At 37.6% G+C, this 144,179-nt stretch overlaps 2 protein-coding genes and 2 non-coding genes across 6 annotated transcripts; 2 read left to right on the top strand and 2 right to left on the bottom strand.

Moving 5' to 3' along the window:
- Positions 1 to 26,837: 26,837 nt before the first annotated feature.
- LOC132532037 (small nucleolar RNA U3) lies at positions 26,838 to 27,043 on the top strand. The gene has a single exon (XR_009544296.1). It is a non-coding gene; the product is annotated as a small nucleolar RNA U3 (small nucleolar RNA).
- Positions 27,044 to 36,419: 9,376 nt separating this feature from the next.
- MRPL19 (mitochondrial ribosomal protein L19) lies at positions 36,420 to 47,706 on the top strand. Its single transcript, XM_060169494.1, has 6 exons — positions 36,420 to 36,530; positions 36,723 to 36,840; positions 39,475 to 39,593; positions 39,808 to 39,942; positions 43,043 to 43,224; positions 43,352 to 47,706. The coding sequence occupies exons 1-6, from the start codon at positions 36,428 to 36,430 to the stop codon at positions 43,571 to 43,573; spliced, it is 879 nt and encodes a 292-aa protein (XP_060025477.1). The 5' UTR covers positions 36,420 to 36,427; the 3' UTR covers positions 43,574 to 47,706.
- Positions 47,707 to 64,515: 16,809 nt separating this feature from the next.
- Positions 64,516 to 139,354, bottom strand: GCFC2 (GC-rich sequence DNA-binding factor 2). Of its 3 annotated transcripts, XM_060168543.1 has the most exons (17): positions 139,045 to 139,354; positions 134,590 to 134,715; positions 118,090 to 118,311; positions 116,867 to 116,967; positions 103,509 to 103,624; positions 93,387 to 93,573; positions 90,828 to 90,951; positions 89,730 to 89,811; positions 89,146 to 89,258; positions 88,190 to 88,389; positions 86,350 to 86,500; positions 80,437 to 80,561; positions 74,297 to 74,373; positions 72,754 to 72,820; positions 70,652 to 70,798; positions 67,453 to 67,577; positions 64,516 to 66,622 (listed from the first exon to the last, which is right to left on the bottom strand). In XM_060168543.1, the coding sequence occupies exons 1-17, from the start codon at positions 139,325 to 139,327 to the stop codon at positions 66,505 to 66,507; spliced, it is 2,364 nt and encodes a 787-aa protein (XP_060024526.1). In that variant the 5' UTR covers positions 139,328 to 139,354; the 3' UTR covers positions 64,516 to 66,504. The 3 variants fall into 3 exon arrangements, with proteins under 3 accessions (XP_060024526.1, XP_060024527.1, XP_060024528.1); XM_060168544.1 differs by lacking the exons at positions 64,516 to 66,622; positions 67,453 to 67,577; positions 70,652 to 70,798; ... (1 more) ...; positions 74,297 to 74,373; positions 80,437 to 80,561 and having other exon boundaries at positions 86,354 to 86,487; XM_060168545.1 differs by lacking the exons at positions 64,516 to 66,622; positions 67,453 to 67,577; positions 70,652 to 70,798; ... (1 more) ...; positions 74,297 to 74,373; positions 80,437 to 80,561 and having other exon boundaries at positions 86,428 to 86,500; positions 88,336 to 88,389.
- On the bottom strand, positions 76,676 to 76,779 carry LOC132532034 (U6 spliceosomal RNA). Its single transcript, XR_009544295.1, has one exon. It is a non-coding gene; the product is annotated as a U6 spliceosomal RNA (small nuclear RNA).
- Positions 139,355 to 144,179: the final 4,825 nt, after the last annotated feature.

The raw sequence follows: 144,179 nt of genomic DNA, 5'->3' as shown, positions 1-144,179 counted from the left end.
TCCTGGTGGCACAGTGGTTGAGGTTCGCCTGCCGATGCAGGGGACATGGGTTCGTGTCCTGGTCTGGGAAGATCCTATATGCCGTGGAGCATCTGGGCCTGTGAGCCATGGCCTCTGAGCCTGCGCATCTGGAGCCTGTGCTCCACAACGGGAGAGGCCACAACAGTGAGAGGCCCACATACCGCAAAAAATAAATAAATTAAAAAATTGCCTTTAACCAATTCCTTTTAATTAAAAAAGCAAAAACATGATTCTTGTAAAAAGCAGACCAACCAAAAGTATAGAAACAATAAGATAAAAATCACTCCCTCTCATTCGTATTACCTGAGGGAATTTATGCTCTTAAGCCATACTTGTCCAAGCTGTTATAAATACATGCAAACCCAGAACAGGCATGAGTCTTGAACTTTATTTGCTTATTCAACTTTTTTACAAAAATGCAATTATGGTATACACATTTGGAAAAAACTTGATTTTGCACTTAATATATTAACATTTCTCCATGTGAATATGTTGATAGATCTAACTTATTTATTCTTTGTGATAGTTACATAATATCCCACAGCATGTAGGCACCAAGTTTATTTGGCCATTTTATCATTAACGGATATTTTGCCACAGCAAACAGTACTTCCATAAACACCCCTGTCATATATTCTTAGGTACTGGTACTTTTATATCTACTGAAATGACAGCTTAAAATGGGGCTGCTGAAACAATGCAACCAACAAGAGATTAATCTCCAAAATATGCAAACAGCTCATACAGCTCAATATAAAAAACAAACAAACAACCTAATCAAAAAATGCTCATATCTAAATAGACTTTCTTCAAACAAGACATACAGGTGGCCAACACACACATGAAAAGATGCTCAATGTCACTAATTATTAGAGAAATGAAAATCAAACTACAATAAGGTATCACCACACATAAGTCAGAATGGCTATCATCAAAAAGTCTACAAATAATAAATACTGGAGAGGGTGTGGAGAAAAAGGAACCCTCCTACACTGTTGATGGGAATGTAAGTTGGTCCAGTCACTATAGAGGTTCCTTAAAAAACTAAAAATAAACTACTATATGATCCTGCAAACCCACCCCTGGGCATATAACCACAGAAAACCATAATTTGAAAAGATACTTGCACACCAATGTTCATTTATAATAGTCAAGATATGGAAGCAATCTAAATGTCCATCAACAGATGAAAGGATAAAGAAGATGTGGTATATATATGTACAACAAAATATTACTCAGCCATAAAAAAGAACAAAATAATGCTATTTGCAGCAACATAGATGGACCTAGAGATTATCATACTAAGTGAAGTAAGCCAGACAGAGAAAGACAAATATCATATGATGTTGCTTGTATGAGCAATCTAAAAGAAAAATGATACAAATTAACTTATATACAAAACATAAATAGACCCACAGACTTAGAAAACAAACTTATAGTTATCAAAGGGGAAGGGAGGGAGGGATAAATTAGGAGTTTGGGATTAACATATACACACTACTATACATAAAATAAATAACCAACAAAGACCTACTGTATAGCACAGAGAACTATGCTCAATATTTTGTAATAAACTATAAGGGAAAAGAATCTGAAAAAGAGAGCAGAAGCAAGAAAAATTACAATCCTGCAGCCTGGGGAACAAAAAACACATTCACAGAAAGATAGACAAGATGAAAAGGCAGAGGGCTATGTACCAGATGAAGGAACAAGATGAAACCCCAGAAAAACAATAAAAGAATTGGAGACAGGGAAACTTCCAGAAAAAGAATTCAAAATAATGATAGTGAAGATGATCCAGGTCCTCAGAAATAGAATGGAGGCAAAGATCCAAAAGATGCAAGAAATGTTTAACAAAGACCTAGAAGAATTAAGGAACAAAAAAACAGAGATGAACAATACAATAACTGAAATGAAAACTACACTAGAAGGAATCAATAGCAGAATAACTGAGGCAGAAGAATGGATAAGTGACCTGGAAGACAGAATGGTGGAATTCACTGCTGTAGAACAGAATAAAGAAAAAAGAATGAAAAGAAATGAAGGCAGCCTAAGAGACCTCTGGGACAACATTAAACGCAACGACATTTGCATTATACGGGTCCCAGTAGGAGAAGAGAGAGAGAAAGGACCCGAGAAAATATTTGAAGAGATTATAGTCAAAAACTTCCCTAACATGGGAAAGGAAATAGCCACCCAAGTCCAGGAAGTGCAGAGAGTCCAATACAGGATAAACCCAAGGAGAAACACGCTGAGACACATACTAATCAAATTGGCAAAAAATAAGACAAAGAAAAATTATTAAAAGCAGCAAGGGAAAAATGACAAATAACATACAAGGGAACTCCCATAAGGTTAACAGCTGATTTCTCAGCAGAAACTCTACAAGACAGAAGGGAGTAGCATGATATACTTAAAGTGATGAAAGGGAAAAATGTACAACCAAGATTACTCTACCTGGCAAGGATCTCACTCAGATTCAATGCAGAAATCAAAAGCTTTACAGACAAGCAAAAGCTGAGAGAATTCAGCACCACCAAACCAGATCTACAACAAATGCTAAAGGAACTTCTCTAACTGAGAAATATAAGAGAAGAAAAGGACCTACAAAAACAAACCCAAAACAATTAAGAAAATGGTCATAGGAATATACATATAGATATTTACCCTAAATGTGAATGGATTAAATGCTCCAACCAAAAGACACAGACTTGCTGAATGGATACAAAAACAAGACCCACATATATGTTGGCTACAAGAGACCCACTTCAGACCTAGGGACATATTCATACTGAAAGTGAGGGGATGGAAAAAGATATTCCATGCAAATGGAAATCAAAAGAAAGCTGGAGTAGCAATACTCATATCAGATAAAATAAACTTTCAAATAAAGAATGTTACAAGAGACAAGGAAGGACACTACATAATGAACAGGGGATCAATCCAAGAAGAAGATATAACAATTATAAATATATATGCACCCAACATAGGAGCACTTCAATACATAAGGCAACTGCTAAGAGCTATAAAAGAGGAAATTGACAGTAACACAATAATAGTGGGGAACTTTAACACCTCACTTACACCAATGGACTGATCATCCAAAATGAAAATAAATAAGGAAACAGAAGCTTTAAATGACACAATAGACCAGATAGAATTAAATGATATTTATAGGACATTCCATCCAAAAACAGCAGATTACACTTTCTTCTCAAGTGTGCATGGAACATTCTCCAGGATAGATCACGTCTTGGGTCACAAATCAAGCCTCAGTAAATTTAACAAAACTGAAATCATATCAAGCATCTTTTCTGACCACTACACTAGGAGATTAGAAATGAATTACAGGGAAAAAACCGTAAAAAACACAAACACATGTAGGCTAAACAATATGGTACTAAATAACCAAGAGATCACTGAAGGAATCAAAGAGGAAATAAAAAAATACCTAGAGACAAATGACAATGAAAACACGACCATCCAAAACCTATGGGATGCAGCAAAAGCAGTTCTAAGAGGGAAGTTTATAGCTATACAAGCCTACCTCAAGAAACAAGAAAAATCTCAAATAAACAATCTAACCTTACACCTAAAGGAACTAGAGAAAGAAGAACAAACAAAACCCAAAGTTAGTGGAAGGAAAGAAATCATAAAGATCAGAGCAGAAATAAATGAAATAGAAACAAAGAAAACAATAGCAAAGATCAATAAAACTAAAAGCTGCTTCTTTGAGAAGATAAACAAAATTGATAAACCATTAGCCAGACTCATCAAGAAAAAGAGGGAGAGGACTCAAATCAATAAAATGAGAAATGAAAAAGGAGAAGTTACAACAGACACTGCCGAAATACAAAGCATCTTAAGAGACTACTACAAGCAACTCTATGCCAATGAAATGGACAACCTAGAAGAAATGGACAAATTCTTAGAAAGGTATAACCTTCCAAGACTGAACCAGGAAGAAACAGAAAATATCAACAGACCAATCACAAGTAATGAAATTGAAACTGTGATTTAAAATCTTCCAACAAACAAAAGTCCAGGACCAGATGGCTTCACAGGAGAATTCTATCAAACATTTAGAGAAGAGCTAACACCCATCCTTCTCAAACTCTTCCAAAAAATTGCAGGGGAAGGAATACTCCCAAACTCATTCTATGAGGCCACCATCACCTGATACCAAAACCAGACAATGATACTACAAAAAAAGAAAATTACAGACCAACATCACTGATGAATATGGATACAAAAGTCCTCAACAAAATACTAGTAAACAGAATCCAACAACAGATTAAAAGGATCATACACCATGACCAAGTGGGATTTATCTCAGGGATGCAAGCATTCTTCAATATAAGCAAATCAATCAATGTGATACACCATATTAACAAATTGAAGAATAAAACCATATGATCCTTTCAATAGATGCAGAGAAAGCTTTTGACAAAATTCAACACCCATTTATGATAAAAACTCTCCAGAAAGTGGGCGTAAAGGCTACCTACCTCAACAAAATAAAGGCCATATATGACAAGCCTACAGCAAACATCATTCTCACTGGTGAAAACCTGAAAGCATTTCCTTTAAGATCAGGAACAAGACAAGGATGTGCACTCTCACCACTGTTATTCAACATACTTTTGGAAGTCCTAGCCATGGCAATCAGAGAAGAAAAAGAAATAAAAGGAATACAAACTGGAAAAGAAGTAAAACTGTCACTGTTTGCAGATGACATGATACTATACATAGAGAATCCTAAAGATGCCATCAGAAAACTACTAGAGCTAATCAATCAATTTGGTAAAGTTGCAGGATACAAAATTAATGCACAGAAATCTCTTGCATTCCTATACACTAATGATGAAAAATCTGAAAGAGAAATTAAGGAAACACTCCCATTTACCACTGCAACAAAAATAATAAAATACCTAGGAATGAACCTACCTAGGGAGACAAAAGACCTGTATGCAGAAAAGTATAAGAAACTGATGAAAGAAATTAAAGATGATACCAACAGATGGAGAGATATACCATGTTCTTGGATTGGAAGAATCACTACTGTGAATATGACTATACTACCCAAAGCAATCTACAGATTCAATGCAATCCCTATCAAATTACCAATGGCATTTTTTACAGAACTAGAACAAAAAATCTTAAAATTTGTATGGAGACAAAAAAGACCCCAAATAGCCAAAGCAGTCCTGAGGGGAAAAAAACGGAGCTGGAGGCATCAGACTCCCTGACTTCAGACTATACCATAAAGCTACAGTAATCAAGACAATATGGTACTGGCACAAAAACAGAAACATAGATCAATGGAACAAGATAGAAAGCCCACAGATAAACCCACGCACCTACGGTCAACTAATCTATGACAAAGGAGGCAAGGATATACAATGGAGAAATGACAGTCTCTTCAATAAGTGGTGCTACGAAAACTGGACAGCTATGTGTAAAAGAATAAAATTAGAACACTCCCTGAAAGCATACACAAAACTAAATTCAAAATGGATTAGAGACCTAAATGTAAGACCGAACACAGTAAAAATCTAAGAGGAAAACATAGGAAGAACACTCTTTGACACAAATCACAGCAAGATCTTTTTTGATCCACCTCCTAGAGTACTGGAAATAAAAACAAAAATAAACAACTGGGACTTAATGAAACTTCAAAGCTTTTGCACAGCAATGGAAACCATAAACAAGACAAAAAGACAACACTCAGAATGGGAGAAAATATTTGCAAACAAATCAATGGACAAAGGATTAATCTCCAAAATATATAAACAGCTCATGCAGCTCAATACTAAAATAAAAACAACCCAATTCAAAAATGGGCAAAAGACCTAAATAGACATTTCTCCAAAGAAGACATACAGATGGCCAAGAAGCACATGAAAAGCTGCTCAACATCACTAATTATTAGAGAAATGCAAATCAAAACTACAATGAGGTATCACCTCAAACCACTTAGAATGGGCATCATCGGAAAGTCTACAGACAGCAAATGCTGTTGTTGAGAGGGTCTGGTGAAAAGGGAACCCTCTTGCACTGTTGGTGGGAATGTAAATTGATCCAGCCATTATGGAGAACAGTGTGGAGGTTCCTTAAAAAATTAAAAATAGAATTACCTTATGATCCAGCAATCCAAATACCGGGCATATACCCAGAGAAAACCATAATTCAAAAAGACACATGCACCCCAATGTTCATTGCTGCACTATTTACATTAGCCAGGTCACGGAAGCAACCTAAATGCCCATAGACAGATGTATAGATAAAGAAGTTGTGGTACATCAAAGCTATAGTAATCAAGACAGTGTGGTACTGGCACAAAAACAGAAAGATCGATCAATAGAACAGGATAGAAAGCCCAGAGATAAACCCATGCACATATGGTCACCTTATCTTTGATAAAGGAGGCAGGAATGTACAGTGGAGAAAGGACAGCCTCTTCAATAAGTGGTGCTGGGAAAACTGGATAGGTACATGTAAAAGTATGAGATTAGATCACTCCCTAACACCGAACACAAAAATAAGCTCAAAATGGATTAAAGACCTAAATGTAAGGCCAGAAACTATCAAACTCTTAGAGGAAAACACAGGCAGGACACTCTATGACATAAATCACAGCAATATCCTTTTTGACCCACCTCCTAGAGAAATGGAAATATAAACAAATGGGACCTAATGAAACTTCAAAGCTTTTGAACAGCAAAGGAAACCATAAACAAGACCAAAAGACAACCCTTAGAATGGGAGAAAGTATTTGCAAATGAAGCAACTGACAAAGAATTAATCTCCAAAATTTATAAGCAGCTCATGCAGCTTAATAACAAAAAAACAAACAACCCAATCCAAAAATGGGCAGAAGACCTAATAGACATTTCTCCAAAGAAGATATACAGACTGCCAACAAACACATGAAAGAATGCTCAACATCACTAATCATTAGAGAAATGCAAATCAAAACTACAATGAGATATCATCTCACACCAGTCAGAATGGCCGTCATCAAAAAATCTAGAAACAATAAATGCTGGAGAGGGTGTGGAGAAAAGGGAACCCTCTTGCACTGTTGGTGGGAATGTAAACTGATACAGCCACTGGGGAGAACAGTATGGAGTTTCCTTAAAAAACTACAAATAGAACTACCATATGACCCAGCAATCCCACTCCTGGGCATATACCCTGAGAAAACCATAATTCAAAAAGAGTCATGTACCAAAATGTTCATTGCAGCTCTATTTACAATAGCCCAGAGATGGAAACAACCTAAGTGTCCATCATCGGATGAATGGATAAAGAAGATGTGGCACATATATACAATGGAATATTACTCAGCCATAAAAAGAAACGAAATTGAGCTATTTGTAATGAGGTGGATGGACCTAGAGTCTGTCATACAGAGTGAAGTAAGTCAGAAAGAGAGAGACAAATACCGTATGCTAACACATATATATGGAATTTAAGAAAAAAAAAAGTCATGAAGAACCTAGGGGTAAGACAGGAATAAAGACACAGACCTACTAGAGAATGGACTTGAGGATATGGGGAGGGGGAAGGGTAAGCTGTGACAAAGCGAGAGAGAGGCATGGACATATATACACTACTAAACGTAAAGTAGATAGTGGGAAGCAGCCGCATAGCACAGGGAGATCAGCTCTGTGCTTTGTGACTGCCTGGAGGGGTGGGATAGGGAGGGTGGGAGGGAGGGAGACGCAAGAGAGAAGAGATATGGGAACATATGTATATATATATAACTGATTCATTTTGTTGTAAAGCAGAAACTAACACACCATTGTAAAGCAATTATACTCCAATAAAGATGTTAAAAAAAAAGATGTGTTATGTATATACAATGGAATATTACTCAGCCATAAAAAGGAAAGAAATTGTTCATTTGTTGAGATCTGGATGGATCTAGAGACTGTCATGCAGAGTGAAGTAAGTCAGAAAGAGGAAACAAATTTCGTATATTAATGCATATATGTGGAACCTAGAAAAATGGTACAGATGAACTGGTTTGCAGGGCAGAAATTGAGACACAGATGTAGAGAACAAACGTATGGACACCAAGGGGGGAAAGCGGTGTGGGGGTGGGGCGGGTGGTGTGATGAATTGGGTGATTGGGATTGACATGTATACACTGATGTGTATAAAATTGATGACTAATGAAAACCTATTGTATAAAAAATATAAAATTCAAAAATTCAAAAAAAAAGATAGTGCTTACAAAAATAAAATAAAAAAATGTTTTTAAGTATGTAAACATACTGTGTCCATTCCTGACATCTAGCCTATTCCTTTGAGAAATTCATTCATGTGCCAAAACATATTTTTTGATGACAATAATTTATCTTAAATTTTAATATTTGTTAAGGTAAATATCCCTTATTTTCTTTTTTAAAATTATCTGTCAGACTCTACAAGTACTCTATTACAATGTCCCACTTTAATTATGCTTTTTAATTAAATGCATCTATGTTTTAAAGAGGATGTGATTAAGAGAATCTCAGCGAATCTCGGATGGCTGCACACATGAACACCAGGTCATTCACACAGCCTCAGTCACCCCAGGTGCCCTCGTGAGCACTTTCATACTCCAATTCCTGCCCATAATACTACCCAAAAGTCTCAGAACTCTGGGCTCTGATCCCTATTCTCCCCTTTCCTTCATACCCAAGGGATTGCCTCACCCATATCCTAGGGGCAATCTGCCCCCGGCTCTCCTCTGGTAACTGTATCCCAGACTAAAGGGCTGCATGCTTGGGGTTTTCTTCCCCTTCAGGTTCCTGCTATCTCTGAGCACAAAAGCATAGAAGACAAAAATCCCTGGCACCCGCTACCTGCTGCTCCTCATTTCTGCAGCTGTCCATGAGACTTCCAGGGGCCATGCTGCTCTCCAGCACAAATCACTCTGACCTCTTTTTCTTAGACACTGCTGATGGCAGGAAGAAGAGGATAAAGTCAGAAACATGATGTTATGGGTAGAACTTTGTCCCCCTAATATTCATACACTAAATTCTAACTCCCAGTACCTTAGAATGTGACCTTATTTGGAAATAGGGTCATTGTAGATATAATTAGTTAAGTCATTAGAGTGGGCCTTTATCCCATATGACTGATATCCTTATTAAAAAGAAAAATTTAGACCCAGAGACACACACATAAGAATGCCATGTGAAAATGAAGGCAGAGATTGGGGTGGTGACTCTAAAAGCCAAGGACAGCCAAAGATTGTTAGCAAACCACAAGAAGCCTGATGAAAAGCCTGAAACAGATTCTCCCTCACAGCTCTCAGAAGGAACCAACACAGCTCTCAGAAGGAAGTAGTGTGGCTTCCAAGTTCCCTGTCACTTTGACCTTGGACTTCTAGCCTCCAGAACTGTGAGAAAATAAATTTCTGTTGTTTAATACACCCAGATTGTAGTGTTTTGTTACAGCAGCCTTAGCGAACAAAAATACATATGCAGCCCAACAGAGATGAAGGCAGACTGCCTTCCACCTGAGCTCCTCTCTCTGCTCTCACCTGGGATGGAAACACCTCAAACTCCCTAATGCCCGCCACCCACAGCCTAGACCCCATGCAGAAGCAGGCTGAAAACCAAGACTTCACAGGGAGAGCAAGCAGAGCTCAGGGGGAGGAGTGTTGTGCCCAAACTTCAGAGGTTTAGAAGGAGACAAGTAGTTAAAAATCACTCTGTGAACTACCCAAGCATGGCATGCTGAGGTTTCTGTGAATTATTCTCTAGTCCCTCCCCACTGTATTTTGGCCTCCACCACACAAGAGTCCTCACTCTGAAATGTGTGAAGATGACCTGTGGTTATTCATTATGGTTGTGTGCAATCATTCCTCCTGCTGTCCCAGTACCTAGCCCAGTGCCTACCTCACAGTAAGTGCTCAATCTTCAATTATTGCATGGATAAATGGATAGACAGGTAGAAGATCGATGGATGGAAGATCAATGGATGTGTAGATGGATGGAGGGGCAAAGGTATAAGGAGATTCTCTGGGCTAAACTTCCTGTGGTACATGATTCAACAAAGCAGCTGCGATGTCATTACCATGAGGAGCTACTAGGAACTGAGTCAGCTGTTGAGTCACTGTAGATTCCTGTTCTTGCCACACAGATCCTACACTCATTGTCTCTGGGCTGAAAATTTCCCAGGTGCCAATCACCACAGCAAGGCTTCCAAGTTCCCTTTCATTAGTGCTCTTTTCTGGCAGCTCTTTACAATAGCTTCACACAAAGGAAGTGGAAACAGCCTCTGGCAAGTCTCACTGGAATTCACAAGCAGCCCCCACCCCAAAATCTACCAAAAGCTTCAGACAAAACCCAGAGAAGAAACTCTGTATTTAAAAACAAATCTCAAAGAAGTTTAGTTAATTTTTGATATTTGGGAAGTTTGTTAAAAATATCAAAAAGGTTTTAAAACACAACAGGATCATAGGTCTGTATGAAACAATACTTATTCATTTAACCAAAGTCACAAAAATATTTTAAAAATTAAATACAGATCGCTTAAGGCACAGAAACTCACATAATCGATTATCAAAAAGGAGCACACTAACAGAGAGAGAACTCAAATTCCAGTCTTGTATTAGCTTACTAAATGACAAAATCCATTTACTTAATTAACTTCAATCTAAAATTAGTTAATCCTGAAAATGCATAAATTTGTTTTTCCTCAATAAAACGTAATTACATTCCGTATACCTTCTTTACTAAAAACACACATTCTTACTTTCCTTAACTTGGGATATCTGGTTTTCTTTAATTAACAGTAATCTTTTGATGTTCTGAATACCTGCCTTTGGTGCAAAACTTCTATATAACCTGGCTCCCCCCCTCCCCTCCTCAGAGAAATTCTCTCTGGGTTACTTGAGATGCCGCCTCCCGGGCCTGAAGTCCTAAAAATTCCCACTGAATAAAACATAACTCTCAAAAAATTAATTAATTACTTTAAAAAAAAATCTCTTTCCCTGATGCTTCAACAACTTCTTCTTTGGGAGGGAGGGAGACGCAAGAGGGAAGAGATATGGGAACATATGTATATGTATAACTGATTCACTTTGTTATAAAGCAGAAACTAACACACCATTGTAAAGCAATTATACTCCAATAAAGATGCAAAAAAAAAAAAAAAGTAAAAGCTCATCTTGAAACAACTGTCCCAGGGAAGATATGTGAATAAAGAAAACAAAACAAAACAAAACCCCAAGGCCTATAAGTCATTGTACTCCAGAAACTTCCACAGATTGGATCTGTACTGAGGAGGTGATTGCCTGAGGTGGGGAGAGACTGCAAGAGACGCTGGGGACTTAAGAGCTGGAAATAGCAAGAAAAGTGCCCTGAGCTTGGCCCAACTTGGCTATTAAAGAGAACCCCACCACTCATTAACCAGCCCTAAAACCTGCTAAGTGAAAAAGAAATGAGCTCATTAAATGCAGAAATAGGGAAGACCTGGAGGCTTAATCAAGGATAGTCCCAACTCCCAGGAAAACAAAGGGGTGTTGGGCACAAGTAGATTCAAGGCCAAGAGTAAGGGCTGGCTCCCAAATGAAGGGGTTGAGTTATCCTGAACTGTCATGTGGGGCTCAGGTATTTACAGTTCTGCAAACAGACACCTAGAGAGGGAAGTGTTGCTCAGAGTGTGGCTGGCCAGGATGGTTGGTGTGGTTTACCAATTCAAGTGGTCCAGGTCTTTGGTCAAACCTGTGGGGAAGTCAGCCGGGAAACACAGAGGGAAGTTCCAGGAGCATGATGAGTTCTTGGGAGAATTATGATTTCATTCCTGATTGCAGCAACTGCCTGTGACAAATACAGCCTCAGATTTGGCTTAAGAAAGGCTGTTCATCATTACTGGTTCCTCTGATTCATCACCTGCTCACTGAGGACAAACCATCTACATGCAGGCCCGTCACTAGATACTGCACCTTCTGGCTTGACTTGCTAGCACTTGTTTCTGTCACCCTCTCCAGGTTCCTGGTTCCTGGTTCCAGCTTCAGCCCCTAACCATGTCTGCCTTTGGGCTATGCAGCCTCCCTTCATATCTCCCTGTTCTTGAATGGTTGGGGCTCTGAGCATTCCTGGCATCTGTTTTTGTCTTGTGTAAAAAATAACTCCCCTGCCATCATGTTTAGCCCTAGGCCTAAACAATGACTGTGCTTTGAATAATGCATGCTGTACTAGTGCCTGCACGAGAACAATGGGGACACAGATGAGAGAGTGCCTAATTCTACCTGTGTATTGGGGGATGCATCAGGAAAAGAAAACCTTCTTCTGCAGAGGAGATTGTCAGACTTTCCCCAAGCTGAGCAAGGCAGGGGTTGAAGGTGACTCCAGGCAGAGGAGCAGTGAGGGCAAAGGCACAGAGACATTAAAGAGGATGCCAGATTAACAAGAAGCCCACCCACTACCAAGGAAAAGAAGTGGTCACATTTGTTCTGTGCCCTTGGCTTCCACCACTCTTTCTGCCAGGGACTGTGGGTCAGAATAATTTTCATCGTTGACCCACAGGCAAAACTATCATTTTTCTAAACTTTAAATCTCACAAGGAACCCTTCAATATGGCAAGATCCATTCCCAGCCACCTTCTCCTTGCCATCCATCTTCCAAGTTGGACACTATTCTTGAGAGCCAACATAGGATAATGGGAAGAGAATGAGTTGTAGAGTCCTAAGAATTGGGTTTGAATCCCAACTCCACAACTAGCTGTGTGACACTGGACTGGTTATTTCTCTGAGTCACACTTTCCTCATCTGTAAAATGGGGGTAATAAATATCTACCAAATAGAGTGATCATGAAGGTTATAATTAACATATGCAAAGTAACCCCCAAAATGCTTTGCATATAGCCCATGTTCAAAGATGTTAACTGTTGTTATCCCAGATTGTGGTATGTACTGCCTCACGCTCTCACATCTGCTCCCCTCAGTGCCTGACTCCTACTCACTAAAGGTGAGATGTGGCTTAGTCACTAGTGTGACATCCAGCACTCCATGACCTCCATCCCTGCAACAGAAACACTGGGTTCCCCACTCTGCATCTCCATGGAGACTAACCTTTGTTCTTAGAAACTTTAAAAGTTTCTAAACTTCCATGAACAAGCCCTTGGAATCTAAAATCACTTCCTTAAGTCAGAGGGGTCAGACTGTGGCACTATTTTCAAATGCACTCCCAGAGGTCTGCTCTGAAGGTGAGGGCCATGGACAGTTCCAGATCTTAAAACATGTGAGACATGCTTTTACTTTGAGGCAGAGTGACTTTGAGGCACCCCTTACTTTGAGGGATGCTTAAGGAAGATTAAAAGATTACATTTGTAGCCCCTTTATTAAGTGAGAATAGTGCCAACTTCTTCTTGGCCTGTAGATTCTGACAGAAAATCAATTTGGCCTCCATGGGCTGCTAACATGAGGTGGAGGGAAGGGGAAGGGAAGACATAGGGTGTTACCAAGTCCAAGTTCGCTCTGTTTTCTACACAACAAGCCAATAAATCAGGAGACGAGGTGTTGAGGCAAGGAATATGACTTTATTTGGAAAGTTGGCCGACCCAAAAGATGGCAGACTAATGTCTGCAAAAAACCATTTATTGGGTTCGGATGCCAGTTTCTTTTATAGAACAGAGAGGGGGAGGAGATGAGGAAGTAAAGTAAAAATGCCATAAGATTTGCAAATGTCCCCTGGAATGGCCAGCCTTGGGGAGGGGATGTGTTAATTTCTTCTTCCTTGCATCCATCCTCAGGTGGACAGGGTCAGGATGTTTCCCTGAACAAAGGCACTTTGGTTTAACATTCAGGCAGAGGGGCAGTGTTCCCTGAGGCAGGCCATTTTGTATAGACAATATCCTTTTAGTGAACAAAAGCAACAGGAAGCAAAGGTTAAAATAAAAGAAACAGATCCAACATGAAGTCAGATTTGCCTCTTCCCTGTTACAAGGGCATCCTGGAATTCCCTAGCAATTTATTGAGAGTACTTTTTTTCAGAACTCTAGATGACTGGCAATTAGCCCAGTTGTTCAGGAAGAGGAGGTGATAACAGGACACTTTGTGTTTTGAGTTGAAAACAAAGGCTCACAGAGATTCCTGGGAGCCTGTGCTGCCCTGGGGATCCATGAACCAGTTGGCACCTGGAGGAGGGCTATGAAAAAAAACTGGCAGTAGATCTCAGCTAAGCTGCAACCTCGTGAGCTCTAGTTGGTGTGTGGGGGCCACCCCTGGCTGAAGTTACCGCTTGAGGGAATGGGGTCATTCTTCAGAGAACCTGAGCCGCTGTGCGGGGACAAGGACAAAAGCCCCTTTGTGGAAGGCTGAAGGACTTTCAATGGCGCCACCGTGTGGCAGCATTGAGCAGCGGCAGCAGCGGACACAGCAGATCCCAGTGCTCTCTCCATCATACATCCTGGACCTTCTCAGATCATCTCGGACAGGTGAGAGGGGCGACCTCAAGGAAAGGCTGATTTTCGGCTGTGTAGATGGAGCTTACTTGCTATGCAACTGGAAAAATGAGAGAGATATGCCCACATTTTCACCCCAAGTTTGTGGATCAGTTTTGACCACTTCCATATGCTGCTGAATTTGGTCCCAGTCACTAGCCTCACTAAAAACTGTTGACTTAGAGACAATCCAAATTGAATGCAATAAGGGTTGCTTGACTGTCCAGTTAAGGTTGACAGTCCCTGGACTGTTTCCAGCTTCCTGACTCAAAGAACAGGTGCTGTGTGAGTGATGAGGGAGTGAGTAAATGAGTGAGTGAATTGAGAATCTCTGAATTGACACCTCATCCTACTAGAGCTTTATGTCATAGACTTGTTAGATGGGACTTATCCTGCCTCAGTCTCAACTGAAGCCTGAGCAAGGTTGAGAGTGGGCCAGCTCACAATGTGCAGAATTCACAAAGGAAATTTCCAAGATCTGATTCTATGATCCTCAAGCACTGTCCCCTACTTGAGAATATAGAAGAGTCTGTATCTAGAGAGGAGGGGAGCGGGGAGTTTCACAAAAATTTATTTGTAGGGTGCTGTTGCCAAGTCCCTACTCCCTTTTGAGGAGTGTCCAGAGGCAGCCTTTTGCCCTCAGACTTATTGAAGGGGGCTTCTGTGGTTGCAGTAGAAGATCTTGCACTGTGTTCCCAAAGGCGGGGAGGGGAGGGTACAGGAAATGTTGATATAGCTAAGGCAGCCTGGGCAGCAGGATAAAAGATGCTGCCTCAGAACTGGAATGTTCTCCCAGAATTTGTCAGAGTAAGGATGTGTGAGTGTTTCACAGACTGTGAAAAGGCAGAAGAACCTGACTGAAGATGTTTTAAGCCTTGCCTGAGAGCAGAGTCTTGGAGGTTGAGGGGACCCCAACAGTGAGATTCAATGAAGAATGGGCGATGAGCAAACCAGGGACTCGGGGGAATGATATCCAAAGGGACAGAAGGCACTGCCCACGTCACAAGGCCTGTGGTCAGAGGGACTGGCAGGGGGTGTCTGAAGAGACCATAAATGTACCACAAGGGAAAGACTCAGCTTCAGATATCTGCTTCTCGCGGATGCTATGTTAGGCACAGGTCCCATGGCAGAAGACCCTGTCCTTGTCTCCTAATTACTGGTGTCCAGTCCACTTGCCAACCTTCTATAGGGGGTTGGGGGAACATGAGCTGAGAGTGCAAGAAGCTGACAACCTGGGGCTGTAAGACAGCAGGTTTTTTTCACCGACCTTCTGCTGCAGGTAGGAAGATGGGACAAGATTGAATGCTAATTTCGGTTCTGAATTTTTTAATTAATTTTTTTATTGGAGTATAGTTGATTTACAATGTTATGTTGGTTTCTGCTGTACAGCAAAGTGAATTAGTTATATATATATATATATATATATATATATATATATATATATATATATACACCCACTCTCTTCTAGACTCCACATCCATTTCCATATAGGTCATTACAGAACACCAAATAGAATTCTCTGTGCTATACAGTAGGTTCTTATAATATCTTTTATATATAGTAGTGTGTATATGTCAATCCCAATCTCCCAATTTATCCCTCCACCTCCTTGCCTCCTTGGTAAGCATAAGTTTGTTTTCTACATCTGTGACTCAAATTTCTGTTTTGTAAATAAGCTCACTTGTATGATTTTTTTAGATTTCACATATAAGCGATATCATAAGATATTTGTCTTTCTCTGTGTGACTTACTTCACCCAGTATGACATTCTCTATGTCAATCCATGTTGCTGCAAATGACATTATTTTGTTGTTTTTTTATTGCTAAGTAATATTCCATGGTATATATGTACCACATCTTCTTTATCCATTCCTCTGTTGATGAACATTTAAGTTGCTTCCATGTCCTGGCTATTGTAACGAGTGCTGCAATGCACATTGGGAGGCAAGTATCCTTTAGAATTATGGTTTCCTTCAGATATATGCCCAGGAGGGGGATTGCTGGATCATATAGTAGCTCTATTTTTAGTTTTATAAGGAATCTCCATACTGTTCTCCATAGTGGCTGTACCAGTTTACATTCTCACCAACAGTGTAGGAAGGTTCCCTTTTCTCCACACCCTCTCCAGCGTTTATTGTTTGTAGATTTTGATGATGGCCATTCTAACTGGTGTGAGGTGATACATTACTGTAGTCTTGATTTGCATTTCTAGAATAATGAGTGATGTTGAACATCTTTTCATGTGCCTCTTGGCCAGCTGTATGTCTTTTTTGGAGAAATGTCTATTTAGATCTTCCCACCCATTTTTTAATTGAGTTGTTTTTTGATATTGAGCTGCATGAGCTGTTTGTATATTTTGGAGATTAATTCCTTATCAGTTGATTCATTTGCAAATATTTTCTCCCATTCTGTGGGTTTTATTTTCATTAAGTTTATTCTTTCCTTTGCTGTGCAAAAGCTTTTAAGTTTAATTAGGTTCCATTTGTTTATTTTTGTTTTTATTTTCATTACCTAGGAGGTGGATCAAAAAAGATCTTTCTGCAATTTATGTCAGAGAGTGTTCTGCCTATGTTTTCCTCTAAGAGTTTTATAGTATTTGATCTTACATTTAGGTCTTTAATCCATTTTGAGTTGATTTTTGTGTATGGGGTTAGAGAATGTTTTAATTTCATTCTTTTCCATGTAGCTGCCCAGTTTTCCCAGCATCACTTATTGAAGAGACTGTCTTTTCTCCATTATGTACGCTTGCCTCTTTTGTCATAGATCAGGTGACCATAGATGCGTGGGTCTCTCTCTGGACTTTCTAACCTGTTCCATTGACCTATATTTCTGTTTTTGTGCCAATACCATACTCTTTTGATGACTGTAGCTTTGTAGTATAGTCTGAAGTCACAGAGCCTGATTCCTCCAGCTCTGTTTTTCTTTCTCAAGATTACTTTGGTTCTTTGGGGTCTTTTGTGTTTCCATACAAATTGTGAAATTTTTTGTTCTAGTTCTGTGAAAAATGCTATTGGTAGTTTGATAGGGATTGCATTGAATCTGTAGATTGCTTTGGGTAGTATAGTCATTTTTGCAATATTGATTCTTCCAGTCCAAGAACATGGCATATCTCTCCATCTGTTTGTGTCATCTTTGATTTCTTTCATCAGTATCTTATAGTTTTCTGAGTACCGGTCTTTTGCCTCCTTAGGTAGGTTTACTCCTAGGTATTTTATTATTTTGATGCAATGATAAATGGAATTCTTTCCTTAATTTCTCTTTCTGATCTTTTGTTGTTAGTGTATAGGAATGCAAGAAATTTCTGTGTATTAATTTTGTATCCTGTGACTTTACTGAATTTACTGATGAGCTCTAGTAGTTTTCTGGTAGCATCATTAGGATTTTCTATGTATAGTATTGGGTTAGCCAAAAAGTTCATTCGGGTTTCTCCATAACATCTTATGGATGAACTTTTTGGTCAACCCAATATCATATCATCTGCAAACAGTGACAGTTTTATTTCTTCTTTTCCAATATGGGTTCATTTTATTTATTTTCTGATTGCTCTGGATAGAACTTCGAAAATGATGTTGAATAAAAGTGTCAAGAGTGGACATCCTTGTTTTGTTCCTGATCTTAGAGGACTAAGATCCCTGTTGTTCTTCACTGTTAAGAATGATGTTTGCTGTGGGTTTGTCATATATGGCCTTTATTATGGTGAGGTAGGTTTCCTCTATGCCCACTTTCTGGATAGTTTTTATCATAAATGGGTGTGGAAATTTGTCAAAAGCTTTTTTGTATCTGTTGAAATGATCGTATGGTATTTATTCTTCAGTTTGTTAATGTGGTGTATCACATTGATTTACAAATGTTGAAGAATCCTTGCATCCCTGGGATAAATCCCACTTGATCATGGTGTATGATCCTTTTAATGTGTTGTTGGATTCAGTTTGCTAATGTTTTGTTGAGGATTTTTGCATCTATATTCATCAGTGATGTTAGCATGTAATTTTCTTTTTCGTGTGATATCTTTGTCTGGTTTTGGTATCAGGGTGATGGTGGCCTCATAGAATGAGCTTGGGTGTGTTCCTTCGTCTGCAATTTTTTGGAATAGTTTCAGAAGGATAGTTGTTACCTCTTCTCTAAATGTTTGATAGAATTCGCATGTGAAGCCATCCAGTCCTGGACTTTTGTTTGTTGGAAGTTTTTTGATAACAGCTTCAATTTCAATACTTGTGATTAGTCTGTTCTTGTTTTCTATTTTCTACTGGTTCAGTCTTGGAAGGTTGTACTTTTCTAAGAATTTGTCCATTTCTTCTAGGTTGTCCATTTTATTGGCATATAGTTGCTTGTAGTAGTCTCTTATGATCCTTCATATTTTTGTGGTGTCAGTTGAAACCTCTCTTTTTCATTTCGAATTTTATTGATTTGAGTCCCCCCTTCTTTTCATGTTGAATCTGGATAAAGGTTTATCAATTTTGTTTATCTTCTCAAAGAACCAGCTTTTAGTTTTATTGATCTTTGCTTTTTTTTTTTCGTCTCTGTTTCATTTATTTCTGCTCTGATATTTATGATTTCTTTCCTTCTACCAACTTTGGGTTTTGTTTGTTCTTCTTTCTCTAGTTCCTTTAGGTGTAAGGTTAGATTGTTTATTTGAGATTTTTTTGTTTCCTGAGGTAGGCTTATACTGCTATAAACGTCCCTCCTAGAACTGCTTTTGCTGCATCCCATAGGTTTTGGATGGTCGTGTTTTCATTGTCACTTGTCTCTAGGTTTTTTTGTTTTTTTGTTTGTTTGTTTGTTTGTTTTTTGCGGTACGTGGGCCTCTCACTGTTGTGGCTGCTCCCGTTGTGGAGCACAGGCTCCAGATGCGCAGGCTCAGTGGCCATGGCTCACGGGCCAAGCTGCTCCATGGCATGTGGGATCCTCCCGGACCAGGGCACAAACCCGTGTCCCCTGCATCGGCAGGCAGATTCTCAACCACTGCGCCACCAGGGAAGCCCGTCTCTAGGTATTTTTTGACTTCCTCTTTGATTTCTTCAGTGATCCAGTGGTTAATTAGTAACATATTGTTTAGCTTCTGTGTGTTTCTGTTTTTTACAGGGTTTTTTTTTTTTTGCCTGTAGTTGATTTCTAATCTCATAGCATTGTGGTCAGAAAAGATGCTTGATATGATTTCAATTTTCTTAAATTTACCAAGGCTTGATTTGTGACCCAACATGTGATCTATCCTGGAGAATATTTCATGTGCACTTGAGAAGAAAGTGTATTCTGTTGTTTTTGGATGGAACGTCCTATAAATATCAATTAGGTCCATCTGGTCTAATGTGTCATTTAGAAATTATGTTTCCTTATTTATTCTCATTTTGGATGATCTGTCCATTGGTGAAATTGGGGTGTTAAAGTCTCTTATTATTATTGTGTTACTCTCAATTTCCCCTTTTATGGCTGTTAGCATTTGCCTTATGTATTGAGGTGCTCCTATATTGGGTGCATAAATATTTACAATTGTTATATCTTCTTCTTGGATTGATCCCTTGATCATTATGTAGTGTCCTGCTTTGTCTCTTGTAATAGTCTTTATTTTAAAGTCTATTTTATCTGATATGAGTATTGCTACTCCAGCTTTCTTTTGATTTCCATTTGTGTGGAATATATTTTTCCATACCCTCACTTTCAGTCTGTATGTGTCCCTAGGTCTGAAGTGGGTCTCTTGTAGACAGCATGTATATGGGTCTTGTTTTTGTATCCATTCAGCCAGTCTATGTCTTTTGGTTGGAGCATTTAATCAATTTACATTTAAGGTAATTATCAATATGTATGTTCCTATTGCCATATTCTTAGTTGTTTGGGGTTTGTTTTTGTAGGTCTTTTTTCTTCCTTTCTTTTGTTCTTTGTTCTCTTCTCTTTTGGTTTGATGACCATCTTTAGTGTTGTGTTTGGGTTGCTTTTTCTTTTTTGTGTGTGTATCTATTGTAGTTTTTTGGTTTGCATTTCCCATGAGGTTTTGATATAGCAGTCTATATGGATACAAGGTTGTTTTAAGTTGCTGGTCTCTTAATTTCAAATGCAGTTCCCATTTCCTGCATTTGTACTCTTGTCTTCTTACTGTTGCTGGTTTTCATATCATATTTGTGTATGGATGATTTCCTGCTTTCACTGTATGTTTGCTTTTACCAGTGAGCTTTCCCATTTGTGATTTTATTGTTTCTAGTTGTGGCCTCTTTTTGTTTCGCTGCCTAGAGAAGTTACTGTTTCATTCGTAGTAAAGCTGGTTTGGTGGTCCTGAAGTCTCTTAGCTTTTACTTGTCTGTAAAGCTTTTGATTTCTCTGTTGAATCTGAATGAGAGGCTTTCTGGGTAGAGTATTCTTGGTTGTATTTTTTTCCCTTTCATCACTTTAAATATATCATGCCACTCCCTTCTGGTCTGTAGAGTTTCTGCTGAAAAATCAGCTGATAACCTTATGGGGATTCCCTTATATGTTATTTGTTGCTTTTCCCTTGTTGCTTTTACTGTTTTGTCTTTGTACTTAATTTTTGTTAGTTTGATTACTATGTGTCTCAGCATGTTTATCCTTGGGTTTATCCTGTATGGGACTCTCTGTGCTTCCTGGACTTGGGTGGATATTTCCTTTCCCATGTTAGGGAAGTTTTCAACTATAATCTCTTCAAACATTTTTTCAGGCCTTTCTTTTTCTCTTCTTCTTCTGAGACCCCTATAATTGGAATGTTGGTGTGTTTAATGTTGCCCCCGAGGTCTCTGAGACAGTCCTCATTTCTTTTCATTCTTTTTTCTTTATTCTGTTCCACAGCAGTGATTTCCACCATTCTGTCTTCCTGCTTACTTATCCTTTCTTCTGCCTCAGTCATTCTGCTATTGATTTCTTCCAGTATATTTTTCATTTTAGTTATTGTATTGTTCCTCTCTCTTTGTTCCTTAGTTCTTCTAGGTCTTTGTTAAACATTTCTTGTATCTTCTTGATCCATACCTTCATTATTTTCTGAGATCTTGGATCACCTTTACTATCATTACTCTGAATTCTTTTTCAGGTAGATTGCCTATCTTCTCTTCATTTAGTTGCTCTTGTAGGTTTTTATCTTGTTCCTTCATCTGCAACATACTTCTCTGTCATCTCATTTTGTCTAACTTATGGTGTTTGTGGTCTCCTTTGCACAGGTGGCAGGATCATAGTTACTCTTGCTTCTGGTGTCTTCCCCTTGGTGGGTGAGGTTAGTTCAGAGGCTTGTGCCACATTATCCCCTTGATAGGGGGTTTGACTTGAGTGGTGACCAGAGCCTGCCCTGGATATTGAGCAGGGCCTCTCTTTTGTTGTATGGTTCTCATTGCCCTTCAGGGGTATGTTCTGCCCCTAGTTGTTGGAGTAGAGGCCCCCCAATCTGTTTCTTCACTGTGTTTCTGATCTGTGATGCAAGCTAGGCAGGGTTAATCACTCACACTAGGAGGGAAGTGACTGAGTATTCCTCTTCTGGAGCTGTTCATCTGTAGGTATTCTCTGTTTTGTCACCTTTCACCCTTTGTGTGAGCTCTCAGATTACACTGTTGTTGACACTGATCTTGGCTATACCTTAACTCTGAGTATGTTAGCAGTTGGCCCTGGTGTCTCTCAGATGTTTTCACCAGTCCACCAGCACAGATTCACTGAAGTTCATCCCAGGATTGCAGTAATCATGGATCTGGACCCACTGTGGGTGCTATTGGGGCAGCTCAGACTCTAGCCTGGCCCAACCCCCATGTGTATATGCCCACAAAGTCTACAGCTGCTAAAGCCAGAACCGTCTTGGCTTCAGGAGCACTTTTTGTTCATTCAGATGTCTGTAGGCACTGAGTTTACAAAGCCAGTTGCAGGGGTGTCAATTCATGGTTTGCACAGCTGCAAGGAGATATTTGAGCTTTTTTTCCTTAGTTGTATGGCCCCCTGTGGCTCAGCTGTTGTTTCAGCTCCATCTTTACATGTGGGCCACTGACAGAGTCTGCTCCCAAGCTGCTCTGGAACACACAAGAGTGCCCTGGTGAAGAGGGTGTGTGGAGGTGGCATAGTGGACAGGGTCATGGGATCCCAGGCAGCAATGGGTGCACATGAGAGCTGGGAGCCCCAGGTAAAAGAGAGTCAGCCCCAGCAGCGGCCCTTCCTTGTTCCTGGCCACAGGCATGAGAGAGGCATGTCGCCCTGGTGGCGACAAGTTGTGTAAGGGAGCCAGAGGTTGCAGGTGCACGAGAGCCAGCCCCAGTGGGGGTCCCTCCCAGTGCCCAGGGAGACAGGGCCAGTATAGGGAGAGAGGCTGCAATGGCAGCCTCTCCCCTTGTGTGTCACTTAACAATGGTGCTTTGTTTCTATGGCAGTCCAGGTTTCCTCCACAAGCATTCCCGGTTGCAGACTTCCTCACTCCCATCCCCTCAGGCCTTTTCCTTGCATCCAACAACAGCCCGCTTCCTGGGTTTGCTCTCCAAACCCCAGATTCCAGCACCCAGCCCCCATCTTCACTGACAGACACACGTTTCAGGCTGGGATGTGCAGGGCTGTGGCACGGACTGTCTGTGTAAGCCTCAGTCTGTCCTGCCTGCCCCCACAGCCCAGTTGCTTCACTCTCCTCTGATAGCCCCCAAACCTCCCCTTCTGTCCCAATTGATTTTGCCACCAGTGAGGGGACTTCCACGGATGGAGGGACCTCTCCTCTCCTTCAGCTACCCCCACCCCTGGGAACAGGTCCTGTCCTGCTTCCTCTTCTGTTCTTTTTCCCTTCTTCTTTCTTTCATCCCACCCAGTTATACAGGGATCTTTCATGCCATTTTAGGTGTTCGAGGTCCTCTGTTAGTGTTCAGCTGATGATCTGTGAGAATCATTCACTTCGTAGATGTATTCTTGATGCATTTGTGGGGAGAGATGAACTCCACCTCTTCCTACTCCACAATCTTGACCTCCTTCTATACAGCATTTTTTTTTTAACATCTTTATTGGGGTATAATTGCTTTACAATGGTGTGTTAGTTTCTGCTTTATAACAAAGTGAATCAGTCATACATAAACATATGTTCCCATATGTCTTCCCTCTTGCGTCTCCCTCTCTCCCACCCTATACAGCATTTTTGATAGCTGTTTTCCTTCCATGAATCATTACGAAGGTGCAGCAGTGTCTCAGGATTGAGGTCAGCCCTTTTCCTCAAGGACATGCATTATATGAGAAAACCACCACTTTTTTTTCCACTTTCTGTGACTGCCCCTCCCTCCTGAATTTTTATTATTATACAAACCTAGCCTTTCTAACTATTTGAGTGAGACTTGAATCTTTACATGGTACTCTGTCTTTGCCATGCCTTGCTGGGGCTTTGGAAGCCAGAGGAGGAGGAGAAACTAGAGTCCCTACCCTCAAGGGCCTGCCAGTTGTTAGGGAGAAAAGTCTAGTGCCTCCACTGTGACATTTAGCCAGAAGAGGAAGTAGTTCAGGACGAGAATGGGTGTTGTTGAGTTCAGAGATCGTTGAAGCCAATGATCTTCTCTCTTTCTCTTTTCCTCTCTACACTGAGGACCCTGTGGTGAGGACCTGCCTTATGAGTCCTCTGCCCAGCTCTCAAAGGATACTGCCATCCTGGGGCTACCTTAAGCCTGGTAATGCTCTCCAGGGCCCAGGTAGGGGACTGATGTGGCAGTCCCAGGCCTGAACCACCCTGATTCTCCTAGGTCACAGATGTTCTCTGCTCTCCTTCCCCCACAACAATTCCCCAGCCATCTACAAGGCACCAACTCCTCCCCCACATCTCATGTCCCTCCTTCTTCTGTCCTTCTTCAGCATCCAGTCTTCTCTGGGCACTGACCTAGCTCCATACTCATCCTGCATGCTGCTGCCATGCTTCTGAAGACAGATCAATCAGTAGTAACCATCATCTGAAGTCCCTCTTCCTTCCCTCCTCACGTCCTGCCCCGCTTAAGTTAGAGGTGGGACCACATTGTGGTCCTCATTTTACAGGGGACAGAGGCCCAGTAAAGGTGGGCCATGATGTGGATACAAGGAGCAGTGTCAAACTAAAAGGGGTGTCTCTGGCTCTGATCTATTCACTTAGAGAGATGGGGAACATTTCGTTCTTTAAGTTTCCTTCCAGTCTAATGTTCCCCATCAACTGTTGTATTTTTCAACTGTTAGCATCTCAGTTATCAACTCTAGCCCACAGCACTCTAACAGGTCTTTGTGAAATGAGTGGGGCCCTGTGGTATGCAGCACTGCCCCCATTTTAGAGATGAGGCCACAGAGTAGGAGAGAGAATTACGTGACTTCCCCAAGTCTCCCAGGCTCACAACGACTCCCTTGCTCATGTCTTCCATGTCCTAGTAAATGGCCTCAACTTCTACCCCCAAGGCCTCAAGAAAGAAACCTGGGGCTCATTGCAGATGCTGCCTCCTTCTCCATTAGCCCCCACATCAAACTGGTCATTACGGCTATCTGTTCTCTCTTATCACTGTCTCAAGATTCTTTCTCCTACTCTTCATTTCTGCTGTATTACTGTCTAGTATTAATTTCTGCATTACTGTGTAGTATTGATAAGAAAACAAGACAAATCTGTGTTTCAGGGAGGAATCTCTGTCCTCAGACTCATATAAATGAAATATAACTTCATCTAGACTTACTTCAGTTTCTATTTGGAGCCTCACGACCATCAGGAATGCCACTTTCCATAGGAAGAGTAGAAATTTAATTCCAATATATTTTGGTTCATCCCTGCCACACCCCACAGCTCTGTTCCATCTCTCTGATATCACTGCTTGTTCACTGGCCTTGGGTCCTCTAAGATCTCTCTGGAGTCTGAATGCCCTTTGCTCTCCCCACTCACCCAAGAACTCTGCCCAGTTAACATCATGCATAGACTCTCTCTTCAGGACCCATCCAATGCTCTGGGCTTCAGAATTGGGAACCACCACTGGGAGGCTATAACCATTCCTTTCTGGAATCTTCCTACTCTTCGGACTGCCAACTTCCTCCCAGCCCCACCCCACCCAAAGGAAGTCTTAATTATGGTTTTAGGTTTAAAGGCACTCCCTCTATTGTGGTGTTTACATCTCACTTAATCTCCTTAGTGAATATGAGCTTTAGCCAGAGCCTAGCAGGGTGTTTCCTGCTATTGCTCTTCTTCCCTGAGACAATTAAACTGGACCAACTTCTGGGATGGAGATGGTTGAGGGAAAGTTCAGAAAAAAAAATAAATAAAGGACAATACACAGAGGAGAAAAACATCAATTAATATATCAATTAATATTACTCTAATGCTTGTATTTATTTGTACTTCCTCAGAAGAGGGCTGGTGGAGGGAGGGAACAAAAAGTGCCCACCAAACTGAGAAGGCATCTTGAGATTGAAAAACGAGGCAGGCAGCTCCATATAATCAATGGATCAGTTTACTATAGGGTAACGTACTCACCGGGTGGGATCAGGCAGATGACGATCCGAAAGCCTTAACAAATGCACTCTGCACCACCAAAGGGCCATTGGGATAATTTTATAGTTAACCTAGGGTATGGGGGTACATGCTTGGAAACAGGATATGCATTCCTAAGTCAACATTTATGAATGGGTAACTAGTCTCATGGGTGCCAGGATTACATCAGCAAAGGTCTTCATCATTGTTTGGGGACTAACAGAGCATAGAGGCAACCTAGTCCTAATGATTATTAAATAATATGTATTAACTATAAAGCCCTTAATAACAGAGAAGTGATTTGCCACATAGTACAGTCCTGGGTAGGATCAGTGGAAGGACAGGAAGAACTCTATGGGCCCAAGATGGCATCCTTTATGCTAATAGCCATACAAGGACCCTATCTCTAGCTCAGATGATTTTATTGTACCTGGGACTTATATAAACTGCCAACTCACCACTTCTACTTAGATATCTAAGAAGCACAATGATACAACATAATTATTGCTGTTTTCAGCATTAAAAATCTCCATTGACACTGAACCCCTGACACAAAGCAGGATTAAAAATAACCTCAAATCTACACTTAAGCCATATCTGGTTTATTCCAGTATAGGTAGCATCAACTTTCTAGTATCCTCATCACAGAGAGGAGCCCTGCACCAACTGGGAAGCTGGTTCTTGTGTGTTGAATAGTTACAGGGTTAGAGGCCATTATCAGTTGGATGATAATCACTTCTTATTGGGTAGTTGTATGGTACTAGCTAATTAAGAACTTTGTGAATTATGCTTTCTTTGAGAAATATTACTTAATGGATTTCAAAGTGCTTTGTTAAATTTGCGGAATGTAATTATTATAAGAAATATATTCTCCTGACGACTGTTGGGTGGGGAGTGGGAGAAATCTGTCCATCAACAAAATAGGAATAAACTTCCTAATCTCAACAAAGGCAAATGGTAGAAGCTTAAGACTACACTTTCAGGGACCATTTCTATTGTATGTTACCAGAGAAGTGTTCCTAAATAGTGTCAGGCTTCAAAAACGCTAATGAGCTGTAGTGCTTTTTTCTGAGTGTGAAGCTGGCCAGTAGTGCCACCTGGTGGGCCTACTGCTTGCTCTTGATTGTTCTTTTTTTCCTTTGGGAAGGATAAAAGGGAGAAAACTCAAGCTGAAGGATTCATTTCTGATGTAATTGCTTATGTTTTGTTCTTCATCCTCACGGTTTGTTTCCTTTACTGAAGAGGAAAGGGGAGGGGTGACATCGGGTATATTCTATATAATTTTCTTATGGTAATATTACGGGTGTGTATTGTAAGAAAACTCTCAAAACGTTAAAGGTGGGAATTCCCTGGCAGTTCAGTGGTTAGAACTCCTTGCTTTCAAAAAAAAAAAAAAAGGTTAACAGTTTAACTCCTTCATGGCTACTCACCCTTTACCAAATGTTACCAAATATTTCCTTTCCGTTATAAGGCAAGCAGTTCTTTTCACTCTGCTTATTTTTTATATAAGTGTATGATACTGCTTTGCTTTTTTTTCTTTTTTGGGGGAGATCTTAGTTCCCTGACCAGGGATTGAACCCCAGCGCTCAGCAGTGAAAGGGCAGAGTCCTAACCACTGGACCACCAGGGAGTTCTCAATATTGCTTTACTTTTTTTTTTTTTACATCTTTATTGGAGTATAATTGCTTTACAATGGTGTGTTAGTTTCTGCTTTATAACAAAGTGAATCAGTTATATATATACATATGTTCCCATATCTCCTCCCTCTTGTGTCTCCCTCCCTCTCACCCTCCCTATCCACCCCCCCCACCCCGCCCGGCAGTCACAAAGCACCGAGCTGATCTCCCTGTGCTATGCAGCTGCTTCCCACTAGCTATCTACCTTATGTTTGGTAGTGTATATATGTCCATGCATCTCTCTTGCTTTGTCACAGCTTACCCTTCCCCCTCCCCATATCCTCAAGTCCATTCTCTAGTAGGTCTGTGTCTTTATTCCCATCTTACCCCTAGGTTCTTCATGACATTTTTTTTTCTTAGATTCCATATATATGTGTTAACATACAGTATTTGTCTTTCTCTTTCTGACTTACTTCACTCTGTATGACAGACTCTAGGTCTATCCACCTCATTACAAATAGCTCAATTTCGTTTCTTTTTATGGCTGAGTAATATTCCATTGTATATATGTGCCACATCTTCTTTATCCATTCATCCAATGATGGACACTTAGGTTGTTTCCATCTCCGGGCTATTGTAAATAGAGCTGCAATGAACATTTTGGTACATGACTCTTTTTGAATTATGGTTTTCTCAGGATATATGCCCAGTAGTGTAAGTGATTTTTAAATCTGTTGTGTAATGTCTTAGGATAGAACAAACCACAGTATATTTAGCTGTTGATTTGTCACACTATACTTAACCATCAAGTTTCTTTGCATTCTTTGTTATAACAAGCATTTCTGCAATGAACATTCTTGTGTGTGTTGTGCATATGTGTGAGTTTTCCTTAGGAGTAGATAAGATGTGGAATTATTGAGTCAAAGAGTATGTATACTTTAAGTTCCAAGATACTGCCAAATTTCCTGTTACCTCAGTACTGAAATCTTAAACCCTGTTAACAATGTGTGGAGGGCTTCCCTGGTGGCGCAGTGGTTGAGAGTCCGCCTGCCGATGCAGGGGATGGGGGTTCGTGCCCCCGTCCGGGAGGATCCCACATGCCGCGGAGCGGCTGGGCCCGTGAGCCATGGCCGCTGAGCGTGCGCATCCGGAGCCTGTGCTCTGCAAAGGAAGAGGCCACAAGCAGTGAGAGGCCCGCGTAGCGCAAAACAAAAACAAAAACAATGTGCGGAGTAATACCTGTCTCCATTTATATTCTCTCTCTGAAGAAATAATCTTAACTGTTGCTCTAATTTTAATTCCCCTGAATACAAACTAGATGGAAATTGTTTTCATATTTCATGGTCATTTATATTATTTTCTTCTGTGAATGCTTATTAATATATTCTCTACAGTTCAATAATGAAGTATGTGTGTTATTTTATATGTATGATTTCTTTGTATATTCTGGATATTAGTCCTTGGTTATAACTACTCAGTCTTTACTTTTGTTTATGATTACTTCTGTTATTCGTATCAGTATTGATATAAAGGCATACCTCATAGATACTACAAATTTGGCTCCAGACCATCACAGTATAGTGAATATTGCAATAAAGTGAGTCACACAAATATTTTGGTTTCCCAGTGCATATAAAAGTTATGTTTACAGTATACTGTAGTCTGTTAAGTGTGCAATAGCATATGTCTAAGAAAACAATGTACATGCCTTAATTAAGAAATACTTTGTAGACAAAAAATGCTAACCATCATCTGATCCTTCAGCAAGTCATAATTCTTTTGCTGGTGGAAGGTTTGAAATATTGCGAGAATTACCAAAATGTGACACAGAGACACAAAGTGCACAAATGATGTTAGAAAAATGGCATTGATAGACTTGCTCAGTGCAGGGTTGCTACAAACCTTCAATCTGTAAAAACTGCAGTATCTGTGAAGCACAATGAAGCAAAGCACAATAAAATGAGGTACACCTGTGATCGGGTTTATCACTCTCATAGTTTTTCATTTTTGTTTTATGTGAATTTTACATGCCTGTTTTTTTTTCTTTTAATTTTTGTGACTGAAAGTTTGTGATCTTTGACCAACTTCACCCCTTTCTCCCAACCACTCACCCAGCTATAGCAAGATAGAGGGAGACAGCGAAGATAGTGCCCACCACTCTCCAACCCAGCATCCTGGTAGAGTGTTCTAGTAGACTCTTAGTTTGGGTGGGATAGGCTGCTTCTGCCCTGGGCCCTTGGAGCAGGTGAGTTCTTGAAGACCCATTTCTCAGATCGCTACAGTCTTGTGGAAGCGAGTCCTACTGTTTTTCAAAGCTAGATGTTTTGGGAGCTCATCTCTCTGGTGCAGGTTTTAAAATTTGGGGCACCCAATATAGGGTTCAAATCCTTCCCTCTTCAGAGAGAAGCTCCAGGTTTTGAATTCCCTCTTGATTGTGAGTTATAAACTGGGGATGAGGTTTATAATGAGATTGTATCCCAGCCTCTCCTACCCACTTCAATGTGGTTTTCTTCTGATTTACCAGTGTGTAGTTATTGCTTAACCAGCCTTTACGTTTTTTCCAGAGGAAATTGTTCCATATGTAGTTATAGCCTCAGTGCATATGTGGGAAGTGGTGAATTCAGGATCTTCCTATGTCACCATCAAACTGGAATCTTCAAATATACATTCCTTTAATATTTCTTCTATGACTTTATAATTTTTATATCAATTTCTTTAACCATCAGGAACATACTTCTATAATTGGTTAAGGATCTAAACTTTTCTCTGTATGTATGGAGACAACTTTTTGAATAATTTACTTTTCTGAACTGATTTGAATAGCCACCCTTTTTATATACTAAATTTCAATATATACAAAATTTCAAGGTCAAAAGACATATCTTGGCTAGAGATTCAAGTTTGGTAGAAATTGGCATTTACATGACATTTGGATCTTGCAAGTGAAAACAGTCCTGAGGTTAATGTGTAGAGTAAGAAGAGGAAACTTTGAAAGAGAAGACAATTAAAGAAGGACGAGGTATGGAGTAGAGATTCAGTGCCTGCTGGATCTACACCCCACGGGGAACCACATTCCTACCCTAGGAGCCCCATCAGGGGCACAGGTTCCTGCCTTCAGATTAGGCTCAGGTCAGCCCTGATGGTTCCTGTGACTCTACTTTGCCCCTTGATATCCCTGGGTCTTTGATCAGCATTAACTCCTTTCTAGCACCACTTGTGGGAGGAGAGGTTGGTTCTTACAACTAGGGGGCACTACTGACATTTCATGCATGCAATCATTGGATGCTGGAAACATCTTGCACAAATGCACAACTGTCTTTCTCAAAATGCCAATAGCATCTCCTTTGAGAATCCCTGGAAGAGAGATTAGTAAGGTAGATATTGCAAATCTACTGGAGAAATGATGAAGAGCTGAGCCAGAGAAGTGGCAAATAATTCAGGGGAAAGAATAGGTATAAGGAATATTTATGTAGTAAAATCAACAAGAGTTGGTCTTAGATGGATGATCCAGGATAAGCAAGATGGGGGAGTCAGTCAAGATTCCCAAGGTTGTACCTTGGGCAGTGGGGTGGCTGAATATTTCATCCATCAAGATAGAAATGCAGGAGCAGGAGCAGATCTGGATAGGTAGGAAATGATTAAGTCAATTAGGAACACATTGAATTTGAGATCCCTGTGGGAGATTGTATGGGAATACCCAGCAAGCCAGGAAACAGGTACAGATAAAAATCCAATACAAGAGACTGGGAGGGAACAGCCAGGTTTGGAAACCACTCATGGCGTATATCCATATGGATTAGTAGTCTCTGTGGGAAACATCCCACTAATCCATACAGACCGCTGTGTTACATGCTTCTGCTTCTCCAGCCAAGGCTGCCTGTGGCCTTGAGGATCCAGCACACTGATAGTCTGGATGCTCTGCTCTTCCTAGCCTTTTCTGTGACTTGCTCAGGTTTTACAGCATACCGGGGAAGAGGCTAGGGCTTAGAAGTGGACAGGCTCTGTGAGGAAACTCTCACCATGTTCAAAGATGGAGGACATTAGCACCATCTCTGGGACACCTGAAGGATTGTCTTTGAGAATTTGGGAAATGGGGGCCCCTCAGTGACCCCCCTGAGAGAGTAATCCCAATCCCAAACCGTGAGGTCGAGAATGTGTGAGAGGTTTTAGGTGTACCTAACAGGAGTATTTGTGTCCCAGTTTCAAAACTTTTATCACCTGAACTTTAAGTGTGATTCCCGTGGCTGTCCATAAACCCTTCTCAAAGTTTAGGAGGTAGATTTTCCTTCTTATTTTTTTTTCACATTTCCTAGATGAAGTATTATCGGGAGAGAGTTTTCCATGGGTCTCTTGAGCTCCTACGTGTCTTAGTGGGTATGCTATCCAGACCATTTCTCAAGATTGAGTTTACAATGAGCAACCTTGAGGGGTAAATGTCCGTGTCTCACCAGGACAAAGCACAGGCTTGTTTACTGCTTCCTATAAAAGCAAAGGATTTACTAAGTTCAGTGTTCCTCAGCTGTGAAGGAAACCCACTGCATCTGTGCCCATGGTGTCAACAGGTGGGGTTTGGAGGCAAAGGAAATGTTTGCAAACATGCTGATGCTCATGGTGCTTACTTCTTGTGCCATCAGTAATAAAGTCCTTTGTCTCAGGAGTCTCATGTCTTCTACCAATATTTATGAGACAAAAACAACTTATTCACTTGTAGGCAGGGGGAAATCAAATCCCAGTTCCTTCAAGTATGTGTTACTTCTGTGATAACAAACCAATCAACATTATTATACAGTTAGAAATAATTCGTCTCTAGCAAATTGTTATTTTCCTTCCATGATTCTCTAGGTAATGTTGATTAAAATGCATTGATATGTGTCTATAAACAAACACCTAAAAAGAAAGTAGAAGTCTAAGTCATTACATTTTATGAATATTTTCTTTCAGATAAAACATACTTCTCAAGCTAGTATTCCTCAAATCTTAGTGAAATTCAGTTTTCCAGTAAAAAATAATTCTGGGTAGTCTAGGACTGATCCCTGCAGCCATCTCTGTCCATAGTTGGTATGCTACAGTGATTTCCCCATTTATCTTCCCATATGCCTAAGAGTAGGTATGGGATTCTGCTCACACATCATGTATTCCTCCAACTCCCACCCTCCCGTTCTTCTGTAGCAGCTCAATCTGCTAATCTCTCTAGGACCAGTGGCCCTAGCCCATCTCTCCATCTTTATCTTCTGAGATAAAATGCAAGTGAATAAGACAAGCCTGATCTCTGAACATGGCTACCAGTCACAATTATCTTTGTCTCTCCTCCCTTTTTACTTCTCTTAAAAGTTTGAAGTATCCTTTTTGGGTGGGCAGAGAGAGCCTAAAATTAGCTAATCTGAAACTTTGGTTGTGTAATTCCTTGCTATTATAAGTTAAATTCCGTTCTAATCAAGGAAGCTGGAGTTAAAAGAAGACTTTGTCCCTCCTCGCAGTACTTTGAATTCTGTCCTCAGAACATGGCTCACTTTCTTTGAGAATTTGATTTTTTTATCTGTCAACTGAAAACTGTGGATGGCTTTAAACTGGGAAAAAACAAGGACTAGGTATGCATTTCTGAGCCATCTTTTTGGTTTTTATGTGGAGAACGACTGAAGGGAACTGGAGGCAGGAAGACCAATGAGAAGACAATTGCAGTGGTTTGCAGTGATCCTGAGGAGAAAGGATGGTAACCTGGATTAGCAATATGGATGGGAGGATGAGAAAGTTTAAGATAATTTGAGATAGTTGATGGTGCCAGGTGTAGTTTTAGGAACTTTTCCTAGGGAGAGACATAAAGGAATCAGAAATGACAATGAGATTTTTGGCTTTAAGCAACAGATTGGATTTTGAAGCCATTCCTTGAGATAGCTAATACTGGGGAGGAAGTTTGGAGGTGAACATAGTGTATTCAATATGGACACATTGAGTTTGAAGTACTTTGGGACATTAATTCAACTGGAATGACCAATAAGTAACTAAGTAATCATCTCACTCTTGTGATGCTCCCAAGGACAAAGAACAAGATAAAGTCAAAGGGCCAATATTGCTGGAACAAAGAGTTACAGGACTCTTATCACTATGTCACATTGCGACCATTACAATGTCCCAAAGCCCTCCCAAGCAGCTTGCCCTGTCCCTTTCCCATCCCAAATAAGGAAAGGTATTTGTCCCATTCTTCTCACACTCTGCACATTGTAAGTATACATACCCTGCCCAATCAGCAGATGATTCCCAGGTTCTCTTGTTCCCTGGCTATAAAAATAGACCAGAAACCCTTGCTCAGGGTCAACTCCCCCTGGCTATCAGGAAGTTGGCCCGCTGTTCTGGCAGTGACCCTTCCCTCTAATAAATTCTATCTTCTTTTCATTCTTCCTTGTGTCTAGAAATTCTTTTCCAACCTGCATTCGGACCACGACAACTCTGCGTGTGAAATCCTTCCAGTGGCACACCATTGCTGAGAGTACAAATTTCAAATTTCTTAACAAGACTTACAATTTACCTTTTTAGTTTTACCACCTATTGGAAGCAGATAGGGTAGGGGGTCCCCAGAGAAAAAGAACCAGTTACAGCTTTTTGACATAAGAGAAGACATTTTGGGCTTAAGCCATTTTGTGATCTTGAAACTGAGCAGGACCCTGTGGGGCCCCCTTGGATACAAAAACCTTTCTGTGTCCCTTGTTTCTTGTTTTTAGGAAATAGGCTTCATTCAGCTTCCTTGACCTTCTGTGAGTTCCAAAGGGCAGATTCAAACCATTACTAATCAGGGAAGGGAGGGAATGCAGAAAGGAGGAGCAGTCAAGAAACAAAAATGCACCCTTGGGGCAGGGTCCTGGTTCCTCCTCAAGTAGTATACATAACAATATCTTTGAGTTCTTCTGCAGAACTGGGTAGTATACATAACAATATCTTTGAGTTCTTCTGCAGAACTGGGGCCCCCAACCAAGTGGAGGATGGTAACTTCAGGCTGAGTACAAGATTCCTGGAGCATTACCCTGTTACCTCACCACCAACCAATCAGAAGAAAGTCACACACCCTGCAGCCCTCACCCCAAATTTTGCCTTCCTTTTCTGGGCCCAGTGATGACAATCCTGTTTGGCCCCTGTGTGTTTCAACTGGTTACAAGGTTTATCTCCTACAGGGTCCAACAGTTTCAGGATAAATTGTTGTTACTACAAGGGTGGAAGCTGGTTTCAGACATGGGATAACTTGATTTAGATCAGGTAGAGAGAGACTTCTACTCTACTAGGCAGGACTACGCCCACTCTCAGCAGGAAGTAGTTACAGAAGAAAGAAACCACTGCCCCAATTCCCAAGAAGTATCTTGAGTATGAAGTCTCTCAGTGGGGAGTTGTTAGGGGAACCACTGACCAAAACTACCCACCCTGGCCAGGCACAATAGTAACCACTTGCATACGTTATCTTACAACAGGAGGTCCTGGTAAGGAATGCGGAACTAACAAGCTACCACCAACTGGAAGGATTTGGGAAAGGTCAAAAGGAGAGAGGAGACTCCAGTCCATATGTCCTGCCAACCTCCCAGAATCCTTCTCACTGAATCCATCTTGGCTGAATGATGCATGTGCCACCAAGAAGGACCCTGAGTTACACTGATTGGCCAGAGACAACCCAGAAATTAACCCCATTACCACAAAACCTGAGACTGCAAGACATGTGGCAAAGCACTCTCCTGGGTTCCCTTACTCTGCTGCTCTCTGCCCAGGTGCCCCTTCTCAATAAAGTTTCTTGCTTTGTCAGCACCTGTCTCCTCCACAATTCATTTCTGAGTGTTAGACAAGAGCCCTGGAAGGGGTCCCCCTTCCACAACAGAAGAATGCTCACAATGGAAGGGAGTGTTAGGGAGTGTTTCAAAGGAGGAAAAATACCAGGTGCACAATATAACACTAACTAATAAGTAATCATTTGTAAAAGCAGTTAACTAGGAAAAGAAATCACTTGTGGGGCAAGTGAAAGAAAGTGAGTAGAGCATAAAATAATGGAGACTAAAACTGCTTTAGCTAGCTTTCAGCTGCAACATTCTATGCTGGATTCTCCTTTTCAAGCCCCTTCATGAATATGCATATATGGCCCAACCCCTTCATGAATATGCATGTACCCTTAGCTTAAGATTTCTTCAAATTTGCTGTGCAGGGAGACACTGCTTTGGGAAAGATCCCAGGTGTTCCCCTTACTTGCTGTAAGTAATACATCCTTCCTTCTGATATTGGCTTGGTTGTGTCTCTTGTCTCAACACCCAACAAAAGGTGAACCCAGTTTTCAGGGTAATATAATCCCTACCTACAGTTGCTCAGCCCAGACTCAAGTTTAGCTCCTCAAGGGAGTAATGCTCTCTGTAGTCTCATGGACTTTGCCACTCCTTCTGTCAGGAACCATTTTCTTTTCCTTTTTTTGCATTCAACGAAGAGTGAGGACCAGCTAGATGATGAGAGAAAATGGTGAGCAAAAGACAAACTCCATGCCCTCAGGAGCTTACAGTATAATGGCGGAGTTAGACGCTAATCCAATAATTACACAAGTAATTAAAAATTAAGTTAAACTAAAAATTAAAATTGCAAATGACATCAGAGCTGCTAATGGCAGAATGAGAGCCTATAATAAGAATTTTGACATACTGAAGTCTTGCCTGAGAAATTGAAGGTAGAGTTGATTCAAAGAGGGAGGAAATCCTTCTAGGCTGAGAGAACACTCCCGCAGAGTGATATAACTTGGCACATGAGCAGAACTAGAGAAATACAGTGCACTTTCCCTAAGATATCCGGGCCCTTGTGGGGAGTGGGGGTGGGGTGGGTGGAGAAAGACTTGGCTATTTTGTCCCTTAGCAGGCGCCATCTGGCTCAGGTGACCGCGACCTTGTCGCACTGATTACTGGGAGTTGTAGTCTCGACTGAGGGAGCAAGCATGGCGGCCTCTATTGCCAGAGGCTGCCGGGCTGCAATGGCCCTGGGCTGGACCTTTCGATGCGCCTGGGCTCTGCGCCCTGCGCCGGCCTCTGTCGCCTGCCGTAAGTGCAGCGGGGCTTGCTAGCCGGGGACAGAAGGAGCTTAGGGTCAGGCTAGAGGGAGGCGATTCTGGAAGTCAGGGGCGACATGGGAGGAGGCCTCTCGTGGGACCGCGCATAGGAGGCGATTGCAAGGTTTCGCGGGAGCTCTGGGCTGGCGCGAGCAGTCTTGACCTCTGTGGTGCGCTTCCGCAGAGGCCCTCGCGGGGCCGAGCCGGCGGCAGATCACTGGACCTTCTGAGCCCGGCGCGTTCCAGCCACCGCCGAAACCGATTATCGTGGACAAGCGCCGTCCCCAGCGCCGGGAAAGCAGGTGAGAGCCCCGACCTGGACGCGATTCCTGCCTTTTGGGTCTGTGCGCTCTAGAACCTGTAGTTGCTTCCGAGGTCTGAAACGGGTCTTATCCTGGGGTCTGGAACTCCCAGATAAGAGCTTGTGTGCAGGATTCATGTATGCGTGAAACGCACCCAACTCAGGTTTGACTTCCTCGCTTCTCCCAAGCCGGCATTGAACTTTCTCTGCAGTCATATTAGAATTTCAAGTAGGGATTCCCCAGATTTGAGGCTCTTTGGCCCGTATCGAGAATTTTTCTGTGAAATACATTGTATTTTACCTGTTGACGTTAAGGAACGGATCTTTTCTCCCTAGGTGAAATGGATTGGCCAGAACTCACCCTGTTTTAGTTTCCTAACTAACTGTGTTTTAGTGTCCCTGTAAAAGCGATACGGTGGTAAAAATTTATACCAATTTGTTTCTGAAATTTGCTCTTCAAAACAGTGTGCTTAAAAGCCTGGTTCACTTAAGCAGGCAGTGGTAACTTTGTAGGTACGTGTAAATTTAGATGATCTAGGATTTGCAGAAACTGTTTCTGTAGAATTGTATAACAACCTTATTAAAAAGCGAATTTTAGGGGGGAAAATTGGTGTGACTTAGGCTTTATGAAAGGACTCTATATTGTCGATTCGATTATCTCTGCATATGTATTTGTGTTTAATATTTAAAATATTCTGTGGTTCTAAGTTGAAATAAACTTGAATTTATGGAACCTAGAGATTCAGAAAAGATTTCTCAGTACAACTTTTTTTTTAAGGTGGAAAAGGAATATTTCTCTTAAATGGCAACACAATATAATTCAGTTAAATGGGAGTAACTACTTTGGGAAACAATTTGACAAAATTTAGTAAGTTTGAGGTTGTCTGTACCTTCCCACCCAGACAGTATACAACTTAAGGAAAGTAATATGTACAAGGAGACATGTACAAAAATGAACACAAAAGTAATGTTTGTAATAAAAGTTTAGACGCAGCCTAGATATCCTTCAGTAGGTGAATGAGCAAATACATTCTCATAATGGACTATTATACAGCAGTGAAACATGAATGAACTAGAGTTAACATGGATGAACTTTAACTATGATGTGTGAAAAAAGCAACCTGCAGAAGAATTGACAAGTATGGTAGCATTTTTGTATTGCCTAGACATACATACATATGTAAAGTATAAAAAAATATACAGGGGAAATTCTCTACTTTCACAGAGCAGTCAAACCTAGTTTTCCCAATAGCCATTCAAGCTGACATTATGTGTCTCCTGATGTGATGGAATAAGAAGATCACATCATCACCTCTGTAATATTTTTACCAAAAATGTATATCCTTGGTCTAGGTATGTGGAAACAGTAAACAAATTCAGATCCAGGGATGGTTTATAAGATGATCAGCTTTGACTCTTCAAAAAAGTCAATGTAACAAAAATGCAAATATGAGGAAGAGTACTAGTTTAAGAGACTAACAACCAGATATAATATGTGAAGCTTGATTGTAGCTTGGATTGAGCAACAAACAGCTATAAAAGACCTTTTCCAGGACCAATTAGGTACATTTAAATATGAACTGTATTAGATTATACTACTGAATTAATGCTGAAGTTCTTAGGTGTCATAAAAGTATTGTGATAAATGTAAGAGAAAGTCCTTATTCTTAGCAGAAGCCTTCTAAAGTTTGAGGGATGAAATGGCTTGCTGTTTGACATTTTCAAATGGTTCTGGAAAAAAATTATATGTACATGTAAAGCAAATACGGCAAAATGTTGGCAGTAGGTGAAATTAGGTGAAGTATATATGGGTGTTCATTGTATTACTATTCCATCTTTTTGGTAGGTTTGAAACATTTTAAAGTAGGAAATTGAGGAAAAGGAAGAAATTCATAGGAATAATCATCACACAAAATTTAGTTAATTACCCCACAGTAATTAACTATGGGGGTAGGGAGGGGTGCACAGGGGCTTCAACTACATTGTTAATTTATTCCTTGAGATGGGTGACAGGGACATATATTTTCATTGTAATGTCATTTATACTTTTCTACAGATTAGATATTTCATAATGACTTTAAAATCAGTTGGCTAATAGGGAGATTATTTTTAAAGCTAGTTTACAATTGATGATTTATATGTTTATATCTTTTCCAACATAATTTACTATAACATGTACAACTCAGTGTGAGGCCTGTGGGTCACAGGCTTTGGAATCTGACAGACATGATAAGTTTATAGCTAATGTAGTAATAAGTCTGTTAATCTTGGCTTGATAAGTTTATAGCTAATGTAGTAGTAGGTCTGTTGTTTACTGTCTCCAAGCTTCATTTTCTTCATCTGTAATAAGGAGATGATGACACCAAACTCACCTTGTTGTTGTAGGGATTAAGTTATGCTATAGATGTTTAATAAAGCTTTTAACACAATGCCGGGTGAGTACTCAGAAATTGTTAGCTATTTTCATGAGAATTGACAACAGTTTTAGAAATAAGATGGACTTTTCTTATTTAGAGAAGGAAGAATAAAACATGTCAGCATCCTAATCTTTCACTTTTTTTGGTAAAGCAATGGTTTCTTTTTTAGTGGTCTTTTAAGTTTGCTTTTAATTTATTTTACTCTATATTTTTCACAGGTTCTTGAGTCCTGAATTCATTCCTCCAAGGGGAAGAACAAATCCTCTGAAATTTCAAATAGAAAGAAAAGATATGTTAGAAAGGAGAAAAATACTCCACATTCCAGAGTTCTATGTTGGTCAGTAAGAGCTGGATGCTTTTATTATTAGTGGTTGGAGGGTTAGTTTTCTCGACAAAGAGAAAATTGTTTTTCACCTATCTGTGTTTTGCCCATATGAGGTACTTATTCCTAATATTATATTAAAATATTTAGGAACTTTGAAGTTACCTGGAAATGCTGTTGTTTGATTCTGTGTCTCATGTAAAAGTTCACTTTTGTTTTGAATTTGGAGGAAGCATTCTTCGTGTTACTACTGCTGACCCATATGCCAATGGAAAAACAAGCCAGTTTCTGGGAATTTGCATCCAGAGATCAGGAACAGGACTTGGAGCTACTTTTATCCTTAGGAATACTATTGAAGGACAAGGTAGGCTTCATTTCATTATTTTGATTTTCTGGAAAATGTTATCTCAGGAAGTCTTTTTTATTTTCTGCATCCTGGGTGAAGACATCTGGAACTTGAAAGTGAAAGGGAGCTCGGAGGGATGACAGGGAGCCTGTGGCCTAAGAATGGTATGAGAATTGAGGTTGCTGAGTAAATACAGTTGGTGCTTTGCTTTCTCCTGAAGGCTTCTTTTGTTACAGGGACAACAACCATTAGAGGTAGACTTTCCAAATCATGGCAACATCAAAGGAGGAGACAAGTGACTATAAAGCAGTATGGGGGCATTCATTTTAGGAGCAAATAACCCTTGAAAACATTAAGATAATCATAATGATGTCCTTGCAAGTTAACTTTCTCCTAAAATGAATGGCCCCCATTTTGCTTTATATTACAACAGTCACCACAATTATTAGTTTTATAAGAATTGGAGGAATTTTTTAAAATGCAAAATTACATTTGCTATGTCAATAAGATAGGGGAACAGTGGTAAAATTCTAGAAAAATTATGAATCAAAATGGCAGGAACATGGATGGACTTGGAGGGTATTATGCTAAGTGAAATAAGTCAGATGGAGAAAGACCAGTACTGTATGTTATCACTTCTATGTGGAACCTAAGAATACAACAAACTAGTGAATATAACAAAAAAGAAGCAGACTCACAGGTATAGAGAACAAACCAGTGGTTGCCAGTGGGGAGTGGGAAGAGGAGAGTGATGATATAGGGATAGGGGATTAAGAGGTACAAACTGTTATGTATAAAATAAGCTACAAGGATATATTGTACAGCATGGAGAATATAGCCAATATTTTATAGTAACTATAAATGGAGTATAACTTTTAAAAATTGTGAATCACTATATTATATACTTGTAACATATAATATTGTATAGCAACTATACTTCAATAAAATAAATAAAATAAACATGAATAAAACTAAAAAAAACCTTTTTTTAAGAAATAAAGACAAAAAAATTGGCAGGAACAGTACATTTTTCATACTTAAAGTTGTGTGCTTCATGGTCCCCAACAGTGAAGTAGTATATTGAAAGAAATTGAACATATGAGAATCGTTGCTGTCTTCCTTATCCTATAATGACCTGTGGTGCTGTGCATGTAGGAACTCAGCAGAACTTGATTACAGAAACTTGGGCCAACAATCAGGTTGTGTACTTGGAGAAATCTTGTAATAGAAAGGCAGGAGCAAAGGTGTGATAGACCTGAGATGATTTTTTTCTTTAAAATTGAGATAATAGTTTCTACCTCCCAGGGTTGTGGTCAGTTTATTGTGATGTTCTATATGAAGTACTGGACACAGAATACTCAAAAGTATTAGTTCTCTCTTGCTATTTTCTACCATTAACATTTTGACTGTTTGTGGCCTGCCTGTACCTTCCCCATTGATACTTCCTACTTTGATGATTCTTTCTAGTCCATTGGCTTTAAATACCATCCATGTGGTATTAACTTCCCAGATTTATGTGTCAGGGACTGACCCTTTCCTTGTTCCAAATTTGCACATACAACTACCTATTTGACATCTGCATTTGGGCACCTTATAAGCATAAAACAAGTTCAAAACAGAACTCTTTGTTTCCTTCACAATGTGTTCTTTTAACAGTTTTTTCTATTTCCATAAGTTGTACCACTCCACACCCATTTATTTAAACCCAAAACTTAGGAGCTATTTTTAGTTATTCCCTTTCACACATCCAGTCAATCAGCAAGTTTTCATGGCTTAATTTCTAAAAATTTTATCCCAATTTTGCCCGTTTCTCCATCTCCATTGCTACCACTCTTGTCCACGCCACCATCATCTCCTGCCTGCAGCTGTGCAGTATCTCTGGCTTACTTTCCTGGCCCACCAAGTTACTTTGCTCCAGCCAAATGGACCTTTTTCTAGTTTTTCCAACATGGCAGGTTTGTTAAGACCCCAGAGCCTCTGCATTTGCTGTTCTTTCTGACTGGAGCATTCTTGGCTCTTTATAGTATCAACTTAAATGTTATCTTTTCTGAGAGGCTTTCCCTGACTATACTATTTAAAGTTGCCCCTGGGAATTCCCTGGTGGTCCACTGGTTAGGACCCAGTGCTCTCACTGCCAGGGGCCCAAGTTCGATTCCTAGTCAGGGAACTAAGATCCCGCAAGCCATGCGGTGTGGCATGCATGCATACATACATACATACATAAATTTGCCCCCTCCCCAGTCACAGTGTCATCACCCTGTATTGTCTTCACTATATGAAAGTACCTTGTTGGTTTATTTATCATTTGTCATCCACTAGAATGTAGGCTTTATGAGAAGAGAAGGATTTTGCCTATTTTGATTTTGCTATAGGCACAGCTCCTAAATCAGTGCCTATAACAGAATAGATGTACAGTGGATTCTGGATTAAATCCTGATATTAAACACTTGATGTTAACATTGATCATATGTTTTACTATTTCTATTTCTCTTGGGATTATTCCAGGAAACCTCAGAATACACTCTTCCTTTTAAATGTTTGATGATACAGATGATATATATTAACCTTTTATGTCAGCATCTTGGAAACACTCAAAGCTGTTTCTCCTGTGGAGGGCTCCAGAGTGTTAACAAACCTAGGCCATCTTAAGAGGACTTCTAAATCAAAGTTAGAATTTAAAAATGTACTTAGTCTTTTTGCATCATTAATTCTGTTGCTCAAAATGTAGAAGATAAGAGTCAAAATGTCGAAGATAGAGTTTTATTTAAGTAATTGGGAAATAAACAAGAACATAGCAAAGTGAAGAATTGTTCAAACTTCCAACTAATTTAATACTATCAAAATCGAGGAGATAAATGGCTCAATATATTTATAGAAGACAGTTTTCTTTAGACTTTATCATTCTAATTCAGGTTTTCTCATTTTTTAATCTACATGGATTTGTTCATTTCTATTTCTTTCAATAATCTTCATTTTAAAGATTACAAATTTATATCACATTTCCTACATGCAAAACCCTGAGCTAATTCAATTCCTTCATGAAATAGCTTTTTTATAGTATGAGGTGTATGCAGGAATCTGAATTTAGATTATAAGAATATGTTTTCTTCTCTTTTAGGTGTTGAGATTTGCTTTGAACTTTATAATCCTCGAATCCAGGAGATCCAAGTAGTCAAATTACAGAAACGGCTGGATGATAGCTTGCTATACTTGCGAGATGCCCTTCCTGAATACAGCACTTTTGATATGAATATGCAGCCAATAGCACAAGAACCTAGCCAAGAAGTTCCTGTTAATCAGGTATAAGTTGTACATTTGGAACTGGAAGTTCAAGTATAAACTAAGAATCATCTTAAAGAAAACTTCTAGAAGAATTTTTGCTTGCAACTGTCAGCCTAATTTGTTCCTTTCCTTATATCTTCCTTAGCTGAAAGTAAAAATGAAGCCCAAGCCGTGGTCCAAACGCTGGGAACGTCCAAAATTTAATATTAAGGGGATCAGATTTGACCTTTGTTTAACTGAAGAGCAAATGAAGGAAGCCCAGAAGTGGAGTCAGCCATGGCTTGAGTTTGATATGATGAGGGAATATGACACTTCAAAAATTGAAGCTGCAATATGGGATGAAATTGAAGCATCGAAAAATTCCTGATCTGAGAATGAGTTTGGTTACTTGCAGAGGATATACTGACTCTCAGAGGATTTATTTAGAAACGAATTTAATCTCATATATAAGGACATAGTCATTAAATCAACCAAACATTCATTATTTTATGAATATTATTTTAAAAATTAACACACCAGTTTATTACTTTAAAAAGAAAAATGTACATGCCAGGTGGTCTGATGTCCATTCTCTTAATGGAGGCAAAGCTACAATAGAGTCAAACTGTTACCAGAATGGTCTTCATTGAGCTTGGAATCTGAGCAGGGAAGTGGATAGGATGATTTTTTAAATTTGTGAAGTAAATTATAAATTCAAAAAGCATATGATTTAAAGAGTAATAATAAAATGAGCATTCATATACCCACCATCAGGTTAAGAAGTGAAACATTTGTAATATCTAAGAAGGTCAAGAAATAGAGCATTTACTAGAATCTAAGAAGACTCTTGTGTGTTGTAATTGCATCCCTCCCCTCTTACAGATGTAGGCACTATCCTGACTTTGTGTTAATCATTCCTTTGCATTTCTTTTATTTTATTACATATACATACACTCTTAAACAATATATTTACTTCTGAAAAATCTGTTGGCAGGTATTAAAGGGCAACATTGTCATTATTACATGAAAGCTTCAGGGAGAGCATAATGAAGTCTTGGGGTCATAGTCTGGCTTCAGCTTCCATGAGAGTTTACAAAAGTCACTTTTGAGGAAGTTCGTGGCTAAGGTCATGAGTGAGTCCTGCTAAATAGAAGGCTCACCAGAGGGTATCTGGAAGGGCCTATAGTGTGCACTGCCTAATTGATGGTCTGACAAAAATGTGGTCAGAGGGAGTAGACTTCTTTGTATTTACTGGTTCTCAGTCCATGAGGAATTAAATTCTAGCTCAAAGGAGTAGGTCAAGACAGTACTTCCGTAGGGTGATGTGAGTGTCTTTGCTGATCCTTGTAGCTGAGATGGAATGGAAAGCTGGCATGTAATCATACATGGTAAAGACCAACCTACAGATAATTAGGACCAGTTTCACCTGGGCATGCTGTTCCTCAAGTTTAAGAGTACAGTACTAGCACTGATCTTGATGAGTGTAACCATTAACCTGTCTCTTGAATCATTCTGCTTAAATCTATGTTCTTGTGCCTAAGCTTTTGGGATTTGCATTTACTCTTCTCCTGTGCTGATCTGTTTTCTGGATTTTTTTGTTTTCCATTTTATTGGCTTTATTGTTTTCCATTTTGGTGAAGCACACCCTTTGTTAGCTTCTAGAGAAAGTATCAATATATAGGTAAATTTTTTGACCTTGCATATCTATCATATTTGATTAATATTTTATAAAATTCTGGGTGGGAGATAATTTTCCTTCAGAATTTTGAAAGTATTGCTTCATTGTCTTATTTCCAGTTGTGTTGAGAAATCCAAAACCATTTTGATTTCTGCTCTTTGAATGTGACTTGAAAGCTTTGTAGAATACCTTGGTTCTCAGGGTAGTGCAATTTCGCAGCGATGTGCCTTGGTGTGGGTCTATTTTTATTCATTATCTTAGGTGTTTGATGAACTCTTTCCATGCGATAGCTCATATCTTTCAGTTCTGGGAAACTTTCAGTGTTCATTGATTTCCTCTCCTCTGCTTCTCTCTTTCTGGAACTGATATTTTGATGTTGGATTGGATCTCTGTTTTCCTACCCTCTCTCCATCTCTTCTTTAGCTCTTTGATTCAGTCTTCCAACTCTTTGCTATATTTTTAGATCTCAAGATCCCTTTATGATTTCTGAAAGTTCCTTTTCTTATATAGTACTCAGTTCTTATTTTATATTCTTGTCTATGGATTTGTTCTGTTACCATTGAGGATGTTCGTGATAGTGTTTGTGTTTGTTTTTAGTATTTATTTATCTTTATTTTTTTTGGCTGTGTTGGGTCTTAGTTGTAGCACACAGGATCTTCGTTGAGACATGCGGATCTTTCGTTGGCAGTGTGCGGGCTTCTCTCTAGTTGTGGCACAGGGTCCAGGGCCTGTGGACTCCGTAGTTGTGGTGCGTGGGCTCTGTAGTTTGTGGCACGTGGACTCTCTCATTAAGGCACACGAGCTCAGTAGTTGTGGAGCACGGGCTTAGTTGCCCCATGGCATTTGGGATCTTAGTTTCCTGAGCAGGGATTGAACCCACGTCCCCTGCATTGGAAGGTGGATTCTTTACCACTGGACCACCAGGGAAGTCCCTATGTTCTTTCTTTTGAAATTGTTTTTCTGTAGAATCTGTTAACTCCAAATTTCTTCTCATGTATTTATTTCTTTTTCTATGTTTTAGGCTTTTCTAGGACATCTGGCAATCCTTGGCTGTCTACTTATGGTAGACATACAGTGGACTATAAAGCTGATTAGAAGCCTTGGACTTGTGGAAGGGGTTTGCTTTAGGGTTATCTGGGTGGGCTTTTTTTGGGTGGGCTCCTCCACATGAATATCTTGCTTTGGTCAGATTCTCCAGAGTAGAGGTTTCCAGTTTCCTTCCTGGAGGCTAAGGGTCTGTCTGCTAGTGTTCCAGTTGCCATATTGGAGAAGAACAGGCTTTCTGGCACTCTACATTTTTATGGCCATCCTGTCCATCCCCTCCCACACATACACTTTTGGCTTAGTACCCAGTGCCTGCAGTCCAGAAAACTGCTTTAACTGCTCTAGAGAATAAACCTCTGGACTTTAGCTGGTGTGGGGGAGGGCCAGACAAGCAGTGGTGGGGAGTTGGGAAAGGGATATCAGGAATATAACCTCCAAATAGTTTTCATCACGTTCTCATTATTTTAGCCACTGTCCAGTACCCCCTGAGGTACTGCATCTGCCGACTGGCAATTGTGAGAGGTGAATTGGGTTGATTCTCATCTTTCTCCACTGCTGGCTTGATTTGCCTTTCTTGAGTCTGCCAGTCCATGCATATGCTTTTTCAGCTTTCAAAATTTTGTTTTGCTTGTTTCTTGTTCTGTTCTCTGTTGTGGTTTTATATCTCATCCATATGTTTCTCAACATTTTGTACTACTTTCATCTTGTCCTGTTTTCTCCTTCCTTGAGGGTTTGTCTTTTTCCCTGTGGTATATTCTAGTGGTTATTTGAATAATTCATCTGACAAATTAACCTATTTAGCCACTTTCCCCAGTAATAGATTTCTTTTGAGAGAAATATTCAGATATTAACGCTTGGGATTCTTAACATTCAGTGCTACCTTGCTCTTTCACTAAAAATTACACAGCCATCTAACTATTTTCAAAAAGCAATGAATATACCATCATACACTTATTTAGATTACTTGCTGAGATAGCCTCTCAAAGTAAAATTTTAACAGCCTATATCCTATATTTTTCTTCTGTTTAACTTGTCAGAAGAGAATCATTAACGCTTGTTCATTTTTTTACCTTGATAAACACGCTGCAGTCTTCTTGGTAGAAGGGCAGATGAATGGTACATTTCGAGATCTAAAGCTGTGCAAATGTATGATTGGCTCATAAGTACATGTGCTCATAACAACAAAGCAAGTCATGTTTTTACTCTGTAAGATTCTCTTTAAAATTCTTGTGAATTTTCCCTCAGAAAAAACAAATCTTAATACATTAAATTTTTTATTGTGGTAATATATATGTATATTTTACCATAATAAAATTGTTATTAAAAATGTTTAAATAATATATATAACATAAAATTTATCATTTTAACCATTTTTAAATGTACAGCTTCAGTGTCATTAATTACATTCATGTTGCACAGCCATCACCATTATCTTCAAAACTTTTTCATCACTCCAGAGAGGAACTCTAACCAGTAAGTAATAACTCCCTATTCCTCTCTCCCCATCAGCTCCTGGTAAGCTCTTATCTACTCAATTTCGATATGAATTTACCTATTCTGCTTCTTATAAGTGGAATCATACAATATTTGTTCTTTTGTGCCTGGCTTATTTTGTTTAATATGTTTTCAGGATTCATCCATGTTATAGCATGTATCAGAATTTCATTCCTTTTTATGTCTAAATAATCTATTGTATATGTATGCCATATTTTTGTTATCCATTCATCTGTTGATGAACACTTGAGCTATTTCCACCTTTTGGTTATTATGAATATGCTGCAATAAACACTGATATACAAGTTTCTCTTTGAGTTGCTTTTTTAATATTTTGAAAATATATACTCCAGATATATACATACCTTGGAGTAGAATTGCTGGATCATATATTTTGAAATTTTCCTTATACTTTCTTCTTTGACCTATTGGTTTTTAAAGAGTGTGTTGTTTAATTGCCACATTTAATATGCCACAAGTGAATTTTCCACTTTTCCGTTTGTTATTGATTTCTAGCTTCATTCCATTGTGGTCAGAGAAGATACTTAGTATGATTTCAGTCTTTTAAAATGTACTGAAAATTGTTTTGTGGCCTAACATATGGTCTATTCTGGAGAATGTGCCTTGCGCCCTTGAGAAACGTATATTTTATTGTTGTTGGGTGGAGTGTTTTATATATGTCCATTAGGTCTAGTTTGTTTATAGTGTTATTCAAGTCTTCTGTTTCCTCATTGATCTTCTGTCTAAAGGTTTTATCCATTTTTTGACAGTGAAATATTGAAGTTTCTAACAATTCTTATAGATCTATCCAGTTTTTAATTCTATCAATGTTTGCTTCATATATTTTGTGGGGGGCTCTGTTGGTGCATAAATTATATCTTCTTGATGAAGTGACTTTTTTTATCAATATGTAATATACATTTTTGTTTCTTAAAACAATTTTTGGCTTACAATCTATTTTATCTAATACTAATCTAATACCCACTCCAATTCTCTTTTGGTTACTATTTGCACAGAATGTCTTTTTCTATCCTTTCACTTTCAACATATCTGTGTCTTTAGAGCTAAAGTGAGTCTTTTATAGACAGCATATAGCTGGATCATTTATTTTTATTTCTCTTTTATCCATTTTGCCAATCTTTGCCTTCTGCTTGGAGAGTTTAATCCATTTACGTTTAAAGTAATTAGTATGGGACTTCCCTGGAAGTCCAGTGGTTAATAATTCACCTTCCAATGCAGAGGGTGCAGGTTCAATTCCTGGCTGGGGAGCTAGGATCTAACATGCCTTGTGGCCAAAAAACCAAAACATAAAACAGAAGCAATATTGTAACCAATTCAATAAAGACTTAAAAAAAAAAATTGTCCATGTCAAAAAAAATCTTAAAAAAAAATAATTAGTATAAGGAAGAACTTCTGCCATTTTATTTGTTGTCTTTATGTCTTATGCCTTTTTTGTTTCTCATTTTCTCCATTACTGTTTCCTTCTGTGTTGATTTTTTGTGGTGAATGATTATGATTCCCTTCCCATTTCCTTTTATGCATAATTGTTAAATGTTCTTTTTGTGGTTACTGTGGGGATTATAGTCAACATTATACAGTCTAACTTGAATTGATACCAATTTGAATTCAATAGCATACAAAATTGCTACTCCTATAAAATTTTGTTCTCCCTTTATTGATGTCACAAATTATATCTTCATATATTGTGTGCCTGACAATATAGGTTTATAATTATTTTGTATGCATTATAGATTTATAATTGTTTTGTATGCATTTGTCTTTTAAGTCTTGTAGGAGATAAAAAGTAGAGTTACAGACAAAATTACAACAATAATAGCTATATTTTCCCATGTATTTATCTTTACTGGAGGTCTTTATTTCATCACAAAATAGATGTAGATTCAAGTTACTTCCTAGAGTCCTTTCACTTCTGCCTGAATGACTCCCTTTAGCATTTCTTGTAGGACAGTCTAATAGCAATGAACTGCCTCAGGTTTTGTTTATCTGGGAATGTCTTTATTTCTCCCTAATTTTTGAAGGCCAGTTTTGCTAATAGGGAATTCTTGGTTGACACTACTTTTCTTTCAGCAAGTTAAATATCTCATCCCACTGCTTTCTGGCCTCCATGGTTTCTGATGAGAATTGTCTGTTAAATTTTTTGAGAATCTTTTGATCATGAGGGGTTTCTCCTCCTTTGCTGCTTTCAGGATTCTCTCTGACCTTGTCTTTTGCCAGTTTGATTATAATATGTTTTGGTGTGCACCTCTTAATTTATCCTGCTTGGACATTGAGATTCTTGGATTTTCAGATTCGTGTCTTTCATCAAATTTTGGATGTGTTTGACCATTCTTTCTTCAAATATTCTTTCTGCTCCTTTCTTTCTTCTGGGACATTCATAATGCACATGTTGGTCTTTTGGATGGTGTCCCATCAGTTTTGTAGACAGTGTTCACTTTTCTTCATTCTTTTTTTCTTTTTGCTCCACAGGCATGATCATTATAATTGTCTTGGTTTTAAGTTTGCTGATTCTTTTTTTTTGCCTGCTTATACAGGTTGTTGAACTCCTCTAGTGCTTTCTTTTAATGTCAGTTATTATACTTTTCATCCTCAGAATTTGTTTCCCTTTTATAATTTCTATGTCTTTATTGATATTCTCATTTTGTTCATATATCCCTTTTCAAATTTCCTTTTGTTCTTTGTCCATGTTTTCCTTTAGCTCTTTGAGCATGTTCAAGACAGTTATTTAAAGTCTTTGTTAATTCTGATGTCTCTACTTCTGCAGCAATTGTTTCTATTTAATTCGTTCCTTTGGATGGCCATGCATTTCTGTGTCTTTGAATGTATTGTGATTATTTTTGTTGAAAATGGGACATTTAAATATTCTAATGTGATTCTGGAAATCAGATGTGCCCTCTTTCCCTAGGGTTTTCTTCATTTTGATTATTGGACTGTAGTCGTCCATTTGGTTAATGATGTTTTCAAATTATTTTTGCAAAGAACATATTCCTTGTGTGTGATCACTGAAATCTGTTTCTTACCTTGTCTTTAGATAGTGTTTTGATAGGTTTCCTTAAAATTCAGGAGCTAAAACAAACACCCCACTCCCAGTTTTTGCAGGTTGTCACTTTTCTAGGGTACTCCCTCAACACTAAACCAGGCTTGCACTAAGCCTAACAGTTAGCCTGAATTGAAGGCTTAGGATCTTTTGGGTCTTTTTAAAGCTTGCTTCTTGCCCTGTACATTTGTGGCTTTCTAAATTTCCCTATATATGTTTTTGAATATCCTAATTGCCCAAAGTAACTCCCCACCCCTAGCTTTTTCTCCCAGTCCTTAGGTGGTCTATCATGTATCTCAACTGTAATCTTTTGACCCAGGCATTTGTGGATTGTTGGTTTGCCTTACATTCTGGCCTGAGTTTCGAGTTAGGGAAAACAGAAATGAGTGCTTTGCTTCAGTCCTTAAGGAACCCCCAGAGAGGCTAGAATATAGACATATACAATAATTTGTGAATGAGATCTGCTCTGCACCATCCAGAGACAGGGACTGAGGTTCAACACTGAGAATGAAGCTGTCATTTTCAAGATAGCTGCCACATCAAGGAGGGGTGGGGGAAGGGCAAGTAAAAATGTCACAAAGTTTTCCTAACATTTGTTTTTGTTAAATTTTTTTTCTAGTTTTATTGAGATATCATTGAGCACTGTGTAAGTTTAAGGTATATAGCTTAATGGTTTTACTTTCATATATTATGAAATGATTATCACAATAAATTTAGTTAATATCATCTCATATTTATACAAAAAGAAAAAGAATTATTTCCTTGTGATGAGAGCTTAGAATCTACTCTCTTAACAACTTTATAGTGTGCTATACAGCAGTGTTAACTATAGTCATCGAGTTGTATATTTCATCCCCAGTACTTATTTATCTCATAACTGGAAGGTTGTACTTTTTGGTCACCTTCATCCAGTTCCTCCACCTCCTGCCCCCTGCCTATAGCAACCATGAATCTGATCTATTTTTGAGTGTTTGTTTCAGTTTTACATATAAGTGAGATCATACACTTTCTCTGACTTATCTCACTTAGCATAATGCTCTTCAAATCCATTCTTGTTGTTGCGAATGGCAGGATTTCCTTCTTTTTTATGGCAGAATAATATACCATAACTTATCTATTTATCTGGCAATGGACACTTAGGTTGTTCCCATGCCTTGGCTATTGTAAATAATGCTAGTATGAACTTGAGGGTGTAGATAATTCTTTGACATAGTGTTCTCGTTTCTTTGGCTATATACCCAGGAGTAGAAGTTCTGGATCATATGGCAGTTATATTTTTAATTTTTTGAGAAATCTGCATACTATTTTCCATAGTGGCTGCACCAATATATATTTCCACAAACACTGCACAAGTGTTCACTTTTCTCCACATCCTCCTCAGCATTTGTTACCATGTGCCTTTTTGATGGTAGTCATTCTAGTAAGTGTGAGGTGATATCTCATTGTGGTTTTGATTTGCATTTCCCTAATGATTAGTGGTATTGAGCACATTTTCATGCACCTGTTGGCATATATCTTCTTTGGAAAAATGTCAGTTCAGGTGCTTTGCCCATTTTAAATTGGATTATTTGTTTTGCTGTTGCGTTGTATGAGTTCTTTATATATTTTGGATATTAACCCCTTATCAGACTAGTGGTTTGCAAATATTCTTTCCCGTTGCGTAGACTGTTTTTTCATATGTTGATCATTTCTTTTGCTCTGTAGAAGTTTTTTAGTTTGATGTCTCAGTTGTTTATTTTTTATTTTGTTGCTTGAACTTCAGGTGTCATATCCAAAAATTCATCACCACAACTCATGTAAAGGAGGATTTTTTCTGTTTTAAGGTTTCCAGTCTTACATTTAAGTCTTTAATCCATTTCATGTTAATTTTTGTGAGTGGTGAAATACAGGGGTCTAATTTCATTCTTTTACATGTGAATATCCAATTTTCCCAGCACTATTTACTGAAGAGACTGTCTTTTCTCTGTTGAGTGTTCTTGGCTGCCTTGTCAAATATTAGTTGACATATATGCATGGATATATTTCTGGGTTCTCAGTTCTGTTGCATTAGTCTTGGTGTTTGTTTTTATGCCAGGACCATACCATTTTGGTTACTAAGCTTTTTAATATAGCTTGAAATCAGGAAGTGTGATGCTTCCTGCTTCTCCTTTCTCCGGATTGCTTTGCCTCCTGTAAAAAATGCCATTGGAAGCTTAATAGGTATTACACTGAATTGATAGATGGCTTTGGGTAGTATGGGCATTTTAACAGTATTCATTCTTCCAATCCATGAACATGGGATACCTTTCCATTTACTTACGTCTTCTCCAGTTTCTTTCATCAGCATCTTAAGTGAGAGATCTTTTACCTCCTTAAGTTTATTCTAAAGATTTTCTAATTGTTTTTGATGCTATTGTAAAGGGGATTGTTTTCTTTATTTCTTTTTCAGATAATAGTTGTTAGTGTACAAAAACACCACAGATTTTTGTTTGTTAATTTTGTATCCTGCAACTTCACTAAATTTATTGATTAGTTCTAATACATTTTTTTTGGGGGGGTGGCATCTTTAGGATTATAAAATCACATCATCTGCAAATATAGTCAATTTTACTTCTTTCTTTCCAATTCTGATGCCTTTTATTTCTTTTTCTTGCCTGATTCCTCTGGCTAGGACTTCCAGTACTTTATTGAAGAGGAATGATGAGAGTGGGCAACATTGCCTTGTTCCTGGTCTTAGAGGAAAAGCTTTCAATCTTTCACCACTGAGTATGATGTTAGCTGTGGTCTTGTCCTATATGGCCTATATTATGTTGCTATTTGGTTCTTCTGTACTTAATTTCCTAAAAGTTTTTATCATCAACAAATGTTGAATTTTCTCAAATCCTTCTTCTGTGTCTCTTTAGGTGATTTTTTTCTTTAATTCTATTAATGTGATATATCACATTTATCCCTTTGTGGATGTTGAGCCATCCTTACAAGGATAAATCCCACTTGATCATGGTGAATGATCCTTATAATGTGCTATTGAATTCAGTTTGCTAGTATTTTATTGAGAATTTTTGCATCCATATTCATCAGGGATATTGGCCTGTAGTTTACTTGCAGTGTCCTTTCCTGGCTTTGGTATCAGGGTAATCTTGGCCTCATAAAATAATCTTGAGAGTATTGCCTCCTCTTCAATTTTGGGAAGAACTGGAGAAGGATTAGTATTAATTCCTGTTTAAATGCTTGGTAAAATTCATGAGGGAAGCCATCTGGTCCTGGGCTTTTCTTCTTTGGGAGATTTTTGATTATTTATTCAATCTCCTTACTAATAATTGGTCTGTTCAGATTTTCTATTTCTTCCTGATTCAGTCTTGTTAGGCTGCATATTTCTAAGAATGTTTCCATTTCAAGGTTTTTCAGTTTGTTGGCATATAATTGTTCATAGTAGCTTCTTATGATCCTTTGTATTTCTGTTATATCAGTTTTAAATGTCTCCTTTTTCATTTATAATTTTGTTGTTTGAGTCCTCTCTCTTTTTTCCTTGGTTGGCTAGCTAAAGTTTTGTCAATTTTGTTTATCTTTTCAAAGAATCAACTCTTTTGTTAATATTTTCTGTTGTTTTTCTGTTCTCTATTTCATTTATTTCTGCTCTGATCTTTATTATTTCATTCCTTCTGCTAATTTTGGGCTCAGTTTGTTCTTCCTTGTCTAGTTCCTTGAGGTGTAGAGTTAGGTTGTTTATTTGAGATCTTACTTGTTTCTCAATGTAGGTGTTTTTTCTGTGAACTTCCCTCTTATAACTTCTTTTGTTGCCTGTAACTTTTGGCATATTGTGTTTCCATTTTCTTTTGTCTGAAGATAATTTTTTTATTTCTCCTTTAATTTCTTTGATCCATTGGTTGTTCAGGAGAGTGTTGTTTAACTTCCCTGTATTTGTGAGTTTTCCAGTTTCCTCCTGTTATTTATTTCTAGTTTCATACCACTGTGGTCAGAGAAAGTACTTGGTATGACTTCCATCTTCTTGAATTTGCTTAGACTTGTTTTGTGGCCTAATATATGGCCTATCCTAGAGAATGTTCCTGTGTGCTTGAGAAGAATATGCTGTTTTGGATAGAATGTTCTATATATGTCTGTTAGGTTCATTTGGTCTCTGTTGTTCAAATTCACTCTTTTCTCTTTGATTCTTTGTTTGGATGATCTATCTATTATTGAGTCAGGTATTAAAATTCGCAACTATTACTGTATTGCTGTTTACTTCTCCTTTTAGCTCTGTTAGTTTTTATTTTATATATTTAGTTGCTCTGATGTTGGGTGCATAAATATTTAGAATTGTTATATATCTTGATGGATTGACCTCTTTATAATTATATAAATGACCTTCTTTGTCTCTTTTACCATTTTTAGTTTAAAATCTATTTGGTCTGAAATAAGTATAGCAGCTACTGCCTTTTTTTATTATTATTATTTACTTGAAATATCCTTTTACATCCCATCATGCTCAATCTATGTGTATCTTATAGGCAGCATATCAATGGGTCTTTTTGTTTATCCTTCCAGCCATTCATTGTCTTTTGACAGAAGAAGTAATCTATTTTTGTTTAAAGTAATTATTGATAGGTGGGAATTACAATGGACTTTTCATTGTTTGTGTTCTGGCTGGCTGTCTGTTTTGTAGATACATTGTTCCTTGATTCTTTTCCTGTTTTTTTTTTTGTTTTGTGGTGTTTGTTTGTTTGTTTTTCTTGTTTAATGTCTTTTGGTATCAGAGTTTTTGACTTCTTTATCTTCTTTTGTGTAATCACTACAGGTTTTCCCCCTTGTAGTTATCATGAGGCCTACATAAAAATCTTAGAATTATAACACCCTATTTTATTTTATTTTATTTTTTTATAACACCCTATTTTAAACTGATAACAACTTTGATAGCATCCCTACAATTTACATTTTGACTTTTCCCCCTCATATTTTAGGTTATTGATGTTATAGTTTCTATATATTTTTTTATATTGAACAGCCAACAACAGGTTATTGTAGTTATGGTTATTTTCACTATGTTTATTTTTTTAACATTTAAACTAGAGCTGTAAGTGAATTACATACTGCCATACCATATTACAGAATCTAACTATATATCATCACCAGTGAGTTTTACACTACCTTGTTTTGTGTTCTTTTAGTTCTATTCAAAGTACTCCCTTTAGCTTCTCTTGTAAGGCAGGGTAATGCTGATGAAGTCCTTAAGCTTTTGTTTGTTTGAGAAAGTTATCTCTCCTTCATTTCTGAAGGACAGCTTTTCCAGGTATAGAATTCCTGGTTGACAGTTTTTTTGTTTGATACTTTAAAAATATTATCTCATTCTCTCCTGGCTTGATAACGTTTCTGTGAGAAATCCACCGAGACTATTACGGCGTTCCCTTGTATGTTACCTTTTTTTTTTTTTCTACTTTCAAAATTCTTTGTCTTTGATTTGACAATTTAATTATAATTTATCTCAGTGTTGTTGTCCTTTGGGGCTGATGGCTCTGAATAGATATGAATCTCATTTCTCTCCCAAGGTTATGAATGTTTTCAGCCATTGTTGCTTTAAATATACTTTTCCCCTTTCTCTTTTCCTTCTGGAGTTCCTATAATGCAGATATTGTTTCTTTTGATTGTGTACATAAGTCCCATAGGTTCTTTTCTCACTCTTTTTTTCTTTCTGTTCCTCTGATTAGATAATTTCAAGTGTCTTATAAGTCATTGATTCTTCTGCATGGTTGAGTTTGCTTTTGAAGTTCTCTGTTGACTTCTTCAGTCATTGTATTTTTCAGCTCTAGGATTTCTGGGGATTTTCTTTGGCTTTGTTTTTTGATGGTTTCTATTTCTTTCTTGTACTTCTTTTTCATGTATTTCCCCCCCTAATTTCCTTTAGTTCTTGTAGTTCACTAAATTTCTTTAAGAGCATTATTCTGAAATTTTTTTTTTCTGACAGTTTATAGATCTCCATTTCTTTAGGGTCAGTTATTAGAACTTTATTAGTTCCTTTGGTGCTGTCCTGTTTACCTGATTGTGATCCTGGACTCCTTACATTGGTATCTGTGCATCTGAGTTAGCAATCTCCTGTTCCAGACTTTTTAGGTTTGCCTTGGCAGTCAGCTCCGTTTGGGTTTTTGGACCTTTCAACTGGTAACATCTTAGGGCAGGTGGGTCTTGCTATCAGGGTCTATTTTGTGGTGAGGTCACAGCCTGAGATCTGAGGTTGGGGGAGTGCTGGTGGCTGAGAACAGTTGGAAAGGACTGCTGGCTTAGTCCCCTGCCCAAGCAAGGCTGTATAGGTTCTCTGGTTAGGGTTACTAGATGATCAGGACTGGGTGCTATACTCAGCAGTTAGCTTGCCTGATCTGGCAGGGCCATAGAACAGGTCCCAGGTCCTGCATGGTTTATTGTTTGGGGACCTGAATCAGGCAAGACTGTAAACTGAATTCCCTGGCCAGATGGGGCCACTCCTTTTGTTCTGCAGACAGGGAAACCACAGGCTGGCTCTGTGTTCAAGTGCCACTGTAAGCAGAGCTGTTGGATAAGCTATGCAGCTTCCCAAGTTCCCCGGTTGGGTAGGCGAGGCTACAAATTAATTTTCCTGTCAGGCAGAGTGGAATAATCAGATCCAAGGTTGGCAAGGATATTTGTGGTCTTGACTCAGGCCTACCCCTGTGCCAAGTTCCCTGGCCAAATGGGGCCACTGGATTTGCAGATGATCATCTGCCTGTCAGAGTCTATTGCTGGGCTACAGTTTTCCAGGTGTTCCAGCCAGGATTTGTGTTTCAGAGGGGCTGGGAGCTATACTCAGCAGTGGGTGAGGCTATGAATTAGCTCCTCTGCCTGGGCAGAGAGGGAACCAGCTCCAACTCTGGAAACGCTGTTTGTGGTCTTGAATCAAGCTAACCCTCACTCGCAATTCCCTGGCTGGGTGGTGTCCCTGGCTTTGCTCTGTGGATGATCAGCTCTGCCTACTGTAATCTCTGCTCGAGCATTGTTGGGTTACACAGCTTTCCAGGTGTTCCAACCATGCTTTCCGTGTGAGGTGAGGCCAGAGTGGAACTCCCAAAAAGCAGCCAACAATGCTGGCGGAGCTGGATGTCCACCCTGCGCTCTTTGTTCCCATTGGAGGAATTGTAGGCTCAGTGGAACCCTCTTGGTGTGGTGTTGCCCTTGCCTGGGGGAGGGGCAACGTGCTCCGAATGCAGTTGCTTCTCTTACCCTTCATACGCAGTCTGTCTCAGCCTCTGTGGTGCTTCAGAGATAGAAGCTTCAGTGCTTCAGCCTCACCTCCATGTTCTAAGATTTTCTCAGTGGTGTCTGGTCTATGAATAGCTGTTAGTTTAACTTGTGAAGAGGAGTGAAGTCAGGAGCAAAGCCTGGCATGTCCTATGTTGCTATCTTGATGACTTGCTACCATTTAAAAGTTGTCTTTTTTTTTTTTGGATTCAGTGTTTTCTTGGCTGCTATAAAGTTTTGACTGTTTTCCAGAGTTCTGGAAAAGCTGGTTGTGAATGTTCCTCATTTTTTCAATGTTTCTCTGGGACATCAAGATCTTGGATGTGCCCAGTCCATCATTTTTCTCAATTGTGTGCTATTTTTAAACCTCCCTTTAGCACTGTGGTAGGACAATTATTATCTTAAAAGAAATAATCCCCTGAGTCTTTTGTATAACTCGGAGTTCAAAAAGTTAGGTTTTCCTATTATACATAGAAAAATGATTTATAAATTCAGTGTTCAAGGACAGGCTAGTCTGTGTCCCAGTAGAAGGGTTCCTATGTTTCAGACACTGTGCAAGGCATTTCCTGTCTCTAACATTCACAAAAACCTGGTGAGATAGGTGTCTATTTTTACAAATGAGGTAGCTTGGGAGAGGAAAGTAGCTTGTCTAAAGTGGTTCAGGAGATAGGTGATGAGGCTAATGTTAAAACACAGAAATGTCTGAGTTTTCAAAACTGTTTTAAACTCAGTTAAAAAAAAAATCTCCAGACTATATTAGATTATGATGGGGAAGGTGAGGGATGGATATTCATTTTTTAAAAATCTCTCATTGTGACTCTAATGTACAGCTAGTTTTGAGAACCACTGCCCTTAATGTCTTGCTCCTAAGGAACAGCAGAATGCAGGTGAAATTCAAGGCAGGTCATTTTGTTCTAAATTAGGCAGCTAACCAAAATGTCCACATACTATTTTCAGTGAAGGGAGTAGAGTGGCTAACTTGTCCTCGTTTGCTGGGGACTCCCCAATTTTAGTATTGAAGGTCCTGCATCTTGGGAAATGTCTTAGTCCCAGCAAACCAAGATGGCTGGTCATCCTACCAGCCACATATTTATGGAATTTAATTATCTGTAATAGCCTTTTTTTTTTTTTTTTTTTTTTGGCTGCTCCATGCAGCATGCAGGATCTCAGTTTCCCGACCAGGTTTCAAACCTTTGCCCCCTGCACTGGAAGCATGGAGTCTTAACCACTGGACTGCCAGGGAAGTCCCTGTAATAGCCTTTTATAATTTAAAAATCCTACATGTGTTCCTGAAAATTAAAGCACAGTAGGGAGGTGGTATTCCTATGTATTCCTTTATGATTTTGCATAAGAAACCCAAATATGTCCAGGAACATTATTTGCTTTCCAATGAACAAGGTATCAGTGTTCTCACATTCTCACTTCACAGAGCCCTTAGTTTTGCAGAAATTTTAAAAGGGTGCCCCATCCCTTATCTCTCCCCACACCCCCTGCCAAAAGATACTTACTGCCCCTTTTTAACCATTTAGATCCAAATATTTTCTTTTTTTAAAACATGTAAATTAATTTTATTGCATCCTTAAATCATAATTACTAATTGGGGTTGTGTTCATCTGCTGGCCACTATGTAACTTGCCAAATCTTGGAATCATATTGAACACTACCAACTCATTTCCACATAGAATTTCAGGTGGTATTTGCTTTTTATCACAGCAACTTCTGAAAACCCAGCTTCATAAATACATATCATCTTCTAAAGTAATGTCACATGATCTAATGTTGAAACTGAACAACCTTGGGCTATAACCTCCAGTGGTTCTGACAGGTACTGCTGTTTTCCTTGAAAATTTAAAATGTCCCACAGGGGCTTCCCTGGTGGTGCAGTGGTTAGGAAACCACCTGACAATGCAGGGGACATGGGTTTGATCCCTGGTCTGGGAAGATCCCACATGCTGTGGAGCAACTAAGCCTGTGCACCACAACTACTGAGCCCACGTGTTGCAACTACTGAAGTTCACATGCCTAGAGCCCATGCTCCACAAGAGAAGCCACTGCAATGAGAAGCCCACACACCACAACTAGAGAAAGCCCACACACAGCAACGAAGACCCAAGACAGCCAAAATAAATAAATAAATAAAAATTAAAAATAAATGTCCCACAATGCCTCTTGAGTTCACAGTGGTGTCACAGGGCATCTCAGATGACAGTTTGGGAACTGTGGATCCACAGATATTTAATTCTGTCATGCAACAACTACATGAAAATATTCAAATGAATAGTCAACCTTAATGCTCTTTTGACATTTTGTAAGAAGCCTGTAAAACCTGTGTTAACAAACATTAATTCACATTTCTCTGGACTAACTCCATGAAACTTATTCAAGTTTAAGAGAATATCATCAAAAATGTTGTGTTTATGACTATCTTACAGAATCTTCCTGGGGCACTTCTGGTTAGCAGATCATACTGAAATATCCAGGGCAGTGATTCTAAAGCACTATTTTTGATGGAAACTTGTTAGGTTTAGGTTTGGGCAGAAAAGAGGTTAAGAACCACTGGTCAAATGGACTGTGTCACGTTAAAAGCAAAAATGTCTCTGAATATCACTATCAGTTTTCCTCCATTAACTTCCACTGATGACCTTTGAAAACAGTCTCATGAAGTAAGGTCTTCAATGGTGCTCAGCCCATCTGTAACCAGAGATAGTTCACTATTCCAGACACTTGTCTAACTTAACAAGGTATTTAAATAATTGATGCATAATTAATGTACAATGAAATACACAGATCTTGGGTTTTCTCTTTGAATTTTTAACAACTGAGTATACCCATGTATCCATCATGCAAATCAAGACATAGAGCACTTCCATCACTACTGAAAGCTACCTTGTCTTTTTTCATTCTTCCATCATTTTAATTATGGCTGTTCTTATATTTAACATACATTGAGTCATAATGTATTCTTACCTAACTGCTTTCATTTAATGATGCTTTTGAGGTTTACTTATTGTATACATTAGTTTATTTCTAATGTTGAGTAGTTTTCCATTGTATGAATCCACCACTTTATCAATTTTGGTTACAGTTTTGGGCTATTTTTAATAAGGCTCCTATCAACACTCTTGTACAAGCTTTTCTTGTGAACATATTTTTATTTTCTTAGGTAAATATGTAGGAGTGGTATTGCTGAGTTGTATGGTTAGCAAATGTTTAACGTTAATAAGAAACTGATGAACAGTTTTCCAAAGTGGTTGTTCCATTTTACACTTCCATCAGCAAACTAGGAGTGTTCCAATGGTTTCATATTCTTAGCAGCATTTGTTGATATTAGTCTTTTTCAGTCATTCTAGTGGATGTGAACTGGTGTATCATTCTGCTTTTAATTTGTACTTCCCAGCTGACCTAAGATATAGAATACTTTTGAATAAATTTAAAATTTTGATAAAGTCCAACTTATCCTTTTTTTCTTTCTTTGTTGGTACCTTCTGTGTCCTACCCCCAAAAAATCTTTACCTACTCCAGGGTCAAACACAGTTTATGTTTCTCCCTGCCAGCTTTTGTTTCTGGGCTTTACATTTAGATCTATGATTCACCTGCATGTGTGTGTGTGGAAAGTTAAGGGTTGAGGCTCATCTTATTTAATAGTTATTCAGTTGTTCCACCAATAACTGTTATACTCTCCTTTTCCCACTGTATTAACTTGACACTGTGGTCAAAAATTGATTATATATGTTTAGGTCTATTTCTGGACTCTTGATTCTGTTCCATTGATGTATTAATTTATTCTTATCCTAACATCATAGTCTTGATTACTGTAGCTTTATAGTAAGTCGTGAAACCAGAACGAGCAAGTCTTCCAACTTGTTCTTCCATTTCAAGATCGGTTTGGCTATTTTAAGGTCACTGTACATCTACATAAACTTTATTATTTTTTTAATTTTTTGGTTGCTGTGCACAGGCTTCCTCTAGTTGCGGCAAGTGGGGACTACTCTTCATTGCGATGCGTGGGCTTCTAATTGTGGTCACTTCTGTTGTTGCAGAGCATGGGCTATAGGCACGTGGGCTCAGTAGTTGTGGCTTGCAGGCTCTAGAGTGAAGGCTCAGTAGTTGTGGTGCATGGGCTTAGTTGCTCCGTGGCATGTGGGATCTTCCTGGACAGGGTTCGAACCCGTGTCCCCTGCATTGTCAGGCGGATTCTTAACCACTGTGCCACCAGGGAAGTCCCAGCATGTGGGCTCAGTAGTTGCAGCATGCAGGCCCTAGAGCGCGTGGGCTTCAGTAGTTGCGGCTCGCCGGCTCTAGAGGGTAGGCTCAGTAGTTGTGGTGCACGGGCTTAGTTGCTCTGTGGCATGTGGGATCTTCCCGGACCAGGGATCGATCCCATGTCCCCTGCATTGGCAGGCAGATTCTTAACCACTGAGCCACGAGGCAAGTCCCATAAACTTTAATATATTTTAATCAACCAGTCTTTGTTCTTTTTTTTTTAAAGCCTGATAGAATTTTGGCAGGGACTGCATAACTATTAATCAATATGGGGAGAAGATACCTTAAACAATAACTGAGTTTTCCAATTCATGAATATACGTCTTTTTATTTAGGTTTATTTTTGGCTGCGTTGGGTCTTCATTGCTGTGCGTGGGCTTTCTCTAGTTGTGGTGAGTGGGGGCTACTCTTCATTGCAGTGTGCAGGCTTCTCACTGCGGTGGCTTCTTGCTGCAGAGCACGGGCTCTAGGTGTGCGGGCTTCAGTAGTTGTGGCACATGGGCTCAGTAGTCATGGCTTGCGGGCTCTAGAGCTCAGGCTTAGTAGTTGTGGTGCACGGGCTTAAGTGTTCCACGGCATGTGGGATCTTCCCAGACCAGGGCTTGAATCCGTGTCCCCTGCATTGGCAGGTGGATTCTTAACCACTGTGCCACCAGGAAAGCCTTTATTTAGGTTAAACATTTTTTTTTTCCTCAGCAATTTTCGTACTCCTCAGTGCCAAGTCTTTCTATAGATTTGTTCCTAGAATTTGATGTTTTTCACTGCTACTGAAGTGTTGTTTTAAAAATTTGTTTCCAGTTAAATCACTAGCATGCCCCTGGACTTTGATATTTGTAAGATCTTGGTAAATTCACTTATTTGTTCTGATTGAATTTTTTTTTTTTTGTAGAGTGCATAAGACTTTCTACGTAAACAATCTTGTCATTTGTGAATGTCGACTCTTTTGTTTTAATCTTTATGCCTTTTTCTTGACTGACTGCATGGTTAGGACCTACAGAACAAGGATGAACAGAAATGGTGAGAGCAGACATCCTTGCTTTAATATTTTACCATTAAGTATGATGTTAAGTGTGGATGGTCTTTTGCAGATGCTCTTTATTAAAGAATTTATATTCCTGTTTTTGTACTGTGGGAGGGTGTTGAATTTTGTCCAGTGCTTTTTCTGTAATCATTAAGATGATTGTATGGTTTTCCTCTTTTATTCTGTTCATAGGTGAATTATACTGATTAAATTTTTAATGTTGACCCAAACTTGCCTTCCTGGAATAAACCCTATTTGGTCATGATGTATTAGTATTTTCCTTTTTATACATTGCCGGGTTCAATTTGCTAATATTTTAAGGATTTTTATTTCTATATTCATGAGGAATATTGGTCTATTTTCTTTTCTTGTAATACCTTTTTCAGGTTTTGTACCACATACGGTATTTCTTAGGAGTCATCTATATAAATATTTCGTCACAAGCCTAACAAATCCAAAACTCAATTGTTCTGAGGTATGTTTTCATGGCCATTGAAAGGTTCCTAAAAGCCATATGAAAGAAGTAAAAACAAAAAGTCATCTGTCTGATTCTGTAAAAAATTTACATCCTTTAAGTCTTTAAGTGAAAAGCTGAAAAAATCCAGGGAGAGAATTGAGATGTGAGATAAACTGCTAACTCAAAGATTTGTTTTTGCTAGTTGTTTTCTCTCCTTTATTCCATCCATTTCACAGTAACAGGAAAAAAGTGGGGGGGGGGTGTTGGAAAAGGGAACTCTGCACTGAGGATTAGGCAAGCTTCACAAATGTTTTTGAATATCCTCAGATATAGTATATGATGGATAAAAATACTGAGATTCAAACTCCAAGCGTAATGAAATTTAGTTGAAAACTATTGGGAATTTAAATCAATTTAGTTTTAAAAGCAGTTCTAATATTTTCCACTCTACAAAAAGCAAAAGAAATCTCTCTGCCCAAGTTAAAAATGTAAGGGATCATCTAACACACCTTTAATTACAAATGCAAAAATTATAGGGAAATTTCAAATGTACACTTTAACAATTAAAAAGTTACAAATTTCATATACAATAAAGTATCTGCCATTTATATAAAAAACAAAGGTCTTTGTGTGTGTATACACACATACCTACTTTTTAAGTAGAGAAAAGGTCTGAAAGGATAACAAAATGAAAACAGCAGTTACCTCTGGGAACATAATTGTGTAAGAATGCTAAATCCTTTTTAGCAATGGCTTGAATTTTCTAGATGAGATTCTACTCTTCATAATTTGTGTAACCAAAATAAACTTTAAAACACTGTTCATACCAGTGAATCATGAGTCTTCACTGTAGTAGAAATCACACACCAATCTGCTAAAATAAATTACATGCAGCTTCAAAACTAGGGGTGATAATGTCAGAGGCCACATGCTCAAATCCTACACGTAATCAATTTTTTCCTGATTGTCTTTTGGGCAACAATTTGCATAATACATTTAGGATGGCCCTCAAGTTATTTAAACAAATAGATTTAACAAAAATTATTTTAGTAAACTCTTTGAAAAATGTTTTTTTTTAAAATTAATTCTCATACACATAGCATGTTTCAAAGTTTTTATTTTATAGTTATTGAGAGTGCCACAAAGAATTTTTTTTTTTTTTGGCTGCGCTGGGTCTTCATTGCAGTGCGCGGGGCTCTTTGTTTAGGGGCTCTCACTAGTTGCCGCATGCAGGCCTAGTTGCCCCACAGCATGTGGGATCTTAGTTCCCCAGCCAGGATCGAACCTGAGTCCCCCGCATTGGAAGGTGGATTCTTAACCACTGGACCACCAGGGAAGTCCCTCAATTTCTTTTTGATTCAATGACCTTGCCTCACTTTCTTAATCGCACAAATTTTTTATTAGAAAATGAATCACATGTGCTGAATATTTATTTATTTATAATAAATTAATTTTATTTTTATTTTTGGCTGCATTGGGTCTTCGTTGCTGCACGCAGGCTTTCTCTAGTTGCGGTGAGCAGGGACTACTCTTCATTGTGGTGCATGGGGGCTTCTCATTGCGGTGGCTTCTCTTGTTGTGGAGCACAGGCTCTAGGTGTGCGGGCTTAAGTAGTTGCGGCACACGGGCTTAGTTGCTCTGTGGTGTGTGGGATCTTCCCAGACCAGTGATTGTCCCCTGCATTGGCAGGTGGATTCTTAACCACTGCGCCACCAGGCAAGTCCCTGTGCTGAATTTAAAATATTTGTTTCCTAAAGCGAGAGAGAGGCATGGACATATATACACTACCAAACGTAAGGTAGATAGCTAGTGGGAAGCAGCCGCATAGCACAGGGAGATCAGCTCGGTGCTTTGTGACCACCTAGAGTGGTGGGATAGGGAGGGTGGGAGGGAGGGAGACGCAAGAGGGAAGAGATATGGGAACATATGTATATGTATAACTGATTCACTTTGTTATAAGGCAGAAACTAACACACCATTGTAAAGCAATTATACCCCAATAAAGATGTCAAAAAAAAAAATTTGTTTCCTGTCTAGGCCTACCACCAATGACAAAAAAACCACAACAAAAAATAGTAACTACCTAACAAGCGATAACTTAGTACACCAAAAACATACACAAATTTAAAGAAAATGGCAAATGAGGGAAACTATAACATAGCACATTCAAAACATGGGTATCTTTGTTTTGTTTTTGTTTTTATTTTTGGCCGTGCTGTGTGGCTTGCGGGATCTTAGTTCCCCGACCAGGGAACGAACCTGTGACCTCGGCAGTGAAAGTGCAGAGTCCCAACCACTGGATGCCAGGGAATTCCCAGAACATCAGTATCTTTAAAATATAAAGCTCTTACAAATCCATAAGAAAAAGATGAATAGATATTTCAAAAAGAATTACAAATGGCCAAAAGACAAGTAGTCACTCTCTAATAGCCAAAACAAATCATTAAAATAAGATTTTTTTCACCTATTAAGTGCAAGTGAGTTAAAAAAAAGAAAATACCTATTGCTGGTAGATTTTCATTGACCTTTCTTAGACTTCTGTTGGTACAATACATTGGTACACATTTCTGAAGAACAATTTGACAAGCATTAGTTATCAAAAGCCCTAAAATGCCTTAATCAGAATACTTAACAAGTAATTCATCCCGATTAAGATTTTCATTTAAACTCATCTGTAAACAGAGATAGTTAAAATGAAGAGAACTAAAAGAGGTTTTTATGGTTCAGGACAGAAGACCATCCAAGGCCAAAACAGCTATAACAAGCTTCCTTCAACTCCTTTCTTAAGCTGGAAAAGTCGATGGAAAAATCAAATGGAAATGGAAATATGTTAAACTCTTACTGTTCCTGTGTGTCTAATTCCTGCAAACACTGCAAAAAAAAGGGGCAGCCTTTCATGATACCAGAAGGTAGAAGGTGGAAGGAATGGAAAGACAGAGTCCTGCTTTTTGGGTGTTGCAAATCCTCCCCTCCATTACTGGGAATAAAGAAGTGGCAACATTTTTTCTTTTTTTCCTTCTTTCTCCAAGCAAAAGAGCCAAGTGTGACTATATTAAAACCTCATTTTAGTACTTTCCTATAAAGTTCACTCAAACTTCTTCAATTACTGATTTAAGATGGTCTAGGTGATATTCTTCTATGAAGGATTCTGCTTGATTCAAAGCTTTTATTTTCACCAGAATAAGAATTATTTCTTTGACTTCATCCCTGAAAAAAAAACAAAAAAGCATTTTCCCTTTTAGAAATGCAATGTGTAAGGGCACAGTGAATCATAAGTAGTTAATCTGAAACAAAAACTTTACCTTATGCCAATATCTAAGATAGCATAAAATATTTAGATGCTACCTTCTCCACATAATCATGAAGTTCCAATACAGACTATTAGTGGATGTATTCTGGCAAATTTTAATGTGAATGACTATAAAAAAGGAGAAAAGCATAGATCAAATCTATCAGAAATCTGACTTGTGGTTTGCTGCTACCAGCAGCTTATATGGGCTATCCTGGCAGCAGTATTTATCCACAGATATCATCAAATGCTACAATTTGAGGTTTTAACTTTTTTTCTTTTTGGAGAGGTGGTTTACCAGAATACCACTGTATGTAAATCCTTAAACATCTAGTGCTGTGAATGAGATATCCAAAACAGAGATCTAGCTACTGCTGGGTAAATGCCAGGTTGCAGACCTGTACATAACAAATGTTGAGATTTTGAAATGGCTAGGAAAATTAAGAAGACATTTAAAACATGCTTGATAAGAGGCTTTTGATTTATAGTTTTAATTTTAAATTCCCCTGTGATACAGTTTTCTGGAAGTGCTTATTTTGGAAGAGATTTACATTTAAAAATATGAACTAATATGCATGAGGTGTGAATATAAAATATTGAGTGATTCTAAAGATCATACATGAAAATATCTCCTAACTCTTCAGTGACAGTCTTAGATTTTTAAAAGTAAAGTACAAATCCTTCTAAAAATTGCTAATAATGGAGCCCTAAACTATGCTTATGGAGGTACAAATAAAATATGCATTACCTGATTTCACTTGTAGATAATTTACGTGCAGACTGCAGTAAAAACTGGATGAAGTTTTCTAGCTGGGGAATAGATGTTCTCATGGCAGAATTTTGGAACCATTTTTCTGGTAAACATGCTGCTATCTGATAATCGAAACACATTATTTTTAATAATGACAGTTATTATCTAAGGACTTTAGCTAACATAATTTCATTTAATCCTCATAGTACTCATGTTGGTTGAGTATTATTCTTCCATTTTATAGTTCATGGTTAAATAACTTCTGAGAATTTCCCCTTTTTCTGTCAAGGTTTTATACTTAAAAAAAAATCATATTTTGATACCGAGAGCTTAAAATAGACTACTCTTTATAAATACTTCCTAGTACTTGTAATACTTTCAATACTCTGTATTCCTGAGCGATTAAATTGTACAAAACATTTATAACTAAACACCAGAAATGTGTAGACACAAAATACTTTTAGTTAACATACCTACATTTGACCTTAAACAATGCAGGGGGTTACGGGCAGTGACCCATTCGCAGTCGAAAACCAGTGTATTAACTTTACAGTCGGCCCTCCATATCTGTGGTTCGGCATCCAAGGATTCAACCAACTGTGGATTGTGTAGTACTCTAGTATGTATTTATTGAAACAATCCATGTAGAAGTGGACCCATGCAGTTCAAACCTGTGTTGTTCAAGGGTCAACTGTATAAAATAGGTACTTTTTTTTTTTTTTTTTCCTGCGGTATGTGGGCCTCTCACTTCTGTGGCCTCTCCCGTTGCGGAGCACAGGCTCCGGACGCGCAGGCTCAGCGGCCATGGCTCACGGGCCCAGCCGCTACGCGGCATGTGGGATCTTCACGGACCGGGGCACAAACCCGTGTCCCCTGCATCGGCAGGCGGACTCTCAACCACTGCGCCACCAGGGAAGCCCAAAATAGGTACATTTAATATGATTTCACAGTAAGAAATTGGGTGAGTTTGTGTATAATCTACATGAAGAAATAAATCAAGGTCATTCTAAGATACACTGAGTGAAAAAAATTAATTATGGTTTTGATTTTCTTGTAATTTAATACATTTCTTTAAATGTCCATGGCAGCATAAAGAGTCAATGTATGTGCATTCATTTTTTTTCTTTTGGGGGGGAAAATAACCCCAAACAACACTTACCATCATCATGTTAAAGGTAATGCATGATTTGGGGAAAAGTTTTGGAAAAAAAGAAAAATGTTAACAAAATAAAAAAGAAAAGAAAAACGTCCTCATAGCAGAAGGAAGAATTTTTTTAAAAAAGGAGAGAGAATGGGAGCAAGGAAAAATCTGAGATCATACTATTTAAAGAAATTCTTGGTTTTGCTATAGTTGGTAAGATCAAGATCAGTATGTACTTCTAGAAAGTAGAAAGTTGCACCATATATATATTATAAAATATGTTAAATGAAAGTTCTGGAATGCACCCTTTCTAAAATAAATCTGACTGGTCAACACTGAAAACACAGTTGAGGAAAATGATTTACCCTATTTTTTAATCACCTTTATCAATTATCCAGAAAAAATACAGACACACTGATTGCCTAAGGCAGAAAGTCCTATAAGTCTTATCATGCAAACTGTATCTTTTTAAAGTTTAAAAACCAGCCCTTACTGGCTTGGAATTTAATGTCATTTGCCCTTGCTTTCCCCTTGTTTTGTACCACAAGTCTCAATAAAATTCTGAAGGAACTATCTAGCTTTTCCATAAATGATCCTGGGACTTATAAACACATTGTCTTGGTCTGGTTTTCTGGCCACAAGCTGTGGAGAGAATGTCATATATCCTCTTCCTTCCTTCTGCATAGTAGAGCCTACGGTCAAAGAGAACTAAACTGAAACCTGAAACACACATAGGATGGATGATGATTGAAATTTCTGGTAGATAATGTAGTTTAAAACTACATGAAATAAAAACCACAGCTAGAAAAATGGAGGTTGTCTAGGAACTGCTATCTAATATTACATATATATTTATATTTTTAAAAATTTTATTTAAGAATGTAAATATTTTCCCACATTCTTAAAATGTTTTCCTCATGACTTTTATCTTATGGATAGACACTAATGTTTTTAGACATTTAGGTTCTTTCCAACTGTCAGCTATTATAAATAACGCTACAATACTATTCTTTGTACGTAGAAACCTTTATGCACATCTGATTTTTTAACATAGGATAATTTCCTAGAAGTAAAACTGCTGAGTAAAAGGGTATAAACTTTAAAGGTTTTATATCAATCATGCCAAAATAGTTTCCAGAATTGTATTCCTCTTTCCATAGTGCAAAAACTATTTCCCAGAATTGCCACTCCATACGTTCTAGATGAATGGTATCCCTGGAATGATGTGGGGCTGTTGTTTCCCTGTGCTTACGACAATACTGGAAATTATAATGGAAATAACAGCAAAAAATTTGCCAGCATAACAGGTAAAAACAATATCCTTACTGTATTATTTGCAATTCTCTGATTATTAGTATTGTTAATATTTTCCACATGTTTAGAAGTTATCTTTGCATATTCTTGTTTTGGTGAATTAGGCAATTCACCATGTTGCATGTCTTTGGGTCATTTTCAATAAGAATATTTGAATTGTTTACTGCTTTTTAAAAATGTGGGTATTTATCCTCGTTATGCATTGTAACTTATTTTTCTGTTTTTCAACTTTCTTTTTAACTTTTCGTTATAGAAAATTTCAAACATAAACAACAGGAGAAAGAGTAAGTATAGTGAGCCCAATGAACCCATCTTCCAGTTTTAACAATAATCAAATAATCCTGATACATTTTTGGTTTACTGAAGTTTTATATTTTTGTCAAATCTATTATTTTTTCTCACCATTTTTGCTTTTAAGTTCAGAAAGGACTCCCTTAACATCAGGTATAGTCATTTATCTTCTTAGTACAATATTTTATAGTTTCATTTTTTTACACTTAATTCTTTACTTCACCTGTAATTTACATTGGTATGTAGTGAGAGGTGAGGATCTAACATTCATTTTGTAAACAGTTAACCAGTATACTTTTTTAAAATACTGGGTTCTTCTGGGTTTCTAGTCTGTTAAATTAATTTGTTGTTAATGTGAGTACCATAATTTTAATTATTTTGCTACAAAATTGATTTTAATAACTAAATTTTAAAAATGATAAAATTAGAATCAGTTTCTACACAACTTACCTGGTTGCACTTTTTAACAACATCTGGCCCAGGTATGGCATTGAGAAGAGCTATAATAAGATAACGATTCAGCAGCTTCCCTAGTCCTAGCTCTTGCAAAGTGTCTTCTGGGAGGAGTTCATTCCAAAGAAGAATATTGCGGAAGAGCTAAAACACAATAAAATGTCAAGTGACTATGTACCTTTTCTCCAAAGGAAAACTGTAATAGTATCCAACAAACATAAAAAGTTGGTCAAACTCTTTTAAACTCTCACTACAATTGGCACTGTTGGAACTGTAAATTTTAGAATCAACAGAAAACATTTCTGAATAAACACTTGATTCTTTCCAACCTCCATATATTTGTTCATCCTATTTTCATTTTTTTAGGACAACCGCTCAAAATCTATTTCAAATTACCTTGCTGGAGCCTTTCCTGATCAATAATCTTCCTTCTCAATCCATACTCTCCTGGAGGCTCGGGCCATCAGATACAAGACCACAGGACCTCAGGATTCATAAAAGCACTGCTGTTAAAGCCTGTGTTACTGTTACCAATGTGTGACCTTCAGAAATCAATCAAACCTGAGAACCTCACTGCTCTAATATAGAAAATAAGATTAATAATAACCTGTGACTTTGGAGATACCTTGGGTAAAATACTTTTTAGAAAATCTAATAAAAGTAACATGGGTTGCATTTCCCTCCTCTAAATGCAGATCTTTCTGTGAATTTTATGGTATCTTCCACTTTCTTTCCAGTAATATATGTATCACGCTAGGTGCTAAACTACATCCAATTGTACTAATATGCAATGCCTTTTCACAATGTCATTTTTGATGTTGCTCCCTCTTCTTGAAAAGCCTTTTCCCTGACTCAACCACATGACAAGTATTGATTCACCCTATCAAAATTGTTCTTGCTGAGGTCACCCACTACCTTATCATCATCAAATCCAGTAAAAAAATTTGTCTTCTTTCTAATTCTCTTCAGTGGCATTAACGCTCTGTCTTCGTTCTTGAAGGCCCTTCACTTAGTTTCCCTGATGCCACTCTCTTATGATCATTCTTAGTTTCACAACTCATTCTTAAGGCCTCTCTGAAGACTCCACTTTCTCTGCCCACCTCTTATCTCAGTATCTCCTAAGGGTCTATCCTTAGCCTTCTTCTCATGCTTCACGCAATCTCCTCAGAGGTTGTCATTCATGACCATGCCTCCAAATATTGCCTATATGTGGTTGACTCCCAAATCTCCAGCTCAGATCTGTCCCCTGCAATTCAGAATCATATATCCAATTGCCTCCATTTGTCCCACAGATATTAAATTCACTATGTCCAAAACAGATCTTATCTCTCCTCCCAAACCTTTTCTTCTTCCTGTAACCCCTCCAACGCCCTCAAAGAATGTCATCATAAGTTACCAGGTTGCCAAAGTCAAAAACTTGACTAACACCCTACATTCTTCATACGTAATTAATATCTTTTGAATCCATCTTTTCCTTACCTTCCTTTGCCACTGACTTAGCACCAACTTCATCCTGTATCATTTAGACTAGGGGTGAGACAACTATGGCTTGTGATATAAATACAGCTTACTGCCTGTTTTCGTAGAGTTGGTGAACTAAGAATGTTTATTTATTTATTTATGTATGTATTAAAGTATTTATTTATTTGGCTGCGTCAGGTCTTAGTTGCGGCATGAGGGATCTTCATTGCAGCATGCGGGACTGTGGCACGTGGGCTCTTTAGGTTGTGGCATGCGGACTCTTAGTTGCAGCATGGGAGATCTAGTTCCCTGACCAGGGATCAAACCCCCAGGCCCCTGCATTGGGAGCGTGGAGTCTTAACCACTGGACTGCCAGGGAAGTCCCAAGAATGGTTTTTATAATTTTAAATGACAGTAAAGCTTACTGAACCAAAGACATGCGCTCATTTGTTTACATATTGTCTATGACTGTTTGTACTACAGTGGCAGAGCTGAACAGTTCAACAGAGACCATATGACCTACAAAGCCTAAAATATTTACTGTCTGGTCCTTTACAGAATTTTGCTGATCTTCACTCTATAGTAAACTTTTTAAAAAATAAAAACAATTATTTTTATTTCTGCCGTTTTCTGCTTACCTTTAGACCTGACCAGAACTGTCTTTCTTGGAACTTTGAATGTGGTGACATTCTGTTTTCTACAGCACTAATTTGAAGCAAAAGAAAGAGAAAGAAGAAAATGCAAATGACTGTTCTTCTTTCAGAAACAGAGTTTAAAAACCTGAATGGTTTTGTTTTTTTAAAATCAACCAAACTAAGCCTTAACAGAATATAAAAGGAGGTGCTCCGGTGATATCTACTAAAATTACAAATGCATGCACACTTTGACTCAATAAATCCATGTCTGAGAATGCCTTCTGTAGATACATTTCCACATGTACAGAATAATATGTCCGTAAAATTATTCCCAACATTGTTAGTAATGGTTTACTGCTTACATTCTCGTCAATTACAGTACATCTATATAATGGCATATTGTGCAGCTTAAAAAAGACTGAGGAAACAACTTATGTGATGTCATAAAAAGATCTCAAAGATGTACTAAGTCAAAAAAGTAAGGTACAAAACAATGGTTATGACTACAATATACTTACTTTATAAGTAAATATATAAAAAAGGAGAGGAAAATAAGATTAATTCTAATTGCATTATAAGTATTAAAATTCTATAAGTATTTAATTCTAATTGCATAAAGAAATTCTGAAAAGGTAAAAAAAATTACCAACATTGGGCATTCTTGCATGCATGTATGTGTACAGAGAAGGAAGGTCAAAAACTGGGTGGATGGAGGTCAGGAATGGGAGGGAGTAAGACTTTTCCTTTTAAACATAAACAAAGTTTAAAAATACACATTCATACTTTTTAACCATGGGACTATATTACTTATCTAAAATATTACAAACCTTACTGGGGGGGAATTTTTACATGCAGGCATCTCTTCAGGATTCACATTAACTAGCAAGCTTAGAAGTTCCTTTCTTTTCTTTCCATACAGCTCTTCCATCCTGTAAGTACTCTACAGCTTCAGTTCATGATCCATTACTATAACTGATGCCTTCTTAACAAATGTAAGAATATGCATCAACTACTACTTGTTTGATCATTTAAAGGTAAATACAGAATTCAAAGATGCAGTTTCTGGCCCCTCAGTGATGTTCCAGGCCTTATGCTGGGCTTTCCGTGTCAGGCATTGTTCTGAGCACTCTCTTCATCTTCACAATGTCCTGTGAGGTAGGCATTAATGTAATGCCCAATTTTATATATAAGGACACTGATGCACAGAAAGGCCCAAGGTCAAATATCTAGTAATGGTGAATCTGGGCTCCAGAATCTGTGGTTCTAAGCACTCTGCCATGCCAACTGTCATGTTCTTAGGAATATCATTAACCACCACCCCCAACCAAAAAACCCCCCTAAAACCTATGTCCAAGTGCCAGACATCATACACGGCAATATAAAAGGTGACTGAAAAATATTTGTTGAAATCTCAATTTGCATCCTAATAGGTTATGTGTGTTTTGTAAACACTTAATACATTTAGTGTCTTCTACATTACATTCTTAAATGAATCTGTATTACAGGAGTAACTATTTCATAAAATCTAGAAATTAGCAACTCTTACCTCTCTGGATATAGAGGAATAAAAACATCATCATCTATTGCCTTCTTCATTCTTGAAACAATGGGTTTAAGTAAATCCTATTTTTAAAAAATTTAAAAGCATCACTGATAGTTATAGGTAGAAATGTGTTTACCAAAAGAAGCAATTTTAACAGAATAGTGCAAATTTGTACACACTCACAGACTTAGGTGTTAAAATAACTATCAACTAGGTACAAGAGAACTTCGTTCATCCATGGTGTTGCATGTTGCAGTAGTTGGTGCCTTTTCACTGCAGCACAATATTCTGTTGCATGATGGAACATTTATTTAGATGGTCTTCAGTTTAGGGGTTACTATGAATCATGTTGCTATAAAAGTTCTTGTAGAACATGTCTTTTAGTATGCATGGGCATACAATTCTAATGGGCATATGTAGAGATAGAACTGCTGGAATACAGTTCATGTTTATATGTTCAACTTTGTACAGAATGCCAAATTGTTTTCTGAAATAGTGGTATGCCATTTATATTCCCACTAGCCATGTATGAGAAATCCTGTTTCTCTACACCCTTACTAAATCCTGGTATTTTTAGGGTTTTTAAATACTTGCAATTCTGTTGAGTATGTAGTCATATTTTATTATGTTTTAATTTTTATTTTCCTATTGAGTAATCTGATGTTAAGCATCTTCTCATATTCTTATTTACCATTTGGATATGTCCCTTTGCAAAGTATCCAATTAAGATGCTTGTCTACATATGTTTTTTTTTTAATTTAAATTAGGTTCTATCTCTTATTGATTTGTAGATGCTTTATAAATATGGTTTCTTCACTGGTTTGTCAATATCCTTTGACATAGTATATTCACTTTGGCAAATTCATTTTATTGTTTGTATATCAAAAATTGAAAATAACCAAAACATTGAATCATGGGAACTTTTAAGGACATCATGTTATGTCCATCCAGTGCATGAAATATTTAGCTAAAGTTTACGAAGACTGTAGTAACATGCAAATTTAAATGTTTAATATTTAAGTGGAAGAAGTAGGATACAAGTGTACATGTCCATTAGTATTAAAATTCTGAAATAAAAGGTAGGCTGAAAATATCCTACAGCGGTATCAGTCTTTATACTAGGATAAAAATTTCTATAATAAGATACTGGTCTTACACTTAAAAAAGGAATCCATATTTGAAAAATGGAAACGGCATACTACATATTAGAGGGAAAGTTATTTTTTTAAGTCAGTGACAATGTGTGTAGCACAAATTAAGCTGTCATATACCCTATACTAAGCAAGTTACTCATAAATGTAGAATTCAACCAAATATATTTTTTCATAAAAGGTGTATCTAACTGAAGTCCTGTTTCTCTTTTCACTTAAATATCTGTAACATATTCCTCAAATGGCTGCATATCAATATTAACATTAAAAACAAAAACTCAATTTTCTTTTACTCTCTCAAACATTTTGAATTCTTTTTTTTTTTTTTTTTTTTTTGCGGTACGTGGGCCTCTCACTGTTGTGGCCTCTCCCGTTGCGGAGCACAGGCTCTGGACGTGCAGGCTCAGCGGCCATGGCTCACGGGCCCAGCCGCTCCGCGGTATGTGGGATCTTCCCGGACTGGGGCACGAACCTGTGTCCCCTGCATCGGCAGGCGGACTCTCAACCACTGCGCCACCAGGGAAGCCCTCTTGAATTCTTTTAAAATACAATTATGCTTTGATTTTTTTCCACTTAATGTAAATGATTTTGAATCTCAGCCTTGATAAATATTTCCATATTAATTTTTGTTTCTTAAAAATAGTTCTCTAAAAAATGCTATAAAGGACTTTATTGAGTCAAATGACAGAAGTAGAATATGGATGGTAGATTAAGTACTGTTAAATTTACTGAAATTGCTAACTGTACTATGGTTATGTAACAGACTATCCTTAGCAAATATGCAACTTACTCTCAAAGTGTTCAGGAGAAAAAAAATTGTGTGTGTGTGTATATCTAATGGGAGAGCAAACACTAATGCAAATGGGGCAAAATATTAACGACAAGTCAATCTGGGTAAAAGGCCTATGAATATGCTATTTTTAATCATGAGAGTTTTCTGTAAGTTTGCCATTATTTCTAAATAATTGTTTAAAACAAAAGAAAACTTAAATTCACATATTTTATAACTTGGAGCTCATTAACTTTTCCAAGTAGTAAAATATCTTTGGTGGAAAAACAAAGTTCTCTAAAGCGTAAAGTTTTAACAACTACAGACACTTCTGTACACAGACTTTATTTTTATTTTATTATTTTTTATTTTATTATTTTATTTTATTATTTTATTTTCTTATTGAAAGGTTCTTTAAATTCTACAATGCTTTACAATTTTCAAAAGTTTCACACACATGATAAAAATATGGGATGCTTCATGAATCTGTGTGTCACCCTTGCACAGGGGCCATCCTAATCTGTGTATCATTCCAATTTTAGTATGTGTGTTGCCGAAGTGAGCACTGTATAGAGACTCTAAAACAGCTCTGAAAAGGCACTTAAAAGCTCTGGCTAGTAGTTTTTATGATGCTCTGCATATCCATAGTGATAATCCTGGGTGGCATGGGCAGATGTTGAGGCCCTCAGGGGAGAATGAGAGTAGGTGCTCACCACAGCAAGAGCAGCATTACTTTTGTGTGTGTCTGTGTACAGGGATGTGTAAGAATTTATTTGAAAAGTTTCTGTGGATAGAAAAAGAAATTTGAAAACTACCAATCTATCTAAGCATTCATCTGATGTCACTTTCACATTTCCACTAACCGGTCAACCAACCTATGCACTATCCCCTGAGGCTGTGCATAACTTCGGGCATCTTTTGACTATTAGATTTCAGTTAATGAGAAACAAACTTCTCTCCCCTACTACACCTTCCATACGTTGGTCCCGGTTACTTCTCAGGATCATGCAGAGCAAATCTAATCATCCTTCCCTATGAAAACTCTTCAGGTTTAAGATTGATATCTCACTTTTCTACATTTTCTCTTTCCCATACCATCTTAGACACTCTCCATTTAATATACTTTAACCTAAAATTAAATGCAAAATACCCAGGGAAGTCTTACTTGTGAGGAAAGCACATATAACATTTTTACTCAAAAGAGCAGACACCTAGTAGGATGAACTCCCATTAGTCTTTCTGCTACTCAAGTGACACTGTTGACTCATATTGGGTTTACGGTTGATTATAATCCCTCTCTGTTACCTATGGTTGCTTCAAAGCTTGCCTCTCCCATCTTGTATTTATGCAGTTGAATTTTTGAACACAATGGTAGGACATATGTATATTCCTTTTACATTTTATGTTTTGAGAGTCAGTCCATTTTCTCAGTATTTTGAAATTCTTTTGGATTCTAATTCTTTTATCCATAGATCTATGACAGAATTCCTAGCTTTCTGCCATTGAGAAATTTTATTAGCATGTATTTTACATCTTCATCCAGTTCAATAAAAATACTGAACAGGACAAAGCTGAGAAGATTCTGGCCCTATGGGTCAGTATTCTTTAGGTATACTCTACCAGTTTTCTGTATATCTGACTATACCATATCTTTTCCCATTTGATCCGTAAGAAAATCTTAACATATTTAAATACATTATCTACTGTACCTGTACAGTACCTTATTTATCAGTGAAAGTAACTGAGATAATATGGAAGAATATGCTTTGATAAACAGTTGTTTGTATTTAGGGACCCCATCATGAAAGATTACAGTAAACACTGCTTTCTTATTTTAAGTGCTCGTAATCCATCTCTGTAATAATCTATTTTAGAACATTAACCAGAATCAAAACTATTCTCACCAGACATTAGTTTACAGAATCATTTGTTTTTCACTTCAAAATCAGGAACTATGCTGTCTGACTTGTTCTTCTGGAACCTTTCTCATTCTCTTCAATTCTTAAATATCACTGAAACAAATCACTGGCAAACTGTGTTACTAACCTGGAATATTACGTAGTACACTGACTCTCAAGTAGGGATAATTTTGCCATGCCTCAGAATATTTAAAGTCTAGAGATATTTTTGGTTGTCAAGACGGGGAAGTGCTACTGGCATCTAGTGAGTAGAGACCAGGGGATCTTAATGCATAGGACAGCCTCCCACAAAGAACTATCTGTTCCAAATGCCAAGAGTGCCAAAGTTGAAAGTCCTGATGTAGTTCTAGTCTCCTACGAATGCAAAGACCCCATTTTCAACATTCAGAGTGGGATGGCTTCCAGAATTAAAATTACCAGTATAAAGACTTCATGAGTGAATCCATAATACCACTGAAAGACTTTAGTGGTTACAAAGTGCTGGGCCTGCCACTTTAATCTTTTAAAAGTGACTTGGAACTCTGGGCCCCAGCTCCTTCACCTGTAAAATGCAATTAAAGTCAACACATTTTACAAGGTTGCGAGGATCAAATGAGAAAATGTGAAAGTGTTTAAAAAATGGCAAAGCACTATTTACATTTGGGCTATAGTTAAATAATCCCACATAGAGAGCAAATACAGGACTATATAGCTGCTTCCTTGTAGCTCTAACCTACTAATCTTGGTTCTATGCTTTATAACAACACAGAATAAATCTATTCCTTCTTCAAATATAAACACTATCTCTATGCACATCTTCTTTTTAGTTGAATCTCTCTAATTCCTGCATGATTTTCACATGTTTTTATCCTGTTGGGGGTAAGTGGAAAATGCCCTTTCTCCATCAGTTGCTACTGTTCAAATCCTATTCCTTCCTTCAGGTCCCTGCTCAAATGCCACATCTAACAAAAATTCTTTCACTGCAGAAAGTAAATTCTCTCTCCTGCCTCTCTTTTGAGGTTCATAGCCCTTTATCTGGGCCACTCATGGGGAGGCAATGTGGTCAGTGAGATGAGCCTGGGCTTTAAAGACTAATAACCAAGGTACAAATCCTAGTTCTGACTCAAGGCTTTACTGTGAACAACTTTTCAAGATTCAGATTCTTCAACTGTAAGATTAAGCTATCACCGTTGTTAATAGGATTGCTGGGACTAAGTGGGATGATACAAGAATAAGACCTAACAGAGTGCCTAGTACATAGCAGGAGTTAGATAAACAAGTGCTCCTGGTCACTCCCACTTACTTCCTATTTGAAATAACAGTTTATGTACATCTTGTTTCCTCTAAGATAACATGCTTCTTAAAGGCAGAATCATGCTGGTATCCCTATTCTCCCTCTTATTTCTTACAACTTCCCTCCTTCATGACAGCAATTTCAAGTGCTAAAACTTAGTGGTGTTCAGAATATGAATATGATACGTCTCCTTGCTTTTTCAACCATCTTGGTTATTCCACTCTGGGTACCCTCCAGTCTGTCAATCTCTCTCTTAATTCTCTTAAAACTCAACGTAAAATTGGTTTACTTATTTAACTGCATGAGTATACAATATTATCAACAAACAGAATTATAAAAAAGAGTACTACAATAAGAGTAAGATTCAACACTCTCAAAAGAGCCTCTAAAAAGTTCCTTCCTCTTTATGTCTTATGTTCAGTGAAACTCAATTCTAAATTATGCTAAGATGAGAATCTATCCTATTGAAGCTTGAATCCTCAAAGAGATTACTGTTCTCAACTTTGGCAGATTATAGAAAACTAGTTAGTATAATGAATGTTAGCCTAGTTTTAAAATCATTGTTGAAGTAAGGTCATAATACTACTACACTTTTGCCAAAAAACAAAGGTAATTAGTATTTTTTTCTTTTAGAAGGAATGAATTTGCACTAATATATTTATGCCTTTTCGTCTCTGCAGGGCCAATGTATATTCACAAACCTGAAAGACAGCTGGCTGGGCCATGAGAACACAAATCAGACCACTGAACAGAGAGAAATAAGCTAATAAGAATGAAAGTAATAATCTGGATCTTATTGAATGTATGTATATCCTTTTATAAGCATTACCATTCCTGTAAGAGTGTTCAGAAATATCAAGGTGTATTCTTTCATCTTATTAATTATAAAGAGCAAAGAATGGTCAATCCTAAATATTTTTCCCAAATAGTTTTCTGATAATTACGTCTGCATCTTCCGTAAACAAAGATTTATAATAAATTTTATTGATTTACAAATATATCAAGAAATTCATAATTCTAGAAATTATTACCTGTTTGCCTTTACTAATAACTTCATTTTCACAAGTGGAATGTTCTTCAAAAATCATTCTGCTCTGTGTTATTAAATTTGTTGTCTGTGAGGTTGACAAGGGATCCCAAATGAATTCTACAAAGTCTGAAACAAAAATTTTTGGTGGTGCACAATTTAGTTACTAGACTGAGCTTTGCTTGTCACATATAAACAATTGAGGCCTTCAGCAAACACTACTTCCCTCCTTATATGGTTTAAAATCCATGACAATCAGTACCATTATGTATTTGCATACACTCTCTGTTGTTGCAGTCTGGCTCAACTGCAACCCTAGTTAAATCACCTTGTCACAGCATCTGTGCCTGCAACCATGCAGCTAAAACATGGCTGGAAAAAAATACACTTTAAATTGATCACCATGAAACTCCAGTGAGACCTTACTGCTGCCCAGCAATCACATTCTGTTTCCCTGGCCCATTCTCCTTCCCTCTGGCCTAGACAATTATTTCCTGCCTTATCCTTCCTCCTTGCTCTCAGTTAATGGACTCTTCCAGATGACTACTTCTTATGTTTTCTTTTCTCCACACTTGCTCTCACTCTCAGCTGATTACTTCCCCATTTGATGAGAAAAATAGAATCAATCTGAAGAGAAGCTCCACAAGGTCCTCCTACAGCATGTACACAACTACAAGCACCTGTGCTCATAAACTCTAACTTGTCTCCTGTTCCTATGGACGAAGCACTACACTCCTTGCCAAGGCCAACACTTTACTTGTACAAAAGACCCCAACCCCTTTGGCTTTCTTGAAGATCCTGTTCCCGGAATTCTGCCCTCTCATTTCCACTGGATCTTTTCTATCAGTCTACAATTACTTCTCTTGTATTAAAAATAATCCCTCTCTTGACCCTACTTTCCCCTCCAGTGCTGTTTTACTTCTTTGCTTCATTTTATAACAAAATTACTTAAAAAACTTCCTATCTCCATTTTCTCTCCTCAAACTCCTGAATTCACTTCAGTTAGGCCTTACCTCCAACTATTCTCCTAAACTACTCTTACTAAGTCACAGATAACCTTCACATTTGTAAAATCTAATGGTTGATTCTACTCCCCATCTGATTTATCAGCAACAATTGCAACACTTTTCTTTACTTGGCTTCCAGGATACTACTCCCGTTTCCCACCTACCTCTCTGGTCTCCTTTTCTGTCTGTTTGTCATCTTGTTGACTTTCTAAATGCTGGAGTACCTCAGGACTCTGGTCACTTACCTTCTCTTTCCTATTTATATTTATACTTTATACAGAATTCAACCACTTTCCAGCCACCTCCACTTTTAACACTCAAGCCTAAGCTACTATCATCTGTTGCTTGGATTACTGCAAAAGTTTCCTAACTGGGCTGCCTACAGTTCATTCTCAACACAATAACCAGAGTAATTCTGTTAAAATGTTAAGGCAGATCTCGTCACTTCTCTGCTCTAAACTCTCCAACTGCTTCTCACTCTTTCACTTAAGTAAAAGTCCTTACAAATGATTATAAGGCCCCATATGACACAGCCAGTCATCCTGCTCACCTCTTCTTAGTCTCCCCCTTGCTCACTCTACTAAAGTTACCCTGGCTTATATGCTGTTTTTCAAGCAAATCAGGCTAGCTCCTGCCTCAGGGCCTTTGTACTTGCTGTTTCTGCTGCCTTGGATGCTGTTACCTCAGATATTCACATGGCCCACTTCTTTACTTCCTTTTGGAATCTGCTCATTTGTGACCTTCCCAGGAAAGCTTTCCCTGGCCAGCCTATTTTAAATTGCACTACTCTTTCATAATTTGTATCTCTTTCCCTTACTTTATTTTTCTCCTTGGCCCTTTTAACCCACATACTCTAGATTTTATTTATTTATCTTATTATCCTTTGTCTTCTTCATGGAATGTAAGCTCCATGAGAGCAGGGATTATTATATTGTTCATTGTTGTATACACTGAAGTAACAACTGTGCTTGACCCTTGTAAAATACATGTTAAATAACTTTTTAAATTTTTCTTTGCGGTACGCGGGCCTCTCACTGTTGTGGCCTCTCCTGTTGCAGAGCACAGGTTCCAGACACGCAGGCTCAACGGCCATGGCTCACGGGCCCAGCTGCTCCGCGGCATGTGGGATCTTTCCCAGACCGGGGCACGAACCCGTGTCCCCTGCATTGGCAGGCGGACTCTCAACCACTGCGCCACCAGGGAAGCCCTAAATAACTTTTAAAAATGTAAATAGGTTAAAAAGAAACATCCCAGGTCAAATATAAAACAGTGATTTCTCAGGCATCTAGAAGGTTAGGCTTGTAATAATCTTAGAAATATTTGGTCAACTAATACTGAGAGCCTACTATGCGCCTAACATTAACGACAGGAAACAAAGCAATAAGTAAGACTAGGTAACTGCCTCTGAACAATTCTGTCTAATGGCAAATACAAACATTTAGGTAAGCAATTATAATTTAATGCATAGATGCCACCCTAAGTATGAGTTCAGAGTGCCACAGGAACCCTGAAAGGTATGCCTAATCCAGTTCCTAGAAGTAATGTCCATACTGAGTTCTGAAAGATGAGGAGAAATTAGCTAGATGAAAGAGGTAGAGTTAGGGGATTTGTCAAGTGGATGGACGGCAGAAGGTATAAAGGCCAAGGAGAATATAGCTTAAGTCCAGTAGAGGTGGAAATGAGGGGAAGAAGGAACCGAGCATGGCAGGAGATGGGGCTAAAGCACTACTAAACAGAGACAAAATCCTGAAAGGCCTAGAAAGCATGTTAAAGAGTTTAGACTTCATCCTAGAGACAATTAAGAATAATTAAAGTGTTTTACGTGAGGTATGACAGAATCAGACATATTTTAGATAGATCACCATGGTTTTTGTATAGAAAATGGGTTAGAAAAAGGAAAAAAAAACCAGACTTGGCAATTGCTTATGTAAGGAGGTAAGAAAAAGGGAGGAGTGGATGACTTGAAAGTTCTGGTTTGAATATGTGGGTAGATGGAGGTACCATTTTCCAGACAAGGAATATAAGAGGAGCAGGTCTGCAGCAAAGATGGCAAGTATGATTTTGCATGTGGAGTTTAAGTTGTCAAGTAGATGTACTCAGAAGATACTTTGATAAGAGAGATCTGGTGCTCTAAGAAGACATCTGGACTTGTTCTTCCAGTTCTTCTTGATTTAAAATGAAGCAGAATAGTACCATCCAAAAGAACTTTCTGTGATGATGGAAAAAAACATCTTACATCTGCACTATTTAATATGATAGCCATGAGTGATATATGGCTACTGAAGATTTAAAATGTGTCTAGTGTGACTGAGAACTGAATTTTAATTTTACTAATTTGAAATTTATATTTTAATAGCTACATATTGCTAGTGGTTACCATACTGAGCAACACAGATATAGATGGCACTAGAGGAGAGTATGCCAGGGATTACCCAGGGAGCTCATGAAGAAGGTCCAGGATAGGACTTGAGAATAAATATACAGTATTAATTTCTCATAATGCTACTTATTTGAGGAACTGTTTAATTGTAAGTGAAATATTTGGAGTTTCCAGATGAGTACTTAAATGAGGCACATATATTCTATGCTATCATTAATAGTGCTTAATAGCTAAAAGTAAATAGTTAAAAGTACTATCTTTCTAAGATACCCATGATTGCACTACAAGTTATATGAAAAAAAATCTTTAAAGTATAGTCAAGTTGGCTGAGAAGCACTATAAAGTAAGTTGCTTCATTTTTTAAGAGTTCTGCAGACTTTGCTGTCAGAATTCATTCTCAGTGACATGGTGGAACAGATCCTTATCAAGTACAATTTCAGATAAAACAAGTCTTCAGACTGAAGCACAAGCATCAATGCCCAAGGGCTTCTGAGTGCTGGTGGCAGATGTGAGGGAAATGTAGTAATGTTTTTTAAAGTAAGAAGAAACACACTACACAAAAATAAACTCAAAATGGATTAAAGACCTAAATGTAAGGCCAGCCACTATAAAACTCTTAGAGGAAAACATAGGCAGAGCAGTCTCTAACATAAATTTCAGCAAGATCTTTTTTGATCCACCTCCCAGTGAAAATAAAAACAAAAATAAACAAATGGGATCTAATTAAACTTAAAATCTTTTTTTGGGCCACGCCACATGGCTTGTGGGATTTCAGTTCCCCAACCAGGGATCAAACCCAGGACATCAGAAGTGAGAACACGGAGTCCTAACCACTGGACTGCCAGGGAATTCCCTAAACTTGAAATCTTTTGTACAGCAAAGGAAACCATAAACAAAACAAAGAGACAAGCCTCAGAATGGGAGAAAATATTTGCAAATGAAGGAACCAACAAGGGATTAATCTCCAAAACATACAAACAGCTCATGCAGCTCAATATCAGAAAAACAAATAACCCAATCAAAAAATGGGCAGAAGATCTGCATAGGCATTTCTCCGAAGAAGAAGACATACAGATGGCCAAAAAGCACATGAAAAGCTGCTCAACATCACTAATTATTAGAGAAATGCAAATCAAAACTACAATGAGGTATAACCTCACACCAGTCAGAATGGCAATCATCAGAAAGTCCACAAACAGTACGTGCTGGAGGGGGTGTGGAGAAAAGGGAACCCTCCTACACTGTTGATGGGGATGTGAATTGGTACAGCCACTATGGAGAACAGTATGGGAGGTCCCTTAAAAAACTAAAAATAGAACTACCATAAGACCCAGCAATCTCACTCCTGGGCAAATACCTGGAGAAAACCATAATTCAAAATGATACATGCACTCCAATGTTCACTGCAGCACTGTTTACAATAGCCAGGACATGGAAGCAACCTGAATGTCCATCAACAGAGGAATGTATAAAGAAGATGTGGTACATATATACAATAGAATATTACTCAGCCATAAAGAAGAACAAATAATGCCATCTGCAGCAACATGGACGGACCCAGAGATTGCCACACTGGGTGAAGTAAGTCAGACAAAGACAAATATCACATGTTATCGCTTATATGTGGAATCTAAAAATAAGGGTACAAATGAATTTATTTATAAAATAGAAGTAGAGTCATGGATATGGAAAACACACTTATGGTTACCAGGGGATGGGGGAAGGGGTAAATCAAGAGATTGGGATTGACATATACATACTACTATATACAAAATTGATAACTAATAAGGACCTACTGTATAGCACAGGGAACTCTACTCAATACTCTGTGATGGCCTATACGGGAAAAGAATCCAAAAAGAGAGTGGATATGTATAACTGATTCACTTTGCTGTACATCTGAAACTAACACAACATTGTACATCAACCATACTCCAATAAAAATTAAAAAAAAAAACATAGGGGAGAAGTTAAGGGAAAGAAAGAAATACATGTAGTAGAGATGAAAGTGTGCCCCTAATAAATGACTTATAAAAAAGTAACTAATGAAAGTAATGCTAGGGCTTCCCTGGTGGTGCAGTGGTTAAGAATCCACCTGCCAATGCAGGGGACATGGGTTTGAGCCCTGGTCCGGGAAGATCCCACATGCCGCAGAGCAACTAAGCCCGTGCGCCACAACTACTGAGTCTGCAGTCTACAGCCCGCTCGCCGCCAACTAGAGAAAAGCCTGCGCGCAGCAATGAAGACCCAACGCAGACTAAAATAAAATTAATTAAAAAAAAATAAAATAAAAGTAACGCTAATGTCACAAATACTAAAGATCCAAAAGTATCAGGAGTTTGATAGCCAATCACTTGCACAAACAAGCATTTTTTAATCAGCTTAAATTATAACATCTATTGCTTTTTACTGCATATTACAGTTGCTGTGTTCAAAAACGTCCAAAAAAATTTGTGACTGTTAACAGAAATTAATGATCTCACACTTTGCCAAAGAACAATTTAATTTTATCAAGATTACAAAACAGTACCTGTAAGTCGAGGAATAATTGTTTTGCTGATGACAGTAGACAAGATTTTCTTATCAGAACTATCTTCCTTCTTTGAATCTTCCATACTGCTATCTATAAATTCTTCTATAGATGTGAACCATGGCATCTGTTTTAAACCTATGGAATCAAACTTATAAATAAAATTATCTAAGTTATAAATAAATTCTTAAACATTAGTTTATTTTTAAATAGTTAACTTTTTCAGTAATTACCAGAGCTTCTCTAAGGATCAAAGGAGAATAATTCCATATTTTAACCCAATGTATACAGTACTAGACCACCAAGGCTAGGCAGGATGACATGACTAAGACATGATGTTTAGGCAGTAGGACAGAACACTGTGTTTCATGCATTCATTCATATCCAGAAATGTCCACTATGTGTTCAGAGCCTACTACATGGCAGGTACTGTTAGGAGCAAAGTATACATTTATAACAACAGCAGTTAAAATAGCCACGTAATTTATTTATAAAATTACACTTAGCTCACGCAAAATTCACTTCTGGCTCTCTCGAGTCTCACTGGCACAAATATATACTTTGCATGTGGTTTAGCTTATTATTAAACAAACAGCAGATGGCCAATTATTATTTGTTGAATAACTGAATGAAGAGATCTTTGCTAGATGTAACAGAGTACTCAGTTCAGCTGGATTGGTTAACAACTAGGCTGCTCTCCGACCAACTATCTACCACTTTCTTAGGGATAAGCTTGGCTCCTAAACTATGAACACTGCATGGCCCTAACACAGAGCCTAAAGGCATGCATGACTAGAGCAGAGGAAGATAAAACGACAAGGATCCATCCTTTACTTTGTTAAATCTTTATTTTCAGCTCTCCTTTCTTCCCAGAGTTTCATTTTCTCATTTCTGTTTGCTTAACAGGCATATCCACATGGATGTCCCATCATCATTTCATTGTCTATAAAGTAAAACTTCCATCAAAACCATTTTCCTCTCTGAACAGTCACCATTTTTATGAATGGAACTACCATTGTACTGATAACTCAGACTCCAAATCTTGAGGTCATTTTCTGATATGTTGTGTTAGGTTTATTCTCAGTATTTTACTGATTCTTACTTCATAACGCCACTTGTAATCAACACTTTCTTTCTCTTCCCTTTGTCACTATCACCCCACGTGAGGAATTCTTCACCCTGCACTTGGGCTACAGCAGTAGCCTTTCAGTATATACCTTCAACTCTTTCTCCCTAGCCTCCAAGTTAGCCTGTTGCTCAGGGCTTCCTAAAACATTACCTTCATCATGTCACGCCTCCCATTATCTATCAAAACAAGTTCATATCTCTTAATTTAGGATCTATGCAGTCTCTACTAAACTAATATTTCTCCCTACGTACCTTCATAAAATACCTTTTCCTTCCTCTGTCTTCCTGTTTAAATTCTATATATCCTTCAAATCCTCATTTAAATTCCTCATCTTCATTGTAGCTTTCCTAGCCAAGTAATCCCATTATGTCATCTCCAACTTCAGAACTCTTGGTACCTATTTTGAATTTCACTCAAACAGACTGTAAAATTCTTAAGGTCTAATACTACCTTTACTTTTTTGAGTGATCTTAAACTTATCATAGAAGAAGATTTAAAAGAAAAAGTGTTTCCTTTACTGAGGTTAAGTGTCACTCAGCCTTAAAAACAGAGTGAGAACCAAGAAAAGATGAGTGCAGACTATTACTCCAAAGCACAAATTATCAATTCCAACTCTAAAGGAATGGTACTTTATAGTTAACCTGATAACTAGAGGATTTAAGTAACTAAATGTGATCAGGATTATTTTTTTCACATGTTAAGCTTATGTACCTTAAGAGGATTCCAATCAATCAACTGAAATCGTATTAGGGGATTTAAAAGCTTCGGAATGCATAAACTAATGAAAGCTTCATAATAAGAATCAGGAAACTTTTCTCGCCATTGTTGAAATTTCAATAAAATATTCTGGATATTACAAAAATCATCGTGTACATCTTCAAAAATCTTCTTATGATCCCGTAAAATGTCACCTGTGAAGAAAATGAGTCTCTGTATATTATGCATTTTAAGTTTGTGATCTTGAAGTTTGTCTCCTATAAACATAGTTATGTATAACTTATGTAATCAATTGAGCTGAAAACTATCCTTTGATGTTAACATATAAATTAGGTTTTATTAAAAAAACACTTTAGTAACAATTGACACTAATAAAGTCTGCCATTTATTGAGCCCCTGCTATATGCCAAAACATTATAAATACATTACCTCATTTCATCATCATAACTATGTTTCCTATAAGGTAGGTGTTTCTAGCCTACCTATTTACAGACAAAGAACAAGCAAACAAACAATATCAGATATAGTGAAGTCAAGGAATCTGCCAATGATCACACAGACTAGATCCCCTCTTTGAACTCATCTGGTTGACTGTAAAGCCCACACTCAACTATACATATTTTACCTTCTTATAATGCTAAAACTGGGCTTTACTAAATTCAATTATTTTAAATTAAAAATTATAATATAGAAAGTATGCAGTAGAGAAATGAAGCCAAAAATGTTCATGGTTCCTTTATAACGAGATGAAAAGGAATACTCATCATGCTCCTCCATTTTATCCATTTTTTCAGAGGAAAGGACAAGTCTTATATGGAAAAAAAAATGTATTCCTTTTTTCCTGAATTTTACCAACTATTTTACATAGCTTAAATAATTACGGGCAATCACAGCAAAGCATTTTCCATCATTTCAATACTTCAAGACACATTAGAAACTTGATAACTGACCTTGGCTTTTTTGGAAGTCCATCATGTCTGCTGAAGGTAGTTCATCATCACTAGATGTTCCTTCCTGATGAGTGCAATTCCCAGAAAGAACCCTTGCTTGTCTTCTTTGTGCCCTATATTTTGCAATAAACCAAAAATAAATAAAAAACAAATAGCTCCTGTTGAAAAGAAATGATTTAAAACAAAAAGTCATCATTTACTTTTTACCCAGAAATAAACCATCACATTTGCATGCAATTTTATGTTAATATTTTTGACATTTTAGCTTCATTAATCTGAATTGGTTCTCCCTCTTTTTTCCTGTAAGACATTCCCATAGCCTACCCAGATTTGGAAGAGCAGGTAACAATGTAATTAGGACTGGCTTCTTAGGTATGAGCCATTCCCAGCCTGATAAATGCCATTTTACCCATTCCTTCTGACTGATCCAAATATACCAGTGCATCTTTAAACCATAAATTTTGGTTTTATATCATTCTCACAAATTAATATGCTAGGTTATGGTTATTTATACTATATGGTTAATTGTATTTAAGCAGTAAAAAATACTTGCTCAATGATGCTTTAAGTCTTTATATAGTTACCTTCGAGATTCAATCTCTTCTAAAATCCATTGAGTTTTTTCATCTATAGCCAAGCTTCTATTTGTTGACGTCTCAGCTTTGCCTGTTAATGAATAAAATTGATTTCATACTGCAAATTCTTTTTTTTTTTTTTTTGCAAATTCTTAAAAGAGATACAGTGAAACACTTTGAAAACAAGTTATATCTTAGGTATATATACATATCTGTATATATAAACACACACAAATAGAATATGCTTAAATTGCATATTTCATCATGCAATGAAATTGCAATGTTACCCTATCACAATATTAACAGTCATTGAGTTTGCTAGTCTAAGAAAATATACCTTGTCTGGTGAATATAGTTCAGCACTTGAGAACAGTAACAAAATTTAATATAGTTTCTTTCCCTAGTATTCTTTTTCAGCAGTTTTCACCAGTTTTTTTTCTGTCCCTATAGTCAAATGCTAGAAACATTTGCATTACCGATACGTCATTCATATTATTTCCTATTTTAGCATGCACCGTAATTTATGACCAACTGAATGTCATGTATTTGAGTCATTCTGATTTTGCTTTTATCATCTACTTGATGCTATGGTCCCATTTCTTTCACTATACCCTGACAGCACCTTAACCAATGGAAGACATCTCTGAAAATACAAAACCAGTGTGAGAACTAAAGGGAAGCATCCAAATCTTTTATTAATATAATGAGATCTTACAGATGATTCTATGCTGAACCCACCAGAATTTCTTTAACCTCCACAAACAATCTGTGGACGGGCTATGGAAAATTTATAAAGTTATATTTCTGACAGTCTATATATTTATTTCAAGTCATCTCCAAACAGTCATTAAATGGTCCTATAAATATTTTGTTTCAAATACTAAGTGATTAGAAGTTATAATTTTCATTTTTTAGTTTTAGACTGCATTTAAGACATTTTGAAGCCCTAGCTTAAATGGTTTGGGAGTTTTGGAAGGGGGTAGGTGAAAGGTTAGTGGGAAAATACTCAAAAAACATTTTTTATACAGGAATAAAAATATTTTTATCTTTTAGCTGATAATTTAGCTTAATGAATAAAAAATCACATTGAACATGAAAAACACTAACGTGATAACTGTTGTAAATACGCTGATTCATGTTTTAATTCATCTTGCCTGCGTTTCATAAAGATCATGGCTTGTTTTACAAGGAGTGCATGCACGGCTGATTCTATTTCTTGGATGTTGATAATCTGAAATACATATATAAGTAACATTTTGTGGGTCATCCTTAATGAATTATAAAAAATAATATTTATATATAAGCATATTACATGCTCAATTCTCATATACAGAAACATTTTTATACCATCTCATCTCAATTAAAAGAACACTGTGAGGAACAGACCTAGCTTCCAATACTTTTAATACTAATAAAACTAGAAAATCAACTTACTGTATTAAAACAGCTATAAATATCATAAATAATAAAACCTAATAGGCTGGAGTGAGGAACATGGTAAGAGTGGATAGATAAGAAGGATTCTTTTTTGAGCAAAAGAGGAGGAGGAAATGATGACTGCAGCTATTTTTCACAGACTGACGGGGGGCAGACTGTAGGGAACACTTGAGGAAACTGGTAAAATTTAAAAAAATAGAGAACGGAAGAGACCTAACCAGACAAGTAAGAAAGCTGTCAAGCAGAATTGAGTGATTAGTTGAAACCGGCATTTTTATATTTCTTGGGCAACAATCCCCCCCAACTCCAATGATGTTCCATAGCTAATGCTATGGATTCAAGCCTTTGACAGTGTAATTCTTCAAGGATGAATGAAGAAAGTTACATTGTAATAGATACTTCAGAAAAGTAACTACCAAGTGATATTAAAGGTAGTCAACTTAAAACAATAGGGGAGAAAATACAATTACTTGGTAATATTTTAAAAGTAAATTAAAAGTAATGCAGAAAGTAGAGTATATTTTTAAAATGATTAGTCTACTTTAAAAAAAGGACAACTTAAGACCCCAGTGTAAGGACTTAGTATGTATAAACAAAATCAGAAATTATAATGGAAAAGAATGATTCATAAATCTGATTAACACAAAAATTTCAAAACATCTGATGTCATTGCTAATTACTAGAGAAATGCAAATCAAAACTACGATGAGGTATCACCTCACACTGGTCACAATGGCCAACATCAAAAAGTCTACATGTAACAAATGCTGGAGAGGGTGTGGAGAAAAGGGAACCCTGCTACACTGTTGGTGGGAATGTAAACTGGTGCAGCCATTATGGAAAACAGTATGGGGGTTCCTTAAAAAACTAAAAATAGAGTTGCCGTATGATCTTGCAATCCCACTCCTGGGCATGCATCTGGAGAAAACTCTAATTCGAAAAGAGACATGCATACCAATGTTCACAGCAGCATTATTTACAATAGCCAAGACATGGAAACAACCTAAATGTCCACTGACAGATGAATGGATAAGGAAGATGTGGTGTACACACGCACGCGCGCGCGCGCGCACACACACACATACACACACACACACACACACAATGGAATACTACTCAGCCATAAAAAAGAATGAAATAATGCCATTTGCAGCAACATGGATGGACCTAGAGATTATCACACTAAATAAGTCAGAAAGAGAAAGACAAATACCAAATGATATCACTTATATGCAGAATCTAAAATATGACACAAATGAACTTATTTACAAAACAGAAACAGACACAGAAAACATATTTCTGTGTCATAGACACAGAAAACAAATTTATGGTTACCAAAGGAGAAAGGGGGTGGGGGAGGGATAAATTAGGAGTTTGGGATTAGTGGATACAAACTACTATATATAAAATAAACAACCAGGTCCGACTGTACATCACGGGGAACTATATTCAATATCCTGTAATAAACCATAATGGAAAAGAATATGAAAAAGAACATACATATACATAACCGAATCACTTTGCCGTATACCAGAAACTAACACGTTGTAAATCAACTATACTTCAATAAAAAAAATTAAAAACAAAAACACACATCTAATGTGAAAAAACCATTGCAAACAAAATCAAAAGACAAGGCAAATTGGAATGTTTACCTACATCAAATAGGATAAAGCACTAAAATTTTTAAGCAATAAAGAACTGTTCACCATATACTGGAAAAAGAAAAAAGGAAAAAAACCCTACAAAAAACCTCCATATAAACCAAGAAGATAGCAGTGCAAAGGACACAAATAATTCAAAAGAAGAAAAACTACATTAACAAAACAAAGGGTTTGTTTGAGATCAAAATAAATATGTAAAAACAAAAACCATTTTTTAATGTAGTAAACTAGAAACTGATACAACCTTTCTGGAGGATAATTTAGCAATGTTTTGTAAGCCTTAAAAATATTTAGACCCTTTCACTTAATAATTTACTTTCTAGGAACTTTTCTTAAACAAATGGAATTTTAAAAATTTATACTGCTATTTATAAGTTGCAAAATGATTACAAACTACACCTAACTGTCCAACATTGAGGGAATACTTAATACTCCAGTATGTCAAAAATGTGTAGGAAGAGTCCTAGATGAAATATTTATTTATGGGATTTAGACTTAAAAAAAATCACATTGTAAGGGAATTTCTCCATAAAAAGGAAATGATTACATATTTATAGACATGTACCTTTTTATCAAGACAGTCAATTAAATTCTCCACATAAACTTTCATGCTTTTATAGAATTTAAAATTTAGAACTTGATTTGATGAATTCTCTAGGTTCTGGATGGTACTCTTTGAGCTCTTGACATCTTCTATGTATTTTTCATATTCCCTCAGGTGAGAGCGGTGAGTATCCTGTAGTAATGTTAATCTAAATAAATATAAAATAAAAATAAATAAAAATCGTTTTATATTACAAACTTTTATTTCTAATATAGTAAGTAGTGGTCTAACGAAAAAATTTTTCAAATCTACCTTACAAAGACCACCAAGGAAACTGACAATCATATAAACCTGGGTTTATAAGACTTGTAGAGCAAAGGAAAACACCAGGATAAAAGAGGTTTCAAAGGGAAAGGTAGGAAAGGACACAAAGATTTTTAGGTGCTGGAGCTAATCATAAGTTAGTCTTAGAGGAGAAGTTAGTAAGTGTGGATTGATCAGATTTTATAAACAAGGTGAGTTCCTGCAATAATCAGTGGTTTTATATTTGAAACACAGGAGTCCATGTGGAGTTACTGTTAAATCAGTCTGTGGTCTTCCTTGCAATATGGGTATCTGAGCTGGTATTAAAACCATTTGAGGGCTTCCCTGGTGGCTCAGTGGTTGACAATCTGCCTGCTAATGCAGGGGACACGGGTTCGAGCCCTGGTCTGGGAAGATCCCACATGCCGCGGAGCAACTAGGCCCGTGAGCCACAACTACTGAGCCTGCGCTTCTGGAGCCTGTGCTCCGCAACAAGAGAGGCTGCGATAGTGAGAGGCCCGCTCACTGCGATGAAGAGTGGCCCCTGCTTGCCACAACTAGAGAAAGCCCTCGCACAGAAACAAAGACCCAACACAGCTAAAAATAAATAAATAAATAAGCCAAGCATTAAAAAAAACATTTGAGCATGTTATGATTTGGTAATTTATAATATTATAAGTATTATAATTTATAATTATTAAAATATTTAATATTAAAATCGAAATATTTAATATCAACATCAAAATATTTAATATTAAATCTAATATTAAAAATTAAAATTTCAATAACATCTAAAAATTAATATTAAATTAATAAATATTAATAAATTAATTAACATTAAATATTACTTTAATATTAAAATTTATAAATTATTTTGGTAATAATTTATCTGTTTCGTGACTCACAATGGTTTCTGTTTTGTCATTAGAATTTGATGTTCCGTGAGGTGGGTGCATTTCATTCCCTCTGTTGTTGCTGTAAACCCTATACTGCTCTGTTGATGTTCAGGAAGCCCAGTTTCTTTCAGCTCTTGTGAACATCACATGTATCAACTGATATAACATAAAAAACTCTCAAATACAATTCAACATCTGCTTATCTTTTAAAATTCACTTACCCCTTACATATACATGCCAATGGAGGAATAAGAAACACACAAAAAATCTAGAATGTGTTTTACACTAATATTTGACACTGTGAGCACATTAGAATTAGAGAATTAACTAAATGAAATAACAAATTCATAGTATTTGGACTTGAATCAAACAATTAAAAAAAACTAAACTTCTGCTAACCTCCTCTAAAATGAAAACTATTAGTAAGCACTTGCTTAGGCCAAATGTCCTCTTTTCAAGTTTCCCTTGAACAATGACTACTGCATTTGTCTCTGAAAGTCTTTCCTTGCTTTATATAAAAAATAGAGGCAGTTAAGAAATAAATCAAGATAATAATGTACAGCAAGCATTATTAACAAAATGCTTTAAGTGTAGTATTACCAGTTACAGCAGTAAATGTGTAAGTACATATATGGAAAAACAAGGTATGGAACAGGGTATATAAGTGTGCTTCAATTTTGTATTAAAAATGGGGCAATATATAAGTACGTATGTGCTTATACAGACATACATATATATTACTTCTGCAAGGAAACATAAACTGGTAGAAATGGTTTCCTCTGGGGAAGATGACTTCCTTTTCTCTGTATAAGCTTTTGTACTGTTTGACTCTTCTGTCTTTAAACCATAAAATATGTTTTCTTTTAAAATAAAGAACCCCGTTAATAAAAAAAAATAAAGTACACTGAAGTTAAAAATAACATTTATCTGGATAAAGTGAAATGCTAATCTATATCAGTGGTCTGCTATTTTTTTCTGTTCTATTACTCATGCAAGACAACTCTCTCAAACAATCAAAAAAAAAGGTTCTGAGTTATATGTGATTCTAGATGCAATCTATCTATAATTCTAGCTCTGTATCAGAAGGAGAGTAAATGATAGTGAAAACATTACAAAAATCATCTTTAATCAAGATAATCTCATCATTTAACATCACTACTGAAAAATAATGACCTAGAACAGAGGCTGGCAAACTTTTTTGGTAAAGGGCCAGATAGGCTTTGGAAGCTCGATGGTTGCTGTTGTAACTCCTCAATTTTATGTTGTAGCACAAAAGCAGCTACAGATAATACACTGCACAAGCATGGCTATGTTTCAATAAAACCTTATATAGAAAAATGGGCAGTAGGCTGGTAGTTTGCCAACCTCCTAGAAAACAGAGATAACCTGAAATCTAAAAAATGGTACATCTAAAATTTTCATATATTTCACAATAAAATGTTACAAAAGGTCCTTTTCTGCATTAAACTATTTAAATAAACCATGACCAACATATTTTAGTTGCAATGTGATCAAGGAATGAAGCTACTGCAAACCTGATTTATACAAAAGATACAGGGGGAGAAAATTCTGAACCTATTCGAAGGTATTAGAAAAAAATTCCCAGGTATAAAAAAAAAAAGCAATGAAAATGTTCTTTAAGAATACTTGCTTTGGTGGCAGGAGAACCAAGCTCTCTCCTTGTATTAAATGTTGTAAGGACTAATTAGACTTTTACTGTCATATTTATTCTTTCATATATCTAAAGATGCACACTAGATCCTAAGTAGTAAAACAGAAAATATATAAATATTTAAAACAAAACAACCTATTACGGGGTTTGCCTTATTTTTAACAAAAAATACCATTTATAAATGTGAGATTAATACTATTTAAGAGATAACTATTAATAGCAATAGATAATGAATGGTTAGCTGTGCTTTAGAAATGTATTTGTATCAAGAACCATAAAAATATGTCTAACTTTTGCTGCAGTTAACTTTCCCCGGAAACTTATCTTAAGAAATAATATAACCATTTTGGGACTTCCCTGGTGGCACAGTGGTTAAGAATCGCCTGCCAATGCAGGGGACATGGGTTTGAGCCCTGGTCCAGGAAGATCCCACATACTGCGGAGCAACTGAGCCTGTGCACCACAACTATTGAGCCTGCACTCTAGAGCCCGTGAGCCACAACTACTGAGCCTATGTGCCTAGAGTCTGTGCTCCGCAACAAGAGAAGTCACCACAATGAGAAGCCCGTGCACCACAATGAAAACCCAACACAGACAAAAATAAATAAATAAATTTATAAAAAAAAATAACAGTTTAAGTGACTTATAGGAACAAAACGTTCATAATGAACATCTGTAGCTTTATAATAAGACACATTTAGAAATCAAAATGTCAATGTCCAACACAGAAATACTTAAATAAATCATGATATACTAACTGTATCGATGAACAAAATATTACTAATATACTTATTTTTTTATTGTAGTCAAAAACATATAACAAAATTTACACTTAACCATTAAAGTATATTACAGTAGTATTAACGATATGCACATCGTTGTATAACAGATCTTTAGAACTTTTTCATCTTGCAGAACTGAAATTCTATACCCACTGATCAACAACTCCCCATCTCCCCCCACCCTTGGCAACCACCATTCTACTTTCAGTTCCTAAGAGTATGACTACTTTAGATACCTCATATAAGTAGAATCATGCAGTATTTATCTTTTTGTAACTGGTTTATTTCACTTAGTCCTCAAGGTTCATCCATGTTGTGGCATGACAGGATTTCTTTTTTTTTACCACTGATAATAAATACTCCACTGTGTGTAAATACCACATTTTCTTTACCCATTCATCTGCTGATGGACATTTAAGTTGCTTCTACCTCCAAGCTATTATAAATAAGGCTGTAATGTGCAAATATCTCTTGAACTGTTTTCTTTTGAATTCTTTTGGCTATACATCCAAAAGTTGGATTGCTGGATCATATATGGTAATTCTATTTTTAACTTTTTCAGAAATTGTTCTCCATAGCAACTGATCATTTTACATTCCCACCAACAGTGTATAAGAGTTCCCTTTTCTCTATATCTTTGACAATACCAGTCAATTTCTGTATTTTTCATAGTGGCCACCTTAATGGGTATGAGGTGATAGCTCAGTGTGGTTATGATTTGTTAATTCCCTGATTAGTGATGTTGAGCATCTTTTCAGGTTTGTTCACCACTTGTATGTCTTCTTTGAGAAATGTCTATTCCAGTCCTTTACCCATTTTTCAGTTGGATAGTCTGTTGTTGAGTTACATGGGCTACTTATATATTTTGGGTATTAACCACTTATCATATATATGGTTTACAAATATTTTCTCCTATTCTGTTGGTTGCCTTTTCACTCTGTTGATTATTTCCTTTGTTAGGCAGAAAACATTTTAGTTTGATGTAGTCCCACTTGTCTATTTTTGCTTTTGTTGCCTGTGCTTTTTCTTTCTTGGGTCCTTTGAGATTCCATATGAATTTCAGGATTTCTTCCTATCTCTGCAAAAAATGCCATTGGGATTTTGATAGAGAATGCACTGCATCTATAGATTGCTTTGGGTAATATGGACATTTTAATAGTATTGTTTTCTAATCCATGAACATGGGATGTCTTTCCATTTACTTATGTCTTCAATTTCTTTCAGCAATGTTTTGTAATTTTTGATGTACAAATCTTTTGTCTCCTTGACTAAGTTAATTCCTAAATTTTATTCTTTTTAATTCTATTGTAAATGAGTGTTTTCTAAATATATAGTTTTGGACTTTTCATTGTTAGTGCATAGAAACAACTGATTTTTATGTGTTGATATTTCATTCTGCAATTTGCCAGATTTATTAGCTCTTACAGGGTGTGTGTGTATATGTAAGTGTAGTCTTCAGGCTCTCCTACGTAAGAGATTGTATCATCTGTGAACAGAGATAATTTTACTTCTTCCTTTCCTATTTGGATGTCTTTTATTTATTTATTTATCAATTTATTTTTCTTGTGTGAATTCTCTGGCTAGGACTCCCAAAACTTTGAATAGAAGGCACAAGAATAGGCATCCTTACCTTGTTCCTGATCTTACAGGGAAAGTTTTTGGTTTTCCACCACTGAATATGATGTTAGCTGTGGGCTACTCATATATGGTCTTTATTATGTTCAAGTAATTTCTTCCTATTCCTAGTTGGGTGAGGGTTTTTATCATGAAAGTGTGCTTAATTTTGTCAAATGTGTCTTCTGTATCAATTGAGATGATCATGTGGTTTTTGCCCTTCATTCTGTTAATGTAGTATACCACACTGATTTTCTTATGACTCATTCTTGTATTACAGGAATAAATCCCACTTGGTCATGTGTATAATCCTCTTAATGTATTGTTAATTACATTTGCTAGTATTTTACTGAGGGTTTTTACATCAATATTCATCAGGGATATTGGCTTATTAACTTTCTTTTCTTGTACTATCTTTGTCTCAGATTTTGGGATCAGGGTAATGCTGACCTCATAGAATGAGTTTGGGAATGTTATCACCTCTTCAGTTTTTTGGAAGGGTTTGAGAAGGAATGGTGTTAATTCATCTTTAAATGTTTGGTAGAATTATCCAGTGAGGTTATCTGTCCTGGGCTTTTCTTTGTTGGTAGGTTTTTGACTACTAATTCAATCTCCTTACTAGTAACAGATTTGTTCAAATTTTTCATCTCTTCATAAATCAGTCTTGGTAGGTTGTATGTTTCTTGAAATTGATCCATTTCTTCTTGGTTATCTAGTTTGTTGGTGTATAATTGTTTATAGTATCTTATGATCCTTTTTGTTTCTGTGGCATTAGCTGTAACGTTTCTCTTTCTTATTTTTGTTATTTGAAACTATTCTCTTTTTCACTTAGCCTGGCTAAGGGTTTGTCAAATTTTTTTGATCTTAAAAAAAAAATTCAGTTTTGATTTTTCTTCAGTTGTTCTTCTATGCTCTATTATGTTTATTTCTGCTCTAATCTTTACTATTTCCTTCCGATAACTGGGCTCAGTTTGTTCTTTTTGAAGTTTTTTGAGGTACAGTTAGGTTGTTGATTTGATACCTTTCTTCTTTTTTAATGTGTTCATTGCTATAAACTTTCCTCTTAGTACTGCTTTTGCTGCATCCCATAACTTTTGGTGTTTTTGTTTTCATTTGCCTCAAGATACTTTATAGTTTCCATTTTGATTTTTTCTTTGGTACATTGGCTGTTCAAGAGCCTGTTTAGTTTCCACACATTTGTGAATTTTCCCTTTCCCTTTCTGTTACCGATTTCTAGTCTCACTGCACTGTGCTTGGAAAAGGTATGATTTCAACCTTAAATTTGTTAAGACTTGTTTGTGACTTAATGTGGGATCTATCCTGCAGAGTATGGTCTGTGTGGTTGAAAAGAAAGTATATTCTGCTGCTGTTGGGTGGAACATTCCATATATTTGTTAGGTTCATTTAGCTTTGTTCAAGATCACTGTTTCCTTAAGATTCTCTGTCTATTTCATCAATTATTTGAAAGTGTGATATTGAGGTCTCATACTATTATTATATTGCTATTTCTCCCTTCAGCTCTGTCAATATTTGCTTTATACAGTTAGGTGCTCCACTGTTGGGTACATATACATATAAATAGTTGCTATATTGTCCCAATAAATTGACCCTTTTATATTACATAATATCCTTGTCTCTTGTAGTTTTAAACTTAAAATTCTTTTCTCTAAGTAATGCCACTCCTGCTCTCTTTTGTTTACTGTTTTCATGGAATCTTTTTGCAATCCTATCACTTTCATCCTATATGCATCCTTAAATCTAAGTGAGCCTCTTGCAGATAGTATATAGTTGGCTCTTGCTTTTTAAAATTTTTTGGCTGTGCAGCTTGTGGGACCTTAGTTCCCTGACCAGGGATCAAACCCAGGTGCTAGGCAGTGAAAGCACAGAATCCTAACCACTGGACCACCAGGGAATTCTCAGATCTTGCTTCTTTTATTTTTCCCAACCTATTCAGCCACTATATGTCTTTTGATTATAGAATATAATCCATTCACATTTGAAGTAATTACTGATATGGAAGGATTTACGACTGTTATTTTTAAATTGTTTTTTGTCTGTCTTGTAGTTATTTTGTCCCTCTCCCTTTTTTTTTTAACATCTTTATTGGAGTATAATTGCTTTACAATGATGTGTTAGTTTCTGCTTTATAACAAAGTGAATCAGTTATACATATACATATGTTCCCATATCTCTTCCCTCTTGCGTCTCCCTCCCCTCCACCCTCCCTATCCCACCCCTCTAGGTGGTCACAAACCACCGAGCTGATCTCCCTGTGCTATGCAGCTGCTTCCCACTAGCTAACTATTTTACGTTTGGTAGTGTATATATGTTCACGCCACTCTCTCACTTTGTTGCTGCCTTGCGTTTTGTTGATTTTTTTGTAGTGATGTGCTCTAGATCGTTTTCATTTTCCTCTGCATATCTTCTATAGGTACTTTCTTTATGTTTACCATGGGGATTACCAAAAAACATCTTATAATTCTAGTAATCTATTTTAAACTGACAACATCTTAACTTCAATCACATACAAAAACTCTACTCCTTTATATCTCCCCCTCCACCTCTTGTTATTGATATCACAAATTACACTTAAAAATTTTGTATCCACTAACATGTTATTTTTGTGCTTTTACCTTTAAAATTCTATATTAAAAGTGATTTTTACACCACTCTTACAGTATTACAGGATTCTATATTTATATATATATTTACCTTTACCAGAGAACTTTGTATTTTTGTATGGTTCATGCTACTGTCTAGTGTCCTTTCATTTCAACTTGAAGGATATCTTTCAGCAATTTTTGTTAAGGCAGGTCTAGTGTGACGAACTCCCTCAGCTTTGTTTACCTGAGTTTTTTATTTCTCCTTCATCCTACTCCCTTCTGGCCCCTGTAATGTTTCATCCTACTCCCTTCTGGCCCCTGTAATGTTTCTGTTGAGAAGTCTCCTGTTAATCTTATGGGGCCCTCTTGTACATGATGAGGTGCTTTTGTCTTGTGGCTTTTTAAATTCTTTGTATCTAGAAAGTTTGATTATAATCGTCTCATTGTAAGCCTCCTTGTGTTCATCCTTGTTGGAGTCCTTTTAACTTTTTGAAGTTGAATGCCCATTTCCTTCCTCAGACTGGTAAGTCTTTGGCCATTATATCTTCAGATAAGCTCTCTGTCCCATTCTGCTACTCTTTTCCTTCTTGGATTCCCATAATGTATATGTTGTTCTGCTTGATAGCATCATATAAATCCCTTAGGCTTTCTTCACTTTTCTTTTTGCTACTCTGACTTGGTAATTTCAAATGATCACTCTTTGAGGTCTTGCTTGTTTCTTCTGCTTGATATAGTCTGCTACCTTCAGTAAATTTCCTTTTTTTTTTTTTTTTTTTTTGGTACGTGGGCCTCTCACTGTTGTGGTCTCTCCCGTTGCGGAGCACAGGCTCCGGATGTCAGGCTCAGCGGCCATGGCTCACAGGCCCAGACGCTCCGTGGCATGTGGGATCTTCCCGGACCGGGGCACGATCTCGTGTCCCCTGCATCGGCAGGTGGACTCTCACCACTGTGCCACGAGGGAAGCCCCCTTCATTAAATTTTTTAGTTCAGTTATTACACTTTCAGCTCTAGAACCTCTGGTTCTTTCTTAGTTTCCATCTCTGTTGGTATTCCAACCTTGTTCATGTATCATTTCCCTGATTTCTTTAGTTGTCTGCGATCTCTTATGGCACATTAAGCTTCTTTAAGAAGACATTAAGCTTCTTTAAGAAGATTATTCTGAATTCTCTGTCAGGTAATTCATAGACCTCTGTTTCTTTTAGTTCTGGAATTAATTTGGGCCCTTTGATTGGGCCATGTTTCCTTGTTTATTCATGTATCTGGTTATCTTTTTGTTGTGTTTTGTGTATTTGAAAATGCACTTAAGGGGAGTTTCTCCCCCATATGGAGCTGTTTCCCTTAAGTGCATTGCAATCAGCCTGACTGGAGATTCCCAGTGGTGTTGTGTGGGGAAGAGTGTCTTCTCAAACCTTTCCTGGGGGAGGCACCTTCTCTGGGCTTCTATACGAAATTTCCTAATTATAGAGATTAGTGGGTTTCTTTTTCAGGATTCTGTAGTCTCTTGTTCCCTCTGGTGTTTGTAGTACTACAGACTTTCCGGCTCTGCAACAGGCTGCTTAGCTCTTCCTTGCCCTCTGTGGCCCTCAGGCATCTAACGTATGATGGTTCCCCATCAGTGCTCTGAGACAGACAAGACAGAAACAAGTCTCTTGGGCAGTACCTCCAAAAGACAGTGTTCCACTCTTCTTTCTCCTTCCCAATGGAAAAACTATGACTTGGGTTTTTTCTCTCCATCAAAAGCAGTGCTGGCTTGTGAGAGGGGCTAGATGCAGTTGGAATGAAATGGTTTTTCTTACCCATTACAATGTGGCTATTTTGGGCTTTGAGCTTGCCTGGGGTACTACAACTTCCTGATTTCTGGAGTACTCATAAAGGCTTTTTGGACAGTATGCTGTTGTTAGGTTGGTATCTCTGTGAGGCAACGACGTCTAGGGCTTCTTATTCTGGCATCTTGCTGCCATCACTCCCGACATATTATTTTTAAATATTAAAGGCTATTTAACAATGCAGATAAATGCTAACAAAAATAGTAAGTGAAAAAAGCAGAACTTGATTTTATTGATTGTAACTATATGATATATATTTATCATAAACACTAAAAGACATATAAAAAAGGAAATCAGTTATATTAATGTGCTAATACAGGTGATGCTAATTTTTGCCTATAAATCTGTTTAATACTAATATTTAATAGTTAAAAAGATTATAGTGCTAATTTTTTTCACTATTAAATGTCTATCACAAATGTAAATTTTAAAATTAATATTACTTACCTAGTATTTAGTTGCTTCTTTATAATTTCTAAATTTACTGGTGGAAATGAAGTGGAAGCATCAAACTTCTTCACTGTTTGAGATTCACTGCTATGAGAAAGATCTATGTCTCGTCCCTAAAAGTAATATGAAAGTTTATATTGTTTTCAACATTCATTAGTCTTGCAAATATTAATAGCATGAAAGCAGACTGGATACACCAAGGTCTCACCAGCTCAAAATTCCATGCCTCTGACATTTTTTATGGTTGTAATAAAATGTTTTTAAAATTTGCACACAGTTTTAAAATTTAGAACTTTAAATTCACGTGCAAGAGGCAAACTACAAAATCTTATTTTTCACGAAAGCTTTGTTCTCAGTGTTTATATAGCTAGTTCTGTTTATGATCTAATATACTCTCAAAAAACCACATACTGGAGGCTCCAATCAAGGTGGCAGAATAGAAGGACATGGAGGTCACCTCCACCCACAAATACATGAAAAATACATCTCTGTGGAACAATTCTCACAGAATACCTACTGAACCTGGCAGATCTCAGAACCTGAAAGTGCAAGAAAGATCTCCATGTAATCGGGTAGGATGAAAGAAAAAAAAGGGAAGCGGGATGGGACCTGTGTCCCTGGGAGGGAGTCATGAAAGAGGAAAAGGTTCCCATACCTTGGAAGGCCCCTCAGGTGGGACAGAAAGGGAGCTTCAGAGGCTCAGAGGAGACAGCAGCAGCCAGTTTGCACAGAGAGGCCAGAACAGATGGTCTGGGCCACTGCCCTGCACTCCCCAGCCTGAGATGCACATCGGCTGGTGCACACGAGGGCTGGGTGCTGATACTCCAGCTTTAGAGGACAGACCCAAGGGGAGGACTGGGGTTGGCTGTGTGGAGACAGCAGGAAGGGGCTGGAGTGTGGTACAGCGACAACTGGTAGGTATACATGGAAGAAGCCTGGGCCCGCCATAGAAGCAAAGTGTCATTGTTAAGGGGGTGTGGGAAGGGGCTGGAGTGTGGTACAGTGACAACTGGTAGGTATACATGGAAGAAGCCTGGGCCCGCCATAGAAGCAAAGTGTCATTGTTAAGGGGGTGTGAGAAGGGAGGGGCGGTGCCTGCCATTAGCAGCCTCACACTTGGCATGCTCACAGAGGGAGTGGAGCTGCCGCTGAAACCCCACTGTTAATGTGCATGTGAGTGAAGGGAGGGGCGGGGCCCCCATAGCAGCCTCTTTCAACTGGCTTGGGACCATCTCTACAAGCTCTGGGAGCACGCAAGTGCCATGGGGTTGCCCACAAGCGGAGGCGGGGCTGAAATCCAAGTTGATTACCAGGGGTCACACAACTTAGGAAGCAGGGCTGAAATCTAAGCCATCTCCCCACGACTGTGTGATCTGCAGATTTATGCCACGGCCACTGGCTTTGTAAAAACTCAGCGACTTCATGATATCTGAATGGACAACGGGTGCTCCTGCAGCTCTGATGCGTCTGGCCTTAGCATCTGTGGGCTCTGTGGGCGCATGCACATGCAGGCTGGGACAGGGTCTGGGTTGCTCCCATAGCTCCCATGGAGGGTCCAGGTGTGCAACTACTGCAGTCGTGGTACCTGACTTCAGTGGATCTGCACTGGTTGATTTGCGCTGGTGGCTTTGTTAACACAGGGCCTGAGGGACACCAGGGACTACTGCCTGCATTCCCAAAGTTGAGGTGGGGCCAAGGGCATGCCACCAACAGTACACTTTGTGAGCTTGCACAGTGGGTTTCAGGTGACACCATGGAGCACACTTCACAGTGGATAGCTCTGGTAGAGGAACACTCAGTGGCTCCTCTCTCAGTGGGAGTGCTCCAATTCCACCTATCTCACACCGCACATCAGAAACAGATCTGAGGGTTTCTACTCCAACAACTAGGGGGTAGACGCTGCTGCCAACAGGGCTGTGACAACCACAGAGCAAAGAGGAGGCTCTGCTCAACATTCAGTTCAGGCTCGGGTCACCACGACACCAGTCACAGTCACACCCCCTTTTAAAGGTGATAACGGCCAGCACGCACTGAGGAAAGAGGCAGCCATACTAAAACAGCCCTCCCACCAAATATATTAAACCCGTGCAGGCTACACATGGATACTCCCACATAAAAATAGCCCTCCAAGACCACAGTAGTTAACTGTTTCTCCTAAACTCATAGAGTAAGAGAAATATAAGTAAAATGAAGAAGCAGAACAACCACTCCCAATTAAAAGATCAAGAGAATTGCCCTGAAAGAACAGTGAAATAGACATCTTCATCTAATAGATACTGATTTATTTCAAAAAGAAGATAGTGAAAATACTGAAGGAATTAAGAAAGGCTATAATTGAAATACATATTACTGTAAAAAGGGACTAGAAACTATATAGAGGAGCCAAGAAAAATTAGAAAACTCAGTTGCCCAGATGAAAGCTGAGCTAAAGGCAATAAATAGCAGACTGAATAATGCAGAATGAATGTGTTCTGAAAGAAAAAATAATGTAAATCCCCCAATCAGAACAGCAGACAGAAAGCCAATATAAAAGAAATGAAAAAAATGGAAGCAATATAAAAGATCTATGGGATAATATAAAGCTTGCCAGTGGTTAGAGGTCCCGCTCTGCCAACAATCAGCCTGGCAGTGGTCCTCGCTGCAGAGAGTGCAGTGAGAAGAGGATCGTAGCCTTCTCCCTGGGGCCCTCCAGGCCCTCTGGCCTCAGGCTGGAGGGTGAGCTGGGGGCTCAGGGACAGGCTGAGGGCTGTGTCCTGCAGAGCTCCAGAGCCCTCGCCAGGGCCACCCACTGGTGGGGTCCAGGCCTTGAAGCAGCCCCGAACTGCTCCCCCATCCCCACCTCTGGGACTTAACGGCAGTAGCAGTCTCCATGGGTCACAGTCCATGGAGGCCCCAGCAACTGGAGTACATGGACACTGCCGTTAAGGTAGGATACTTCCGCACTCCCATGAAGCCGGGCACAGCCACATGCCTCCTTGCAGCTAAGGAAGTCTGAGCAGAAGTGACATGTATAGCACTGAGCTGCGGTACTTGACTCAAAGGCTTCTCTTCCCTGCCGCAAGGACCTTGGATGTTCTGACTCCAGTCATGCTTGTGGAAAGTTCTATGCTCTCCTTCCTGCTCCTGCTGCCTCAACAATGTTGCTTCAATTAAAGTTACTGTCCCTTGAAGAGTGGGTTCTGTCTCCTCCAGGCCCACAAGGGCCAGGGCAGGATACAGGCTCCTCCCCAGCCCACAGCCCCACCCACACTTTGGGCAAAGATGACTTGCGCTACAGTTGCTTTTATGTACCAGGAGTGGTGACTTTTAGTATGGTCTGCTGTTTTCTCAACTTTACAATTTTCAATTAGTTCCAAGGGCTTTTTTTAATCACTTCACTGGTTCCTGGACTAAAGATTTAGAAGGCAGTTTAGATTTAGTCCAGACATTTATGGTCTTACGGATAATTGACTCTATAAATTGTGGAATAAACAGCTTATGCTCATAGAACTGTACAACACAAAGAGTGAACTGTAATAAAAGTTATAGACTTTGGTTAATAATAATGTCTCAGTATCGGTTCATCAATTGCAACAAATGTACCACACTATTGCAAGATGTTAATAATGGGAGAAACTGGGTGAAGAGGGAGAGGTGGGAATGCTGCATATTATCTGCTTAATTTTTTGTGAACCTAAAACTTCTCTAAAAAAAAAAGTCTATTAACTAAAAAATAATAATACGGGCAGGGTGAGTATATGAGGGCATTGATGAAACAAAATTAGCCAATAGTTGGCAATTTTTGAAGCTGAATCATGGTCCACAGAGGGGGATTCATTATATTATTATATGTCCACAATAAAAGTTTTAAAACTCTTAAATATAAAGCGTGCCAATCTATGCATAATAGGAATTTCAGAAGGGGAAGAAAGAGACAAGGGGATTGAAAATGTATTTGAAGAAATTATGGCCGAAAACTTCCCAAACCTAAAGAAGGAAACAGATATCTAGGCACAGGAAGCACAGAGGGTCCCAAACAAGATGAACCCAAGCAGACCTACACCAAGACATATTATGATTAAAGTGGCAAAAGTTAAAGATAAAGAGAGGATTCTAAAGGCACCAAGAGAAAAAGGGTTAATTACAAGGGAACCACCATAAGGCTATTACCTGATTTCCCTATAGAAAACATTGCAGGCCAGAAGGGAGTAAAAAGAGTTAATTACAAGGGAACCACCATAAGGCTATTACCTGATTTTCCTATAGAAAACATTGCAGGACAGAAGGGAGTGGCAAGATATAGTCAAAGTTCTGAAAGAAAAAAATATGCAACCTAGGATACTCTACTCAGCAAGATTATCATTTGGAATAGAAGAAGAGAGACAGAATTTCTCAGAAGAGCAAAAACTAAAAGAATAACAGCAATACTAAACCTATACTAAAAGAAATAATTAAAGGCCTTCTCTAAATAGAAAAGAAGAAGTAATCTGTATAAAAGAGAAAATCAAAAATGGAAAGTAAATCACTTAAGCCAGTATACAGATTAAAGTAAAAAACAAACATTTTTGTGAAAGGGATGATAAACAAAATGAACAGAAAAAGGATGAACATGAAGATGTAAATGAGGGTATCAAAATCATAAAATGCCAGGTAGGAGAGTAAAAAAATGTAGATTTTTAAATTTTAGAATGTGTTCGAGCCTATATGACTATCAGTCTAAAGCAAGTAGATATAGTAATGGTTTAACATATTTGAAAACCATATGGGTTACCACAAATCAAAAAACATACAACAGATTCACAAAAACCAAAAAGAAGAAAACAAGCATAATACAAAAGAAAATCACCAAACCACAAAAGGAAAAAGAAAGGAACAAAGAAAAAATACAAAATCAACTGGAAAACAAGGTTAAAAATGGCAATAAATACATATCTATCAATAATTACCTTAAATGTCAATGGACTAAATGCTGCAATCAAAAAATACAGAGTGGCAGATTGGATTAAAAAACAAGAGCCTACCATATGCTGTCTACAAGAGACCCACTTAAGAGTGAAGGACACAGACTGAAAGTGAAGGGATGGAAAAAGATAACCATGCAAATAGAAATGACAAGAAAGCAGGGGTAGCACTACTCATATCAGGCAAAATGGACTTTAAAACAAAGGCCATAAAGAAAAAGAACACTATATAATGATGAAAGGATCAATACAAGAGAAGGATATTACATTTGTCAACATATATGCACCCAATATAGGAGCACCCAAAAACATAAAACAAATACTAACAGACATAAAGGGAAAAAGAGATGGGAGTACAATAATAGTAGGAGACTTAAACACCCTACTCATATCAATGGACAAATCTTCTAGACAGAAAATCAATAACACAGCAGAGATCCTAAATGATACACTAGAGCATTTAGACTTAATTGATATTTTCAGGACATTATATCCAAAAAACCCAATACACAGTCTTTTCAAGTACACATGGAACATTCTCTAGGGTTGACCACATACTGAGGCACAAAACAAGCCTCAACAAATTTAAGAGCATAGAAATTTTTTCAAGAAGGTTTTCTAACCACAGCAGCATGAAACTGAAATCAACCACAAAAAAAGAAACGAGAAAAAAAAAGATTACCTGGAGACTAAACAACATGCTACCAAAAAACCCAATGGGTCAATGATGAAATCAAAGAGGAAATTAAAAAATACCTTGAGACAAATGACAATGAAAATACAATCATACAAAAATCCATGGGCTACAGCAGAGCAGTTCTTAGAGGGCAGTTCATTGTGATACAGGCCTCCCTCAAAGAACAAGAAAAATCTCAAATAAAAACCTACCCTAACACCTAAAAGAATTAGAAAAAGAACAAACAAAACCCAAAGTAAGCAGAAGGAAGGAAATAATAAGGACCAGAGAGGAAATAAATGAAATAGGGATTAAAAAAACAATAGAAAGAAATCAATAAAACCAAGAGCTGGTTCTTTGAAAGGATAAACAAGACAAACCTCTAGACAGGCTCACCAAGAAGAAAAGAGGGGAATCAAATAAACAAAATGAGAAATGAAAGAGGAGAAATCACAACTGATACTGCAGAAATACAAAAACCCATAAGCGAATACTATGAACAATCATATGCCAACAAATTGAACAACCTAGAAGAAATGGACAAGTTTCTAGAAACATCCCATCAAAATTGAATCAAGAAGAAATAGATACTTTGGAGAGACCAATCATTGGAAGTGAAACAGAATCTGTAATAAAAAAACTCTGTACAAACAAAAGTCCAGGGCCTGACAGCTTCACAGGCGAATCCTACCAAGCACACAAAAAAGGACTCATATTTATTGATCCTTCTCAAATTCTTCCCAAAGAGTGAAGAGGAGGGAAAACTCCCAAAGACATTCTATGAAGCCGTCATCACCCTGATACCAAAACCAGACAAAGACACTACAAAAGAAGAAAATTACAGGCCAGTATCTTTGATGATTACAGATGCAAAAATTCTCAATAAAATACTAGCAAACTGAATCCAACAACACATAAGAAAGATCATACACTATGACCAGGTTGGATTCATCCCAGGGTCACAAGGATGGTTCAAAATGTGCAAATCAATCAATGTGATATACCACACTGACACAGAAAAGACAAAAACTACATGATCATCTCAACAGATACAGACAAAATTCAACATTCATTTATGATAAAAACTCATACCAAACTGGGTATAGAGAGAACATATTTCAACATAATAAAAACTATGACAAACCTACAGCCAATATAATACTCAGTGGTGAAAAACTGAAAGCCTTCACGCTAAAATCTAGATCAACACAAGGATGCTCACTCTCACCTCTTCTATTCAACCTAGTACTGGAAGTCCTAGCCACAGTAATCAGACAAGAAAAAGAAATAAAAGGGATCCAAATTGGAAGGGAAGAGGTAAAATTGTCATTATATGACATATGTAGAAAACCCTAATGACCTACAGAAAAACTATCAGAACTGATAAACGAATTCACAAGGTAGCCAGGATACAAGATTAACACACGGAAATTGGTTGCATTTCTTTACACTAATAATGAAATACCAGAAAGGGAAAGAAAAAAAAAATCCCTTTTAAAATTGTATCAAAAAAGAAAATACTTAGGAATAAACCTCACCAAGGAGGTGAAAGATATATGCTGAGAAATATAAAACATGAATAAAGGAAACTGAAAATGATTTAAAGAAATGGGAGATATCCCATGCTCTTGGATTGGAATAATTAATATTGTTAAAAAGGCCATGCTACCCAAAGCAATCTACAGATTTAATCTGATCCCTATCAAATTACCCATACTATTTTTCACCGAACTACAACAAATAATCATAAAATTTATATAGAACCATAAAATACCCAGAATTGCCAAAGCAATCCTGAAGAAAATGAACAAAGCTGGAGGTATAACCCTCCCAAACTTCAGACAATCCTAGAAAGCCACAGTAATAAAAACAGCATGGTACCGGCACAAAAACAGACATATGGATCAATGGAAAAGAAAAGAGAGACCAGAAATAAATCCACACACCTATGGTCAATTAATCTTCAACAAAGGAGGCAAGAATATACAATGGAGAAAAGACAGTCTCTTCAGGAAGTGGTGTTGGGAAAGTTGGACAGCCACATGTAAATCAATGAAGTTAGAACATACCCTTACTCCATACACAAAAAAATAAACTCAAAATGGCTTACAGACTTAAATATAAGACATGACACCATAAAACTCTTAGAAGAGAACATAGACAAAACATTCTCTGAAATAAATCATACCAATGTTTTCTTAGGTCAGTCTCCCAAGGCAACAGAAATAGAAGCAAAAATAAACAAGTTGGACCTAATCAAACGTATAAGCTTTTGCACAGCAAAGGAAACCATAAACAAAATGAAAAGACAACCTACAGACTGGAAGAAAATATCTGCAAATGATGTAACCGACAGGGGCTTAATTTCCAAAATCTACAAACAGCTCACACAACTCAGTAACAAAAAAAACCAACCCAATAGAAAAATGGGCAGAAGACCTAAATAGAAATTTCTCTAAAAAGACATACAGATGTCCAACAGGCACATGAAAAGATGCTGAATACTGATAATTATTAGAAAAATGCAAAACAAAATTACAATGAGGTATCACCTCACACCAGTCAGAATGGCCATCATTAAAAAGTATACAAATAACAAATGCTGGAGAGGGTATGGAGAAAAGGGAACCCTCCTACACTGTTGTTGGGAAGGCTAATTGGTGCAGCCACTGTGGAAAACAGTATGGAGGTTCCTCAAAAAACTAAAAATGGAGTTGCCATATGATCTTGCAATCCCACTCCTGGGCATATATCCAGAGAAAACTGTAATTCAAAAAGATACATGCACCCCAATGTTCACTGCAACACTATTTACAATAGCCAAGACATGGAAACAACCTAAATGTCCACTGAAGATGAATGGATAAAGATGATGTGGTACATATATACAATGGAATACTGCTCAGCCATAAAAAGGAATGAAATAATGCCATTTGCAGCAACATGGATGGCCCTAGATATTATCATACTAAGTGAAGTAAGTCAGAAAGAGAAAGACAAATACCATATGATATCACTTATATGTGGAGTCTAAAATATGACAGAAATGAACGTATCTACAAAACAGAAACACACTCACAGACATAGAGAACAGACTTGTGGTTGCCAAGGGGGAGTGGGGGAGAGGTACATTGGGAGTTTGGGATTAGCAGATGGAAACTATTATATACAGAATGGATAATCAACAAGGTCCTACTCTATAGCCCAGGGAACTCTATTCAATATCCTGTGATAAATCATAATGGAAAAGAATATGAAAAAGAATGTATATATATGTATAACTGAATCACTTTCCTGTACAGTAGAAATTAACACAATATTGTAAATAAATTATACTTCAGTAAAATAAATTAAAACGACAAACCAAATACTGGTTTTTCATGATAGATATTGCCACCTAACTCCAGTCTAATGAAAGGAAAGCAAATGGAAGTCTGCTGGTGGGTTTCTAGGTAAAGCTTTTAATTTTCTTTAAGCCACCATTATTTGGGTTTTCTGTTAATTGTAGAGGAATGTATTCCTAGCTAATACATGTTGTAACTCAGTACATTTCATATTACTGTCCTCTGGCTCATCGTAACTCACTCATCACCATCATGCTTAGAATGTTGAAAAGGTTCTGAAGAACCTGTTTTAGAAAAGGATATGTGAAGAAGTGGACCAGATAATTAGTCAACTCAATGGCTAAACTATACTTTTTATATTTTCCACGAGACTCCATCATTTCTCATATCAATTCTTACCAAGTCTCCTATCCAGTTCGAATCATACTTACAAATTCCCAAATTAACCAGACCTTTTCAAACTTCATGTCTTCACCCCTGATATCCTCTTTTGCTTCAAATCCCTTACATCATAAACATCTTTCAAAGACTCATTCAAATTTGACCATTTACTTACAGGCTTTTCCAAACCTTCCCATCCACCCTCTCGCCTACAAAACTGACCACTCACTTGTTCCTTTGTGCTATTTCAGAACCCTGTACAGAATTCAGTCACAGAACCTTGTAAGATTTTACTATAATTATTTTGTTTAGCTGTCTCTCCCCTGCAAAGATTGTACATGCTTTTGTCTACCACTGTTAAGTAGTTATAGAGGCTACACGGTGATCCCCAAAAGATATGCCCAGGTTCTAAAATCCCAAACCTGTGAATGAATATTACCTTATATGGCAAAAGATGTGATTAAGTTCAGGTTCTGGAGAATAGGAGCTTATCCTGGATTATCTAAATGAGTCCTAATTGTAATTACATGTAGCCTCATAGAAAAGAAGGAGAGAGAGTTTGGGATGCAAAAAGAGGAGGTGATGTGAAGATGGAGTAGAGAGATACAGCTATATGCCAAGGAACGCCAACAGCCAACAGAAGCTAAAATAGTCAAGGAACAGATTATCCTCTAGAGCTTTTTGGAAGGAGTGTAGCCATATCAACACCTTGATTTTGGACTTCTGGCCTCCAAAAGTGTGAGAAAATAGAATTTGGTTGTTTCAAGTCATTCAGTTTGTAGTAATTTGTTAGAGCAGTCACAGGAAACGAGTACAGTGCCATGCAGTAAGTCTTTAATAAAGAAATCAGTAAATGCACCCACATCAGTAATAAAAATGCAAATCAAATAAACCTGAGATTCCATTTTCACCAAGTGAACTTATACCTAAAGCTGGCAAGATTATGGTAAAACATTCCCATAATAACAGTGGCATTACAGAGTGATCTAAATTTTCTCTAGAAGACAACAGAGAAAAATGTAGTAAGTGCCATAAAAATGTTCATCTTCTTTACTAGTAATACCATGCTTGGCCATTACCCTAAGAGAAAAGTTCAAAAAACACACATCGGAACAAAAGAAAGGAAAAAAAAAAGGAAGGAAAAAAACCAAGCAAATATTTACCAGTTCTTACTAATAGCAAAAAAATTCAGATCGCAAATAACTAAAAAAAAAAAAAATGGCTCAGAGACTTCTAAATTGTAACTGAAGGCTTACTTTTACTTAGCTTTTTAGTTTTAATAACATGAAGATCGTACAATACTTTCTTGCTTAAAAGAACAAAAAATCTTTCAAAGCACTCCTATTAAAAAGATTAAAAATAAAACTTGCATTTGTTATACAATTTATAAGCACTTTGACTTAAATTAGACCATTATAACTTTGAGCCTTACAGCCACCTACTCAGGTAGGTAACATTATCATTCCCACTTTATTATTCCCAATTTATTGATGAGAAAACTGAGATTTAGAAAAATGAAATTATTTTCTCAAAGTCATACAAATAATTATTGAGCTCTCACAATATTAGGCACTATGGGATATAACACTGAAAAACGTAGTTAATAATTCTTGACTTCAGGGAGAGTGTATTTTAGTGGTAGAGCCACAACCCAAATCTAGGACTTTCTACCCCAAGTATAATACTTTTTTTTGTTTGTTAGTTTTGTTTTAACCCTCACTATTTATTTGTTTGAACTTCACATTTAGGCATCTACCATATAACTGTAAAATTAAAAGTAAAAAAGATGGTTCCCTCAAGGGACTTGCAATATGTAGAAAGTATTTATAATCTAGTGGGAAAAGAACATAATGTACATGGTATAGTGGGTTGAATGATGGCCTCCCTAGATAGGTCTATATCCTAACCCCTGGAACCTCTGAATATGACCTCATTTGGAAAAAGGGTCTTTGTGGTTATAACTAAGTGAAGAATCTCAAGATGAGATCATCCTGGATTATCCAAGTAGACCCTAAATCCAATGACAAGTATCCTCATAAGAGACACACAAATTAGAGGCATAGAGAAGGCCATGTGGAGAAGGAGGTAGAGACAGAAGTTACGTAGTCACAAAGCAAGAAATACCTGGAGCTACCAGAACTTACAAAAAGCAAAAAAGAATTCTCTGCTGGGAGATTCAATGCAATCCCTACCAAAATACCAATGAAATATTTCATGGAACTAGAACAAGTAATTTTGACATTTATATGCAACTATAAAAGACCCTGAAACAGCCAAAGCAATCTTAAGAAAGAACAAAGCTAGAGATTTCAAGCTCCCTGGTTTCACATTATATATTTCAAACTATATTGTAATCAAAACAGTATGTTACTGTCACAAAAACAGACACATAGATCAATGGAACAGAATAGAGAGCCCAGATATAAACCCATACTTATATGGTCCATTAATCTACAACAAAGGTGACAAGGATATACGATGCGGGACAAGATAGTCCCTTCAATAAATGGTGCTGGGAAAACTGGACAGCTACATGCAAAAGAATGAAACTGGACCACTTTCTTATACCATATACAAAACTCATTTTTGAAACCATAAAACTAGAAGAAAACAGGTAGTATGCTCTTCAACATGAGTCTCAGCAATATTTTTTGGACATGTCTTCTCAGACAAGGGCAATAAAAGCAAAGATAATCACATCAGACTACAAATTGAAAACCTTCTGCACAAGCAAAGGAAACCATCAATAAAACAAAAAGGCACTCTGCTGAATGGGAGGAGGTATCTGCAAATGATATATCTGATAAATTGTTAATATTCAAATTATATAAAGAACTCATACACCTCAATATCAAAAAAACAATCTGATCAAAAAATACACAGAGGATCTAAAAAGACATTTCTTCAAAGAAGATTTACAAATGGCCAACAGAAACATGGAAAGATGCTCAACATCACTAAACATCAGGGAGATGCAAATCAACACCAAAATAAGATACCTCATACCTATTAGAATGGTTATTATCAAAAAGACAACAAACAACAAGGGTTGGCAAGGATGTGGAGAAAAGGGAACCCTTGTGCATTGTTGGTGGGAATGTAAATTGGTGCAGCCACCACAGAAAACAGCATGGAGATTCCTCAAAATATTAAAAATAGAACTACCATATGATCCTGCAATTCCACTCTGGGTAATTACCTGAAGAAAACAAAAATGTTAATTTGAAAAGTTATATGCAACTCTATGCTCATTGCAGCATTATTCACAACTGCCAAGATATGGAAGCAACTTAAGTGTCCATTTATATACAAATAGATAAAGAATATGTGGTATATATACACAACTGAATATTATTCAGCCATAAAAATGAATGAAATCATGCCATTTGCAACAACATGGATGGACATAGAGGGTATTATGCTAAGTCTAACAAGACAGAGAAAGACAATCTCTTTGATCTCACTTATATGTGGAATCTAAAAAATGAAACAAACAAAACAGAAACAGACAATATCGACACAAAGAGGAAACTGGTGGTTGCCTGAGGGGAGGCGGATGGGGGTAGGGTGAAGTAAGTGAAGGGGATTAAGAGGTACAAACTTCCAGTTATAAAATAAGTCACAGGGATATGATATACAGCATAAAGAACATAGTCAATTACACTGTAATAATTTTGCATGGTGAAAGACTGTTACTAGACTTATCATGGTGATTTATTTCATAATGTATTTAAAAGTCAATCACTATCTTGTATACCTGAAACTAACATAATACTGTTATGTCAACTCTACTTCAATTAAAAAAAGAAAAAGGGGGGAAAAAAAGGAAAAAAAAAAAAAGAATTCTTTCTTAGGGCCTTCAAAAGGAGCACAGCCCTGTCAACACCTTGAATTGAGACTTCTAGCCTCAACAACTGTGAGAGAATAAATGTCTGTTGTTTTAGCCATCAAGTTTGTGGTAATTTGTTACAGTAGCCACAGGAAACTAATACATATGGCATAAAAGATTATTACCTTTGTGATTTTAACTGCTCTTCTCATCTGCTGCTGTTCCCAAATATCTTGATATTTTTTATCTTCTTCACTATCTTCACTTGTTTCTTCATTTCTGGTTGCTTGAAAAAAAAGTTCATGTACAAATATTCCATATTTTTCCATTCTAATAGCAGCAGCAATTAGCAATTGGGGAGCTTATAAATGGCTTAGCAGCTCTTTATATGTGTTAACCTTTTCTTCACAATTCATAATTCACTCTCTCTTTATAAATAAAGAAACTAAGATAACAGGATGTTACATAACACAGTCCTCTATCTAAGGACTGTGTTGAACCTAGGACCTGAATCTAGCAATCTGACTTCAGAATCTGCATTTATCACCAAACTGTCTCACTCAAAACATGATGGTGTCACATATGAAAAAGCTTGGAATGCAACATTTGGTTTTATCAGAGATTCTCAATTCTACCTGAGAATCTAAACATGCAAAAATAATTTCTGGGTTAATAGGAACCAAAAGTCTCATTCTGAAATAGTATTATTTGAAATGACAAAAACTTGGTAAAACATTATTGTTTATAAATGAGAAATGTGAAAATAGTTCTTTGATACCTAAGGATTATTGGTTGAGGAAAACTTTTTACTAGAGCAGGGAAGATTTTAACACATGACACCAAAATCCTACTGATGTTTCCATGTTAAAAAAAAATCTTATAAAGGTGACAATAGAAGTTTTCAATATCAAAAATAGGAGGGCTTCCCTGGTGGCGCAGTGGTTGAGAGTCCGCCTGCCGATGCAGGGGACATGGGTTCGTGCCCTGGTCCGGGAAGATCCCACATGCCGCGTAGCGGCTGGGCCCGTGAGCCATGGCCGCTGAGCCTGCGCGTCTGGAGCCTGTGCTCCGCAATGGGAGAGGCCACAACAGTGAGAGGCCCACATAACGCAAAAAAAAAAAATAAATAAAAAAAAATAGGAAACTCTACAAATTTTTTAACCTGTCAAGAAAGATCAAGTGGAGATCAGATAACAGTAAACATTATTATTGCATGTACCCTTTGATAACATTTTGATACAGACATGTATTTTAGAAGACATGATGTCAGTAAATTGGTATTTAAAAAATAAACAACCTTTAGAAAAGGAGATACTACATTATGTTTTTATGGATATTTTTATCATAAATTATATTCTAATGAAAAATGCCTTAATGTTCATTTATTATAAATAAATTAAATATGTACCTGTTGTTTCAGCCATCTTTTGTCTAAGTGTTTGAGGCTTTGGGGTAAATGGTATTATATTTTCATGATCATCAGGCTCACTCTCAGGATATTCAGTGTTTTTCTTCACACCAGAGATGGTGAAGGCATGTTTTACATCCAAAGAAATATAGTCCTCTTGGGCCCTGGCCAATTCACGTTTTCGGTAGGCTGCCTGAATAAAAGCTGCATCAGGGATATTTACTGAAAGAAACAAAGAGGAGGACATTGAAAACAAAATACTAACAGAGAGAAATATTCCTCAAATTTAAAGGAAAAGAGCACCGTTTTTCCAATTTTTTCACTATTTTGATATAATGACTCAAAATCTGTTTCAATAGAAGATAATTATTTTGATAGAGATTAAATATAAATTAAAGAAATGAAACAAATCTAGAAGTATCAGAAAATATTGAAACGACTCCAATTTATCTTTTTTCTACCTTCTTCATCAGGTGTTTTGCTGACTTTTTGTTGAGGGCTACTTCTCATTTCCAGAAGCTCTGAAATTATCAGGGTAGGGATGTGGAGAGGGCTGAGCATGGAGTTACTCTTGGAGCATGGAGGGTAGAATGATAAGTGGTAGAGCAGTCTGCCTTATAAAGTAACAGGGACATTCTACTATGACCTGCCCCTCGCCTTTGGGCATCCAGGCACACAGGGAGTGAGAAACAGACTAAAACCCAGCACACATTCAAATCAGCCTCCAAGGTCCTGTGGCGATTCTCACATGAATAAACATAAGTTAAAAAGTATAAAAGAAATAATCAGGTAATTTACCAGGTTTAAAATACTTAAGGGACAACATCTTTTAATAGAGGATTGTTTTATTTTTTCTTCATTTTATTCAGTACAAACTTCATTAATATACGCTCTTCTAACTCAAAACAAGTTTCTTCATGCATGATCTAAGCTGAAATTTATCTTTACACTCTGGAAACAAATGGTTTCTTAAGCAAAATACTAAGGTAAACAAAATAGCAAGAGAAATCATTGTTTCAAGCACTTCAAGATATTAATTAGGAATACCAAGCCACTGAGTAAAATTTTCTATCCTTTCCCACAAATTGGTCCAAATCCTTTGAGAAATAAATAGAAAAGATGCCATATGCCAGGAGATACACAAATACTCTGATTTTTGAAAGAGATAGAGATTTCAGAAATTATAGATCAATATACTTGACACCAGAACTAAGGAAAACAAGTAGTACTTGAATTAATTATGAAGCAGTAAGTGATGAACACTAGAAAGCAACATAAGCTCATTAAAAACAAGGAATATTAAATAAGTGATTTACTTTTTATAGACTAGAATTTCTTGTAGAATAGTACCAGGAAAATGATGCAGGTAAGGTGTCTCTTCATCCTCCCAAAACACTCAGGATAATGGCAGCATTTCTTGACCCTGGCTATATGCATTAGAATCACCTGGGAAGGTTGATAATCTGATAACTAGTCTCCCATCCAAAACACAGGATCTAAATGCAGTTGATCTGAGGTGGAGTTGAGCAGCAGTATGTTTTTATAGCCCCCTAGGGGATTTTTTTTTTTTTTTTTTTTTTTTTTTTGCAGTACGCGGGACTCTCACTGCTGTGGCCTCTCCCGTTGCGGAGCACAGGCTCCGGACGCGCAGGCTCAGCGGCCATGGCTCACGGACCCAGCCGCTCCGCGACATGTGGGATCCTCCCGGACCGGGGCACGAACCCGTGTCCCCTGCATCGGCAGGCGGACTCTCAACCACTGAGCCACCAGGGAAGCCCCCTAGGGGATTTTAATGGGTCACCAGTTAAGATGATACACTTAGGTTCAAATATTCAAGTGTATAAATACAGAAACAGAAATACTTGAAGCAATTCACCAGCAAGTGATTTGGTGGGGTTTAATTAATAAATCACAAGCAATGGGCTCACTAGTGAGATACTAGTGTTACATAAAGCTAATCCTCTCTCAAACTACAATAAAGAAATATAAGTTCAAGGAAGAGAAGAGTATTCTATCCTGTCCTGTCTATATCTAACACCTAGCTCAAGGGTTCCCACATAGCAGATGTTGGTCAGACATGAGATGAATTAATGTTAGTATATTGCTTTATAATAATAAAAACATCATGTTTTTGTAGATTTATAACTCAAAAATAATTTTCACATAGATCATCCTATCTGAGGAGTAGAGGTTATGAGGGGGATCAAGATGGCAGAGTAGGAGCTCACCTCTCCCCACGAACACATAAAAAATACATCTACATGTGAAACAATTCTCATAGAAAACCAACTGGAAACAGACAGATCTCCCACATAACCAAAGCCGCAAGAAAGATCTCCATGTAACTGGGTAGGACAGGAAAAAAAAAAAAAAAGCGACAGGACCTGTGCCCCTGGGAGAGATCTGTAAAGGAGAGAAGGTCCACACGGGCAGACCCTTGCCTGGGGAGCCCCCTGCCAGCTGGGAAATCTGCTGGGACAGACAGAGGGGCTGCGGAAGCCTAGACTATACTTGTGAGGAGTGCAGGCATGCTGGCTTCCTAACAATCAGGATGGAAAGGGACCAGTGCTGGTGGCTGATGCCTTGCTGCACTTCCCAAGCCTCACCTCACTTACCAATCCGAACCATGTGCCAAGTGGGACCACAAACACGTTAAGTGCTGAATTTTGGGCAGACAGGATGTGGAAGAGGACTCCATTTACCTGTGTGGAGACAGTGGAGACAGCCCTGATGGCCTGGGGTGTGGTCCAGGCTGAAACATGGAGCCCACTGTCAATGTACACAGGGAAGGGTGAGTCCAGCTGTGGCACACTTTGTCAGTGAGCACACCAGGTGGTATCACAGAAATGCACAGTGGCTGGGCATTGAGGTTCGGTGGAAAGGCCCTGGGCAGCAGCATGCAGTGGTTCATTTCCCGGTGAGAATGCTCCAGCCCTGCCCACTCCACACCTCAGCCTGGAGCTGGAATTGGGGTGGACAGGTCCTGGGAGAGGTGTGCCACAGAGGCAGCCCAGGTCCCAGGCAGCAGCACAACAACCTTGATCCTGCAGCCACAGCGCCCCAGCCTCCAGCCACAGCCCACTCCACAAAAGAGCCTACCACTAGGTCTGGAGTGAAACACAACAGAGAAAGGGACACAACATTGCACTGAGTCTGAGAGGAACTGCAGATGCCTGCCTAGACGGTGCATGGGCTCAATGTGACCATACAGGCCCCACTTGCACCAACAGTCGCCTCCTTTGGGGCAGGGCATGCACTCAATGGCAATGAAATCTCATCAAACACAAACTTCAGGGCTTCTACTCCAACAGCTGTGGAGTAGACCCCACTCCCAACAGAGCTGTGATAGCCACAGAGCAAAGAGGAGGTCCTGCCCACCACAGAGCCCAGGTTCTAGACGCTTCAACACCAATCACACCCCCTATCAAGGGGTTAATGGCCAGCAAATGCTAAGGAAAGACATGGCTGGCACCCACACCAAAACCAGCCCACACACCAAAAATATTTGACTCACGGAGTCTACACAGGGATGCTCCCACATAAAAACACCCCTTCAAGACCACAGTAGATAAATGTTTCTCCTAAATTCATAGAGAGAGAGAAAGTTAAGTAAAATGAAAAAGCAGAGGAACTACTCTTAATTAAAAGAACAAGAGAAATCCCCTGAAAGAACAAATAATTTCTGAAACAAACCTCACCAGTCTACTAGACCTTGAGTCCAAAAAGAAGGTAATAAAAATGCTAAAGGAATTAAGAAAGATTATCAATAGAAATGCAGAGCACTGTAACAAGGAACTAGAAACTATGAAGATGAACCAAATCAAAATTAGACAACTCAACTGCTGAAATAAAAACCAATCTAGAAGCAATGAATAGCAGACTAAATAACACAGAACGTGGAAGTGATCTGGAAGACGGAATAATGGAAATCACTCAATCAGAACAGCAGACAGAAAGACAAATGAACAGAATATGAAGATAACATGTAAGAACTATGCGATAATATAAAGCATGCCAAACTATGCATAATAGAGGTTCCATAAGGAGAAGAGAGAGAAAAGGGGATTTAAAATATATTTGAAGAAATTATGGCTGAAAACATCCCAAACCTTGAAGAAGGAAACAGATATCCAGGCACAGGAAGCAGAGAGGGTTCCAAACAAGATGAACCCAAAGTGACCCACACCAAGATACATCATAATTAAAATGGCAAAAGTTAAAGAGAGGATTCTAAAGGTAGCAAGAGAAAAACAAAGAGTTAATTACAAGGGAACCACCATAAGGCTATCAATTGATTTCTCTGCAGAAACTCTGCAGGCCAGAAGGGAGTGGCATGATATATTCAAAGTCCTGAAAGGGAAAACCCTGCAACCTAGGATATTCTACCCAGCAAGATTATCATTTAGAATAGAAGGAGAGAGAAAGAATTTCTCAGACAAGCAAAAACTAAAAAAATTCAGTATTACTAAACCTACCCTAGAAGAAATATTGAAAGGTCTCCTCTAAATAAAAAAGAAACAAGAATCTATAGGTAAGGGAAAATCACAATGGGAAAGCCAATATATAAAAGGATTGAAGACCACTTAAATAAGCTAGTACATAGATTAAAAAATAATTACAAATATTTTTGTAAAAGCAATTATAACTACAATGAACAGCAAAAGAATAAGCATGAAGATGTAAAATATGACATCAAAATTAAAAAATGTGAGAGAGGGGGACTCTAAAGATGTAGATTTTTTTTTACAATGTGTTTGAACTTGTATGACTATCACTTTAAAGCAAGTATAGTTATGGGTCAACATACTTGAACCCCATGGTAATCACAAATTTAAAACATACAGTCGATTCACAAAAACCAAAAAGAAAGGAACTCAAGCATAATATAAAAGAAAACCATCAAACTACAAAAGGAAAAACAAAAAGAAGAACCAGAAAAGAACTACAAAAATAACCGGGAAACAAGGTTTAAGATGGCAACAAATACATACCTATCAATAATTACTTTCAATGTCAATGGACTAAATGCTCTGATTAAAAGACACAGAGAGGCAGGTTGCATAAGAAAACAAGAACCCATAATATGATGCCTACCAGAGACTCACATCAGGGTGGAAGACACACAGATAGAAAATGAGGGGATGGAAAAAGATATTCCATGCAAATGGAAACAACGAGAAAGTGGCAGTAGCAATACTCATATCAGACAAAACAGACTTTAAAACAAAGGCCATAAAGACAAAGAAGGACATTATATAATGATAAAGGGATCAATACAAGAAGAGGGTATTACACCCATTAACATATATGTACCCAATATAGGAGCACCTAAGTATATAAAGCAAATACTAACAGGCACAAAGGGAGCAATTGACAGGAATACAATAATAGTGGGAGACTTTAATACCCCACTGACATCAATGGACAGACGTTCCAGACGGCAAATCAATAAGGCAACAGAGGACCTAAATGACACAACAGACCAGTTGGACTTAATTGATTTCTACAGGATACTACAGCCAAACAAAGCAGAATACACATTCTTTTCAAGTGAACATGGAATATTCAGTAGGGTTAACCACATACTGGGGCACAAAACAAGCCTCAAAAAATTTAAGAGTATAGAAAGTATTTTAAGCATTTCTGACCATACTGCTATGAAAGTAGAAATCAACCACAGACAGAAAAATGGGAAAAGAACAAACACGTGGAGACTAAACAACACACTAATAAAAAACCAATGCATCTACAATGAAATAAAAGAAGTCAGAAAATACCTCAAGACAAATGACAATGAAAACACAACCATATAAAATCTATGGGATACAGCAAAGCAGTTCTAGGAGGGAAGTTGATAGTGATACAGTCCTTCCTCAAGAAACAAGAAATTTCTCAAATAACCTAACCTACCACTTAAAAGAATCTGAAAAAGAACAAACAAAACCCAAAGTCAGCAGAAGGAAGGAAATAATAAAGATCGGAGAGGACATAAATAAAATAGAGATCAAAAAAACAATAGAAAAGATCAATAAAACCAAGAGCCGGTTTTTTGAAAAGATAAACAAAATCGACAAACCTCTAGCCAGGCTCACCAAGAAGAAAAGAGAGAGGAACCAAATAAATAAAATAAGAAATGGAAGAGGAGAAATAACACTGATACCACAGAAATACAAAAAATCGTAAGAGAATATTATGAACAATTAATTATATGACAACAAATTGGACAACCAAGAAGGAATGAACAAGTTTCTAGAAACATACAGTCTGCCGAAACTGAATCAAGAAGATACAGATACTTTGAACAGACTGATCACTAGAAGTGAAATAGAACTGGTAATAAAAAAACTCCCTACAAACAAAAGCCCAGAACCTGACGGCTTCACAGAGGAATTCTACCAAACATGCAATGAGGAACTTATTCTTATTCTTCTCAAACTCTTCCAAAAGACTGAAGACGAGGGAACACTCCCAAATTCATTCTATGAAGCCACCATCACCCTGCTACCAAAATCAGAGAAAGACACTACAAAAAAAAAAGAAAATTATAGGCCAATATCTTTGATAAACATCGATGCAAAAATCCTCAACAAAATATTAGCAAATCAAATCCAACAATACATAAAAAAGATTATATACCATGATCAGGCTGGATTCATCCCAGGGTCACAAGGATGGTTCAACATACACAAATCAATCAATGTGATACACCACATTGACAAAAGGAAAGCCCAAAATCACATGACTATCTCAATAGATGCATAAAAAAGCATCTGACAAACCTCAACATCCATTCATTATAAAAACTGTCACCAAAGTGGGTATAGAGGGAACATATCTCAACATAATAAAAGCTATTTATGACAAACCCACAGCCTATATAATACTCAATGGTGAAAAGCTGAATGCCTTCCCACTAAATTCTGAACAAGGATGTCACTCTTACCATTTTTTTTTCTTAGTCAGTATACATTCCAGAATTTATTCCAATACATTACCAAGTACATGGGTCAAAGGAGAAAAATATATTACCATCTCATAAAATAATCATGAAAGATTTAATTCTGCTTACATTTTAAAGAAATGTAATGATTCTAGGCAGCAGTGCTACGTGTACTTGATTTTTCTACAAGGAATGCAAATAAGAATTGTGTCTCTATTTATTTATTATTTTATACTGGAGTAGAGTTGATTAACAATGTTGTGTTAATTTCAGGTATACAACAAAATAATTCAGTTATACATATACATGTATCTATTCTTTTTCAAATTTTTTTCCCATTTAGGTTATTACAGAGCATTGAGCAGAGTTCCCTGTGCTATTCAGTAGGTCTTTGTTGGTTATCTATTTTAAATATAGCAGTGTGTACATGTCAATCCCAAACTCCCAATCTATCCCTCCCTCTCACCTTTCCCCCCTGGTAACCATAAGTTCATTCTCTAAGTCTGTGACTCTGTTTTGTAAATAAGTTCATTTGTATCATTTTTTTCGATTCTGCATATAAGTGATATCATATGATATTTGTGACATTTATTGAAAAGAATGAAATAATGCCATTTGCAGCAACATGGATGGACCTGGAGATTGTCATACTAAGTGAAGTCAGTCACACAGAGAAAGACAAATATCTTACCACTTCTATTCAACATAGTTTTGGCTGTCCTAGCCACAGCAATTGGATAAGAAATAAAATGTATCCAAACTCAAACATAAGAGATAAAACTATCATTATACATAGATGACATGATACTCTATACAGAAAACCATAAAGCTTCCACATAAAAACTATTAGAATAAATAAATTCAGCAAGATAGCTAGGATACAAGATTAATATACAGAAATCTTCTTTAACAATGAAATATCAGAATGAGAAAGTAAAAAAACAAACCCATTTAAAATCACATCAAAAAAAAAATTCCAAAAAAAAAATATCCTAGGAAGAAACCTAAGGAGGTGAAAGACCTATATGGTAAGAACTGTATATAAAACAGTGATACAGGAAATTGATGATGATTCAAAGAAATGGAAAGATATCACCTGCTCTTGGATTGGAATAATTAATATTGTTAAAATGGCCATACAAGGCAATCTACAGATTTAATGCAATCCCTATCAAATTACCCATGACATTTTTCACAGAACTAAAACAAATAATCCTAAAATTTATAAGGAACCACAAAATACCCAGAATTGCCAAAGCAATCCTGAGGAGAAAGAAGAAAGCTGGAAGCATAACTCTCCCAGACTTCAGACAGTCCTATAGAGCTACAGTAATCAAAACAGCATGGTACTGGCACAAAAGAAGATATATAGATCAATGGAAAACAACAGAGGGCCTAGAAATAAATACACACAACTACTGTCAATTAATCTATGACAAAGGAGGCAAGAACAGAACAAAAAAAGACTCACAGACATAGGAAAAAACTTATGTTTACCAGAGGGGAAAGGGTGTGGGGGAGGGATAAATTAGGAGTATGGGATTGATAGATACAAACTACTATACATAAAATAGATAAACAACAAGGACCTACTGTAGAGCACAGGGAACTATATTCAATATCTTATAATAACCTATAATGGAAAATAATCTGAAAAGTATATATATAACTGAATCAGTTTGCTATACACCTGAAACTAATACAATATTGTAAATCAACTATACTTCAATTAAAAAAAAAGAATAAAGGTTAATATCATGCCCAATTGGTAAGCAGTCTCTGCAACAGTGCACATCTCAAGGCCGATATTCCAGTACTGGATCATTCTAATAGTTCTATCATCTGAACAAAAAAATAAATGCACTCCATCTTCTACATACCAGTCCTTACACTTATCTCATTCCTTCTTCCTCTTTTCCTCTCCAGAAAAAAAGAAAAAAAAACAAAAACAAAACACGAAGTGTTCCTTACAGGAAAAGTTTTCATCTTTCAATCAGTGTTTCTCAAAGGGGCATCAGAGGAGGGACAATTCTTCACCTTGGTAAACTGTCCCACATTCTTTTCTTTATCATCTCTTGCCTTCAGGGCACTACATGCCAGCAACACCTCAGGCACTATGATAATTTAAAACTATCCTACATATTTCCAAACACTGCATTTTCTCCTTAGGTTCCCAATGCTACCAACACTGTCTAATCTGCCATCTTCTACAGCATCACTGTTCAGTACTGTAACCACCAGCCATATGTGACTATTTAAATTTAAGTAAATTAAAAGTCCAGTTCCTTAGTCACACTAGCCACATTTCAAGAACTCTATAGACACATGTGGCTAGTGGCTAATGTACTGGACTGTGAAGATACAGAACCTTCACAGAAAGTTTTATTGGACAGCACTGTACCTAGAGTCTAGACAAAGCTTCACTTGTCTACTAGGCTTCAATTCTTAATACTGGCTTCATCACTAATTACTTCTGTAGCTTATGAACTTGTTTTAGAAAAAAAATTAGAAGAGCTTCTGGTTCCTGTTATTTCACATGTTAATAAAGCACTTACTACTATACTACAAATCTTTAAAAAAATATTTTAACAATTATATTTCAAATTAATGTTTCCTTTATAAAGCTATACATTTTACTTTGTTTTCTTCAGAAGGGGTCTTAGGCTTCATGAGACTGAAAAGAGTCCACAGCACAAGACAAGTTAAGAATCCTTGAGCTAGGTAGAAGGCCAATAAATATTTCTGGCTTTCTGGGCCATAAAGTCTCTGTTACAACTTCTCAGCTCTGCCATTGTAGTGCAAAAGCAGCCAAAGACAATACATAATTGAATGAGCATGGCTTTAATAAAATTTCATTCACAAAAGCAGATACTGGGCCACATTTGGCCCACAGGTGGTAATCTGCCAACCCCTGAACTGGATTTATCTTTCTAAAACAAAAAAATGGTCATGTCATCTATTTGCATAAAATTTTCAGTAGTTCCCTTAAAACCCTGTATTATTTGACTCCAGTCAGTCCCTCTGCTTTCTTTTTGTTCTTCTTTATTAAACTTAAACCAAGTATTTTCAGTCCAACAACTACTTTTTAGTTCTCTGCACATGTTATCTTTCCTAGAGTTTTTTTTTTTTGCGGTACGCGGGCCTCTCACTGCTGTGGCCTCTCTTGTTCAGAGCACAGGCTCCGGATGCACAGGCTCCGGACGCGCAGGCTCAGCGGCCATGGCCCACGGGCCCAGCTGCTCCGTGGCACGTGGGGTCCTCCCGGACCGGGGCACGAACCCGTGTCCCCTGCATCGGCAGGCGGACCCTCAACCACTGCGCCACCAGGGAAGCCCTTCCCTAGAGTTTTATATATGCTACATCCTATACCTGAAACATCCTCACAGACAAATTCTTACCATGTTTAGATACTGTCATGAATCACCCATTATAGCACAGTGGTTAAGAACCTAGGCTCTGGAGCAGATTCCCTGGGTTGGAATCCTAGCTCTGCCTCTTATAAGCCATCTGACCGTGGGCATGTTATGTAATGGAACTGAGCAGCCAATTTTGGTCCCCTGACAATCATTAGTAATGACTTATTTGCCCCACACTTCGCTAGAGTTTATTAATAATAAGTATCACTGGTATAGGAGATTGGTTCAAGATGGTGGAGTACAAGGACGTGCGCTCACTCCCTCTTATGAGAGCACTGGAATCACAACTAACTGCTGAACAATCATTGGCAGGAAGACACTGGAACTCACCAAAAATGGTAAACTACATCAAAAGACAAAGGAAAAGCCACAATGAGACGGGAGGTGGGGCGCAATCACAATAAAATCAAATCCCATAACCACTGGGTGGGTGATTCACAAACTGGAGAACAATTATACCACAGAAGTCTACCCACTGGAGTGAAGGTTCTGAGCCCCACGTCAGGCTTCCCAACCTGGGGGCCCGGCAACGGGAGGAGGAATTCCCAGGGAATCAGACTTTGAAGGCTAGCAGGATTTGACTGTAGGACTTCAACAGGACTGGGTGAAACAGAGACCCCACTCTTGGAGGGCACACACAAAGTAGTAGGCACATCAGGACCCAGGGGGAAGGAGCAGTGACCCCATAGGAGACTGAACCAGACCTACCTGCTAGTGTTGGAGGGTCTCCTGCAGAGGTGGAGGGTGGCTGTGGCTCACCATGGGGACAAGGACACTGGCAGCAGAAGATCTAGGAAGTACTCCTTGGCATGAGCCCTTCCGGAGTCTGCCATTAGCCCCACCAAAGAGACTGTAGCCTCCAGTGCTGGGTCACCTCAGGTCAAACAACTAACAGGGAGGGAACTCAGCCCCACCCATCAGCAGACAAGCGGATTAAAGTTTTACTGAGCTCTGCCCACCAGAGCAACACCCAGCTCTACCCACCACCAGTCCCTCCCATCAGGAAGCTTGCACAAGCCTCTTAGATAGCCTCATCCACCAGAGGACAGACAGCAGAAGCAAGAAGAACTACAATCCTGCCTGTGGAACGAAAACCACATTCACAGAGAGACAAAATGAAAAGGAAGAGGACTATGTACCAGATGAAGGATCAAGATAAAACCCCAGAAAAACAACTAAATGAAGTGGAGATAGGCAACCTTCCAGAAAAAGAATTCAGAATAATGATAGTGAAGATGATCCAGGGCCTCGGAAAAAGAATGAAGACAAAGATCAAGAAAATGCAAAAAATGTTTAACAAAGACCTAGAAGAACTGAAAGAACAAACACCTAGAAGAATTAAAGAAAAAACAGACATGAACAATACACTAACTGAAATGAAAAATACACTAGAAGGAATCAATAGCAGAATAACTGAGGCAGAAGAATGGGTAAGTTACCTGGAAGACAGAATGGTGGAATTCACTGCCATGGAATAGACTAAAGAAAAATGAATGAAAAGAAATGAAGACAACCTAAGAGATCTCTGGGACAACATTAAACGCACCAACATTTGCCTTATAGAGGTCCCAGAAGGAGAAGAGAGAGAGAAAGGACCTGAGAAAATATTTGAAGAGATAATAGTAGAAAACTTCCCTAACATGGGAAAGGAAACAGCCACCCAAGTCCAGGAAGTGCAGAGTCCCAGGCAGGATAAACCCAAGGAGAAACATGCCGAGACACATAGTAATCAAATTGAAAAAAATTAAAGACAAAGAAAAATTATTAAAAGCAACAAGGCAAAAATGACAAATAACATACAAGGGAGCTCCCGTAAGGTTAACAGCTGATTTCTCAGCAGAAACTGTAGATAGCCTCATCCAGGGGGAAGGAGCAGTGACAATGGACAACCTGAAATACAAAGTATGCCAATAAAATGGACAACCCTCCCAGAAGGGAGGGGCACGATATATTTAAAAGTGATGAAAGGGAAGAACCTACAACCAAGACTACTCTACCTGCAAAGATCTCATTCAGATTCAATGGAGAAATCAAAAGCTTTACAGACAAGCAAAAGCTAAAAGAATTCAGCACCACCAAACCAGCTCTACAACAAATGCTAAAGGAACTTCTCTAAGTGGGAAACACAAGAGAAGAAAAAGACCTATGAAAACAAACCCAAAACAAATAAGAAAATGGTAATAGTAACATACATATCGATAATTACCTTAAATGTGAATGGATTAAATGCTCCTACCAAAAGACACAGGCTTGCTGCATGGATACAAAAACAAGATCCAAATATATGCTGTCCACAAGAGACCTCCTTCAGTCCTTGGGACACATACAGACTGAAAGTGAAGGGATGGAAAAAGATATTCCATGTGAATGGAAATCAAAAGAAGCTGGAGTAGCAATACTCATTTCAAATAAAATAGACTTTAAAATAAAGAATGTTACGAGACACAAGGAAGGACACTACATAATGATCAAGGGATCAATCCAAGAAGAAGACATAAGAATTATAAACATATATGCACCCACATGGGAGCACCTCAATACATAATGCAAAAGCTAACAGCTATAAAAGAGGAAATCGACAGCAACACAATAATAGTGGGGGACTTTTAACACCTCATGTACACCAATGGACAGATCATCCAGACAGAAAATTAATGAGGAAACACAAGCTTTAAATGACACAATAGACCAGATAGATTTAATTGATATTTATAGGACATTCCATTCAAAAACAGCAGATTACACTTTCTTCTCAAGTGCACACTGAACATTATCCAGTATAGATCACATCTTTCGTCACAAATCAAGCCTTGGTAAATTTAAGAAAACAAATCATATCAAGCATCTTTTCTGACCTCAACGCTATGAGATAAGAAATAAATTACAGGAAAAAAAACATAAAAAACACAAACACATGGAGGCTAAACAATACGTTATTAAATAACCAAGGGATCACTGAAGGAATCAAAGGGAAATCAAAAATACCTAGAGATGAATGACAATGAAAACATGACGATCCAAAACCTCTGGAATGCAGCAAAAGCAGTTCTAGGAGGGAAGTTTATAGCAATATAATCCTACCTCAAGAAAAAAAAAAATCCCAAGCAATCTAACTTTACACTTAAAAGAACTAGAAAAGAAGAACAAACAAAACCCAAAGTTAGCAGAAGGAAAGAAATCATAAAGATCAGAGCAAAATTAATTAAATAGAAACAAAAAAACAATAGCAAAGATCAATAAAAGTAAAAGGTGGTTCTTTGAGAAGATAAAATTGATAAACCTTTAGCTAGACTCATCAAGAAAAAGAGGGAGAGGACTCAAATCAAAAATAGAAATGAAAAAGGAGAAGTTACAATGGACACCACAGAAATACACAGTATGCCAATAAAATGGACAACCTGAAAGAAATGGACAAATTCTTAGAAAGGTATAACGTTCCAAGACTGAACCAGGAAGAAATAGAAAATATGAACACACCAATCACAAGTAATGAAATGGAAACTGTGACTAAAAATCTTCCAACAAACAAAAGTCCAGGACCAGAAGGCTTTACAGGTGAATTCTATCAAACATTTAGACAAGAGCTGACACCCATCCTCCTCAAACTCTTTCAAAAAATTGTAGAGGAATGAATACTCCCAAGCTCATTCTACGAGGCCACAATCACCCTGATACGAAAACCAGACAAAGTTACTACAAAAAAAGAAAATTACAGACCAGTATCACTGATGAATACAGATGCAAATCTCCTCAACGAAATACTAGCAAACAGAATCCAAAAACACATTAAAAGGATCATACACCATGACCAAGTGGGATTTATCCCAGGGATACAAGGATTCTTCAATACATGCAAATCAACCAATGTGATACACCACATTAACAAACTGAAGAACGAAAACCATATGATCATCTTAATAGCTGCAGAAAAAGCTTCTGACAAAATTCAACACCCATTTATGATAAAAACTCTCCAGAAAGTGGGCATAGAGGGAAACTACCTCAACATAATAAAGGCCATATACGAAAAACCCACAGCAATCATCATTCTCAATGGTGAAAAACTGAAAGCATTTCCTCTAAGATCAGGAACAAGACAAGGATGTCCACTCTCACCACTATTATTCAACATAGTTTTGTAAATCCTAGCCACGGCAATCAGAAAAGAAAAAGAAATAAAAGGAATCCAAATTGGAAAAGAAGTAGTAAAACTGTCACTGTTTGCAGATGACATGATACTATACATAAAGGATCCTAAAGATGCCACCAGGATACAAAATGAATGCAGAGAAATCGCTTGCATTCTATAAACTAACAACAAAAGATCAGAAAGAGATATTAAGGAAATAATCCCATTTACCATTGCAACAAAAAGAATAGAATACCTAGGAATAAACCTACCTAAGGAGGTAAAAGGTCTGTACTCAGAAGACCATAAGACACTGATGAAAGAAATCAAAGATGACACAAACAGATGGAGAGATATACCATGTTCTTGAATTGGAAGAACCAATATTGTGAAAATGACTATACTACCCAAAGCAATCTACAGATTCAATGCAATCCCTATCAAATTACCAAGAGCATTTTTTATACAACTAGAACAAAAAATCTGAAAATTTGTATGGAGACACAAAAGACCCCAAATAGCCAAAGCAATCTTGAGGGAAAAAAACGGAGCTGGAGGACTCAGACTCCCTGACTTCATATTATACTACAAAGCTACAGTAATCAAGACAATATGGTTCTGGCACAAAAACAGAAATACAGAATAATGGAACAGGATAGAACGCCCAGACATAAACCCACGCACCTATGGTCAACTAATCTATGACAAAGGAGGCAAGGATATGCAATGGAGAAAAGACAGTCTCTTTAATGAGTGGTGCTGGGAAAACTGGACAGCTACATGTAGAAGAATGAAATTAGAACACTCCCTAACATCACACACACAAAAAAACTCAAAACGGATTAAAGCCCTAATGTAAGACGGGAAACTCTTAGAGGAAAACATAGGAAGAACACTCTTTGACATAAATCACGGCAAGTTCTTTTTTGATCCACCTCCTAGAGTAATGGAAATAAAAACAAAAATAAACAAAGGGGACCCAATGAAACTTAAAAGCTTTTGCATAGCAAAGGAAACTGTAAACAAGATGAAAAGACAGCCCTCAGAATGGGAGAAAATATTTGCAGACGAATCAATGGACAAAGGATTAATCTTCAAAATATATAAACAGCTCATGCAGCTCAATATTAAAAAAAAACAAAGAACCCAATCAAAAAATGGTAGAAGACGTAAACAGACATTTCTCCAAAGAAGACATACAGATGGCCAAGAGGCACATGAAAAGCTGCTCAACATCACTAATTATTAGAGAAATGCAAATCAAAACTACAATGAGGTACCACCTCATGCCAGTTACAATGGGCATCATCAGAAAATCTACAAACAACACATGCTGGAGAGGGTGTGGAGAAAAGGGAACGCTCTTGTACTGTTGGTGGGAATGTAAACTGATACAGCCACTATGGAGAACAATATGGAGGTTCCTTCAAAAACTAAATATAGAATTACCATATGACCCAGCAACCCCACTACTGGGCATATACCCAGAGAAAACCATAATTCAAAAAGACACATGCACCCCAGTGTTCACTGCAGCACTATTTACAATAGTCAGGTCATGGAAGCAACCTAAATGCCCATCGACAGATGAATGGATAAAGAAGATGTGGTACATATATACAATGGAACATTAGGTATAAAAAGGAACGAAACTGTGTCATTTGTAGAGACGTGGATGGACCTAGAGACTGTCATACAGAACGACGTAAGTCAGAAAGAGAAAAACCAATATCGTATATTAACGCATATATGTGGAATCTAGAAAAATGGTACAGATGAACCGGTTTGCAAGGAAAACAGTGACACAGATGTAGAGAACAAACGCAAGGGGGAAAAGTGGGGTGGGTGGGATGAATTGGGAGATTGGGATTGACATATATACACTAATATGTATAAAACAGATAACTAATAAGAACCTGCAGTATAAAAAAAATAAATATTAAAAAAAATCACTGCTATAGAAAAATACTAATATTAGAAATAAAGTTCTTAAACAAAATTCAAAAGTTACCAACCTAGTGATGTAAACTCTTCTTCCAGAGAGCTAGAGCTATTGGAAGATGAACTCTGATCATCTTTACTTTCTGAAGAACGATGTGTTCCATCCTCTTCGTCTGTTGAAAGATCAACCGCTCTGGATTCTAACAGGACGTTTTTTGAATATAACAAGAAAGAGTCAAGATGTTGGAATCAATAATTGAAATTATGAACAACACATGGCATATGTAAAATATGGTGTTTTAATTTTACTCCACATATTTAAAGTAGATATGCAGATCTTTCCTAATTTCCATTCTTTCTGAAATCAATGGATGGTCTAATAAATGTACAAGGACGTATCCTATTTGTGTTATCTACTTAACTAGTAAAATACTCTCTTCATTAAAGAATGAAACGAAAAGAGGAAAGGGAACATAAGAGAAAAAAGAAAATGACAAAAAGTGAAAGGATATTTAAATGAAAAAAGAAAAACACTGATAGTGAATAAGTAGAAAAAGAAAAGAATACTTAACGTACATTTCCTATATGCTAGACATACTGAAGTCTGGTTTACGAGATTTATTTCATTTAACATTCACAACGCTATAAAGTAAATGCTATTACTGATGAGAATATTAAGGACTGGAAAGGCTAAATAACATGTCCAATGTCACAAAGTTACTAAATGAAGAAGCTGGGCTTTCAGTCAAATTTCATCCAATTCTGGAATTTAGGCTCTTGTAATATAAATACTAAGTTACATTTCAATGGCTGGTGGTAAGAAGTACTATAATGAGTACTGTAGCCTCAAACCAAATCATGGATCTATTTCCATTGTGTGATTCTGGAAAGGACATAGTCAATTAATCTATTAAACAAAGACAGCATTAAGAGAGAACACCCACAGAGGTATTGTGAGAATCGAATGAGCAAAGTGTAAAGGAATTTATGGTATTATTGACAAAAAAGGACTTGTTAGTTCACAAATATTTTGTAATAGTTGTGAATAACCTTAAGATTTAAGATTACATAAATAAGTACTCTTATATTAAGAATGTTCCTTAATTAGAAAACCTATATAAATTTCAAAAAAGCTGGAGTAAAATCAAGAATTAAAAGACAAAGTAATATATTGCTTCTTGGCCATTTGGCTAAGATCAAGTGTAAAAGACAAGGAATATAGCTGTAGCTTACATCTTTCTTAGCTACTGCTATTTATAACAACTCCTACATCTTCTTAAAGTGAAGTAAAGTTACACCAGAGCAGTGGTTCTCAGAGTATGATCCATCAACGCTTGGAGGTCCCTCAGACCCTTTCAGCGGGTCTGAGGGAAAAGCCAAACTACTTTCATCACAACATTAACTTGTTACTTGCCCTTTCTACTCCGTTGGTGGGTAAAACTGCAAATCTTTTAGTATGAATCATAACAGTGATACCAATCTGCAGAAGCATCCACTGTATTCTTTTCCACCTTGTACTAGCAAGAAAAATAGTCAGTTTCACTTATTGTCCTTAATGAAACAATAAAAAAAAATTTGATTAAATTTTAGCCCTGAGTACACATCTTTTTAATATTCTGTGGATCAAAATAGAAGCATGCATAAAGCACTTCTGGCTCATAATGAAATGCAATGGTTGCCTCAAGGAAAAGCACTTGTGTGATGAGCTGCAAGTTGAACTTAACCACTGTCTTTGAGGAGGAAAACCTTTCTACTTGAAAGAATGACAGACAAACTCTAGTTATTCAGACATGGGTATCTGACAAACATTTTCTTAAAAACGAGCAAAGTTGTGCCTATCACTTCAAGAATTAGAAGTTTCAAGTGAAGTCTATAATTTTGGGAATTATACTACTGTGAACTTGATAGCTTTCCTCTACTGTGAACTTGATAGCTTTCCAATACTTAAAGACTGATGATGTCAGTAGTAGCATTAAGAGAGTTTTTCTTTTGACATTGTAATAAATTGTACCAACACTTGCAAGAACTGCAACTCGGTGAACTACTACTTTCCAAAGAGTCAATGCATGATGTTACCAGTCATGCATGGGTAAAAGAGCCATTCAAAGTGCAAAACACACCGACAGATTTTAATCTAGTGGAGTACAAAAAAATTGACTGATATGGTTTCAGCTTCCTCGTGCCAACTAAAAATTGGCACTTGCCTTCTGCATCTACAAGGATTAAGTCACAAACTACTGTAGCTGCTGATTTTCAATACACCCTGAAAGGAGTTCAGGGCAGAGATGAGGAATGAGGTACTCTGTGCTTTGGGAAAAACTGGCAGAACAGGCCTTCAGACAGATATTTTCAGAAGATTTTATGAGCTCAATCCTTACATCTCCTCATATCTGGAAAAGCACTAAAATCATTAATGGTGATGTCTGCTCCTCATGACTAGCAGCAAGCCTGCCAAAATGTGTGTTTGACCGCACAAACCCCTCTTCACTAATATCATATGTAATACTGACCTCTCCCCTACCTCTGTGGAGCAGTTTCTCAAAGCTACCTGAAACGCTGTCTCCTGGGCTATAGTTCTCACTTTGCCCCAAATAAAACTTAACTCACAAACTTTCACATTGTGCATTTTCTTCAGTCGACACACATTGCAAACTAACCTTTAAGAACCTATTACTTTTTGAGCTTCATTGTAATATTAAAGCAGAACACCTTCAATGAACTAAAAAGGCTCTTAAGTACTCCTAATCATCTATCTGTGGTTTTCTTCATACATTCAAACAACACAACATATTTCAATAGACTGAATGCAGAAATATCTGTGAGAATTCAGCTGTCTTCCATTAAGCCAGACATTAAAGAGATTTGCAAATTGAAAACGTCACTCTATTTTTCAGAAAACAGTTATTTTTCATTAAAAAGGTTTATCTGTACATATAATGAGCTAATTTTAAAAAAGAATTAATAAAAGTTTATCTTAATTCCTAAGATGGTAAATATTATAGATATAATCCACAGAAACAAAAGCTCTTTGGGATCCTTAATTATTCTTAAGAGTATAATGGGTATGTATACCTTTAAGACCAAAAGGGTACTCTTAAGACCAAAAAGTTTGAGAACCACTGTTTCACTGTTTTAGAAGGCAAGAGAAGAGGCAACTCCTGGGACCCCCCCCTCCCATTAAAGTTTAACCAGATGACTCTTACATAAAGCAAAAAATATTTTAAAAGTCATCAGAACTTCAGATAAACAGGTGATTATAACAATGACTAAGAAATCACCAAAATCACTTGGACTAAAAGTGGGAGAAAATTTTTTTACCTCAAGACTAACCAAAAACTATATATTTTTTTACAGATACTTTTTTATTTATTGAAATTATACCATGTATACTGTCTTGAAAATAACAATAAATTACGTAACATATCATTAGCAACATAGGTTTGTTTTCTACATGGTTATTTCATCCTGTGACAAGCCAGAAATGCTGAATCATCACTCTATTGGTGGCATCATCCACAGGTGACAAACTGGAGATTCTACTCATGTCAACAGGCCAGGGATTACCTCAGTTCATTAAACCTGAGTGTTAGGTATCCTGGAGAAACATGGTTTGCAGACAAAAGTAGGTAAAAAGTGCCATTTATCTGGAGAAGCTAGTTGCTTTTAGGGCCTTTACTACGAGCTTCACTACTGAATTTTTTTAGAAGTTCCTTTTAGAATGAAACATAATCTCAAATATTTTTATGTGTGTCTGAGTCAGAAGTTAATGTATTTAAACTTCAAGACCCTATTTATACAAGTTCCTTCCAAGTCCTTGTTCCTGTGTTTTTATTTCTAACTTTTCCTAACTATATAGTTTTATTTTTAACTATATTATTATTAAACTCCAATTCAAACTAGAACACATCTTATGTAAACAAGTTTATGCTGCTTGAATTCTATTTTTAAGAACGCAAAGGTACTTCAAAATTACTACACTGTATTTAACACCATTATTGGTACTCTACAGGGTCACCAATCTGTTGTTAGTGGCATATATTGCTATTTTTATCTTTTCTTTAAATAACCGCTTAAAAAACAAAACGCAAAAGAAAATGTCCCAAAGCCTGTCACCTAAATTTTTCTAGTGTATCGTTTTGCTTGTTTTCGAGGAAAAGAATTGGGGACAGAAAGTACCTTCACCTACCTAGGAGTATTAGGAATTTTTAAACTCTTCTGTGACGACTTAGGTTCTTCATAAGCATAAAGTGCAGCACTAAAGCTATATATAATTAGTGAGGGTTTATCTGACAGTGCAAACACGGACAAGCCCAAACCTTGCAGTATTCTTTCTACTCCCCCAAGGGGCCCAATACGGAGATACAGGCAGCAGGCCAGTGATCGCAGGCAGGTATCATCGTTGTTCGTGGTTGGCAAAGGGTTGTAGAAACCTCTAGAGAATCCCGCGGCCTCTTTCCCCATCCTCCCCACACCCCACCCCGGGCATCCACCCTGCTGCCCCAGGCACCCATCCTGCTGCCCCGCGTCACCTGGGACGTCCGAGCCTCCGTCCAAACGCGAAGCCGCTCTCGCGGCGTGCCGGGAACTGGCCCAGACCCGGCCGCGGCCCCGGCCCCGGCCCCGACCCCGGGCCCGGCGGGGTAGTTCCGCCGCTTCCGCGCGGCCTCCTCCAGACTGCAGCCCTTCCTCCGCAGGGCCCAGGTCTGCCTGCTCCCCCGGCGCGCCGGGTTCAGCAAACGGCTCCTGGGTGCTGTCGCTGTCACTAGAGTCCGCTCGGCGCTGCCGGAAAGTCCTTTTCGGCCTGTGAGCCATAGCAGGTTCACTTCCTGCTCTGGCTAACTCAGGCCTACAACAGTCACCCAGGCGCGCGCTCCCGCCTCCCGCCTTTCCGCCGCAAGCGTGCGCCCTACCGGCGCGTCTTCGACTCCAGCTTCGCCATGCGCATGCGTGCTTTGTTCCCTTCGATCTGTTCGACCGAGTTCGGTTCCCAGGGCTGAGGCATGTAGAGCGTTTTTACTTTGCAAGGCCAGATTGTGCAGATGGTCGCAGAGAATCTCGCTGACTTCCGGAGGTGAGTTCCACGGAAAGCTGCACTCACAGGCTCTTGTGCAAACCCTATCTGGGAATCAGGCGTTATGCCCACATCCTGGACTGGGACTGGATCTGCTCTTCTACTTTCTGGAGAGAGTGAAGTTCTCTCCAACCAAGAATTAAAACAGAAAAAAAAAAAAAAAAAAAAAAACCAAGCAAAAAAACCGCAGGTGTGTGTGTGTTTGAGATTGTCTCTGAAAGCTAAACAGTAAAATCTACACAGTAAAATCTGCACATAAATGATAGGTGCACAAATAAGCAAAAATCAAATGATTGCTTCCAAGTATCAAGGCTTCAGTAGAACCTGGTTAAATACGTTGGTACATAAGAAAAAAAAATGTATTTGAAAAATGGGGATGTTATTTAAAAAGATGCACAGAGATAACAAGGACAGCCCCACAGAATTACCTTTAGAAACAGGTAAAGAGCAACAAGAGAGCAAGAAGCCTTTTTAGGTACCCATAATCATCACTACTTTATATTATTTGCTCTTTCTCATGAATACGAGGAATTTCTTCCCCCAAGATGACATGAATAATGCCATATATCTTATTTGCCCCCACTATACTAATTTACAATACTAGCTTATTAAATTAATCAACTGGTTATTAGGAAACTTTGTATTATTCATATTTTATATAATTTAAAATTGCAGAGGTTAATAATTGAAAGAAAATTGGCATATGAAATATTTCCAGCTTTTGGAAATCGTTTATCCCCTAGTGAAGTGACATTTTATTCTGCTTCTCTAGCCATTGATCAGTGGGTTCTGAGCTCCCTCTAGTGAGAAATGTGCTACTTACAGAAGGATTGTGTCAATCTTGGAAATTACCTCCTTTCTCATAATAGAGCTACTTTTCATTCTCTGTTGTTATAAGTAATAGATATATTTTCATTTTTAAGCCAAACCTACATCAGATTTTCTCAGAGAACAAATATTGAGAAGTCTTATTAATAAGTTATCACTCTCTCCTTCGGGAATTAAAAACACTTATTGTGGAAATAGATCCACAAAAGTATGGACCTAATTTTGTTTTCATTTTTTCAGTATCTATTTTTGAGCACTTACTATGACGGTCTCTTGTCCTGGGCCCAAAGGGTCATGATATACATGGGGGTCATGCTCCCGGTGGTCAGGTGCTATTAGCCAAATTATCCCTACAGTTTGGCTTGTTGGAAATTACTTAAAAAAAATGATGCTCAAAATACTTAATGTAAGATCTACACTCTCAACAAATTTTTAAGTGTACAGTACAGTATTGTTAATTATAAACACAATGTTGTACAGCAGATCTCTAGAACTTTTTCCTTTTAACCAAAGCTTTTTACCTGTTGTACTTTAACTCCTCATTCCTCCTCCTCCCTGCCCCTGGCAATCACCATTCTCCTTTTTGCTTCTATGAGTTTGGCTATTTTAGGTACCTCATGTAAGTGGAATCATGCAGTATTTACCCTTCTGTGACTTAGCATAATGTCCTCAAAGCTCATCCATTTTGTCACATATAGTGGGATTTCCTTCCTTTTTAATGATGAATGATATTCCATTGTCTCTATATACCACATTTTCTTTATCCATTCATTGGACAATAGACATTTAGGTGGTTTCCATACCTTGGCTATTGTGAAGAATGTTGCAATAAACGTGGGAGTGCAAATATGTCTTCAAGATCCTGATTTCAATTCTTGTGGATAAATACCCAGAAGTGGGATGGCTGGATCATATGGTAGTTTTATTTTTAATTTTTTGAGGAACTTCCCTACTGTTTTCCATAACAACTGCACATTTCACATTCCCACCAACTGTGTGCAAACATTCCAGTTTCTCCACAACCTTGCCAACACTTGTTGACTATTGATTGATTGACTGATTGATACCGGCCATCCTAGCAGATGTGAAGTGATATCTCATTGTGGTTTTGATAGGCATTTCCCTGATTAGTGATGTTCAGCATCTTTCACATAGCTGTTGGCTTCTTTGGAGAAAGTCTATTCAAATCCTTTGCCCATTTTAAAATTGGGTTATTTGGTTTTGTTGTTGTTGTTGGTTTTGTTTTGTCATTGAGTTGTAGTACTACCTTATATATTTTGGATATTAATCTCTTATCATATATATGGTTTGTCAATATTTTTCTCCCTTTCCATAGTTTGCCTTTTCAGTCTGTTGATCATTTCCTTTGCTGGGCAGAAGCTTTTTAGTTTGATGTAATCCTACTTGTCTATTTTTGATTCTGTTGCCAGTGCTTTTGGCATCATATCCAATAAATCATTGCCAAGACCAATGTCATGAAGATTTTCCCTTAAATTTTCTTTTAAGAATTTTACAGTTTAAGATTTTATGTTTAAGTGTTTAATATATTTTGAAATGATTTTTGTATATGGTGTAAGATAAGCATACAATTTTGTTCTTTTGCATGTGGATATCCAGTTTCCCCAACACCATCTGTTAAAGAGACTATTCTTTCCCATTGTGTGTTCTTGGTATTTCTGTCAAAGATTAGTTGACCGTATATGTGTGTGTTTATTTCTGGGTTCTCTATTCTGTATCATTGTTCTACATGTCTGTCTTTATGGCAGTACCATACTCTTTTTTTTTTTTATCTTACTTGAAACTTCTGTGTGTTCTTTTATTTTTTTTTAACATCTTTATTGGGGTATAATTGCTTTACATGGTGTGTTAGTTTCTGCTTTATAACAAAGTGAATCAGTTATACATATACATATGTTCCCATATCTCTTACCTCTTGCGTCTCCCTCCCTCCCACCCTCCCTATCCCACCCCTCCAGGTGGTCACAAAGCACTGAGCTGATCTCCCTGTGCTATGCGGCTGCTTCCCACTAGCTATCTACCTTACGTTTGGTAGTGTATATATGTCCATGCCTCTCTCTCGCTTTGTCACAGCTCTCCCCATATCCTCAAGTCCGTTCGATAGTAGGTCTGTGTCTTTATTCCTGTCTTACCCCTAGGTTCCTCATGACATTTTTTTTCTTAAATTCCATATATATGTGTTAGCAAACGGTATTTGTCTTTCTCTTTCTGACGTACTTCACTCTGTATGACAGACTCTAGGTCTATCCACCTCATTAAAAATAGCTCAATTTCGTTTCTTTTTATGGCTGAGTAATATTCCATTGTATATATGTGCCACATCATCTTTATGGATTCATCCGATGATGGACACTTAGGTTGTTTCCATCTCCGGGCTATTGTAAATAGAGCTGCAATGAACATTTCGGTACCTGACTCTTTTTGAATTATGGTTTTCTCAGGGTATATGCCCAGTAGTGGGATTGCTGGGTCATATGGTAGTTCTATTTGTAGTTTTTTAAGGAACCTCCATACTGTTCTCCATAGTGGCTGTACCAATTCACATTCCTACCAGCAGTGCAAGAGGGTTCCCTTTTCTCCACACCCTCTCCAGCATTTATTGTTTCTAGATTTTTTGATGACGGCCATTCTGACTGGTGTGGGATGATATCTCACTGTACTTTTGATTTGCATTTCTCTAATGATTAGTGATGTTGAGCATTCTTTCATGTGTTTGTTGGCAGTCTGTATATCTTCTTTGGAGAAATGTCTATTTAGGTCTTCTGCCCATTTTTGGATTGGGTTGTTTGTTTTCTTGTTATTGAGCTGCATGAGCTGCTTATAACTTTTGGAGAGTAATGCTTTGTCAGTTGTTTCATTTGCAAATATTTTCTCCCATTCTGAGGGTTGTCTTTTGGTCTTGTTTATGGTTTCCTTTGCTGTGCAAAAGCTGTGAAGTTTCATTAGGTCCCATTTGTTTATTTTTGTTTTTATTTCCATTTCTCTAGGAGGTGGGTCAAAAAGGATCTTGCTGTGATTTATGTCATAGAGTGTCCTGCCTATGTTTTCCTCTAAGAGTTTGATAGTTTCTGCCCTTACATTTAGGTCTTTAATCCATTTTGAGCTTATTTTGGTGTATGGTGTTAGGGAGTGATCTAATCCCATACTTTTACATGTACCTGACCAGTTTTCCCAGCACCATTTATTGAAGAGGCTCTCCTTTCTCCACTGTACATTCCTGCCTCCTTTATCAAAGATAAGGTGTCCATATGTGCGTGGGTTTATCTCTGGGCTTTCTATTCTGTTCCATTGATCTATCTTTCTGTTTTTGTGCCAGTACCATACTGTCTTGATTACTGTAGCTTTGTAGTATAGTCTGAAGTCAGGGAGCCTGATTCCTCCATCTCCGTTTTTCGTTCTCAAGATTGCTTTGGCTATTCGGAGTCTTTTGTGTCTCCATACAAATTGTGAAATTTTTTGTTCTAGTTCTGTGAAAAATGCCAGTGGTAGTTTGATAGGGATTGCATTGAATCTGTGGATTGCTTTGGGTAGTAGAGTCATTTTCACAATGTTGATTCTTCCAATCCAAGAACATGGTATATCTCTCCATCTATTTGTATCATCTTTAATTTCTTTCATCAGTGTCTTATAATTTTCTGCATACAGGTCTTTTGTCTCCTTAGGTAGATTTATTCCTAGATATTTTATTCTTTTTGTTGCAATGGTAAATGGGAGTGTTTTCTTGATTTCACTTTCAGATTTTTCAAC

This window comes from Lagenorhynchus albirostris, chromosome 13 (assembly GCF_949774975.1).
Source record: "Lagenorhynchus albirostris chromosome 13, mLagAlb1.1, whole genome shotgun sequence".
NCBI classification, from domain to species: domain Eukaryota; kingdom Metazoa; phylum Chordata; class Mammalia; order Artiodactyla; family Delphinidae; genus Lagenorhynchus; species Lagenorhynchus albirostris.
The sequence above is the reverse complement of the archived record's forward strand: the minus strand, read 5'-3'. Positions and strand labels throughout refer to the sequence as shown.

Excerpts from the sequence above, each read along its gene's own strand:
- GCFC2 (XM_060168543.1), bottom strand. The coding sequence starts at position 139,327 with ATGGCTCACAGGCCGAAAAGGACTTTCCGGCAGCGCCGAGCGGACTCT. Across the intron at positions 89,812-90,827 it reads GTATTTACAACAGTTATCAC|GCAAAGCTGAGACGTCAACA; the intron begins GTTAGTGTTTTT and ends ATTCATTAACAG. Across the intron at positions 72,821-74,296 it reads ATTCCTCTATATCCAGAGAG|TGCTGTAGAAAACAGAATGT; the intron begins GTAAGAGTTGCT and ends GCTTCAAATTAG.
- MRPL19 (XM_060169494.1), top strand. The coding sequence starts at position 36,428 with ATGGCGGCCTCTATTGCCAGAGGCTGCCGGGCTGCAATGGCCCTGGGC. Across the intron at positions 36,841-39,474 it reads CCCCAGCGCCGGGAAAGCAG|GTTCTTGAGTCCTGAATTCA; the intron begins GTGAGAGCCCCG and ends TATTTTTCACAG. Across the intron at positions 39,943-43,042 it reads GAATACTATTGAAGGACAAG|GTGTTGAGATTTGCTTTGAA; the intron begins GTAGGCTTCATT and ends CTTCTCTTTTAG.